The 144,179-nt window shown below is 37.3% G+C and overlaps 6 protein-coding genes across 7 annotated transcripts; 2 read left to right on the plus strand and 4 right to left on the minus strand.

The window, feature by feature from the left end:
- Nucleotides 1-12,043: 12,043 nt before the first annotated feature.
- On the plus strand, nucleotides 12,044-28,075 carry LOC105438460 (calcium-activated chloride channel regulator 1-like). Its single transcript, XM_030994344.1, has 11 exons — nucleotides 12,044-12,214; nucleotides 16,171-16,456; nucleotides 16,966-17,252; nucleotides 18,244-18,483; nucleotides 21,635-21,859; nucleotides 23,111-23,401; nucleotides 23,903-24,133; nucleotides 25,355-25,502; nucleotides 25,998-26,117; nucleotides 26,690-26,911; nucleotides 27,507-28,075. The coding sequence occupies exons 1-11, from the start codon at nucleotides 12,044-12,046 to the stop codon at nucleotides 28,073-28,075; spliced, it is 2,790 nt and encodes a 929-aa protein (XP_030850204.1).
- Nucleotides 28,076-40,463: 12,388 nt separating this feature from the next.
- LOC105439034 (calcium-activated chloride channel regulator 1-like) lies at nucleotides 40,464-55,725 on the plus strand. Its single transcript, XM_030994345.1, has 11 exons — nucleotides 40,464-40,746; nucleotides 41,682-41,867; nucleotides 42,163-42,182; nucleotides 42,659-42,895; nucleotides 43,766-43,990; nucleotides 45,221-45,514; nucleotides 49,279-49,509; nucleotides 51,071-51,212; nucleotides 53,147-53,266; nucleotides 53,800-54,021; nucleotides 55,160-55,725. Exons 1-11 carry the CDS (start codon nucleotides 40,464-40,466, stop codon nucleotides 55,723-55,725), a joined length of 2,526 nt encoding a protein of 841 aa, XP_030850205.1.
- A 4,125-nt stretch (nucleotides 55,726-59,850) lies between these two features.
- On the minus strand, nucleotides 59,851-69,227 carry LOC591818 (soluble scavenger receptor cysteine-rich domain-containing protein SSC5D). Its single transcript, XM_030994573.1, has 7 exons — nucleotides 67,972-69,227; nucleotides 65,094-65,315; nucleotides 63,935-64,015; nucleotides 62,870-63,157; nucleotides 62,039-62,212; nucleotides 61,026-61,122; nucleotides 59,851-60,245 (listed from the first exon to the last, which is right to left on the minus strand). The coding sequence occupies exons 1-7, from the start codon at nucleotides 68,045-68,047 to the stop codon at nucleotides 59,915-59,917; spliced, it is 1,269 nt and encodes a 422-aa protein (XP_030850433.1). The 5' UTR covers nucleotides 68,048-69,227; the 3' UTR covers nucleotides 59,851-59,914.
- Nucleotides 69,228-71,019: 1,792 nt separating this feature from the next.
- LOC579039 (protein Skeletor, isoforms B/C) lies at nucleotides 71,020-92,309 on the minus strand. The gene is given in 16 exon segments (XM_030994574.1): nucleotides 71,020-72,838; nucleotides 74,138-74,304; nucleotides 75,183-75,210; nucleotides 76,258-76,451; nucleotides 77,203-77,241; nucleotides 77,244-77,414; nucleotides 80,089-80,199; nucleotides 81,399-81,537; nucleotides 82,124-82,360; nucleotides 83,104-83,380; nucleotides 83,961-84,036; nucleotides 84,549-84,720; nucleotides 85,522-85,630; nucleotides 87,028-87,100; nucleotides 88,649-88,810; nucleotides 92,103-92,309. Coding segments are annotated over 16 exon segments (2,241 nt in total). The 5' UTR covers nucleotides 92,137-92,309; the 3' UTR covers nucleotides 71,020-72,586.
- A 10,000-nt stretch (nucleotides 92,310-102,309) lies between these two features.
- On the minus strand, nucleotides 102,310-103,311 carry LOC105439035 (5-hydroxytryptamine receptor 6-like). Its single transcript, XM_011667520.2, has one exon. It carries the CDS (start codon nucleotides 103,309-103,311, stop codon nucleotides 102,310-102,312), a length of 1,002 nt encoding a protein of 333 aa, XP_011665822.1.
- Nucleotides 103,312-119,677: 16,366 nt separating this feature from the next.
- On the minus strand, nucleotides 119,678-130,088 carry LOC105440163. 2 transcript variants are annotated; one of them, XM_030994575.1, is made up of 6 exons: nucleotides 129,825-130,088; nucleotides 127,757-128,098; nucleotides 124,543-124,787; nucleotides 124,219-124,353; nucleotides 122,350-122,507; nucleotides 119,678-121,822 (listed from the first exon to the last, which is right to left on the minus strand). In XM_030994575.1, the coding sequence occupies exons 1-6, from the start codon at nucleotides 129,847-129,849 to the stop codon at nucleotides 121,537-121,539; spliced, it is 1,191 nt and encodes a 396-aa protein (XP_030850435.1). In that variant the 5' UTR covers nucleotides 129,850-130,088; the 3' UTR covers nucleotides 119,678-121,536. The 2 variants fall into 2 exon arrangements, with proteins under 2 accessions (XP_030850435.1, XP_011668317.2); XM_011670015.2 differs by lacking the exon at nucleotides 129,825-130,088 and having other exon boundaries at nucleotides 127,757-128,298.
- Nucleotides 130,089-144,179: the final 14,091 nt, after the last annotated feature.

The raw sequence follows: 144,179 nt of genomic DNA on the forward strand, positions 1-144,179 counted from the left end.
ACCTTCCTCCGTACAACCACCCCATGGACAACCTCTCCTTGGGCAATTAACCGGGATAGCTTTTATCTAACAGCTACTATGTACTAAGTAGGAAGTAATATTACAAATTTCTACAATGTAGAAAGCTATTGGTAGTACTCGTCTAGTGTTGCCCAATTTTAAATTGCCAACTAACCACGAATACACAATTCTTCGTATAGGCCGATTGATATTGATGGTACTTCTTTTCCTCCTCCTCCTCCTCCTCCTCCTCGTCTCCACCCTCCTCTTCTTCTCCATCTTCTCGTCTTCCCTTATTTTATTGCCTTCCTCTTCTTCCTTTATTAGAAAAAGCCAAAGAACTCAAAGTACCCACATCTCATCAGACAAAACCACAGAGAACCATTATAAGGCAAGATGAGCCGCCAGATACTACGAGCAATCCGCTACTCCAAGGAAACCACGTCAACCCCAAGACCATTCCCGGTCACGTGCGACACGATGACAATGACCCGGAAGTGGTTGCAGACACCTGGCGCGACACTGCTATTGTTATTGACAAACTCATATTCATCTTGCTGCTGCTCATAACGGTCGCATATTGGGTCTATATGATAATATCATTTTCATGCCAGTTTTAAGTGAAACAATTAATTAGATGTACATAACAATTTATCTATCGTGAATAAATCACAGTGTCACAATCATTTCTTGAAAAGAGGTTTTTTTTTTAAATCCAATTTGATCGGCAACAGTGAATATTGACAGAAAATACGTTTATTGGGATATATAAACTTATCTATCTATCTATCTACCTTGGGATATTTCAAAGAAAACCTTAAACATTCATGGGCAATAGTGTATATTGAAAGAAGATACATCTATGAGAAGATATAAACTGTATATATCTTTATTTGGGGGAGGTTAAATATACTATGTTCCTTTTGCAGCCAACATTAAATTCTTTAGAGCTTTGCAGGAATTATGGATATGTCATGTATGTCCTATCTTTGACATTTAAACGTTTATAGCAGTGTCCTAATATTCAAATTATGCAAGGAAACCTGTTTACTTGCTAGACATCATTGTCAGACAATATTGAGTGACTGACTGGCTTTTTTTTTTTCCTGTTTTGGTAATGACTTACATAACATGAACTGTAAAGGCTACATGAGCATTTGTCTACATCAATAACCCACTTCGTGTAATGGCCAAAATTAAACTGATTGAATTTTTGCGCAGCGTAAAACGTACGACCATTCGGTACAATGGTCTAAAAATCAGACTATTACTTACAGGCTCTATAGTTCTTAAGTCGATTTGACCACTAATAGTCTTTGTTTTCCCACTTAAAGACATTTTCAAGCCCCCCTTTTTTAGGGAAGTTCTAAATTAGTATTTACTTTCAAATGCCGTTGGAATTTAACCTATTAATTTTTGACATGCAAATGGGACAATAGTAACTTAAAAGTTGGGTGAAATCCAAATATAAATTGATTCATGGAGATGTGCATGGCTGCATACAACTCATACTATGTTATTCAAACATCTAAAGGTATTTTATAGATTTTTAAATATTTAAGAAAAACATTTTCTCAGACCTGCTAAGCTCAACCCTTAAAAAATGCTCCAGATCTCATTTAACTTGTGACCTCATCAGTCAATCATTAGTGAGCTATCTTCTGTCAATTTACACCGTTTCCCATAAAGTAGGATTTGTTAATATAAATCAAACCTCCATTTAATAAATGGGTGTGACACTGTCATTTAATCGTGATAGATGAGGTTTATATCATCTCATAATTGTAGCTTCTGTCAATGTACACTGTGGGCCATAAAGTTGGACTATTTTCAAACCTCTTTTTAATAATAAATGTGATGCTGTGTTTATTCTTGTGATATCATATGTCAATCATTAGTGAGCTAACATGAGACAATGGTGGGTAGCTTCACCAGAGCTGATCACATGTTTACAATAGACCATACAAAACCAACATAGGAGTCGCTATGTCAGACATGCTGTAGCATCACCAGGAAAAGAAAGGTTACGCGAAGGTATTATATGTAAGACTGCAATTCGTTTGTGAGCATGTGCTGAGCTGGGGTGAAGTTACATACCACTGTCTCTTGTTAGCTCACTAATGATTGACGGATGATGTCACATGAATAAATCACAGCATCACATTTATTATTGAAAAGAGGTTTGAAAAATATTCCAACTCAATGGCCCACAGTTTACACTTACAAAAAATACATTTATGAGATGATATAAACTTTATCTATCGAGAATAAATGACAGTGTCACACACATTTATTGAATGCCGGAGGTTCGATTTATATTTACCAATCAAACGTTATGGGCAACAGCGTAAATTGACAGAAGATACATTTTATGAGAATATATGAACTTTATCTATCGAAAATAAATCACCGTGTCAGCATTTTTTCTTGAATAAAGGTTAAACAAATATATTCTAACTTTATTGGCAACTGTGTAAATTTTGTAGAATATTACATTTATGAGGAGATATGAACTTTATCTATCTATCTATTTTGGGAGGTTGAAATAAAGGAATGTTCCATCGTTTATGTGCAACAGTGTACATTTATGATTTAAAAAAAAATGCCTTTGTGAAAAAATATCAACTTTAGCTATCATAAATAAATCACAGCGTCATATTCATTTCTTAAAAAGAGGATGTAATACAAAATACTCACTGTATACATTGACAGCAGATACTTTTATGAGAAGATATAAACTTTATTTTTCAAGAAGAGATCATATACTCACAGCCATTTCTTGGAAAGAGGTTTACAAATTTATTCCAACTTAGGCAGCGGTGTACATGTCCACAAGATTCATTCGTGAGAAGATATAAACGGTATCTACCAATGATAAATCAGAGTGCCACAATCCTGTTTTGAAAAGATGTAAAGGAGATTATTCCAACTTTATGGGCAACAGTGTACATTCACCTACTAAACGCAGTGCATGATGGCTATGTAAATTAACTCAACTTGATTCAGTTGAAATAATTTATAACTGAAAACATGTATTGTATATTTTTTCTGATGTAAAGTTCTGATATATGTAATATAGTAATTGATCTCCAAATAATTTGTTTGTAGCCTATTGATAGAAGGCATTGGACCAGGTGTGTAATGCATCAAGTTTGTGTATGTTTCTACAGCAATATCTTTTGTGGTGTGTCCATTCGTGTGCAGGATGAATGTTGATTTGTTTTCCTTTTGAAGGCGGGGGGGGGGGGGGAGGGGTGGTAATTCCTTTGCTTATTATCATCCATCGTGGAAGTTCCCACAATTTAGGAATCACCCACTCTGATAATATCTAGTTGAGATACATAGTATCGTCACTGGAAAATTACTCAAATAGTTCTGTCTCTAGAGATTGTACGTGGAAATGAAATAATACAAGCTTCATGATGAGGGCGCTCACGGTGACACAACTCTCTCTCTCTCTATATACGCAATGCTCGTAATGGACAGACCATAGCAAGTTCATTTAGAGATAGTTGCGACAGTAGAAATCTCTTCTGATTTGGTCAGTCGTTTCATGGTTCTTCAAATAGTTCCCTTCCACAGAGATTGTACGTGTAGTAGACCAGCCATGAAAAGAAAAGAAAAGCGCTAGAAAATTAGTACATTGCATTTGAGGGTAATGCATGGAATCCATGCTGAAACTCAAGCAAAGGTACTAAGGAATAAGAAAAAGGGCAGTATTTGTTCAATATTTGAAAGAATGTAAAGAGTTATGATTCTCATTGTCTTAAACAAATACAGTATGTTTTATCTGAAAAAGACCTTTCCATTCATATTTATTGGCATTATAATTTTGAAGTAGTAAGGCTGTTTGATATTGATACCTATGTAAGGCGCAATGAAACATAAAGTGAGACTTACTCTAAATATGGGGAATATAACATTATAAAAACCCATATTTAAAACAAAATACACGCCATGAATTTGTCCATTGAATGACACTTTTGCCTTGATTAAACATGTAATATATATTTTAATGCCGCACACAGAAACTAAATGATGAGATAATGTGATGGATAAGTCATTTTATGTTATCTCAAAATAATTGATGTCTGTTTAAAGGATGTCCATTTTGAGTGGAAAACACATTGTAAATGTTCCTTACATGGCGTTTCTCCCATGTATTGGAAGTATTATTAGTCCATCAGCCAAAAATAGAACATTCTCCCAGCATCTGAGACACAATATTTAATGAACAGTTTCCTAAAGTTATTGTTGGATGAAATCACAAAGGCTATTACATCAGTAACGATTCAAGAACGTCGGAATTTCAGAAAATGTCATAAGTTAAATTTAGACAGTTAAAAACACATTGTAAGCATTTCACTATTTGGACTACGAAATGAAACTAATAAACAAAAATTGTTAACTCAAAGTTGTAGAAAATTGTAAATGATGAACTTTTGTTTGCTAGGAACCTCTGCTATTATAATATGTCTGTTTGCCATAAAATGGGAAATGTACGTGACCGCTAGGCCTTTATCATTGTAATAAATAAAGAAATATTAATATTTTAGAAAATTTAGTAATTATTTAAAACAACATGAAACCAAATAATGGTAATAATTTAACTCTTATCATGCCCAGGGGCGGATCTAGGGGCCACTTGGGGCATTGCCCCCCACCCCCGGCCAAAAAATAATAATTGGACAATAGCAACTTTAAAGGTGGATGGAATCCAAATATAAATTGATTCCTGGAGATGAGCACGGCTGCATACAACTCATACTATGTTATTCAAACATCTAAATGTATTTCATAGATTTTTAAATATCTAAACAAATATTTTCTCAGACCTGCTAAGCTCTACCCTTAAAAAATGCTCCAGATCTCATTTAACTTGTGACGTCATCAGTCAATCATCAGTGAGCTATCTTCTCATCAATGTTTCTTCTGTCAGTTTACACTGTTGCTCATAAAATAGGATTTGTTAATATAAATCAAACCTCCATTCAATAAATGAGTGTGACACTGTCATTTATTCGTGATAGATGAGGTTTATATCATCTCTTAAATGTATCTTCTGTCAATGTACACTGTGGGCCATAAAGTTGGACTATTTTTCAAACCGTCTCTTTTTAATAATAAATGTGATGCTGTGATTATTCTTGTGAAATCATATGTCAATCATTAGTGAGCTAACAAGAGACAGTGGTATGTAGCTTCACCAGAGCTGATCACCTGTTTACAATACACAATATTTTATCAATATAGAAGTTGCTATGTCAGAAGTGGTGTAGCATCACTAGGAAAAGAAAGGTAACGTGAAGGTATTGTAACATGAAAGAATGCCATTCTTTTGTGAGCATGTGCTGAGCTGGGGGGGGGGGAAGTTACATACCACTGTCTCTTGTTAGCTCACTAATTATTGACGGATGATGTCACAAGAATAAATCACAGCATCACATTCATTATTGAAAAGAGGTTTGAACAAAATCCAACTTTATGGCCCACAGTGTACACTTACAAAAGATACATTTAAGATATGATATAAACTTTATCTATCAAGAATATATGACAGTGTCACACCCATTTATTGAATGGAGATTTGATTTTTATGAACAAATCCAACTTTATAGGCAACAGTGTAAATTGACAGAAGATACATTTTATGAGAATATATGAACTTTATCTATCGAAAATAAATAGAAGTTAAATTTAAAAAATTACAACTTTATGGGCAATTGTGTCAATTTTACAGAATATTACATTAATGAGGAGATATAAACTTTATCTATCTATCTATTGTGGGAGGTTGAAATAAAGGAATATTCCATCTTTTATGTGCAACAGTGTACATTTATGATTTAACAAAAGATACCTTTGTGGAAAAATATCAACTTTAGCTATCAAGAATAAATCACAGCGTCATATTCATTTTTTAAAAAGAGGATGAAATATAAAATACTCACAGTGTACATTGACAGCAGATACTTTTATGAGAAGAAATACATTTTATTTTTAAAGAAGAGATCATATAGTCACAGCCATTTTTTTTGGAAAGAGGTTTAAAAATTTATTCCAACTTAGGCAGCGGTGTACATGTCCACAAGATTCATTCGTGAGAAGATATAAACGGTATCTACCAATGATAAATCAGAGTGCCACAATCCTGTTTTGAAAATATGTAAAGGAGATTATTCCAACTTTATGGGCAACAGTGTACATTCACCTACTAAACGCAGTGCATGATGGCTATGTAAATTAACTAACTTGATTCGGTTGAAATAATTTAAAACTGAAAACATGTATTGTATATTTTTTCTGATGTAAAGTTCTGATATATGTAATATAGTTATTGATCTCCAAATAACTTGTTTGTAGCCTCTTGAAGGCATTGGACAGGCGCGTACACAGGGGGGTGGGGGTTAACCCCCCCTTTTGTTTTTTTAATGTGTATTTTTAAGAAAACCCCCCCCCCCCTTTGGTTTTTTTTTTTAATTAAAAAAAAAAAATATACCAATGGCCTGACCTAAAAAAGTTGAGCTTACTCCCCCCCCCCTCCCAACGGAGCAAAATGGGGGGGGGGGGGGTGATAATTCCTTTGATTATTATCATCCATCGTGGAAGTTCCCACATTAGGAATCACCCACCCTGATAATATCTAGTTGAGATACATAATATTGTCACTGGAAAATTACTCCTGATTGGTCAATTTTATGGCGTCTCAAATAGTTTTGTCTATAGAGATTGTACATGGAAATGAAATAATACAAGCTTCACGATGAGAGCGCTCACGGTGACACAACTATCTCTCTCTCTCTCTCTCTCTCACTCTCAATACACAATGCTCGTAATGGACATACCATAGCAAGTTCATATAGAGATAGTTGCGACAGTAGAAATCTCTTCTGATTTGGTCAGTCGTTTCATGGTTCTTCAAATAGTTCCCTCCCACAGAAATTGTACGTGTAGTAGACCAGCCAAACATTAACCAAAAATGAACACGCGAGAAAAGGATTCCATGTCATTTTAGGGTAATGCATGGAATCCATGCTTTAACTCTTGCAAAGGTATTAAGGATTAAGAAAGGACCGGATGCCACGCGCATTTTTTTTTTTATATCAGTGTTTGCTCAAAATCTGGAAGAATTACAAAACTCATGATTTTTACTTTCTTAACCAAATATGTTTTATCTGATAAAGACCTTCCGATTGATTTTATTTTCATTATAATTTTGAAGTAGTAAAGCTGTTTGATATCATACACCTGTATACGTATGGTGCAATGAAATATAAAGTGTGATTTACTCTAAATAGCGGGATTATATAAATATAAACACTTATATTTATTTGTTTAAATACACACCTTAACTCGGTCCATTGAAATACTTTTTATTGATTAAAAATGTAATTTATGTTCTTAATGATGCACACAGGAATGAAATGATCAGATATGAGTCATTTTATGTTATCACAAATCCATTTGTGTATTTTTACAGGATATGCATTTTGAGTGGAAAACACAATGTCCGTGTACCGTGTATGGCAATCTTCAATGAAGTGTTTCCTGTTAAAAGTTATTGGTTGATGAAATCACAAGGGCTAAATAATACTACAGTATCAGTTCAAGAACATCAGAATTTAAGAAAATGTTATAAATTTGTAATTTAGAAAGTTAAAAACACATTGTAAGCATATCAATATTTCGATTAAGAAATTTAACGAATGAACAAAATTTGTTCACTAAAAGTTGTAAATAATTGTAAATGATGATTTTTCTGTTTGCTAGGACCCTCATACATCATAATCTGTCTGTTTGTCATAAAGTGAGCAATGGAAGTGACCTCTAGGCTGTTACCCTAGTAACGATTCAAGAAATATTGGTAATTTAGAAAATCCTATCATTTTTTTTCAACAACATGAAACAAAATAATGATAATCATTTAATGACTTTAGCTGCCGTTTGGTAAAAAAGTAACAATTTAGTCATTTGAATTCACAGTTATGTAAAACAAAAATGGAAGACGCCAAACGGAATGTTACAGAAGTTTATTCTATGAACACAAAAAGAAGAAGAGGAACTCTACAAATCAAAATATTAAAGAACGACCTGGTAACAGCCTAGCAGAATATAAAATGATAAATATCTGTTATCTAGTACCCTCAGCTATCACACTATGCTCGTCTTGCCATAAAGTTGGTGGTGAATGTGCCCACTTAGTACTTTATGATCCAAGTCATGTTGTGTTTTTATTTATGGTTTGTTCCATTTTAGTGATCATCAACAATGCCCTGCATGTGTCATTGTTTTATACTTTGGAATATTTATATTTGGAAATTAAAATAAATGAAATGAAATGAATGAATGAAATGCTAGACTAGCATCCTTACTATGTGCGAATAAAAACATACTGCAATTCTTTCGACTGGATTTTAATATAACAAATATATTGTCCAGTGACGGCTCTGTGTTAGAAGGGGGCACAAGGGCCCCCCCCCCCACATTTCAAATATATGTAGGCCTATGTATTATTATTATTTATTTATTTATTTATTTTTTTTGTGGGGGGGGGGTTGTTTTGTTGTTTTTCTTTTGTCAGATAATTTTAAAGCCAACTTGCCGGCATACGACAAATTGTATGACCCTTTTTCTTTTTTGGTTGTAAAATAATTGTTAGACTTGTCCACTGTTGATTACGATGTGAAACGACTTATACTTCTTTTTCTCTAGTATCAATTGCTATACGGATTCGTACTATAAAAATACGAAAAAACGTGATCGATCATTACTCTTGTTAATGGTAAGTTCGTAGCAGTAGAATACAAAATCAGCTGCGGATACTGTCAAAACTTCAAGCAGAGGTCCAACAGAGGAAGAGAGACAAACGAAATACATGATCGGTATATCATGTATATTACGATTCTGTGCATTGGACTAATCTGAGATAATCACGTACTTTGAAACTATTATTTAAGGCACATGAAATTTCGGTTTTCGTCATAAAAAATATCGAATACAAAAACAAATTATATATTCATTTCCACATTTTAAACATGATTATTTGTTGTTGTTATCCTTCCCAGGTATACTAAACGTGTAAACGTAAACTGAAGACGAAAATATACATACTTATCAAAGCACTCTCCGGCACCAGAATATGTATGGGCCAAATGTTATGGTAGGCAAAGTCATAATGTAGTTTATTGTCATCAAAATATCCAGACAACATTAAAGAGAACATTATAGAGAACATGAACGTGACAATGTAAATGTTCTTATTTTTTTTTTCAAATCGCGTAGATGAATCATGTATTACCAACAAATAGCCAGTACCAGAGCACAGAAAATCTATTTTGTATCTACAAAATATCATGGAACCAAAAAATAGGGAAATGATATAGGTACCATTATACCTTCTTGTTGTTTTATTTCGGATTTCAATTTTTTTTTTTTTTTTTTTAAAGAACACCGTTTGTTTCTTCTTTTTCTCGATCACCTAACAAACTGACTATTAAAAATCATTGATAACAAATTTCCTTCTTAAAATAACGAATTACGATCATCTTATGAAAACAGGTATCGCACAAATTCAGTATAAGCGGCATTGAATGATGATATTTTCATCAGATGGGATTCAGAGTAGATCTCCAGGATTCTTCTAAGTCATTAGGCAAACATTAAATATGACGTCAAAGATTCTATTTGAAACTTATTTTTAATTCTAATTCATAACGGAACTTATATCGGAGCTTACCGTTCAATTTGAAAGAAATTTGCAAGATGAACATAATACATGTAGAAAATTGGAACGGTATGACGAATTGGTAGGAAACTTGAAATATACAGAATATTCCGTCTTCTTTGAGGCGATCGACATTTGGGTGAGAGGTCATATTATACAAATATTTTTTCTGCTTATTTTGTTATATGTATCATCATAACACCGTGTTTATCATGTGATATTTACCCATCCAAGATTTTACTGCAGGGCAAGTAAATATCGAATCTTGTTTCTTGTCATGAAGAATCCATAAAGATAACGGGGAAAATTGTTCATGTAAATGTTCTCTTCTTTCCAATTAACTTCATATTGAGGTAATTATATCAAGTTCTACTGTTTATTGTTCTTTTATGTTATCCAAAAGACGATTCCTCTATTATGAAAAATCAACACATAATTGTTTCTGATCACTAATTATACTGGAAACTACATTTTAATTATCGTAGTTCACCGTGAAAAGAGTAGTTTAAACAAATCTGGCACTTTGAGTGGATTCAACTATGGTTTGGAGTGGAATCTCAAAAACGAAGTGATCCCCAATTATGAGTCCTGAAAAAAGGGGGTTGCCACTCTATGCCAGGGTTGTATTAAAGGTATAAACCAGTTTTGGAAACGCCCCCCCCCCCCCCTCTCAACAAATTAAATTGAAGCTCTTTTTACCAATCATGTTTAAAAGAATATGTTTTGACTAATACGTGATGATACAAATTTTGCCGGGAAACCTCCTACTAATTAATATATTTGCTTAATTTTCATATCGATCCGGCCTGGATAGATATCGCGATGCCATCTCAACATTTAACATTTGAGCATATATTTCTGTTTTTTGCGAATTGAGGTTGAAGTATTGCTATTTTGGCCTCTGAAGGCATTATTTAAACAATATCGAATGGATATTTTACACCAAAAAACTCTTGAACCGCAATTTTAACACTATTGGTTTTCATCTTTAACTCTTTATGCGTTGAATTGATTCTAAAGGGATAATAATGACAATTGTTCTTTTTACTTTTACTTTAAATTCTGCTTTCCTCATTGCAGTATTGATAATGGTAATTATTTTATAGATTTTACTTGAGAACATTAGCTATTTTTTAGTTTCTCTAGTACAAAGGGTTTCGGAAAAAACAAATTATTACGGTTGTTCAGTTCAAAGGTACTATGTCCCTTTTGCAGCCAACCTCAAATTCTGTAGAACTTTGCAGGAATTATGAATATGGCATGTATGTCCTATCTGTAAAATTTAAATGTTAGCAGTGTCCTAATATTCAAATTATGCAAGAAAACCTGTTTACTTGCTAGACTTCACTGTCAAACAATATTGAGTGACTGACTGGCTTTTTTCCATCTTTCGTAATAACATACATAAAATGAGCTGTAAAGGGTACAGGAGCATTTATCTACATCAATAACCCACTTCTTGTGATGGCCAAAATTAAACTGATTGAATCTTTGTGCAGCATAAAACGTATGACTATTCTGAAAATCAAGACTATTACTTATTGGCTCTATAGCTCCTAAGTCAATTTGACAACCAATAATCGTTATTTTCCCACTTGAAGACATTTTCAAGCCCCACCTTTATTAGGGAAGTTCTAAATTAGTATTATCTTTCAAATGCCGTTGGATTTTAACCTTTTCACTTTTTTGGCCTGCAAATGGGACATAGTACCTTTAATTGTATAAATGTGCAATTTTGCACACTTTACGGACAAAAGGTTAAAGAGAACCACTGGTGAACGACAGTGACTAATATTCAGCAGCAGTCGTTGCTAAGATTTTTTCCCCTAAAGTTTACCATTGGACAAAATTAATGCATGATACGTTGGTAATACATCCAAGTAAAAATGTAGGCGATACCAGATAAAGTTCGAAATGATGACCCGAGACTTTGGTTCATCGAGTTCCTTCGATTCCTTTTCATAGTCATTGTCACTACCAAAAAAAAAGTGGGGAAATCCCTTCAGAGGCGTACCAAATTTGATGTCATGGTATGAGATACAGAAATAGGTGATCAATAAAAAAGACATAATAATAAATAAAACAAATTTGAACGAACCTTAAGTCTACAACAAGCTTTTGTATGCAAAACAAAACAAATTTGACTCGCTCTTGATGAATAAACTGCGGTTCTGCATGAATATCAAAGCACAATTACAATTTGCTAGCACACGAGATACACAACCACAAAATAAGCGGTTAAAGGACGTACATTACGATTCGTCAATACTCCTGAGATTTACGGGCGGGACAGTCTGAAGTGTCTCTGCTGAAAGGAAGATGGAATATAAAAAGAGCATTTCCTTGCTTTTACTGCTGAAGATATTTCTTGTAGGAGTGGTTACGGGTGAGAAGAATATCATTACCCTGAACAATGGCTCCTATTCGAATCTACTCATCGCAATCGACAGGAATGTGCCTGAGAATCTGACCATCATCGACAATCTCAAGGTAAGAATATTTAGGTAAAGCGTTTTTTTACATCTCATGAAATGTTTTTTTTTTTTTTTTATATATCCCCTTATTAAATCCAAAATCAGAGATTAAACAATGACCAATGTTACTACGAATTATTACTGTCAATGCATTAGTACCATTATTATTACCATCATAACTACTACTACTACTACTACTACTACTACTACTACTACTACTGCTACTACTAATACTACAATAACTACCACTACTACTGCTGCTGCTGCTTCTATGTCTTCTTCACCTTCTTCGACTACTTTTACTATTATTATTATTACTACTACTACTACTACTACTAATACTACTACTACTACTACGACTACTACTACTACATGTTTGCAGCCGTCGATTTAGGGTTTGGTGAAAGGCGGAGGGCACCTTTCGAATTTTTTGACCAGCAAATGGAAACAACGCGATGTTGAAATGGATTGCTGCGTTACTTAAAGTATGCACGATTTGGGTTTTCTTAAATGTCATGGGTTTGTCTCCCATTCCTCCCCCTCCTCCCTCTATTCGCTAACCTACAAATTATTTTAAAGCAATTATACATGATCATGTATAACGAGATAATGTACCGAAAGCTAACACTTAATGTGAGATAATGAGGTTCAAGTAATAAGATTCAAAGTAAAGATAAAATGAACAAATTGCGGAATTCACGAGGAAGAAAACACCCTCGTCCCCCTCAAGAGAAGATTAACTTTTATATTTTCAAAACTTTGTATTATAATTCCTTGATTGTTCCGCAAATGTGTACTTGTAGGTGATGTGCAGCGACCGAGAAAGATAAATTGTGTATTTTGTAGTTTGAACGATTTCATGAATTCGTCTGGAAGGGGTGAGCGTCTTTGTTAAATTGTCTACAAGTGACTGAAAGGCAATCCTCATCCTGCAGTTAATCTTTGACCTTATGGATATTTTGCATTTCTAGAATCACTCTCAACTCTCAGCCTATGAATGTTTTATTATTTGCTCGGATTCATTTAACCTCCGGTTGAGTATCCAATGGTCATATGGAAACGTTGTTTCATCCGCTCAATCTGACTTGCCTGCATAGAACAATAAGCACTTTTGCATGAAAAAGTGATGTTTTCGAAATGTGAGTTTTTTCCAGCATCGGGGTGCTTTTCAAAAAGTACAATATGCAAAAATAATATGCAATTTCTTTGTACTTTTGTGGGAATAAACAAGAGCAATATAAAGGTCAACAATGGAAGCCGCTAGGTCAAAGGGAATCGGTGGCTCATCAGTCTGTCGCTGGCGCGCCACCCGGAGAAGCTCCCCGATTTTCGCCCAGTTTTCATATTGCTCCGGTTGTCTCATCACGTAGCTAGTTCGACGGCACTACCAAGCTAGAATGTTCCACTATGTTGCAGGATATATGTCATTGAGTGAACCGGGTGTGCAGAAATGGTATCTTGGAGAGGGGAGGTGAGAGTGTTCGTGTGCGTGGTAATTGTACGTGTGTCAACAATCAAAGACTAATAATGACAGTCAGATGGTTCATAAATCTACAATGACGAGTAAGCTGTCTACATCACAGTCCACATATAAATGTGACTTGAACGTATAGCAGACAGCAAACGGCGGATCAGACGACACTTGATAGTGATTTTCTATGTGAGATTGCTTTGCTAAATTGCACCCCTCTGTAAATAATCGAATGGTCCATGGCGTTCATGAATATTCATGTTTTTGCTTACCTCAGCAAACTGCTTGCCTATACTAAATGGAAAAATTAAGGTGGGGGGTTGGCTGAAATAATGGACATAATTGGACTTAATGAACCAGTCAGAACTGATCTATGATAATTCATGCTTGTTATCCTTCGTGTGCTTGACCTATAACCTTACAATCGTGTGGCCAATTGCGTCCAAAGTTCGACTTGTTGCACATGTGTTATATAGGCAATGGCGAGCTGGCGACCTATTTTGATCAAATTACGGTGGGTGAACTTTCAAAACTCAATGAGACACGAGGGTTCCAATGAAAGAGCTGGTGTCAACGTACGTCGGGGTGGATGTGCTTTTCCTTTAAACAAAAAATAATTTTTAACGATTTTTTTTTGTTTGGGGGGGGGGGGGGGAGGGTAAAAGTCCATAGGCTAAAATGTAATACTGCTGGACTCTGACGATAGGGGGCGTTGTCCAATGAGACTATTCGGAGCCATATGGACCTAAAATTGACCGGCGACCGGCGGGAAAGCGAAAGGGCAGCGCCCAGGCATCGCTGATGCTCTAAATACTGCTCAACTTCTCCAGAAATCTTTGGGCGATGCCTAAATTTTTAGCGGCGACCGAGCAGGCTGCAAAGTTGTGACCATAGCTTTAATGAATATACTAATCGTTAGCTTTCTTTTGATATTAAACTTGTTTTTATTTTAAATTTTTTTTTGTCGGAATAAAGGAAACTTAAACCGCTTGACCGAAGACCTTCAGCGTCTGAAGTCCGGGATGCACGCACAAATAAACAGGTTCTAATGACGTCATCATCGCTAAATCGGCGTCTTTCATCGTAAAATGCTACACGTTTACAATGTTTATACATCTTTTTTCATTAATAGTAAAATATAACATTATTTTGTTTGATACCACTGAAGTTTTGGGTTTTATTAAATGAATAATTTTATAATAAGATTAATTTTACTGTTTTAATTTACTGGATCGTATCATTAAAGTTGCAGAGTAGAGAGATGCATTTTCCCACCACGCCAATTTTTATTTACAGACCGATATTCTGCTAAATGAGTTCATGATGTTTTTCAAAAATCAACTGCTTTCTGCTTCACTTAACGTCCATATGCGGAGTCGTTTATCAACTAAATGGATTAAAATTCATGGATGCTTCTTTCCGAGGTATTTGTGGTGTTGAGGCATTCCAGTCACCTGCTATTATTTGTTGTACTCCATTAGCCAGAACGCAAGTTGCATTTTGGTTTTGTAGTTTCATTCAATAAGTAGGTCAATCAAATACTATAGTCTGCACAACAATAACAATTCGTGTCCCTGTTGTACATGTACTGCGCCTCTCCCCTCACTGTGTCATAGTTAATTTACCCATTTAAATAGTTGAACCACCTGCCCGATGACGCCAGTAGCCCTTTACCCCGAGCACTCAACACTGTGTGTAAGTCAGTTTGTGGCCAACTTCTTTTATGAGACAAATCTAACCAAACGTTTCAATGAATATATTTTGGAATATCAAAACTTGGCACTCAGACTCAGACATGTTAGACATCTAAACTCAAACATATAAATGATCATCAATGTCTTACAAACAGTAAAGTTACGAGTGTATTTTTAATTTAAATGACGAAGATGCATGTTGTATAAGAATATAAAAATATCATCATGTGCTATGAGACTCTAAAGAATGATGTGTGATATGAAAATCATATTTAGTGCTACGATGCCTGACAAAAAGGGCACTGCTTTGTAATAATATGAAATAAACAGTTTAATTTGGAGAGTGGAGAGATGAAAGGAAAGGAAAACAACATGAAATTATATAAGCAGACAGATTGCCCGAAAATGCTCGTAAAATATTATATCAGTATTTGAATGCACCTATTACAACATATTAGAATAAAGACAAATCATGATTTGGTTTGATGTACAGTATTATACCTGTTAACAGAACTGACCTTTGGTGTTTATTTGTTAGTAAATATACCTGTTAAAGTGGCTATGATCTCGTTTTATATCTTAACCATAATAATATTATTTTAACAATATACAACCTCATTTCATTATCTCTCTTTGTCACCCTCCGCCTTCTCCTCAATCCCATCCCTCTCTCTCTCTATATATATATCTCTCTCTCGCTATCTGTATTCATTTCCCTCCCTTCCCCCCTCTCTCTCTCTCTCTCTCTCTCTGTCTTTTCTCCACCCCTATCTCTCAACCTCCTCTCTCTTTCTTTCTCTATCTCAGACGATGTTTACATCAGCATCTCAGCGTCTCTACAATGCCACCAAGCAGCAGCTTTACTGGAGCCACATCAAGATTCTGGTCCCAAACACCTGGTCCATCCAGACCCAATACCAGTTTGCTAGGACCGAAACCTCACAGTCTGCAAACATCTTCGTGCATGACTTTACAGATGACCAACCGTATGTCGATAACTTCGAAGGATGTGGGAAAGAAGGAACTCGGATACACATGACACCGGCCTATATTCTAGAAGTACAAGACCGAGAAGACAAGTTTGGCAACACAGGTAGGCGTATTGCATGAAGTGCATTTTGTATTTAGATTAAATGACATGTACTTGTAGGTCTACAACTGGCAGAAGACAGCTTTGCCAAACTTGTGAAAAATCGACAGAAGCATATAGACAGTTAACAGACAGCATGATAGACAAATATCGGACAAAAATTAATGTTTGACATCAAAACTTTGTAAAAAGAAATGTTTTAAAAACCGAATCGACAAAGAATGACCAGATTAGATTAAATTAGCGACGGTTGCATAGAGTACGCCTACAACCAGGATTGCTCCATCCATTTTTATGGCTACAATTGAAAATCATTGCTAATCATTATACTCCCCTATATTACCATTATCATCATCTTATCAGGTAGGTAGTATGATTTACATACGCTGCGTGCGACCTAAATGTTATAAGTCGGTAGATTCTGGTTGTTTGCGTTCCCTGACCTATCTCTTGACATTTCGCAGTAGGCATGAATGTTGAAACGTGTTTTTTGTTCATCTTCATGTCTATAGACAACGTCTTAGTCCGAACCTGGGGTTATTACCGCTGGGGATTGTTCAAAGAACACTACGACGGCGACGAAGGTACTGATCCTACCTACGACTCACCCGATGGTAGCACAGAAGGAACCCGCTGCTCTCTCAAGATCAAAGGAACTCTCTTAAAGCATGATGGAACTACTTGCCGGAGTAGTCCTAACCAGTCCGATAATCCCGATTGCCGCTTCGTTCCTGATACTGAAGGACAGACGGCTACAGCTTCACTTCTGTTTGGAACCAGAGATGCTCACATTCATTCGGTAAGTTCTGTCCTTTAGTCCATGATAATTTATAATTATGTCCTTAAATTCAAATGAACGTAACACTGTCTAAACGTGGGATTCACATGAGGTGAGGTCCATTTTGTCATTTGCCTCCCTATATATATATTTTCCAAGAAGGAGGAAAACCAGGCAGAGTTACTATATCACGAGTAGTGTCTTGTCTTGGTATTGGGTCGTATCCAAGCTCTTGGAATCGTCAGTGTAGTAATAATTAAGATGATGCTGGTGACATATAGGTAAAATACATTTGGCTTGCCCCTTGACGTGTTAGTCGAATGGAGTTTCAATGAGTAAATATGAAATAGAACTTGTATTATACACATCAAAGACATCGAACAAAACATTTAAAATTGATCCAGAAACTTTCATTTGTTTAAAGGTAAATTAAAATATAAAACTTCTACCAACTTAAAATTTAGTCTATTTTTCTGATTTGTTCTGCTTTCCTTAAAATTAGTTTTCTATCAAGGTTGGATTTACCTTTACGATGATGCTGGTAACGTATAGGTAAAATACTTTTGACTTGCCCATAGCGTGATAGTGGAATGGAGTTTTGAAGAGTAAATATGAAATAGATCGTGTTTTCAACACCTCAAAGACATTGAACAACATATTTCAGACTGATACAGACAAATTTCATTTGTTTAATGGTAAATCCAACATCTTAGTTTAATTAATCTTCTACCAACCTTGAATGTTGTAAGCATACTTTCATACACTCCTGTGGACCTTTACAAGCCAGGTAAATTCTTCATATGTCCTTTGTTGGCTGCTGCGTCGAGACCACTTGAGCAAAGATAGGTGACAGTAATTAGTGAGTAGCCATAATTATCTGCCTTATCTATATTTAATCCAGATGGATTATTTTACCTTTCTTGACCAGAAATGTGTTTCAAATTCAATGACATGGGCATTATCCTATTCAACATTTTCGATTCTCTAATAACCATCGTTACCCGTATAACAGATAGAGAAGTTCTGTGATGACGACAAATTAGACCCGGATAGCCTACACAACCCCCTAGCTAAAAATCTCATGAACAAGTTATGCGGTGGAGACAGTGCATGGAGGGTAATGAAGGAACGGACAACAGACTTCCTGGCGGATGTACTACCGGTCTCTTACACCACTCCTGTAATCGAGGTTCTCCAGCTCTCGTCGGTCAGAAGTGTAGTACTTGTCCTCGACACCAGTGGTAGTATGGCAGTAAGTCTGTGTTCTGTCTTCCTCTCCATTTCTCTCTCTCTCTCTTCCTCACTCCACCTCCCCTCCCCCCCCCCCCCCATCTCTCCAATGTTGTGGTCTAGTGAATATGTCATCGTTCTGCTGGTCACATGGTTCGCCGTTCGAATGTCTTGTGGGAGGATTTTAATCTAAATGTGCAACTCTCCAACCAGCGCATTAGGGTATATGGGCTGAAGCCAAGGTAATACAAAGCACTTTGTAGGTGCTTAAAGCTACCACTTGTGTAGAAAATTGTTCTTTTTATCATTATTATTTTTGTTGAAATATAAATGTTACCCAAGTGGAGGGGATCTTTTATTTCTGACAAGCACACATGCGCAAACTTAAAAGGGAATAAGAACACAATAGGGATAAAATGGACACATTATTATTTTCGGTCACATTGGGTATTGTACGTGCTAGGGCTCGTTCCCCCCCCCCCCCCCTCACCCCTCCCCCCCCCCGTGTCTAGGATAGAGTTCTACATTTAACAAAGCTGAAATGTCAAAACTCGCTAACACAAATACTATGCGCTATTAAATTTGCAAGATTAAAAAATGTGCAGGGTTGATTTTGATATTGATATCTAACTTAATTTGAATACAGTTTTTATCAATAATTAATGTCTAAATATATCACACATAGTCAATTTCTTTATCAAAGCCTGATATTCAAACCACATTATGTTGTATCAAAAGCATTTCAAATGTTTTTATTACATATTTTAACATGTACTAAAAATAGGCTCAGGGTTCACTCCGTGGGACCCTGCCCTTAACATATTATAATGGACAAATGATGACATACAAATAGATGATTATTTACACTTTTATATCGTAAAATATAAACACCCTGTTGAACTTACATAAAACTATTAGTATTCAAGTTTGAAATTTAAATCGTTATTGCGTCAATTATTAAAGTGGACGATTAAAATCAAAATGGCCTACTAACGCTCATACAATGAGTGGGGTGATCACACTGCCTGTGCACACAGTCTGCCCCGCGAACACACACACACAACATCAGTCAGTTGGTAGAAATAGCAATTTTTGTAAATTTATTTAAAAAAAAACTAAACAATATTTTTTAAAAAAATATTTCACATATATTTCAAGCATACCTTGAATAACAATTCTGTGTAGTTTCATTGTTATAGGCATGTGGAAAACATGTTAAATGATTTAATTAGAATATTGTCTTTTTAGCCATTGTGTGACATGGCCCGCTGACTCGCGCTGCTATTCTGCGTGGTGAAAATGCACCTCAATGTATAAAACTCCCCTACAAAAAAATGCAATATCCTCATGTGTTTCACTCATTGAATCAATTTGTTGTTTACACCCAAGGTAGCCACAACTAAACTGGGGTCACCAAACTTTTTTTCACTCTAAAATTCAGTCCCTGTAAAATGTTATGGCCTGTTGAAGGGTTTCTCGGAAAATCGTCATAAATCCTCAAATCTGACATTTTTTTAAAAGGAAAATATACTGTGATGTGGCTGAAGGTCTGCAAATTTTAATCATTTGATCATTTTTTCTTAATAATTTGTGAAACACATGAGGAAATAGCTGTGACGGTGATCCAAGTAATTTCCATCGCCATATTTTATTGGCATTGCAAAAATATTTGGAATTTAATGTTAATTTTTGGTGTAAATATGATCTATAAATTTATGATTTAAAAAATGCCAACAAAATGAACAGTTTGACTTTCCTTTATATATATATTTAGCTAAAATGACCTAATTTGCATATTTGATGAATATTCATGATCAAAGCTGATTTTTCCTTGCAACAATAATATATTTTTGACAAACCGAAGGCATACGATCGCCAGATCATTGGGATAACTTCTCGGTATTTAGATCTAGGCCTATAGGTCTATAGCAGCTGCATTTTTCTGTCTCAGAAATTGTTTAATGGTAGGATACTGGAAGCACTGGCGTACTGATGGGGGGGGGGGGGGTGGTTATTTGACCCGCGAAATAAAATTGAAATGTGATTTATTTCTAGATTTTCTGGGTTGGTTTCGTCAGACGAGGCATTCTTCATTGAGGGGGGGGGGGGGCACTGTGCCCCCACTTTTTCAGGTTCCCCTAAATTGCCCCCTTTATTTTTAATGGTAGGAATTCATGGAAGGGTACTGGAAGCACTGGCGTCCTGACGGGGGAGGGGGCAGTTGACCCGTGAAATAAAATTGAAATGTGGTTTATTTCTAGATCTTCTAGGTTAGTTTCGCACAGTCCAAAATAGATTCTTGTTGCCGGTCTTGTTGCAAGCGCAAGGAAAATCATCTTATTCTTTAGAACAGCTCTTAAAATACTCACAATTTCCATGTTTCCTGTCATAACTGTGTTTATAAAAGAATAATGAATACATAAAATGACAATTTCATCTAAGATCAGGAAGATGAGGGATTTTAGCTCTAGAAATCATGAGGGGAAAAAAGTGTGGCGAGTTGTCCGAAAAGGCACCCCACCCTGGACAACTCGCCTGTGGCGAGTTGTCCAGGGTAATGTGGCGACATGTCCAGGGTATTGTGGTGGGTTGTCTTGGGGCGGGTTGTCTTTGTGGCGAGTTGTCTGGACCCCCTGTCTGATATACATAGGTTTCACTGATGTATCATGTTCGGTTTTGATTTGATTACATAAGCGCATATTAATTAGGCGGACTTAGTTATGTTCACAACTTTTCACTGCAGATTCGCAAAAATGGCAAAAATTACTTATTTTGTTGGCTTCTGTTTTCAAAACGGTAATAGATATATGAATTTAGTTTTTTGTATTTTTTACCACAAAGATAATATTCTAGTGTCTGATAATTTAATTTATTATTTGTGTCTGAGAAAGTGATGAATTAAGTTGTCAACTTTGTCGAATTTTGCCATTTTTGCCCATTTGATCATTTCTGGCAGGTTTTCGGTAATTTTGCGATTTCAAAAAGATGGTATAAATTCACAACGCATTGACCGATTTCAATTCTGTTTTTTGTTTTTTGAAGCTTTCATAAAGCTGGATCATTAGCAATCATCAAATAACATGTGTTTGTTGTACCTATTTTTGGTGCGCTATACCTACAATGAGTCTTTTTTTGTTTGTTACCATAATGACATCACATGCTTTTGTTTTCAGGGGAACCGATTTGACCGAATGATCCAGACATCTGTGCATTACATCATGACTGTAATTCCCGCAAACAGCAAGCTAGGAATCGTAGTCTTCGACACGACATCGAAAGCCAGTGAACTTCTTACGGATATTACCGATACTGCTTCGCGTCAAATACTCGTCGATGCTTTACGGTCATCACCGGGGGGTGGCACGTGCATCGGATGCGGGATATTGTCAGGCATTCAGGTACCATTAGCTAGGTCTCTAGCTAAGTTATACCCGCTGCACACGAGGCGTAATTTGCCTGACGCAGGACTGCGACAGCGATTGACGCGGTATTTGGTGTACCATGTCAGAGCAACATCGAACGAAAAGTTAATGGAAAATTAACAGTGCGTACACTGTGTGCAACGGGCATAACTTGGCTTATGCCGAAAGGGTGGGTATGGTAGCGTCGCGTCGCGTTGACTTGAACGCGACCATTCGTCCAAAGCCCCCCCCCCCCCCCCGGTTTGGCCGAAAGGGTGCGTTGTTTAGTCTTCCACATCAGAGCCATTCGTTTATAATAGAATTTAAGGAATAGAAATTTAAGTCGTTTAAATTCAAATAATCAAAATAGAAACAGATTAAAAATTAAATCAAACTTGTTTTACGTAGTCTTGCAGATCAGGCGTTTATGAGAATTAAATCAATAAATAACAAGAAACACAATCAAATAATTTACTATGATATCTAAAATGTCTAATAAAGGTGTTTACCTAGTCTTGCATATCTGTCGTTTATTTATTAAAAAAACGAAAAATAATATCCATTTATTTCTATGTATGGAATTCAGAAAGCCCCCCCCCCCCTCCCGCCCGCTCATCCCGAAAGAGTGCATTAAGGTGGTAGGCCTACTCCGTTATTTTTTAAAGTATTTGTTATTCATTTGTAAAGACTGTTTAGCATGACTAGTTTACATCAAAAAAGAATTCTATACATAGAAAGAAATGGATGTTCTTTTTATTTGGCCTTTTTAAAATGTTTATTGTATTCATTAATTGATGTAATTCTTATAAACGCTTGATCTGCAAGACTACGTAAAAACTAGTTTTTTTTTATTTTAAATCTGTTTCTATCTTGATTATTTGAATTTAAACGACTGATGTGGAAGACTAGTCAACGCACCCTTTCGGCCAAACCGGGGGGGGGGGGGGGGGCTTTTGACGAATTGTCGCGTTCAAGTCAACGCGACGCGACGCTACCCACCCTTTTGGCATAGGCCGCATAACTTCACAAATTTATTTAAACCTATAACAGCCATTAGTAAATCATTTACCTAGTCAAAATATACAATAATTTATCAAGCAGTTCTTCAAGAGCAAGCAGAATAGTGGAATTATTTTTTTCCGCATTAGTTTGCTTTAAACTTCATTATAACAATTGGTCTATTCCATGAATAGTCTTTAGAATTTAAATTGAATAACTTGTGACGTAATGTTTAATTTGTATTTCTAGGTATTGGGTTCCTATTCGCGAGGTGGATACATGTTACTCCTCAGTGATGGCGGAGAGAATGTAGCTCCATACATCAGAGACACGTTTGATGACATTGAGAACTCAGGAGTCATAATTGACACCATCACTATAAGCAACTCAGCTGATCAGCAAATGGAAAATCTTTCCAAAAACACTTATGGCATATCAAGCTTCTGTACAGATACCGGGATTGGGACTTGTCTGATGCAGGCGTTCCAGAGTACCATAACGGAGAGACCAGACGTTGGCATGGAAACTGTTCCTATACAGGTATGTCGTAACTTTAGTTCAAATTATCACCCTATGTATGCGAGTCAGTACGTTGTAGGCAAAAAGGGTAGTGGTTTCTCAGATTCATAATAAACCAGCAGGGTCAAAGGACATCAGGGATAAAGCAGGGATAAAGGACAAAGGACAAATGAGCGTGATTAGAATTCCACATAGACACGTAATAGGTCCTTTTCTTGTCTTTAGTCTCCTTCGTCACAGAATTCGTCAAATGTCAGATAGTTTGCAGATGACTCAATTGTATTTTATACGTTTCCTCCTAGCAAATTTCGTTTAGATTAATTTCCAAATAACTGCAAATCTTGAATGAATTTGCGTTGTGTAAAAAAACAGTAACAAAGAAAGGGAATTCTTCATACGTGATATTCATTGATGATTTCCTTTAAAAAGCACATCGTTCAATGATAGCTCATGACACACATTTTCTAGCTCATTATTTGAACGAAAAAAAAAAATTAAATCTTGTTTTGGAATTTCTTTCAGATCTACAGTTCAGGGGTCATTATCGAACCCGATCCAGGTTTCTACATTATTCCGGTGGTCATCGACACCGCACTTGGCAACGAAACTGTGTTCACGGTTATCTGGACGGAGAGTCAATCGATATCAGTCGTAGTAACTGGGCCAGGCGGTACTCGAGTTGACCATAACGATCCTCGCTATCACATTGATATGAACAACATGATTGTGACGATCAACTTACCTCTTGCGCAGGTTAAGTTTCTGAAACAGTCCCTTTACCTTTCTTCCTATATACATTATAAATATTTAAGATATCTCTTCAACGATTGTGGAAACCCATAAATAAAGTTAGGTTGTTTATAATGTTTCCAAAGATGTGTGGGAAACTTGTATTCCAAAGTTTCAAGCCATTAAAAGTAAAAGATTTTGTCCACTATTTTTGCTTGTCATCATCTTCTCCGTCTACTTGATACGTACTAAACCTCGCGTAAACCTGTCGTATGAACAACAATGACTCTTTCCCCAATATAATATCAGCCTTTCTTTTCTTTAACCTTGCTGCTCGTAACATGCCAGTATGGAGGAAATGTGTGGTCAGGTCATTTTAATTCTAAAACTATGAATTTGTATTTGAATGTTTTTTGCCTAAATTGGCAAACAAATATTCTAATATTGCCACATTCGACAGAGAACACACCCACACACATGTTAGGGTCTGCGATATTCGCTAAACCAGAAGTGAATATTATGAATATTATAATTAGTATTTTTATTATTACTAACTGTGATTGTTAATATTTTCATTATTGTTAAAATCACTATTATTTTTTTCATCACAATCATGATCATTATTATCAGTTTTAATATTATTGTTGTTTCGGTTGTTGTTGTCGTTTTTCTTCCTATTAATATCATTTTTTGTCATTCTTATAATTTGTATTATTTTCAAAAAGGCTGGTTTATGGAATGTAACCATTAACGACTTAGAAGCAGGCGTCGTAGAGTATGCTAGTGTTTCAGTAACATCTAAACAAACTACGCAAGAATATTCGCCAGTGACAGTGACTGTGTTATTAGGATCTCGTGTAAGTATACTGTTGATTTATTTCTGATATCAATCTATTTTGACGGTTAGACGGTTTTTTGCTATTCTATATTCAAAGCAGTCGTATGTTTTGTTTGTATTGGGGATTGGCTAAGCCATGCCGCCCTAACAACATGAAAATCCCATATGATAATGAACAATTGTTTACTGAGGAATCTATTTGATTAGCAGGTATAGGAATCAATCGATCTGGTGTTTTAAAATATATTTATTTGGCAATGACATGTCTCTTTCCACTATACTGATGGTTTTTCTATTCATAGCATGAGCCGTGACTGAAGATGAAACATATTGCCTAGCTTATTTATCATATTTCCTGTTAACCATGTTTGCTCGTTCGTTTTCATCTATATCTGTCCTTTTTTAAGGAGGTGAATTGTTCCCAGAATCCATCATTAGCTATCTATGCTCAGGTTCAACAGGCAGATAATCTGCCTGTTTTTAACGCTGACGTCACAGCTATCGTTTCGGATTCATCTAAAACGAACCGAGAGACATTGCTCGACAACGGGATAGGTGAGCCAATAGCGAGCTTTAGATTTGACGCGACGAACGAGGGATGCGTCAAGTAACGTCATGCACTGGGGGCACCTGCACATGTGTCAGCTCGGCCGCCGCGGTAGCACATATGCTCTGTCTGCCTATTGTGACTGTGTATAAATATTTACAAAGAGTACCTGTAATATTTCATTCTATATTTCGAGATTTAATCTTGAGTCTTATTCTATTTTTTTAAGTTGGATTGTGTAACTTTTACTAGAATTCATTCGGTTTTAGCATTGAAGTGCCTTACTATCTACATCATTCCGATTGTTGTACACCTGTCTGCTACCGAACCACGGAAAATGTAACGGTTCAAATATTTATTAGAAAAAGTGGCAATTCGATTTCGATTTTATTTCTTCCAATGCAAAACTTTTCGATAGCGAGTCGAAGCCTTTCCCAGTAATGGTCTTTAGTAATAAAGCAGAAATCTTATTCTTCATACTATCTTCTCTATGCATTCCTTAGCGTCAGACTTAATGAAAGATGACGGAACATACTCAGGGTTCTTCCTAAACTTCACTTCCGATGGCAGATATAACGTCAAGGTCAATGTCGTCGGCTATGATGTCACAGAATATCGGAGAGGTTTGTAAAAGGATCAAGTTTAACATTTCCTCCGGTTCATATTATTTAGGCATATGTATTAAAACTTTCAACAACAACAACATTGACGAAAACTTCATACTCAATTGGTAATAGACGTAAAAATCCATTCCTTCCCTAGACATATGTGAAATCACTTTTAATTTTACAGTAAATATAGAAATCATAGCATATTGTATGTATAGTATGGGACCATGGAAGGTCTAACCCTAGTGGAAACACTGAAGTGATGAAGGCTTTTTACCCAAATGTAGGAAGTCCCTTGTTCGACCCGTGCTCGGTGCCTACATCCATGGACAAAGTGTTTTGTCCCTTTCTACCCAGGTGTTAAATGGAAACCTTGCAATGTAGCTATAATAGGAATGCAGTGATTTCAGGAAAAGCACCATTTATGCTAATGAGGCTACCATGAGTACATAAGGATCAAACTATCATTACCATTATTTCATTCAATACAAAATGTTGGAATATATTGACTGATCCCATTGGGAGAATTTATCTGAAGAAATGTCATGACGATTTTTATACAGTTTCCGTCAACTGTTTGCATCCAGGAAAAAGGTCAGCAGAACTTGAAATTGAGACCGCATCGGAGCTATCCTTCATGCGTACAGCATCGGGAGGAGTCTTCAAAGTACAAGGCTACACTCCCAACGCCGCTGATATTCTACCACCTTCCCGTATCCAGGACCTGGTATACACCTCTTTCTCCTATGACAACAGCACGGTGACCCTCAGCTGGACTGCTGTAGGAGACGACTTGGACCAGGGAACGGGTAAGCAATCAATCAATCAAGTGTTCGAAGTCTTGAAAGGGGCTTCGGCAGAGATGGCGCTAGGGAAGGGGGGGGGACACGGTACCCCCACACACTTTTGAAGTACCCAAATAGTTTCACTTCAGATTTATACCCCTATTTCTTTCTAATATGCGCCCCTTCTCATTAGTGCCCCTTTTCACATATGATAATTTCTCCCCACTCAAATCCGATAAGCGCCCCTTTTGATATGACAATTGCCTTTTTTTTTCCTTTGTTATGAATGCCACCTTCCCCTTTTTTATTAGTGCCCCTTTTTTACCATATGATAAGTGCTCCTTTTGTAGAATATTCATGCTCGTTTTCGTCGCTATCAAATTTCCCTTTCCTAGAAAATGTTCAAACAATCACACATAACTATAATTTATGGTATTTAAGAAATATCTTGGACCACGAAGATTATAAATAATAATGGACAGTCTTTAATAAGTACAATGTAGGGGTGTATACCAATGTCTAAAATTTCATTTCATTTCATATCTGTATATGCAATAGAGTTAGGCCTGTCGATAATATAGCCATACATCTCTATACTGTTTTAATTTCCACTACATAGCCTACAGTTACGAACTCCGCTATTCCACCAACTACTACGAGGTCCGAAACAACTTCAGCAGTAGTCATGAGGTCACACAGGATCAACTAGTCTATGGGAACCTATCCTATATCAATCCAGCAGGGATTATGGAGAATGTCACTATTTCTCTCCCTGAGAGGGGGCAAGATATCGTCTACTATTTCGCAATTCGGGCTTGGGATGTTACAGGGAACAGAGGGGACTTGTCCAACATCGCTTCCCTTTCAATCCGCTTCATACCGGTGTCTGAACCAACCACCGAACCTCTACCGGTGTCAATACCCACCACCACCCCCACCGAACCAATACCGGTGTATGGACCCACCATCGAACCTACTGGGCTAGACAACCTGGCCCTAATCATCGGCGTGTGTTGTGCAGTGGGTGTGGTAATCATCGTTGGCGCTGTCATGTTGTACATTTACTACCAGAAGACACACATTGCACGGACGAAACCTAAGTCAGCTTCCACGCAGGAAGGGCTTCCAGAATTGGCGGCGATGCAACATAAATCAACCTATGATGATTTTATTTTCGCTACAAATTGATTCACTCTCTGAATTTACACTGTAATGGAAATCATATCCGAGGGAGTCATGTAGGGATCACTTCGTTTCTGGGGTAAAAATGGAAACGCAAAAGAAAGTGAAATTCAGTTCTTTAAATGTAATTTCAGTTATTTGTCCAATTACGTTTGACGTGGATACTTGTATGACTAAACGGCTCTAGCATAACAGTTTGCAAGAACAGAAAATAAGATAAAGCATTAATATGTTTTGATGATAAAAATATACGAAATTTTTTTTTTGTGTGTGTTTGGTTATTGCTTGTCTCACTAAACACATTTACTACGTCATGTAATTTAGCTGTCTTTATAAATTAGGGACCCAATTTGTGACATTTTTGGTGTCCCCCTTACATAAGGAATCCAGACGTATTCGGAGCTCTGAGTAAATACTAAAATAGTGGAGTGAGATTGTATTGTAAAGTAATTTCCAAGCACAATATTGCATCCTCATACCTAGAATCACTTTACAATCTCACTCCACTATTTAGTCTTTACTCAGAGCCACCAATATGTGTAGGTTCCTTATGTAAGTGGGACACCAAACATATCACAAAGTGGGTCCCTAATTTATGGAATTACCCATATACATGAAAGTCAAAGTCAATACAATTAGGCCATGAACATTTAACCTGTTGACTACTGAATTGTTTTATTCGCATAGGCTTAACACAGCGACCACCCGGTTCCAGGAGTCAATGGGTTAAAAGGCAGCTCCGAAACTGCATTGATGACAAGAGAAACTTAAGCATTAGTTCGAGTGGATTCAGGGGTGGTCCATTGTATTACTCCTAAAAAAGAGTGGAATTCCACTTTTTCGTATTAAAAGGAGCATCGAAGTGAAATCCAACTTAAATAGCAAACTACTCTAGAAGAAAGCATGATACTCAGATAAGTAGACATTTTTAGTGATCATTTCGGCTTGAGTAGAAACCCTTCCTGAAAAGTAAATCGAGTGGAATTCACTCACAAAAGAAAGGGTTATTTAACTACTTTGGAAAGAATAAATTTGGGGCGAATTCGACTCCGAAGAAAAGGATCCTTAATATGACTTCTGACAAGAGTGATTACTATTTCTCTTCATGTGATCTGATCCTACCTAGTAGGACTAAATGCATATGAGATGTAGCTTTTTATGTCTACCAAGCTGATTTATCCCTACTCAGAGTGAATGGTGTGATCAATTAAGATGTCGAATATTGGTCAGGCAATCCCGTTGCCAAACTTATCGATGATATACTTTGTCGTAAACAGGATAAAATTGTACAACGTTTTTTTTAATTATCGACTTCGCAAATAATCGACCAAATTTGCTTGATATCACAAAAATCGAAAAATCTGAACACCGAAATTGACACAGACGACTTCACAGACATGTGGATGCAGAATTTGTTCCAAAATAGTTTTTTGTGATATAAAAATATGTTGGAGCAAACCTTGTATGGATCTCTGCTTCTACCACTTCTTCCTTTGTACATGGCAATACTAATAAAGAATATATTATCTAGCACATTAATTCCAACATTACCTGAAATCAACCATAATATCTTAAGGTTCTCGAATTCAGTATAGGAAAGTATCCAATAACAAAATGTTTTTAATTACTTGTTTGTTATTTGTTTGATGTTTGTTGCTTGTTTTTGTTTGGAAAGTTAGAGTGCTATGTCATTATCGGGAATAGCTTGAATATATTATTATTCAGATATCATAGTCAGAAAAAAAATTAACAATTCACTCATAAGCCTGAACTATCACCAATTCATTCAGATAATTCTGTTCTGTTTGATGCTTTGACTAAAGGATTCTTTCCAATATTCAAGCAATAAGTATCATATATTAGTTATACTGTTCCTATTCAAATAGAAGAATAAAGGCTTATCTCGGATGTTGTTTTTTCCCAATACTGTGTGTGTGTATATATATACTAACTGATGGATTTCGAAACGGAAATATGCCTTCAATAATTTTGAATTGTTTTCGACGTTTAAGTATCATAATGTTATAATACATGTATATGAGTTTCTTTGTTCACATTTACTCGGAAAAGAACCAAAACATTGTACTCGGTTTTGTTGCTGTTGTTTTTGTATTAGTGTTTTTATAACTAATCGATCGAATCAGAGACTTATCAATGATTGTTAATAAGTACGGCCTAAAATTTTGTTTACGGTCCTTTTTATTCTATCTGTATTGGATATTACAAAGTTAATGAGCTGTATTGACAAATAAAGAGAATTGGCATGAGACCTGTGATTTTGAGCGATTGCTAAATTTTAACACGAGGGCTTGATCGATGGTTATATCATGAATGAATATAGTGAGTGTGCGCGTGAGTGCGCGTGTGTGTATACGTGTATTCGTGTCTGTTTAAATACGCACATTCTCTCCAATTTGTTCATTCTACACATGCGAGGACAGACCGAGGTTCCATGGTGCCTTAAAAAAGTGATGCTTTGTCCAGCCGTCCTCCCCCTCTACAACAACCAAGGGACTAAGGAGGTTTTGAGAACACAGCAGGCAAATTATAAGAATCAAATTCGATGCCAAAAGAGTCGGATCAGGACAACGACCTCGATCTAAATTCACCTAGAACAGCTACCCCTTTAACATGCTTCGGTCAGTAGTCTCCAGACAAATATATGTATCACCATAGAAAAATGCACCCTTGATAAAGAATTCCCTTGATAATTTTCTCTGCATAATTAAAGACAACTACCCCCGGGACACCTTTCTTCGAACAACTACCCAATGGACAACCACTCCTATGACAATAACTCTGAACATGTTTCATCTAATACCTACCCTGTATTAAGTAGGAAGTAATATTAGAAAGGGTAAAGGGAAGAAATATATTGGTAGTTCTTGTCCAGTGTTGCCATATTTAAAATGTCCAACGGACCACGAATACATTATTATTTATGTAGGCCGATTAATAATGATGGTATTTTTTCCCTCCTCCTCTTCCTCCTCCTCTTTTCCACCTTATAATAATAATAATAATAATAATAATAATCATAATAATAATAATAATACAAACATTTTTTAAGCGCTTGTGACATAAAAGTTTCAAAGCGCTGTACACAAATCAAGATTACTTTAAAAAAACAATAAATATAAGTTACGTTACCTAATTTCCAAGAAAACAAAATATTACTAACATTACTTAATAAATTAATATTACTTAAATTACCAAAAAGATAAAATATTACTAACATAACTTAACAAATTAACATTACTTAAACTACCAAGATGATCAGACATTATTAACAAAAGAAATTAACAAAAAATGTAAATTCCTTGGAAAATTAACATATGATATCATTATATCAATAATAGCAACAATTTAAAAAGACATAATATAGGTATTGTAATACTAATGTAAACTTTAATATTTTATAGTTATTTGGTGTTTTTTGGAATAGATAAGTTTTTAGATTCTTTTTGAAAATGTAAACGGTGGTTGAGTCCTGGATATTGATGGGGAGAGTGTTCCAAAGAGTGGGGGCACAAACTGAGAAGACCCTTTCACCATAGCGGTTGTGGTGCGAGGACCAAGTGCGAGCTGGGGTCTGGATGATGATCTAAGGTTCATGCCGGTAGTCTGTTTGGGTGAGATCAGTTCAATCAGGTATGAGGGTGCGCGATGATGGATGATGTTGAACGTGAGGAGAAGGATCTTGAATAGGAAACGTTGAGGTTTTAAGAGCCAATGTAGGGTGCGGATGACTGGAGTGATGTGGTCGTGCTTTCTAGTGCTAGTGATGAGACGTGCAGCGGTGTTCTGTGTGTGCTGATGAAGTGGGACCAGATGACAAGCAGGTAAGTTGATCAATAAACTATTACAATAGTCCAAATGGGAAGTTACCAGATCATTTACGAGTCGTTCAGTAGAGCTGCATACGATCAAGGTATTTCCGTATGTTCCCATTCCTATCAACACCAAAGCTAGCTGCCCGACATACCTTTCGGATGTGCTTCCTCAAGTCTAACGAGTCATCCTCCTCCTCCTCTTCTCCTATCAATCATTTTCTTCATCTCCTTCCTTTTATTAGAAAATGCCAAAAAACTCATCGTACCGAGTTCTCATCAGACAAAACCACAGAGCAACAATCCGGCGGCTCATCGCGGGTTACGACATGGAGAGATGAGCCCGCCAGCTACTATGGTCAATCCACGGCTACTCCACGGAAACCACGTCAACCCCAAGACCAGTCCCGTTCGCGTCTCATTTTTTTCGTACCACGGCGAGCCCAGATTCCAGTATGAACTCATTTTCATACAGAACAAGCTAGGAAAGCTTGCAAAGAGGTAGCATACAATTGAAATTTGATTATTTATTGCTTTGCCTCACTATTTATAGAGACAAAAAGACTAAATAAACTGTGATTTGAACCCTCACGTCAACTGCAAAGCTCTTTTAGTATACGCTGTCTTTACCGATTGAGCTAACGATGAGTTGATGGAAGATGGATTTGTATAAGTACTATCACCCCATTAACCACCCTACCGGATTCCATGTGCGCATGCGCTGGTTTCCTTCGCGAGTGCGCATGCGCAGGTTCCCCTCGCGAGCTCAATCTGGGCTCGCCGTAGTACGAAAAAAATAAGACGCGTCCCGTTCATATTCTAGCCCCATCTACATTACTTATCTTTTTATGTTTTAATGTTGATGTTTGTTAACTGATGTAGATTTCATTGTTCTTTTATGCTTATGTATCTGTTTTTTCATTTGCTCTATGTGTCAAATGTGTACAATTAAATCTGTTACCTTGTATATTTTCTGGTTTTTAATGTGGAAAATAAATGAAATGAAATGAAATGATATGCAGCACGATTACATTGACCCGGAAATGATTGCAGAACCCCGGCGCGAAACTGCTATTGTCATCGACAAGTTCATATTCATCTTATTAACAATAACAGCAGTTGCATATTTGGTCTTTATGATTGTATTATTTCATACCAGCTCTAAGTTAAAAAAACCTTTAGATTTATATATAAGATACATTCATGAGAAGATATAAACTTTATCTATCAAGATTGAATCACAGTGTCACAGTCATTTGTTGAAAAGAGGTTTAATAGAGACATTCCAACTTAATGGGCAAAAGCGTACATTGAAAGTTGACACATCTGTAATAAAGAAGATGTAGACTTTTATTTATCTTCCTAATGAGCTTTACAACAAATATTCCAATTTTATGGCCAACAGTGTACATTGACATAAGATACATTTATGAGGAGATATAAACTTTATCTATCTATATTTTTGGAGATATTAACAAAGGATTGTTCCAACTTTATGTGCAACAGTGAACAATGAAAGAAGACACATTTATGAGGAGACATTAACTTTATTTCTTTATCTACTTAGGGAAGTCTTTAAAAAAAAGTGTGACTACTGTATAGCCAACGATATATATTTACAACAGATACATTTATGAGAAGATATAAACTTTATGCTTCCATATTGTTTGTGGAGGTTCAAAGAGAAATGTTACAAATTTATGGGCAACAGTGAGATTTTACAGAAGATAAATTTATGACAAGAACTATTAATAAACTTTATTTATCTATCTACTTAGGAAGGTTTACAAAAGGATATTCCTACTTCATGGCCAACGATGTAAATTGACAGAAAACACATTTATGAGGAGATATAAACTTTATCTCTCTATCTACTTAGGGAAGTTATACAAAATGTGTGACTACTTTATGTCAACGGTATATATTGACAAAATATAAATTATGAGAAGATATAAACTTTATTTATCCATATTGTTTATGGAGGTTCAAAGAGAAATGTTCCAACTTTATGGGCAACAGTTAGATGTTACAGAAGATAAATTTGTGACAAGAAATATTAATGAAATTTATTTATCTATCTACTTAGGAAGGTTTACAAAAGGATATTCCTACTTCATGGCCAACGATGTAAATTGACAGAAAACACATTTATGAGGAGATATAAACTTCATCTCTCTCTATCTACTTAGGGAAGTTTAAAAAAAATGTATGGTCTACCTTATTGTCAACGGTATGTATTGACAAAAGATACATTTATGAGAAGATATAAACTTTATCTATCAAGAATATAACATATAGTGTCACAATCATTTCTTCAAAAGAGGTATGAAAAACTTAGTTCAAATGTATTGGCAACAGTGAACATTGGAAAAAGGCACTTATTTTTAGAAGATATAAGCTTGATCTATCAAAAATGTAATCTTTTGCTAATAATTTGAATGACTGTAAAAAGTTATGATCTTTGATTTCTTGATCGTAGAAACCTATTACTTGATACATTTTTGTTATATGGGTTTGAAGTAATAAACCTTTAAAAATAAACATTTTAAAAAGATGAATGTTACACGCATATGTGTATCTCAATGAAACATAAAGTGGGATTTAATGTAAATATGAGTATTATTTAAAAAAATTATAATCGATATTTCAAAAATGTTTACACAAGGCAAATCTGACCATTGAAACACTTTATCTTGGTTAGACACAGACTATATGTTATTATGCAGCACACATACAGGAAATGATCACAAAATGTGAGAGATAACTCATTCAATGTTATCCAAATTAATCGATGTCTTTTTGCAGGATGCGCATTTTGAGTAGAAAACATACTGTACATGTACTGTCTATGGCAATTCTCAGGATAAGTCCATGGGCTTCCTTTTAGACATAATCTTAAATGAAGATCAATTTTTTTTCTATTACATAAAACCCTTTTCTATCATAATGGAATAAGACCACTATTACCCTGGTAACGGATTAAGAGCATGGAGTTTTAAAACATGTCATATATGTGTAATCTAGAAAGTAAAAACACATTGTAAGCAATGCCACTATTAGTTTTTTTTTTTTTACAAATGCAAGTTAATACGGGAGTCAGTCAAGTTTAAACGTGGCTGTTGCTGTAGAAACCGTGTGAAAAACTGATAGTTGCATAAAGAAAACTAAAAATAATTATAAAAAATAATGATGATTTCCTATTTGCCATGAAGCTTATATATTGTAATCTGTCTGTGTGCCATTAAGTGGGTGATGGGCGTGACCACTAGGCCATTATTCTGGTTAAAAATCAAGTAATATAGAACATTTTAGAAAAAATTATATTACTTTTTTTCAACGACATGAAACGAAATAATAGTAAGCATCGTATAATTACAGTAGACCTTTCATATAATCAAAATTTGGGTCATTTGATTTCACAGACAACTACGAAATAGCAATTTCCAAGGAAACGGAAATATTACAGATCTGAGGTTGATATCTGCGAAACCCCCCCCCCCCCCAAAAAAAAAAAAAAAAAAAGTAAAACAAACAATATGAAATTTAAAACAACAGCCTGGTAACGGCCTAACAGTATATGAGCGATATCGAATGATAAATATCTGGTATATAATAACCTCAGCTTCATAATCTGCTCATATTATGATAAAGTTGGTGGTGGATGTGACCGCCATGGCTTTCACAATAATTAATAAGTGTTACACATCAAGAAAAAATTGGCTGAAGCGGTAATGTCAATGTGATGTCGTGCCGGGCTACTTTGACGTCTGTTGTAACATATACAATGACTAAAATTTAAATTCTTCAACATTTCATGGCTTCGATGGGTTTATTCTATTTTTAGAGGACCTAAAATGATATGCTATCTGTAATATATTTTGAGTAGTGCCCCAAGGGAGAAAGAACTTACAAGAAAAACAGAAATTGATGATATTTTTGTACACGGCAAACAAGTTATCCACGTCCTACCTCACAATTCACTGCCCAAACTACCAATTTGAGATTCGCATAGACTTAGTGATCTCATATTTCAAACACTCACAACTTCTTATTATTGGTCCGATTCATTTTAAACTTTTGCCATTCTGTTTCTCTTATTTTCTGCTTTCATTCAAAACAACTTGTTACAAGGGTTGGATTGCTCTTTGTGTCTTTAAGCTGTCTTTTGATGTATGCAAACAAAAACGAACTTTACTCGCTCTTGAAGATTAAACTGTGATTCTGCATGAATATCACGGATTAAAATGTATACTTTCCTTCAAAGCAAATCACATTAGCTGCACAATAAAACTGACGATATCAAGACATAACTTACAATTCGTCAATACTTCTGGGACTTACAGTTAACTATGAAGTGTATCTCCTGAAAGGAAGATGAAATATAAGAAAATGATTTACCTGACTTTACTGCTGAAGATATTGGTAGTAGGAGTGGTTACGGGCCAGAAAAATATCATCAACTTGAACAATGGCGCCTATTCGAATCTACTCATCGCAATCGACAAGAACGTGCCTGAGGATCTGACCATCATCGAAAATCTCAAAGTAAGAAAGCTTTTAATAGTCTGAGTTTATTTTCGTCTCATTAATTGTTTTTCTATACATCATCGTATACGAATCGAAAATTGTATCATTATCACTATCATCATCACTATAACTATTACTACAATAAAAACTGCTACTGCTACGACTACAACAACAACAACTACTACTACTACTAATATTACTGATGCTGCCGTTACTTTTACTTCTTATTCTTGCACTACTACTACTAATACTTCTTCTTCCACTCCTATACAGTTCATACTATTCTACTTCTACTAGTATTACCACTACTACCGTGTGAGTCAAAATAAGTTTACACCTAGAAAATTGCTAATTATTTTTAAAATTATCTATGAACAGTAAATCATTTTACATCTTATGAAAGAATGTTTTATTCCAAATCATTTGGTATCATTTTTGTGTGGTTTGTGTTCACGCTTGGATAAACAGGAGGCATTGTTTGCGAGAGTGCAAATATCAAATTGCGCCAAAGTGATGCCTACAGCATGTATTATGTTGGGATTAGCGGAGTGAGAGAACGAATTGAAAATATCAAATGAAATGCATTGCATATGATTTTTGCAGAAGCAAAGTCACACACACACTCACACACGCGCACAATTGTTCGTTGATATTTGATATTCTATATTTGATATGTGTGGCATGATTAATTTTGTTAGGGATGTTATTTGGATCTGCAAAAACCGAATTAATACCCAAATCCCAATTGTTTTATTCAAACATCACATAAGCAACTTTGGCGCAAGTCGATTTATGCATTCTCGCAAACAATGCCGCCTGTTTATCCAAGCGTGAACACATACCGCACAAAATGATAGATAGATAGATAGATAATGGTTTTTATTGAGAATAAAAGAACAACATTATTGTTGCATGATGTTTTGTTCGAAAGGAAAGGAAAGGAAAGGAAAGATACCACATGATTTGGGATGAAACACTCTTTCATAAGATGTATAATAATTGAACGTTTATAGATGATTTTTTAAATAATTAGCAATTTTCTAGGTGTAAACTTTTTTTTTGACTCACACTGTACAGCTGGTATTACTACTATTTCCACTATTAATACTACTGCAACTATGTTTGGTTTGGTGAAAGATTGGGGCACATTTCCGTTTGTTGTTGTTGTTTGTTTTTTTACAAGCAAGGGGAAGAAAAAAATCGAGAGCATTTAGGGCTCACAACGTTAAAATGGATGCAATTCTGCGTTTCTAAGACACATCACGGTTTTTGGATTTTAAAAGAGTCGTGTATCAGTCATGCCCCCCCTCCCCATTCCCTCTATCCGCCACAGATTAAGCTACAGATTATGTTCGAAGCAATTATACATGTACACGTGTAACGAGATAATGTACCAAAAGCTAACACATAACATGAGATAATAAGGTTCAAATAATAATATTTAAAGAATTCACGGGGTGGACATGCAAACAATCGTCGCAAACGCAAACGAAGATTCCTTTGTAAAGATACAACTCAGCCCCCCTCATGAAAGATTTACCTTTATATTTTCTAAACTTTGTATCTTATCGACGCTCCTTGATTTGACTGCATCTTTAGGGATGTGCAGCGACCGAGAAAAATAATCGTGTATTTTCTGTTTAACTCGACGGGAGGGGATGATCGCCTTTGGGAATTTGCCACTGAAGGCTAGGCACCTACAGTCAAACCTTGACTTCATAGACATTTGTCAAATCCCTCTCAACTTTCAGCCTATTGACGTTGTATTATTTGCTCAGATTAGCCATACCCCTAATAGAGTATTCAATGTTGTACGCGTATTAGCAATGGTGACCAAACAAGAATGTTATATTGTAATATTGACATTTGCACTCTAGCACACGCTAGAGTGGTTACGGGTTGTTTATAAATTATATTACGATTTTCCCTAAATTTAAACATATAAATAATGTCCTTTTTTATATTTGATTTGATTTTTATTAACCAACGGTGAGCAAAACCAACACTACATTTCATACAATGTGCATACATTTACATTTCATAAAATGTGTTTGCATTTACAAAAAGAGAAACTATAGGTTGGTATAAGCTAGGGCCAGATAAAAATAGCACAGATGTTTAAGCATATGGATGGTTAAACATCTAGACTTAAACATCGAAATGATCATAGAATTCACATAAACAGTAAAGTTAAGTGTTCATTTTTACTTGCGTATAAAGATGCATGTTATATTGCAATACAAACAAGTACCTATGTTATGAGACCCTAAAAAAATGTATGTTATGAAAATTATATCTAGTGTCGTGAGTCCTGATATAACGGCACTGAAGTTGTACAAATATACAAATATACACTGTCTTGAGTGGTTCTGGTTAAAACTATGCGCAAGAGGTGAATGGAAGCAAATGGTACTTTTGGAGTCACCGAGGCCCATAGTTTTAACCAGTATCTCGAGTAGAGGCATGGTATATTTGTTTTATATCCTGCATCGAACAAAAATTATAAAAATATTATAACAAAAAAAAAAAATTGGGAAAAAAAATTTTTATTCAAAAGATTAAAATATTAATTTTATATATTCATTAAATTAAGATAAACAAAATAAGAAAATCAATTTTTTTTTTTTTTAAATTTCATTTTTTTTTCAACTCCCAAATAGTAAACCCAAATACACTGTCGCTCATAAAGTTGGAATATTTTAGTTTTACCCCAATTTATGGAATTATTTTAAAAATAATTTTAAAATAATAGATCTAGATAATAGTGTGCATTCTCAGATTTTATTGAATAATAATTTGCCAATGTGTGTTTTGCGTGACTGCTAAAGCATGTGTATGCCACTATGCTTATCAACTAGAGGACCTATGCCCTTAAGTCATAAATGACAGTAATGAGGATTAATGCCCCACAAAAGGGCACTAATATAGCATATCGACACGGTTTTGATCCTGGGGCCTCACAGTTACGAGGCCATTGCTTTGTCACTGAACCTTTATGAGCGACAGTGTAGTACTCTCATATAGTACTTTCTAAAAATAGTTCAAATATTTCTGTTTATGTGACGAGCTCTCAACCAATCAAAAGCCAACAATTTTGTGATGCAGGATATAATATGAACTATACATTTTAATTTGGTATCAATATGCAGTTCAGGGGGTTCCTTTTCCTTCCCCTCCCCTTCCCACCCCACCCCCCCCCCCCCTCCCGATGGAATTGCCAAAATCACAAAAAGAGGTGAGTGAGAGTGGAGAACGTGAGATAATATAAGGACACAGCTTGCTTGAAAGTCATCGTCAACGATTCTATTATTATTATTATTATGTAAATGAACATCTTACAACAGATTATGATAAAGATATATCACGATTTGATTTAATGTTGAGTAATAAACCTGTAAACCAAAACTTACTCTTAGTGTTTCTTCTTCTCGTAAATAACCCTGCTACAGTGGCTATGATGTTGTTATACAGTGCGTCCCAGAAAAAACGAAACCGAGAATTATCGATGTTTTATCATAACTTAGCCACATTTATAATTAGTCAATGACACATATTTAGAAAGCTTAGATCCTCCTCTTTTATTTAATGTAACTCATATGACTCATATGTCACGTATGAGTGAGTAAAATTACTTTGGAGAGAGGAAACCAAAAAGTCGTTTGGCGGATGGTATCTGAATTTTAAAGAGAACATCACATTTCTAGAAAGCTGAGTTTCTGCCCTTTCATATAACACCTCAATCAGGAAAAATGAGCAATGAATAACAAAGTTCTGTTTGTTTAAAGTAGTGCTATCTTATCCATATTATTTTAAAAAGGTAAAAAATCATTCCTTGCCTCTCACCTTCTCCCCCTCCACCTTCTCCTGAAAATCATTCATCCCTTCTTCTCTCAATCTCGCCCCATTTCTTTTTCTCTCTTTCGTTCTCCATATCTCCCCTCTTCTCTCTACAACCCCCCTTATATATATACATCTCTTTCTCTCACTTGATCTCTCTCTCTCTCTCTCTCTCGCCCTCAATCTCTTTCTCTCAGACGATGTTTACATCAGCATCTCAGCGTCTCTACCTTGCCACCAAGCAGCAGGTATACTGGAGCCACATCAAGATTCTGGTCCCAAACACCTGGTCCACCCAGAGCCAATACCAGTCTGCTAGCACCGAAACCTCACAGTCTGCAAACATTCTCGTGCATAGCTTTACAGATGACGAACCGTATGTCGATAACTTTGAAGGATGTGGGAAAGAGGGAAGTCGGATGCACATGACATCAACCTATGTTCTAAATGCGCAGTACCGAGAAGCCAAGTTTGGCAACACAGGTAGACGTATTTCATGAAGTGCATTTTGTATTTAAATTTGAATGGCATGTACTTGTAGGCCTACAATAGACACCATTGCCAAATTTGCAAAGAATTGACAGACGCATATTGACATTTGACTAACAGCATGACAGACAAATGGTGCTAGGACATCTACCCCCTAAACAATCATCCCCGGGCAATTACCTACGGACAATTACCGCAAGGAAAATTACCCCCCGAAAAATTACCTATTTGACAATTGGTATCCCCCCCCCCCCCCCCAGGACAAACACCCCCTAGGGCAATTACAACCTGACATTTGTACCCTTATGACAAGTGTTTCAACATCCAATAACGCCGAGGACAATTATCCCCGTATTAGTACCAAAAGGACGATTCCCTCAAAGGAAAACCACCCCCTGAAGGACAATTGCCCCCGTAATATTACCCCCTAGTACAATCAACCGAATACTCACATAGTGGTTTTCCTTGGGGGTTAATTGTCCTATTCTAATTTTTTTCCGGGGGTAATGGTCCCGGTAGTATACCCGGAGGTGATTGTCCAGCGGGTAATTGTCCTGATACGTCGACAATAGTAATATTTGATGTAGTGACAGCAAAGTTGGAGAAATAATTACATGTTTAACAAGATGTTTTAAAAACCAAACTGAAAAAGAATGACCAAATTAAATTAAATTAAATAAAGTAATTGAATTTCATTACTAAAGATTGTCAACCCCAGTCTACCGACATTTATCACCGTCATCTTGTCATGTAGATGTAAATATGAATTGTATACGTTGCGTGTTGTTTGCTTGACCAGTCCTTCACCCCCCCCCCCCCCAGCCCCTACACACCTATACTAAATAGCTGGCCACGGTATTTCCCTGACTTAACTTGAATTTTCACAGTAGGCATGAATATCGAAACCTTTTTTATCTTCATGTCGTTAGACAACGTCTTAGTCCGAACCTGGGGGTATTACCGTTGGGGATTGTTCAAAGAACACTACGACGGCAAAGGAGGCGGTTTTCCTACCTATGACTCAAACGGTACTACACAAGGAACCCGCTGCTCCCTCGGGATCGAGGGAGAATTGAAAATGCCTAATCTTGACGATTGCAGGCCTGATCCTGGCGGTATATATAATTCCGATTGCCTTTTCATTCCTGGAAAAGATGGACATACGGCTACAGCTTCGCTACTGTTTGGAACCAGAGATGTTGACATATATTCGGTAAATTATTATGTTTTATGTCCTAAAATTCAGAATTGGCTCTGCATTCTCATAACGTTTAGATTCATATCAGATCAGGTCCAAGGTTTTTGGTAATTTGCTGCCCCATATATAGCTTTTCAGGTATAAGGAAAACCAAACAGTAGCTAGTATATCACGAGTGTTCTGTTTCCTTGGTATTTGGTTGTATATCCAAGCTCTTGGAATCGTTAGTGTGGTAATTATTAAGCTGATGCTGGTAACGTAGATATACAATGCATTGGGATTGCACATGACGTCATAGTCGAATAGATTTTTAAAGAGCAAATATGAAAAAAAAAATCGTGTTTTAAACACCTCAGAGACATCGTCGAGCAAACCATTTCAAACTGATACAGAAAACTGTAATTGGTTATAGCGTAAATCCACAATCGTAGTATATTTAAGCTCCTACCAAACTTAAATTTAGTAGGCAAACTTTCATCCACTTCTGAGGTGTGTCACAAGCCAGGTAAGTTCTTCCACACATTTTCTTGCTGCCTGCTGAGTTGATATCACTTGAGCAAAGATAGGAAACAATGACAAGCATGCAGAGTATTTACTTTATCTCTCTCCATTTATTCCTCAATCTTAGTATAGCTATGATCCTACCAAACGCATGGGCATTATCCCAATCAACATTTCCAACTCGCTAATGCCTATCCCGTATTTCAGATAAAGGAGTTTTGTGACGACGATGAATCAGACCTAGATAGCCTACACAACAAATTAGCTAAAAATCTCATGAACATTAGATGCGGTGAACGCAGTGCATGGTCGGTAATGAGGGATCATACAGACTTCCAGGCGGATGTCCAACCGGTCTCTTACACCGCTCCTGTATTTGAGGTCCTCCAGCTCTCGTCAGTCAGAAGTGTAGTACTTGTTCTCGACATCAGTGGTAGTATGGAAGTAAGTATGTGCTCCCTCTTCCTGCCACCCTCTCTCTCTCTTTCTCTCCCTCCAATGTTGTGAATATGTCACCGGTCTGTAGATCACATGGTTTGACTTTAGAATCCAAGCCGCGGCATTAATGTCCTTTAATAGGGAAAGTGTTTATCTACACTTTCCACTCTCCACCGAGGATGATAATATGGGTAGCAGGTCTAATCTATATTATTTAATGTTTTCAGCGAATTAGGGTAGATAGGCTAAAGCCAGGTTAATAACGTTCACAGACCCGTTGATTCCACCCCACCTCCTATGAAGAGGATTGACTTTCGAGTTGATATCAAAGCTGAAATGTCAAGAATCGTTAATACAGAGGCTCTGCGCTCTCAAATTTTTAAGACTGATACATGTGCAAGATTGATTTTAATCAACATTTTTTTTTAAAATGTATACATTTGTTCAAATACAGTTTAAATCTTGTTTAATTTTCTTTCAAACACATATACATATAAGTTTAATTCAGTGTCAATACCGTTATCGTAGAGTTATTCGATCCTCAATGTGATACATGAAAAGTATATGACATGTCTTCATTACATGTTTAATATAGTATGTACTAAAATAGGTTCAGGGTCCACTTCGTGGGACCCTATCCTAAACACATGAAAGCGAACAAATAGGAAACGATGATTCGACTATTCCCACCTTTATATCGTAACACATATTAACACCCTGTTGAACTCGCATACAACAATAAGTATTCAAGATTAAAATTTAAATCGTTAATGAGTCAATAACAGTGGACGAATAAAATCAATGGCGACTACTTACGCGCATACAAAGATTTAATTTACCGTATTTTACCATGACATTACATGCTTCTGTTTTTAGGGGAACCGATTTGACCGAATGATCCAGTCATCTGTAGTTTACATCATGAGTGTAATTCCCACTGGCAGCAAGCTTGGAATCGTAGTTTTTGACTCGACATCGCAAATCAGTGGAAATCTTACGGATATTACCGAAACCGCTTCGCGTCAAAGACTCGTCAATGCCTTACCGCCGTCTCCGGTGGGTGGCACATGTATCGGATGCGGGATATTATCAGGCATTGAGGTACGATCGGCAAGTTCTAACTTAATTCAAACCCGTGGCAAACGAGGCGTCATTTGCCTGACACAGGACTGTGACAGCGATTGACGCGGTATGTGGTGCGCCATGTCAGAGTAATGCCTGGATTACATTTCGCCTGCGATTAGTCTACGGGGCCCATATCCTGCCCGTATCACCTTTTTCGTGCTGCCTCCGTGGGAAGACAAGAGGCGGCCGTGACATTTTTGTACGGATTCACGGGCTCCGCGGCGACTACCATTTTGTTTCGCGGGGAGTTAAACAAATTTGAAAAATGGTAAGCCCGTAGCCCGTATACAAGTCGTAGGTGGCATTGCACAATCACCGCACGGGCATTGCGTGGAGGCCTCACGCTGATCGTGCACGATTTTTCAGTGAACATGGGGGCAACAGACGCCAAAAAGACCAAACACCTCGCCTTCTCCGCGCAACCTCTGCACGGAAGATGCACGAGACCCGTTCGATTTCCGTGCGGAGGTCGCAGAGACTGCACGGGTGTTGCACTGACATTGCACGATTTCCGTACAATCTCCGAGCAGCCTCTGTACGGATGTGCCCCGGTCTGCCCCCGATAAATGGCACGATGCTCCTAGATAATGTAAACACAAACATCGTAGCCCGTAGCCTCATACGATTACCCCCCCCCCCCCCAAATCGCACGAAAAATCGTAGACCAATTTATCGTGCGGCGCCCGGGCCAAATGTAATCCAGGCATAACATCGAACGAAAAGTGAATGGAAAGTGAACAGTGCGTTTATCGCGTTGCGCTACAAGTCCAGTGGTTATTTGCCTTTACGCGCTTTATTAGCGCAAGTAATAACGCAACAAAAATGACAGCTCTTGCGCAACGGGCATAACCTGACCAATATGTCTTAACCCTGTATTATATATTTTTTTTACCAAAATAGGCCCTAGTTAAAATACACAACTATTTATTCAACAAGTCTTCAAGAGCAAGCAAAAAAGTGGAGATTCACACATTCATTGAAGTGATTTAAAGCCCGTCTGTACTAGTTTGGCCAGGGGGGATGAGACCATCCTGCAAGGTCACTGACAGGTGGTTTTCTCATCAAATCAGCTCTCAATTAACATAATATAAAGAGGATCATGGAGGACCAACAGGACCGATTAGGCATTGTTCGCTATATAGAGGGCGCAAGTAACAATAAGGATCTTTCAAACATGACTTCTGGTATCCCAATTTGCCTTTCTAGGTACTGGGGTCATACGCACAAGGTGGATACATCATACTCCTCAGTGATGGAGAAGAGACTGATGCTCCGTTCATCATGGACACATATGACGAAATTAAGAACTCAGGAGTCATAATCGACACCATCACTATAAGCGACTCAGCTGATCAGCAAATGGAAGATCTTTCCACAAACACTTCTGGCATAGCAAACTTCTGTTCGGATGATGCCAGGACTGGAATTCGTCTAATTCAGGCATTTCAGAGTACCATAACGGAGAGACCTGACGTTGGCATGGAAACGGTTCCTGTACAGGTTTGTCGTCTATTAAGCCCCCATCACACCAAATTAGTTCTCACTACGTTCCAGAAAATGTTGCCAAACGTGCTCAAACTGTGTGCGAACGGAGTTGAACGTAATAGCAACTGTTTACGATCTATTTAAGGACTTCGTGGACGGGCTCGGACTGGACTAATGTCTCTAATACGATCCTAGCTCGTATATTAACAGTCCACAATACGTCCAACTCGTCTGCACCCGTCCACAGTCATTTCATATCAAGTTCGGAACGTCGGGTAAATTTGACATTTCCAAGCAGTCCAAACCATTTTTACTATTTCGGAACTAGTTCTAACTAGTTTATAACCCAACCTCCCCGTTCATAGACACTTCAATTAATCCTCATCTGGTTCTTAGTCCGTTCGAACACGCTCATATCGTGCTGTGCAATCCCGTCCTGGTTCGAGGGCTATAAAAACCCATCGCGTTCTTCCTAATTGATGGTCTACCGGATCACGTTGTAACATGTTTCTAGTAGGATCGAAGTACAGCAATTCCGTTCGTACTACGGCAGTTCTGTTCGTAGTACGTCCATCTCGTTTGAAGTACGTTGTCACTCCGTCTAATTGCAGGACGGAGGAAATGTTGAACAGGCTCAAAAATCTAGAGCACTCCTTCTCGTCCAAGCCAGTCCGAGCCCGTCCATGAAGTTCTTAAAAAGATCGTGAATAGTTGTTAATACGTTCACTCCGTTTGCACACAGTCTGAGCCCGTTTAGCAACATTTTCCAAAACGTAGTGAGAACTAGTTTGGTATGATGGGGGGCTTGACTTGAATTTCTGGATTGGCAATGCTTGAAGCGTTGAAGTTGAACGGGAATGAGGAATGGCGAGAACGCGCTGAATGTGTATAGCTCCCGAGCCAGGACGGGATTGCACACGCTCTAGGAGCGCGTTCGAACGCACTAAGAACGAGATGAGGACGAGTTGAACTGTCTCTGAACAGGGTGGTCGGGTTGAAAAACTAGTTAGAACAAGTGGCGAACTACTAAGAATAGGTTTTGACGTATTGGGAACGAGAAAGAACTAGTTAATAATGGATTTAAACTGAATACGGACTGGCCTTGGACTGCCTGGAAATAGCAAATTTACTCGATCTGAACATGATATGAACTGACTGTGGACGGCGTACAGTCGAGATGGACGTATTGAGGACTGTTTATGAACGAACTAGGATCGTATTATAGACATTTTTTTTTACATATTCTGCCCCGACCACAAACCGTTTTACGATTTTCTAGGATGGTTCAAGAACGTAGTAAGAACAAGTTTGGTGTGATCAGGGGCGTAAATCCCAGGGGGGGGGGGGGGATGGGGGGGGGGGGGGCTGCATCCCCCCCTGGCTTGAAGTAGGGGGGATGGCCTGTAAAATCATCCCCCCCCCTGATATTACAAAACAAAGAGAGAACAAAGGAAGAAGAAGAAAAAAAAATGTGATTGTTTCAATTTCAGCATAATGCATGAGAAATTAGTTTTTTTTTTTAAATTATTTATGTATAACTGTATAGCCTACACGTATACAGTATGTCACGATCATTAAGAGTAGTTTCACGACGTGCGCGAACAAGCACTTCATAAACTTCAGAATAATTGTTCGTTATTTTGCAAGGTATTATTATAGCCCAGACGTAAAGTGCGCCAGCGCGCGAGCGCTTAAAAAGTGCAATCATGTACAGTAGATGCCCGGTTCCCCCCACTTAGTATGGGTGTCGATCCCGGGGGGGGGGGATGGGGGGCGGGGGATATATCCCCCCAATATTTCAGGTGGGGGGGATGGCCTGTACAATCATCCCCCCAATAATTCACCATCAAAAAAAAAATGAATAGAAAAATTAACGATGAGAGCCCGATGAGAGTAGTTATTGGTTATTACTCGCAAGATGACCATCAATATACACATTTTGCTATCTCATTTTCATAATACATACGTAAATGAGACAACCGCTCATACGGCTTCATCAGGAATTGATCAATTTATTCAATTTATTCAATCAATAGCATCATAGAAATGCAGTGCGCCAAATGCAAAGCCGCAGCGTTAAAAAAGCAACGAGCTAAATGTTAAGCGCGAAGCGGAAAAGTGCAAAAAAGAAGTAGAGAGTGTGAGAGAGAGAGATAATGAGAGACAAAGAGGATACAGGCGCTTAGCCAGGTGGGGAGGCGGTGGGGGCGATCGCCCATCCCCCCCCCCCCACCTCCCCCCTCCCCCCCCCCAAAAAAAAAAAACGACGGCCAAAAAAACAAGAGAGAGACAGAAAAAACAAAGGAAAAGAACGTAGGAAGAAACAAGATTAAGAGTCGAGAACGGTACAACAAATCGTCATCTTTCTCTAATAATGTGATAAAACGTCAAAGCTTCCGCGCTTTGCGCGGGAAGGGGGCGGGCGGAATTCAGACAAGGATTAAGAGTCGAGAACGGTACAACGAATCGTCTTCTTTCTCTAATGATTTAATGAAACGTAAAGCGCTTCGCGCGGGAGGGGGGTGGGGGTCTGAATTCAGACGAGGATTAAGAGTCGAGAACGGTACAACGAATCGTCTTCTTTCTCTACTGATTTTATGAAACATAAAAGCTTCCGCGCTTCGCGCGGGAGGGGAGGGGGAACTGAATTCAGACGAGGATTAAGAGTCGAGAACGGAACAACGAATCGTCTTCTTTCTCTAATGATTTAATGAAACGTAAAAGCTTCCGCGCTTTGCGCGGGAGGGAGGGGTGGGGGGGGGGGGGTCTGAATTCAGACGAGGATTAAGAGTCGAGAACGGTACAATGAATCGTCTTCTTTCTCTAATGATTTTATGAAACGTAAAAGCTTCCGCGCTTCGCGCGGGAGGGGGGGGGGGGGGAACTGAATTCAGACGAGGATTATTTTCGAGAACGGTACAACGAATCGTCTTCTTTCTCTAATAGTGTTTGTTGTTTGTTCGTTTGTGTGTGTGTGTGCGTGCGTGTGTGTGTGTGTGTGTTGTGTGTTTGTGCGTGCGCGATCGCGCGCGTTTGCTAGTCTGCAGGCACAGACCCTAATTTGACACTTTATCAACAAATCATTGTGCCTTGAGAGAAGTCTAGCCCAGCTACCTACTGGTTGTGTCAGGAGCAGCTACAGTACATGGCCTATGGTAGTCTTATATTGCAGACTCACTTTTACGACTGACCAGGGTTTGTGCTTGCAGACTACGCGTTTGCGTAAATTAGTGTGGGCGTGTGCTCGTGCTAGTATGTGATGGCGATCGCCGATCATTCCCCCCACTCCTCGGTACGGATTTACGCCCCTGGGTGTGATGGTGGCTTAATTCGAATATTCACCGTGTGTACGTTGTAGAAAAAAAGGGTAATGGGTTCTCAGCTTCATAACAAATCATCGGGGTCTTTTGAATGAGGGCTAAAAGACAAATGAGCGTGATTAGAATTCAACATTCTCGTTTTTTCTCCTTTTACAGACCTATACAGACTTCGTCAAAGGTCAGATAGTTTGCAGACCACTCAATTATATATTTTATTCGTTTCCTTCTAGCATATTTATTTTAGATTAACTCTAAATAACTACGAATCTGTAATCAATTTGCGTTTTGTCAAAGAGACATGAATTAAAAAAAAAAAAGGAATTCTGTATGCGTATGAGTCATTGAGGTTTTTTTTTTAACAAAACAAATTGTTGTTCAAGTAAAGTCAATGACACACGGTTTTCGAGTTCAAAATGTTAAGATATCATATTCTTAAATCTCGTTTTGGAATTTTTTCAGGTGTACAGTTCCGATTTCATTATCGAGCCCGATCCTGGCTTCTACAATATTTCGCTGGTCATTGACGCCGCACTTGGCTACGAAACGGTGATCGTCGTGATCTGGACGGAGAGTCATTCGATATCAGTCGTAGTAACTGAGCCAGACGGTATTAGAGTTGACCATAACGATCCTCGCTATCAAATTGATACAACATACAAGATTGTGACGATCAACTTACCTCTGGCGCAGGTGAAGCTTCTGTAACTTATTGTCTTGTTAGAGGAAACAGTACCTACCTTTCTACCAAAAAACATTGGGCCCATTCACACATATTGATTTTAATCGTGATGCAAAGATTGATTTTTTTTTTTTTTTTTTTTTTTTTTGGGGGGGGGGGGGCGACTGTTCACACATCTCAATTCAGTGCGAATCGGATCGCAATGCTAAGATTTTTTCGGTGACCATTCGCACACATGGAGAATTCTCGCTCGACGATGTATGCGGGCTTGGAATCCTGGGATTAAATACATCGATTTTTGTTATTCTCATTACCATTTACGCACACAGCGCCCGCCATACTATCGCGTTTTTTTTTTAATCTTTAAGACTTATTGTGAATTGGATCGCGATGCAAATCGCGAAGATAAGTGAATTTATTCTGTCCACACACGCAATACAACAACCGCATTTTTTTTAAAAAAATTTAATTTTTTTTTTTATCGCGATGCAAATATCAATTTTTAAATCTCTTTTTTTTTTCTGTGGATGTGAATGTTCCTAGATTAATGGTACCACGTCAACGTAATGTCAGTCTTTCTTTTCGTTAACCTTGCTGCTCACAACGTGCCAGTATTGAGGGAATGTGTGATCAAGTCATTTCAGTTCTAAAACTATGAATTTTGTATTTAATGTTTTCTTTTGACTAACTTGGCAAAAAGTTATTCTAAATTTGCAACATTCGACCTCAAACTCACACTTTAATACATAGAAACAATTTAGGATCTGCCATATGCCCTAAACAAGAAATGAATAGTATTAATATTATTAGTAGTATTTGTTTTATTATTAGTAGTATTAGAAGCAGCAGCAGCAGTAGTAGTAGTAGTAGTATTGTTATTATCAATATTATTATTACTATCACAATCATTATCACTATTTTTTATTATCACTATTATTGTTGTTTTGATTATTGTTTTTCTTCTTCTTCTTCCTATTACATTTATTACTGTTATTATTATCATTATTATTATCATTATTATTATTTTCATCATATAGAAAGGTTCATGGAATGTAACTATTAACGACTTAGAAGTAGGCGTTGTGGAGCATGTTGGTGTTTCAGTAACATCTAAACCAACTACGCAGGAATATTCGCCAGTGACAGTGACTGTGTCATTAGGATCTCGTGTAAGTATACTGTTGATTTATTTCTTATATCGATCTTTTCTTATGGATCCATGATAAACTTGTTTATTATTCTATAGTCAAAACAGTCACATGCATTGTTATCATAGGGGGTTCGGCTGACCCATACCTTGTAACTTATAATATTAATAATCCAATAGGATAATTAACACATTTTTACTAAGGGATCTATTTGACTAACAGGTAGGAAAACAAAATCGATCTGGTGTTTTCTAATATATTATTTGGCATAGACATGTTTCTTTTGAATCTACCGATGGTTTGCTTTCTATTAATAGCATGAGCGGTGACGGAAGAAGTAACATATTGCCTAGCTTATTTACCACATTTCCTGTTAACCATGTTTACTCTTTCGTTTACCTCTGTATCTGTATTTATTAAGGAGGTGGATTTTACCGAGACTCCAGCACTAGCTATATATGCTCAGGTTCAACAGGATTATCTGCCTGTTCCCCCTGCTGACGTCACAGCTATCATTTCGGATTCATCTAACACGACCTCGATGACATTGCTCGACAACGGGTCAGGTGAGCCAATAGCGAGCTTTCGATTCGACGCGACTATAAACGCGTTGTGCAACAAGTGACGTCACTTTTATGAATGTGCACATGTGTCAGCTTTGCCGATGCAGTGCCGAAACTGCTTTATCAAGGGTTAGGAAAGCCATTATTCTTGTTCAGACGATGGCAATTTTGGTCGACGTAAAAGTCGTGTTAAGAGCTAGTCGGCGGAAATATGGTGAGGTCGGCGTAAAGGTTGGAGTAGTGATCGTCTAAACAATGGTCGTGTTAACCACGCCTACCTTTACGCCGATTTACTCCTTGATGTATGCAGGAGTAACGCGCTAACGCGACTAGAGGGTAGCGTAATTTGACCGTGTGGATGCTCTCACTTGGCACTCGGAGTATCTGTGACCTTTCCGAGGGTTGTTTGTTTACAATCGAAAAAAGAAAAATAGATTCCGCACGGTTTAGATGCGGAAGGTGGGTTGAGGTTGACTTATGCGGGCGCAACCACTTTCAGGGACTTTGTTAGATCCTGGATTCGCCCTGATTTCTGGAAGTTACGCTGAGTAAGACTGGGTCGATGGAAGGTGGCAAGTTAGTCCAAGTAAGAGAGTGTGTACAATTAATGGTGTAAGTCAAATATTAATGAGATATTTACTGCTGCAAGGATTAACTTACGCCGACTAGGAAGCCCCTGTTTTGACATGGGTAATAGCGCGTAACGTCCTGCACTAAATTGTGACATCTGCTAAGGCAGGCGTAGTCTAGTTCTGGACCCTATAATGATTTTTGTTATTCGCCGACTATAAACGTTAAGACGAGTGATGGCGCGATCCTTAGTGATTGCGAGACCCCCACTCACCGCGCTAGGGGACTTGCTATCACTAAGGATCGCGCCATCACTCGGCTTAACGCTTATAGTCGGCGAATAACAAAAATCAATATAGGGTCCAGAACTAGACTAAGGCAGGCGAGGATCCAGGATTACTTGGGGGGGGGGGGATTTGAAATCAATTTGAAATTTAGTGTGCCGAAATTTGAAAATCGTGCCGGCCAACATTTCGCTCAGTGGGGGGGGGGGGGGGGGGGGGGGGGGGGGGGGGGGGGGGTATGCAAATAATACACAGCAGTGAGGGCAATGAGGGCAATAGTAAGAATTACCCACACAAGCTACCTTTAGAACAGTCTAACACGCCCAAAGTGGTATAGCCGATTGTGTTTGGACTGTTTTGAAGGTACCGAGTGTAGGTAATTATACTAATGCCCCTAAAAATTGATGTGTATTATTTGTTTTATAAGATTGTTTAATTTGTTTTTATAAAATAACATGATTCGGATAATGATCGGTCATTAGAATTGGATAATGACCGATCATTATCCAAATTACGCGTTTAACAAAATAAATGCCTCGTCACGTGTACGCTTTCAACCAATTATTTATTTAGTATCCACGTCACCATCTTATAATGAGTACTATGGTTTTAATTTGGCCCTCGAAACTTTTTTTTCTAGGGAGCGTGCCCCCCACCCCCCCCCCCCCCCCCCCCCCCCCCCCCCCCCACTGGATCCGCCACTGTGCTCAGGTGTCAGCTCGACCACTGCAGTAGCGAATATAATCTATCTGCCTATTGTGCATTTCTATTAGATATTACAATTAGTGCCTGATATCTATTTGCATTCTTAATATTCTCAGTAACTTGTTGAATTAAGGCCATATGAATAAAAACAAGTGTTTACACAAAACACTCCTGTAACTCGATAGTGCGAGAAGTCATTCGGTTTAAGAATACAAATAAGGGAAACTGCATTGAAAATTGTAAATTAGATTTTCATTTCATTTCTTCCAATGTAAAGCTATTGGACAGCGAGAGCAAAGCCTTTCCCAAGCAGTTATGGTATTTAGTAATTAAGCAGAACTCTTAATCTTCGTCTCTTATTCTCTCTGCATTCATCAGGGTCCGACTTATTCAAAGGCGACGGGACATATTCAGGGTTCTTCCTAAGCTTCACTTCTAATGGCAGATATAACGTCAAGGTCAATGTCGTCGGCTATGATGGCTCAGGGAACCAGAGAGGTTTGTAAAAAAGATCTAGTTTAACTGTTTCTATATGGTTCACATTAGTCAGGCCTATATACTAAAACAAAAATTACATCTTGTATAAGTGCAAGGCAGAGAAATCCATTCCTTCCATGGACATATTTGAGGTCATTTGCAATTGTACAGTAAATAAAGAAATGATAGCTAATATGTGTACAGCATAGTATATGTCCCGAGTTGAAGCACTAAACTGCTGAAGGATCTAGACTCCCTGGTTCGATCCGTGTTCGGTGCCTACATCCTTAGCCAAGTTTTTTTTATCCCTCTCTACCCACTCAGGTGTAAAATATATACCTTAACATTTTGCCTTAATATTCGTTAAAGGGCCCACAGGAAAGTTAGTATTGATACTGGTGAGGCTTAAAGAGAACACAAGACCGAATTATCATTACAATTATTTCATCCAATAAAAAAAATGTTGGAATATTTTGACTTGTCCAATTGGGAGAAGTTATTAGGAGAAATGTCATGACAATTTTACACAGTTTACCTCGACTGTTTGCATCTAGGAAAAAGGTCAGCTGAACGTGAAGTTGAGACCGCAGCAGAGCCATCTTTCATGCGTACAGCATCGGGAGGAGTCTTCAAAGTCCAAGGCTACACTCCGAACGCCACTGATATTCTGCCACCTTCCCGTATCCAGGACCTGGTATATACATCTTTCTCATATGACAACAGCACGGTGACCCTCAGGTGGACTGCTGTAGGAGACGACTTGGACCAAGGAACGGGTAAACAATATTTAATGTCTATGGAGTCTTTAGAGGGAATTTTGATGAGACAGCGCTTTGGAGAGGGGCTGGGGTAAAGGGCACAGTGCCCCCCCCCCCCCCCACACTGTTCAAGTACCCCAAAAAATCCCGTTTTTCACTTCAGATAAATATCCTCTTTTTCTTTTTAATAAGTGCCTTTACACCTCTACACCTGTGATAAGTGCCCCTACTCAAATCTGATAGGTGCTTTCCCTTGTAATTAATGCCAAATTCCACTTCGTTTTAGTGCCCCTATTTACCTCTCTCAAGTGCTTGTTTTGTAGAATATGCGTGCTCGTTTTCGCTGCTATCGATTTTTTCTTTTTAGAAAGGTAATTTTAATATTTTAAAACAATGTGCCATGTTTACACAACAAAAAGTCAACCATCAGCTGTCGTATGCCCCATCAAACTACCATGACATTTTTTTTTTACTCAACTGCTAAAGCCTCTAATCCTTTAAACCCCATAGCATTTTGAAATTTACAGAATACCAAGCTCATCAATTGTCCTTTGTTCAATGTTCAAGCAATGCAGTTTCTTTCAACTCAAAGCAACCGCATTTACATTACCAAATGTCATTCATATAAAAAAGAGACAATGATAATTATCAAACGTGCTATGACATACTGATATGATCACTCCTCAACTCCCCCGAAACAGTTGGTTTACCATAGCCTCCTTAGCATGTGAATCATGTAAAAGGTCTAATCCATTCTAATGATTACAATGTAGGGGTATATACCAATGTATATCCTTCTTAGGTGTCCCCTTTTCAACAAAGTGTCATTTTTGTTGGTACACCCCTACTTTGAAAAGACGCTGCACCACCCCTGAACTTTGGTACTGACGGCGAATATTAGGGAAAGAACGGTTGAGGAAAAACGGGGAACATGTCATGTAGACCTGTGGTCATATAAGAATACGATCAAAATGAAGGTGACGAGATAAAGAAAACATTTATAAATCAATGATTTGTGGAAAAATTATCGACCTATGATGCACTCCTCTCAGTGAATGCACTCAAATTAATATATTTTTTGGGTATATGCAATAGAGTTAGGCATGTCGATAACATAGTCATAAATCTTGCTACTGTTTCAATTCTTACCACAAAGCTTACAATAACGAACTCCGCTATTCCACCAACTTCGATGAGGTCCGAAACTACTTCAGCAATAGTCATGAGGTCACACAGGATCAACTGGTCTACGGGAACTTATCCGTTATCAGTCCTGCTGGCGTTATTGAGACTGTCACTATTTCCCTTCCTGCGAGGGGTAAAGAAATCGTCTACTATTTCGCAATTCGGGCTTGGGACGAGGCAGGGAATGGAGGGGACTTGTCCAACATCGCTTCCCTGTCGATCCGCTACATACCGGTGTATGTGCCCACAACTGCCGAACCAATACCAACGTCTGTACCCACAACCATCGATCCAATACCGGTGTCTGTAGCCACCATCGAACCAACTGGGCCAGACAACCTGGCCCTGATCATCGGCGTGTGTTTTGCAGTTGTTGTGGTAATCATCGTTGGAGCTGTCATACTGTGCGTATACTACCGGAAAACACACTGCGGACGAATGAAACCTAATGCAGCACCAACACAAGAAAATCTTCAAGACGTGGAGGGGATGCAACATAATCCAACCTATGATAATCCTACTTTCTCTACAAACTGATTTACTCTCTAAATGTACTATGTAGTGGAAATCGCGTCTTAGGGAGTCATATCGGGATCACTACTACGTTTTAGGTGAAATTCGCACTCAAAAGAAATTTGAGTTAATTTCATTTCGTTTTATTTCATTTCATTTATAATTATTTATGTTCAATTTACATTTGACGTGAATATTTGTTACGCTCATATACACGTCTTTATAAATAGTAGTAATAGTTTACAAGAGCAGAAACTAAAATAAAGTATGTGTTGTGTTGATGACAAGAATACATGTAAATATTAATTTGTTTTTCGTTTGGTTACTGCTTGTTCCGTTTCACCAAACACGTTAAACGATTTGCAATTTAGCTGTCTTTAAATATACATAACAATCACTACCATTAGGTCATGCTCATAATTGTAAAAGGCAGCTCTTAAACTGAAATAATGAAAAGTTGTAGTGCATTTAAAAAAGCGATCTCACGTATGACTCTTTAAATGAGCTGAATTCCACTCCTGGGAAATAAAAGGATCATTAAGGATACATTCTGTACATATCCAGGAGGACAACGGATTGTGCAAAAAGGATTATACATCTAATAAAGGCTCGTTCATATATGACTTGGTAAAATTGCGACAAAGTTTTCTTGTAAATGATATAATACGATTCACATGTCTGAATCCTTGAACACAGAGGTAATAGAAAACGTACGCGCACGTCCTTTGTTGAGTGCATTTGATATTCGTTTTACACGTGGTGAAATACCGCGGCGGCCTTATTTGCGGCATTTTACCGCGCCACATCTGAACAAGCTTTATGAAATCGTAATGACATTGTCGAATACTGGACATGCAGTTTGACTGTGAAAGAACTGTCGAGGAGTCATATTGTGGATCACCTTGGTTTGGGAGGAATTCCGCTCTCAAGAATAATAATAGTTTAGTTCACTCACACAAAAAAGAGATATCCAACCATTACTTTGGAATGGATAATTTTGGGCGGATTCAACCCCAAAGAAAGTGATCCCTAATATGACTTCTGAAAAGAGTGATTTCCACTCTCTTCATGTGATGTGTAGCCGATTCATTCTTGTCTCAGAAGGGATTGGTGTGACCAGTTAGAATGTAGAATATCGGTCAGGGAACAAAGACACTATCGAACAATTATCAACGAAGGTTATGTCGTAGCCAGGTTAAACTTGTACTACACTCGAGATTGCAAATAATCTTGATATCACAAACAGTGAAAATGACTTGACACCAACATTGACACAGAGGGCTTCACAGACATGGGGCTTCAGAATTTGCTCCAAAATATATATTGCCACATTGAAATATGAGAACATTTGAGAGCAAACTTGTTTGTATAATAGATCATTTTCAAGACCGTTTCCTTTAACATGGCAATACAGATACAGAATACATTATCTAGCACATTATGTCACCCTTTGCTGAACTCAATCATCATATTTTAAGGTTTTATAATTCTGTTCAGAAAAGAATCCAATTGAAAAAAGGGTTTTTATTTGTTTTCTCTGAGTTTGCTGTTTAACTGTTTGCTGTTATTTGCTTGTTTTTGTTATGAAAGGAAAAGTGCATGTCATCATCGAAAATCGCTTGCATATATCATTATTTAGATATCATAGCTTTAAAAAAAAACACATTAGCACTGTACTGGTTTTGTTTTTTTGTTGATATGAATAATTTATTACTGATTCATTTCTGTGTGATGCTTTAATTATAGGATTCTTTCCAAGATTTAACTACTACGTATCATGTATCAGTTTATTCAGTGATAGTCTCGGTTGTTAATTTTTTTCCCGACGATATGAATAGATATAACTCTTCACTTACAAATTATGAAATGTGAGAAATTTTTGTATTAGATATAATTATTTAAAGAAGTATCACGCGTTATATATGAGCTTCTTTGTCCACATAAACTCGGAAAAACCCAAGAACACTGTACTCGGTTTTGTTGCCATTGTTTTTAAGTTAGTTGTAATATTACTGGTAAAAGTCACGGACCTTTCCATGAACGTCAGAAAGAACACTGGAAATTGAATTGTATGTCCTTTTGTTCTCTTTTTATAATAATAATAATAACATTCCGTTTTGTATATAGCGTTCGATACATTGATCCAACGATGTGCCTATTAGCGCGTTACAGATATATTATTACCCCTGTCATCGGATTCAGTAACTGTTATTGTAAAATAAAGAGAAATTGAATGAGACCAGTGATTTTAACAAATTGGTATATGTTAATACGAGGGCTTGATCTAAGGTGTAACTAATAGAGAAATTTGGAAGATTAGTATGTGTTGTGTATGGATATAGTGAGTGTGTGTGTGTGGGGGGGGGGTGCACGTGTGGGTATAAATACGCAAATTCTCTCTACTTTGTCCGTTCTAACATTCACCTATTTCATTTTCTTCTTGTTTCAGGATAGTTTCTCTCATTCTTTCAATTCCACTATCGCTCTCTTTTCGTTTTAAACATGATGGCTAAAATTGGCATCACACTCGAGAATAACTTATGTTTTTAATTTATTTTCATTTATACTTCGAAAATTACGATTGCCTAACTTCAGTTTAGGTTAAATATCAAACCACTGTGAAAGACTGCTACCATCAATGCTGCTATATTGTATAAAGAACAGCATATTGTCCTTCTCCACACTCTATATATAACGTGAACGAATATGCAAATGCAATAGATTATTTCCTATATTCACTGTATCGTTGGACATAATTATAAGGAATAGGCGTTTCATAGATATGTGGGATGTGGTTGCAAGTTTATGGCCCATGCAAATGATGGGAATAATTACCAAACGAATTCAAAACCTCACCGCTTCACTGAATTCAGTGTGGCAAGAACCAGAAGCTCACTAACTCAAAGGAATAAAACAAGAGTGGCTTTCTAACTCTTCGAAATAAACCGTATTTGAAAAGGCAAGCCTAACTGACCTACTCTCTTCATTACCCAAGAGATACATCGAAAAAAGAGGAAATCCATTAATGATATTAATATTAGTGATACTGAGTTCTTGTTAGCGCATTTCACATATTTACCCATTTCTTATATGCCCATACTAAGCATAAGAGCATTGGATTATTAACCCAGCTCTATCCCAGCTGCATTGATAAGGAAATGAATCATTTAAAGGGCCCATGACATCGAAATACAAGTGTATTCCTATTGGTGTGCAGTCCTGCATACATCTCATATTTTGATATGTAAACTTCTGAATTTGTTTCATAGATTTTGAAATATTTCTTGAAATATTTGTTTTTCAAACTTGCTATTAAAAGCTCCACCCCAAAAAACCTCCAGATCTCATTCCCTTCGTGACATCATCTGTCAGTTATCAATGAGCTAACTTGAGAAAATGGTATGTATCTTTGCCGAAGTCTACCACCTGTTACAATACGTAATACAATATCAACATACAAGTTGCTATGTCAGACATGTTGTAGCGTCATCAGGAAGACAGAGGCAATGATGATGTATTGTACATATGTATGGAAGCATGCAATTTTATTATGAACGTGTGCTAAGCTGGGGAAAAAATTACAAACCATTGTCTATTCTAGAATATTGGTTAAGTCTGACATGTCTGACATAGCAACTTATATGTTGCTATTGTTTGTGGTATTGTAACATGTGGTCAACTTTTGCAAAGTTACATGCCACTTTCTCAAGTTGGCTCATTGATGACTGACAGATGATGTCACAATGGGAATGGGAGGTTTTGGGGGTGGAACTTACCAAGTTTGAAAAACAAATATTTCAAAAAATATTTTAAAACCCATGAAACAAATTCAGAAGTTTATATATCAAAATATGAGATGTATGCAGGACTGCACACAAACAGGAATACACTTGTATTTCGATGACATGGGCCCTTTAAGGACTTATTTCATATACTGTAGGCATACATGTAGCCACTTACTTCACCTGGGTCGAGTGCCGCAAATGTACATTAATGTCCTGTCCTGCTTTAGGGATTCGAAACAAGTATGTTGCGATCCACCAGACCAAAACCCTTTATGTGTTGTGATCTAATATACCAAATGTCATACAAAACATACAAAAAAGTCACAGTCTCCTAAAACAGCAAATACAATTTTGAAAACAGAAATAACTCGAGCACCATCTATTTCTCAAATATTTTTTTTTTTTAAATAACGTTTTTGTCAGCATCGCTACATGCCAAGTGTTTCATATTCATTCCCTCCTCCTAAAAACAATTCATCCGAAACCGGATCGCCAGGTTTGTAGGAAACTGAACAGACGTTGTCCGGTTCCAAGTATACAGCGGGTTCCTGGTACACTGGCTCGCCTAAACTGTCCGCGTACGGTCCGTCTGGCATGGCGATCCTCTGGGCTTCTTTGCGTTGCACGCTCAAGCTCTGGTAACCGTTGCCCCCGTCGTTCTTGCGTTCGCTTAGCGTCATGTAGGGAGGGGCGTTTATGGTTTGATCGTTGCCTAGAGGTGTTTCAAGCTTGCCAGAAATGTTGTACGTTATTCTCGACCTGGAATTATATAAATTAACTGCCTTATTTACATTTATGAGAATATTTGTTGGAAAAAATTCAGTTTATATCCATTCATACAAAGGCTAATAAAAATACTCAGCAAAGAAAAAGAAAAAGAAAAAAGTGCACGAAATTTACAATTTATATTTATATAACTTATCTTGTATTTATCTAATGAACATAAATTAATATTCTTTAAAGCCTATCTGCTTTAGTTTGGCCAAGAGGTTTATAGCTCCCTTCATGGTCACTGGCAGGTGATTATCTCATCAAATCAGCTGTCAATTAACATAAGAAAAAGGGGATCATGGGGACCAACGGGTACCGATTACGCAGTGTTGGCTGTATGGAGGGCGCAATTAGCTACAAGTAGTGCAGTCCTGCTTTAAGATGATACGCAATTGGAATCATATCGTTCATGTATGAGTGAGCATAGCCATTAAAGTATGAATGAAAATTGCCGAATTGGGGCACCTCGTATATAAATATTGATGATTATTTCTATCTAACTTGTAGAGTCAGTTTTAAAACAACGAAAAACAAACTATCAAGGGGGAGGAGAGTCATCTTTACCGTGCTTGTTAGAACCATGCAGTTCTTTGATGACTGTTGACATCAAGAGCTCAATTTCGAACTCACAATCATGAAAGGTAAAAATATATAATCAGTTATTTCGCAAAAACTAGAACGCAAGAGAGTCTATATCCGGGCAAGAAACGTCAGCCCCTGGCAAAATTGTACCAGTATTAAAGCCTACTAGAGTAAAATAATACGTACCGCAATCTGCAGTTCCAGATGAGACAGCCCAATACTATAACAATGCAAAAGAATAACAGCGCCCCCAAGATGTATACAATTATCATCATCATTCCATCTGCAAATTGAAAGGTAAAGTAAAAGTTTCGTTTGAGACGTTGAGCAAAACGTCCATTGATAAATAAGACGGAAACACAATTAAAGAAAAAAGTAATTGAGTAGTCAGTACTCTGTAATCAAGGTAACCGCATAGAAAATATTTCCGAATTTTTCGATTATACTCCAATTACATGGATAAGCATAATGACAATAATGAGAGTAATGATGAAATAACATTAAGTTGTAATGTAAATAATACAACTATTTCGAATAATTATAATAATAATAATAATAACAATACAATAACGATAATTGATAAACTGGATTAAAGCAGCGCTTAAGACAAAATTTTGTCTCCAAGCGCTTGATAGATGTTATTACCCCGGTCATCAGATTCATTTGCACACTATATGCACCATCTTCACTCCTTGGGGAGTCTTCCTACATGTACCATAAGGTCACCGTGAGGCAGTTACTAACACAAGGGATTTCGTCATTCTACAAGGTCCCTATTTCTCTCCTAGATATAGAGTCGCAAATGTAGTTTAAAGACTTGTCAAATGACATTAGTGCCGTTTCTGAGATTTAATCCACGACCTCTGCATTTCAAGCCAAACCACTCGACTAAGACATTCCGTACAATTTACTTAAAAGACAATCGTTATGTATGCCCATGGTAGCCTCATCCTTCATCAATAGTATTAGTTAAGTTTTTATCGACAGCCTTAACAAGATCAGATGTTCAAGCATTCAAAGAATCTTTTCCTCCCGGCTACCCATTTAAATCGTCTTGGTTGATAGTAGCAAACGTATATTAATGACTTGCCCACGGATATTGGTGCCAAAGCAGGGATTCTAGTCCGGTTATGTATCCCCTGTACCACGACACCTTCACATGAATAACCCTGATAGAAGTTACATCTCTATTCACAAACCTGACAGACTGCCTTTGAATCCTTCGGAAATCTTGGTAGGTGCCACTTCAGTTGATGATGTTGAGCTTGGAGACATCATGGTTGTATTCCTACCAGGACTGGTTCCCTCTAGAGGATTGGGTGTTCTTGCCGACGATGTTCGGGTAGTTGGCATGGTAACAGTCGTTGGAGTGGCTGTATGGATGGATGATAATCAACATCATCAGCATCATCATTTTGATCGCGCACATATTTATTTTATTTTATTCACGCTGAAGACAGCTACAAAACCTGGTTCTAGCCGACTTTCCAGAAGCCCCGAACAGTATTACAGTCATGCAATGAATTATATTTTACCAGAACACCCATTACTTCACTTCGGCCCCGTCTTAAATAGAGTTGCGATTGATCCAAGTAAATCGCAAGTCCTTTAATCAATCGCAAACATACTCAAAACTATATTTTGTACATTATCGCCATTAGCATTATCATCACAATAATCTCCATCGCCATCGTCATTGTCGTTGTCATCTGAGCTAGAGTCGCTGTTCGACCGGTGTGTTGGCTCAGTCAGTAGAGCGTCCGCCTCTCAACCGGGAGGTCGTGGGTTCAAACCCCGGCCGCGTCATACCAAAAGACGTTAAAAGACGGGAGTTGCTGCTACCTTGTTTGGCGTTCAACATTAAAGGGATAGAGCAACGTCGATCTGGCGCTGCTCAGTGGCTGCCGGGCTCACGATCAATTGGGCAAAAAGAATTTCCATTTTCGGTTTAATAAAATTTGGAGTGGACTTATTATTATTATTATTATTATTAAATAAAAACAATCCCTATCCTTCATGGTATAAATTACCTGTTATATGTACGGCCATTTTTGCAATTCCTCCGCAGGTTTCTAAGTTGTTCCCCGCACATGTGTGTCGGCATTCTGCGTCGCTAAAGTGACCGTACTGTATATAATCTGAATCAGCATCCCCACAGTAGCATTCAGAACCCAGCTCCAGGCCCGCGTATTCAAAATCGCGGAGTCTACAGAAGGAAATACAGTCGCTGGTCGTCATCGCCGTCGAATCGACGTACGATGTCCCCGTGAGTAATCGTGACAGCGGGTTATCTGCATAACAGCCAAGATAAGATGGTCCTGCAGGATAAATTACAATTCGTTGGTAATCACTGATCTGATGAAATGATGATAAACAAAGGTGAAATACTTGAACTGTTGATGAAAACATCACTAAGCTTTTGATTTATAAATATTGCCTAAAATAATTTCCAAAAGTCTAAACTGGAGTGAATGTTATGTTAGATTTGTTTTTAATTTAGAACTTCGTGCCTAAAACCGTGTAAAACTTTACTTACGTGACAATAATGTAAGCAACACCGTAGTCAGTCCAACCCCCTGCCCACACAACATTTTCCGTGACTAGGCGTGATTAGCTATACCGTTTCGCGATAGTTATACAGTTTCGCGATAGTTTTACGATGAAATTGTGTGTGTGTGTGGACGCTCACTAACGATACGTCGTATAGCGAAACGTCGTATAACGAAATGCAGGTTTAGGCATCGTTTCGAACTAGAACTCAATAAAGAATCACGCCTAATCACGCCTAATCACGGAAGGTGTTGTCTAACTGGGCGGGGCTTATCGTGACCTCGAGCGAAAGGAGACCAGACCTCTCATTTCCGCTTCCATTTCATGACCGCAGTATACGACATTTCGCTGTAGAGTTTCAGGATTGCTTTCTTCTGTGTGTGGACATCCTGGAATTTATACGATGATTATCTATACGACGTTTCTTGTGTGTGGACACTCTGAAATTTATACGATGATTCTTTATACGACGTTTCGTTATAGAGTTTCGGGATAAATTGTTTTGTGTGTGGACACGCTGTACGACAAGTAAGTTCTTTGCTCACCTTGACACACTGCTCCTGCTGCGTTTGAACTGCCAAAGCAACTCTGTGACGACATCTGACAATCGTCCAAATTGTTTTCATCTTTTTAAAGAAAAGAAAGAAAATCAATGATCAAGAAGAGACTCCTTACCACAATGTTTGTTTCCGTATAGAGCAAATTAAAAAAATGAGAAGGAGTTGCATGTGTGCGGACCGTGTAGGTGTTGTAAGTGTGTGTGTGGGGGATGATCTGGCTTTTGTGGACGGGTGTGTGGGTGGAAGTGTGGGTATTGGTGTGGATGGATGTGGGTTTTGGTGTGTGTGAAGATTAAGAGTGTGGTTTAGTAGCATGACACGACACAGACTGAATTAAAGATGGAAAGGAGAGAAGGAAGCGAGAGGGGAGTTATATACAGAGGCTGATCCCGTTCTTGGAAATGGGGAGGTATTACCAAGAACAGGGAGAACTATAGTGAAAATCTGTCATTTTGAAGTTTAAGGGTAACTTTATTGAGAAGAAAAGGTCACCTAATTTTATTTTTGGTCATGGTAAATATTTCGTTTTATCTATCCAAACAAGTATCGCCATCCCCAGATTAATAGTTCTCATTTCATACAAATATTTATAAACATTATGAATCAATAAATGTGATCACGCAAATTTTTCATTAACAATTTACACATTATTGTTATAGAAAGTTATAGAAAATGATAGAAAACAGGACTTCTCGCAATAAATCAATAATATGACATGGTGTTGAAAATTAAGATTTGTTTTAAAAGTTTTTAATCAGTGGCTAAACAGCAATGACTATTCTAATTTTTTACTAAAAACTAATGTCCTCTATCAAGAAAAAATAATTCACGTTTCCAAATGCCCTGGTTTATTATTGGCAATATATGAAATATGTATTGTGTTATAGTGCTTTCAGGTAAAAAGATTGGAAAGGCTGCTTATTCTTGTCTGTGTGATGAAGCTACGCCCTTTGGTTTTGTGTTTAAAGCAAGGGCTAGTTGTGACCCCCACCACATCAGTGTCAGGTTCTGTCTATAGAAAGATGGCATGATTAGCTAGCGTAACATTTTTAAACAGTATGACCACGGCCATCGTGGTATTGACTATTGAGCCTTCTGTGAGCCACGACAAAGGAAGAGAGTTGTCCACATATATGGTCCTTACTTCCTTTACAATTGATATTCTTCTTGTAGATGGGGGCTGTCCCCGAGCCAAACTGGGACCTCGTGAGTTCCATTTGAGCCCCGGTAAAACCGAGCTGTCGACACGTCACTATGACGTCATTCATGTTCCACGAGCTCCCGCAAATTGTGTTCCATCCAATGCCCTCAACGTTGACCTCGATTCGGCCGCTAGTCGGGGAATCCCCATCTTGTAGCCTAACATCTGTGATCATGTAAGAAACACAAGGTCAAAGAATAGATAAACGATTAAACTTGTTGGTTAAACAAATGAGACTTGTTAGTAATCATTTTCAATTGATGTTAAAAATAAACTGAACTGACGGCCAGGTCCATCAAATTAAGTATTACGAATAACATACCTGGTAACCAGAAAGTCAATATGATGGCAAATAACCTGCAGAAATTTCCTGTACAAGAAATGTTAACATCACATTATCTAAATTTCCTGCTAATTTTCTTATTTTACCCTTTACAAATTTGATTGGTATCCCTGTATAACATAATTTTACTTGCAAATATCCAACAAAAACAAGTAATCAATACTGAAACGAATTAAAACACAGAACTATAATTATTGCACTTTTTTTGCTGATTTCTTATGGCTTGGCGACAAACAATATTCTTCAGTTCGCTCCTCTCTGACGAGTGTTGTGGTGAATCCTGTCCCTTGGATTTAGGGTAGAAACAATAAACTGATTATTACTGGCGCGCTTGGTCTCTTTCACACCAAAAGAAAGAGCAATAATGATTGTAATGACCATATCTGCACACTATTGATAGCAGTGTTTATATTGCTAAGATGTGCACATCTATACTACACAGTGTCACTGTGATATGTCTACATGTTCACTGTAGCCATAGTGTGTTGCACCGCATGGCTGTGTGTGAACACAGTCTGTGTAATTTATTTGACGTCATGGCATGAACATGTTTCTATATATATAATCAAAAGTGAAATCCCATTCTGATTTAATAGCAGCTATATTTTGTCACACTGCGTCGTCCTGTAAACACAGTGTGTGGAATGAATACCACGAAAAAACGTGTTTCGTATGCCGTTTAAAATCCCCTCGTTTCCTTGTCCCAAGATTTTCTAGAAGTTAATATTGATCTGGCCAGAATCTGTAGCTAGCAATCAAACTTGGGTCATAATGTTCGTGACGTCTACACGAAATGACGTCGCAAAAATCACCCCTCGATTTTACTCAACGGATGCCCATTTTCTAAGCCCTCCACTTCAAAGGTTACGAATGCTATTACTCCACTCGTAGGCAATACAATCCCAATAAGTTTGTATTGTTGTATTCAATGAATAACAAGCTCTCCGTATATATATAATTTGTCTATTTCATTTTTGGCCTTGCATGGGGTCTTTAAGCTTCCGTAATATACTGACACTTACTGGCACTCCGGAAACTACTGGTCAAGCTCAATCGGGTTTTAAACCTGGACTAAGGTTAGTCCTCATGAATACCGGCATGTGATCTTTCCGGTGAGATTGGATGGGATTCAGAGTATTCTGGATTACCCACACTAATAACTATTGTAACATCTCATTATGTATACGACAACACGTACATCATTATGGGAGACACCATGAACAATAATCTCGTTTCCGTATTTGCGATTATTTGGCGGAAACCGGAACCGATTAGAGGTTGCTATTCTCCCATGTACAAAAGGTATATATGAATTGATTCAGACTTCAGTTAATACACGATGCTATGTAATTGATGGTTGTTTACCCGTAATCCTAAACTGGAAATAAAGGGAAAGATCAGATTTTAACCGAGCAATTGATGTTTCTAGTCCATTTTATGCTTACCCATACATGTACATTAGGCCCACAAATATGTAAGTCACCTTTATATATTTATAATTATTATAATTCTCCCTTTTAACCCGTGATTGTCACCTCGAAAATATCGACGACATAATTTTTTTTTTCTTTCAAATATTTCAAGAAAGAAATAATTCCATCTTTGATAAGAAAGAATTGGCCGTATTAATTCGTGATATTGATGTCGTATATATTTCCGATCGTTTACTTTTGACTACATTGCACCATTGCATTGCATATGCATACATTGTAAAGCGTGTAATGTCAGTTTTTTTTATTATAATCATTTTTGAATAACCGTCACAACTTTCATATCATTATTATTTTGTATGCTTTAATATATTGTCACCATCAGGTAACTATACATTTGACAATACCTCCTCTAATGCACTACAGGAACGTTTTTTGTCAGTAATTTTTGTTTGAGAGGGTTTACTTGTAGCAGATTATGCACCATTCAGAATACAGTGTATGTTGACAGATATTCAATTAAATGGTGTTTTTACTTGTATACGTCCCCAAAGAAGTAGTGACAGAGAAATGATAATGCAAAGAATAAATATGATCTGAATGTGGACAAACAAGCAAAAAAATGTAATATCTATGGTGGTATAGCTAGTCCAAACTTAAACTGGTCGTATTACGATGTATCAATAGGTAAGTAATCAAAGTAAGGGACTTAATAACTTTATAACGGGACAGCAAACTATCAATCAAATTGATTGGAAATTTCACAACAATTGTTAACGTTTTATCGTTAAAAGTTTTAAAAGTAAATCATAAAAAACACATAGACATACGATTTATGCCTATTACATTTACAAGACATGGATAAGTGCTTTGTCTACACATCATTTTCGCACTTCATGGCACTCCTTGCAGCTACTAGCCCAAGTGCTGCCCAACCTACCATCCCAGTATAGCTTCCGGAGTGAGCTGCTACATAGATTACTCCATCAAGTGTTAAGTTTCAACATGAAGGTGATGTTAATGTTTTAGAAATTTGAGTAGTTCTTACCAAGAATTGTTGCACTTGAGCAAATCCACGATATGGCAAACATCATCGCCTTTATACCTGATAGATCCATGTTCATTAATGTACTCTTTCAACTGCAAGGATTACTTCAGCCTGTTCAACTTATATATTCCTTATAGAGCTGCTTGGTAACGAGAGCATCTTATGAAAGCGAATCGAGACCACCTCTATTTTCTCTTACCGATAAGATAGAAGTGAAACAATGAGAGTTAAGACGAAAGTAAAACCGCTCGCTTTTTTAATGTTATGCATGCAAAATAACGAAGTCATCCCACACATGCATGGAAATGCATAAAATGTTCACAATAGACGCACGTTCAAGGTCTGGTAGAATTCTGTTACTTTCTCTGACGTATAGAAACTACACCATTGTGACGTATGTTTGACGAGTGTCTGAGTATAACGATCAACTAGTACCAAAAAAAAAAACAATGACCCACCGGATACTAGTTCATGTGAGAATCGAACTCATCGAAGGGAATATAGGTAGAACGACTATTGAGTTCTATCTGTGATCACATTTCACTGAAAACTTACACCTTAGACTCAAAAGCTTTTCTCCAAAATTGTCCTCTTGTCGACTATAAAATAGACCTTTGCGGTCCTGGCAGTTCGTATCGTAAGCCACTGGTCACCGAAATAAGATTGTATTCCTCATATCCCTGGTGACTTCGCGATCCGCCTCAACGACGCAGGCAATCTGGACGCTTGGTAAGGGAGTATGTGCTGGTCCATGAGGTCCTGATATATTTCAGAAGGATTATAATGTACCGTCTATCATCCGTGTTCATCACATTCCGTGTATAACTTGAAAGAGGAAATATATTCCTAATCTACCAATACGGTGTTCATAAAAAAAAAACCTGCGGTAGCGCTATTAAAGCGAATACATACAATACCACCACAATACATGGAACTCCTTCAGCGGCCCTGGCCTACTGCTTCCGAACAATAACATATCCAGATACACCGAGCAGGGTTTGCCTCCTGTTGAGTGCAAAAGGTAAAGCTTGGGTATTTGTTCACTTTCCACCTATTGTGATGATTCGCCCACATGTACAAACAGAACGGCGACAGAGTATACCGAGCAAATCATGAAAGAAGCTAGTGGAGCTCGTTTGAACTCTTGCGTCTGTCAATTAAAATGCCGGGTTCATAATACATCGCCGCACGGTTGAATGACGTTGAACCCAATGAATGCATGGATATGGCCTTTAAATGCTCAATCCATGACCCAATCTTGTCCTCTCGTTCATATACACCCCAATTTCTCTCACTTCCTTTGTTTAAATCTGATAGTTTTGCAAACATTATCTGCATGTTCTCGAACTTAACTCTAAGTAGGACTTAATCATTATGGAGAGCCGTTTGTAGCTTTAAATTAAAATATATTTAAAAGCAAACCTTCAAGTATTTTACATTTGTTATAAATTCCACATTAAGAACATGAAATCTCCTACATGATAGAAAATATAAATGCATGGAATCAACATTTTATGCCTTGTAAAATAACTTTTACAAAATACTTTCCAAGATGCTCACGGCTTTCCATAATTGTTAAGTCGAACTTACAGATACGTACAACTTAAGATCTTTGTAAAACACCTCCAAGCATTCCCAAGTACCCATGTTACATCTGGATCGAGGGGTACAGAAATATGGACAAAATATCTTGTCCAAAGATGTTAAAGCACCGAGGGAGGTTCGAAGCCAGAACATCTCGAAAGAGGGTCAACGAGCCTTCACCAATGTTACGTGTCATAGCAGGATGAGCACATATCAACCCCTGTATTGTGCTATTGTAGTGGTTTTTATTTAATACCTGACTGCTAAGTAAGCATAAATGCTTGCTAGTAGGCAACCAGAGGACCGACGGCTTAAGGTCCTCTCCGAGAGACCTGGTAATGAGGATTAATGCCTTATTAACGAGCACAAGCGAATCGAATCGTCTTGGTTTCAAACCCGGGTCACCGGATTACGAGACCACTGTTCTACCGCCTGTGATAAAATGGCGCCCTTGAGTTGGCCTTGCTTGAATTCAGAGGAATACTAGCTCTTAACATGAGACACCATTTAATCAGGTTCCCACGCCTGATTGGTCGAGTACTAGCTAATGATGAAAATGATGAAAATATTTCTAAAAATAATGTGATCTCAAAGTGGCTGGAATCCATTTACTTTATCATGTAATGTTCAATCTTTCAACTCGAACTTTTGTAAATGCTACTTCGATCGTCAGCAAAGCTGATTCCCATATCCCAAACAATTAATCGGTATACAGAGTCAAGATTATGAAAAATTAAGTAGCTTTTATTCGTTAAAAAAATAATATGTATGGTATATTAATTTGGTTGTGGATCTGGAAAATAAGAGAGGCCTTGATTTTTTATTTTGAATTGTGATTTCGTTCATTAAGACTATGAATTATCATTCATGATATTTGGTCCAGAATACAATAGTAATATACCTCATGTATACTAATAGCTATTCTTTGTAATATCGTTGGAAAGAATACCCCCCCCCCCCCACACACACACACGCACACACACACACACACACACTTCCTTTATTATTAATTTCGATAAAACTTGTTTCATTCTTCAAGTTCTTTGCTCTCTCTCTCTCCCTCGCTCATTCCATCTCTCTCACCTTGGACCTACTGTTTTCTCTCTCTCTGCTTCTCCCTCTCTTTTCTCTCTCTCTCTCTCTCTCTCTCTCTCTCTCTCTCTCTAGATATATGTCAGTCTCCCCTCGGTCTCTTCCCTTCATTTTCTCCTACCCCAGAGTATGTGCTTTAAAGAGGCAAAAAGAAAGAGTGATAGATAGAGAGGGAGAGAGAGAGAGAGAGAGAGAGAAAGAGAGAGCGAGAGGGCAATGTATATATACAAATAGAGAGAGAGAGAGAGAGAGAGAGAGAGAGAGAGAGAGAGAGATGGAGTTGGAGGAGAAAAGAAGGAAAGACGGAAAGTACCCAAAATATGGTCCCAAAAACAAGTTTATAAATCATTAATACATACAAAACAAAGCATATTCAGACATCTAAAATACTTAGAATTTTATATTTCCACAATGTTATAGTATAAAGCACTGCAACTGTTATCCTCTGCGTAATGGCAATTCCATGTAGGCTACTTGTCTTCACTTTATTATTGCATTTTGAAGGAATCGTTTAACAATATAAAATATGAGATGCATGGTGCTACGTTCTATCAGGGTCTCTGATATGGTGTATTATTGAAGCCCTACAAAATTGCGCTTCGAAATGATCATGTAGTATAATAAAAACCGTTAGGAAAACGAATTTTGAAATTACGATTTCCAATCATAAATATCTTGATAATCAGACACGCGATTGGCTTGTAAAAGTGGGGTCCCTGACTGAACTCAAAGTTTATAATCACCATTGCAGGGTTTGTTTTAGAATCCGAGACAAAGATACCCAATCCCTTTGATGAACGATTGCACATAATTATTATATCAAAGTCATTCAAGTAACACACTATTTCCCATAAGATGTTAAGGCATCTGCTTTGTGGGTAAATGGTTGATAATCGATTCATACATTCATCAATATCCAACAGTAATCACAAAAGAGAATATCTCTACAGGATAGCCTTACTTTCGAAGGGGGGAATGGAAATCCACTCCATAGCACTGCTATCATTCGAATGTTGTGGTACAGTGTGTATAATGAATAGCCTGATGTAAACAAATATGGTTATTTCAGAGGTCAACATCATTATAATGACAATTATAGATACAGTTAAATGGGTTTATATATTTACGGGGAAGGTGAACAAAAATCACCTAGTTACATGTAGTTGCGTCCTATGACATATGCTACATGTACACATACATTTGGTCAGCCAAGTAAATAATTTCTCTAAAATAAAATGGAATAACATGGAAAATGTACATTTATGAAAGCGCAAGTATATTGTACAGTACCAGATTATAAAATCATATGCAATGTCGTGTACACAAAACTAACCTTTTAATATTCTTATTGATGTCATATTAGTTGCAGATCAATACAAAATTTCTATATTCCTTTTAAGTCACTTTTTGCACTTCTTTTATACATATTTGCGTTGAAACATTAAGATACATGATACATGAATAAGAAAAATATAAAATATTCGAAATGACATGAATCATCATCACTAAAAGTTTTGCAAGGAGCAAACCATATGTACAAGCAAGGGAATTATATTCCACCGAAGGAAATTATTAGATAATTATGGCATATTTTACGCCACAATTTCTGGGCGTGGTTCCAATACATTTTCGTTTAAATGGTCTACATACATAACTTCAACTCCTCTTTTGACAAATCTCATAATGATATACAATTTTGGCAAAAATCTTCCATCCAAAACATTTTTGTTGTAATATCAATTCGAGTGTACTATTACTTAACAATTCAGAAAATATGCTCAGCTAGATACACCTCTCTCTCTCTCTCTCTCTCTCTCTCTTTCTCTCTCTCTCTCTCTTCTCTCGAAAACCGCTACTGTGTTTAGAAGAACCGTTAGATCTTACTTAGGGTCATCAAACTGCTAAATCATGCTCATTGGCGAAGCCACATGCCAATTCCTTATAAAAACAGTGCGAGAGCAGCGAAAATTGACGCTGCAGCAACACTGATCGGCGACGTTGCGATCGATGGCCCACCTCCACCTGTGCTGCCATCATCCATGGTCGTTGTGCTGCCAACAATCGTTGCCGTTGTGCTGCCATCATCCGCGGTCGTTGTGCTGCCATCATTAGTGGTCGCTTTTTGTGACGTCATGTTCTCGTCACCATCCACCAGATGGATTTTCCAGCCGAGGAAGCGATGGGTGTAGCACTGCAAATTCAAAAGTTTATGATAACTATTCATGAGTGAGGATACATGACGTGCAAATGAACACAATTAAAGGGATCGTTTAACAATGTTAAATCTGAGATACACGGCCCTACGCGTTATCAGTGTCTGTGATATGGTGTAATATTGAAGCCCTAAAAAAATTGCGCTTCAAAATGATCAAGAAGTGCCTCAAAAAAGTAAAAATCTTTGAGTGACCGGTTTTACCATACTCTTTTTCCCCAATAGACTGTAGTGTTATGAAAACCGTCAGGCGAACGGTTTTCAAAATTTGTAATTCCAATCATAAATATCTTGATAATCAGACAAGCGATCGGCTTGTAAAAGTCATGGGGTTCCTGACTGACCTAAAGGTTTATAATTATCATTGCATCATGAGCTAAATCCAGAATTTTGTTTCAGAATCTGAGACAAAGTTACCGGATCCCTTTAATGCATGATTGAGGATAGAAATGTAGTTTTGCAGTATAGACCTTCCCAATCATGACATATGCGAGTCATCCATTTCTACAACGTTTCAAAAAGAAAATATTATTAGCCATGTGCGTGCTAACATGATGCAGTTGCCCGCCTATAAAACCCGATGCAGTAAAATTGAATTACATAATATGCCCAAAGTTAAAATACTTCATTTCTGTAAACCTGACATGTGCTTAATAGCATTGTTTAACAATGTTAAATCTGAGATGCATGGCCCTACGTGTTATTAGTGTCTGTGATGTGGTGTAACATTGAAGCCCCCCCCCCCCCCCCAAAAAAAAAAAAAAAAAAAAAAAAAAAAAAAAATGCGCTTCAAAATAATCATGAAGTGCCTTAAATGAGTAAACAAATCTTTGAGTGACCAGTATTACCATACACATTTTCCCTAATATACTGTAGTGTTATGAAAACTGAATACGGAAGATTTGATTTCGATTTACAATCATAAATATCTTGATAATAAGATTGGCGATCGGCTTGTAGGGATTGCATGAGCTATATCTAGGATTTTGTTTCAGATTCTGGGACAATGTCACCGAGTCACTTTAAGCGCTAGCTAGCAATGCTTAACAAGTGCCATCTCAATACCCGTTCTTCCACCGTTTCTTTCAGTTTCGTTTTCATTATATCATATTTCTTTATTATCATCCATTCTCCCAACAACAATCCTCCGGTCAGAGCCGGAAGGTCGTTAAGTATATATTTCAAAAGCGTATAGTGTTTTTTTTATGGATTTGTATTGAAATAAAACTTATAAGAGTTAACGATGTTTTGGCTATCAGCCAGATTCATCATTCTTACGTGATAGTACAAGAGATCAGGGGCGTCCATTGGTACGGTCCACACGAGTTCGCCAGGCTCACCGGGCTGGCAAACAACAGTCAATTTGTTTTTGTAGTCTTCGAATGACGTGTAGAGATCAGGGCTTCCAGTATCACTAGTGCTAGTCCATTGGCAAAGTGGGCCCTCTACATATTTGTTCATAAAGAGTCAGCGATGAATTTTATAATACGAATGCGAAGAAGAATTGGAGAAGCAATAGGGAAAATAATGAGACGTAAAATGATAATTATGGGGATGACGACGATAACGATGACGATGATGATGACGATTATGGTGTGGAAGAAAGGAGAACTCTTATTAAGAATAAATAAGTAATGGAGAAGAAAATGGGAAAGTTTAGATGAAAAGAAAGAAAATGGAAAAGTTTAATTGAAAATAAAGAAAATGGGACAGTTTAAATGAAAAGAAAGAAAATGGGAAAGTTTAAATGAAAAGAAAAAAGTAACGGAACATTAATGTGAAGAAGAAGGAGGCGATGAAGGAGGGATGAGGAGAATAAAAAATAGCACGTCTTTTCAAATACTATGCACCATTCTTACTAACCAGAAGCTGTTAAGGAAATGCTTGAATAATAAGTCATTGCCTTTGGTTAGAAGACAAAATCACAGATGATTAATCTAGGTTTAGTGCCATTTATACGAAAAAAGGGAGAATAAAAGACAAACATTCTCAGACTATTCTGATGGCAACTACATTATTCATACCCTAGCTAAGTTTTGTAATTGTTTAAGCATGTGAAAAATTGAGTTTTACCAACTTAGTATGTTCCTTGAGAGTGTAATATATAAAAGCTTATATCTCAAAGCATTTTAAAAAGGCTCTAATTCAACCAGTCCAATTTTCATTCTTGAGTTGCGAAAAAAAAACACCAAATTTACAAGGGATATGAATAGTTTAGTTGTTGAATGTATATTCACGAATATTCATCAGGCCGCTTTGAAAGACAAAGGAAAGACGTCAGATTTGTTTGAAAATTGCTTTTAAAAGATCAAGAAAATCTTACCTTCCGGCCCCGCGTAGATCGTGATAGCCTGTTAAAGATTAAAGTAGAGAAGTAACAAAATAATAACAAGATTGATATATTTTTTTAATCAGTTAATATATATCTAATATGTATTGATTTTTCTTCATTCGCAATAATTCATGCCAAGGGGATCTTTCATCAAGCCTTAAAATTGGTCTTGGAATTGGCAATAAATTAAAATAAAATAAAATAAGACGGAGGAGAGAGTTTCACCAAAACCCGTGTCGGGATAGTTGCAACCATGGTGGGGACGCAAATTATACAACATGGATACGGTGAGTGACGCCGATGGCGCCCGGCCCCCCCCCCCCCCCCACTCAGTGTTATTTAGGGTACGCATATGCGTGTTCCAACCGACCCCCCCCCCCTTTTCAGCAAAAGTCCGGTGTGTAAAGTCAATACGGCTCGACCTTTTTCTTTTGTATACGAGCCTTTTTCAGCATCCCCCCCCCCCCCTTTTCAGCAAAAGTCCGGTGTGTAAAGTCAATACGGCTCGACCTTTTTCTTTTGTTACGAAAAGGACATTTTGGCAACACGCATGCGGTCATTTTGAAACCTGAGTGGGGGGGCCGGGCGATGGCGTAGCATAAGTTCACCTATAGACGGGGCACTAGAACAATTGAGGGGGGATCGCACCCGTCTTAATGTGAAAAAGAAATGCAATTTTACCAGGCTAACCGCTAGGGGTACTGTGTAGGACGCGGTCCAGTGGTGTTTCATCAAGCCTAATTTTAGATTTGATCTGCAAATAGATCCGACCGATTTTAATGGCCCCGAATTGATTACGATTTTGATATAAATAGTAAGACCTGAAACCGATTTAGGTTGATGAAACGCCAAAGGTACCATCTTTCTCGTCCCTTTCCTCTCTCTCTCCCTCTTCTCTCTCTCTCTCTCTCTCTCTCTCTCGTTATATCTTCCTTTCTCTATCTATAGTTTTCTTGAATGTTCTTAGAAGTATTTTAACAACATTTATATAATAATGACGTCATTTTCGACCCTCCTAGCTCATTAGTTCTTTGATTTTGATATGACCCCACTAGGGTTTCATTACCTGCTGTTCATCTTGCGGTAGTTGGGCGTAGCCTCCAGAAGGGTCATCGGTGATGTAGAATGGATGATAGTTAGCGCTCATCGATGGGACATCTCCTCCGCTCACTAAGAACGTGTAGGTTTTACCGCGTCTCAGAGTGAGCTCGGGAATAAGCTCACCGTTGATAAACCAAGCAATGCCCCAGCCAACGGATCCTATACCAAGACAAATATCTAGTTATCATGATGATGTAAAGGTTTTTTTTTTTATCTGGTTTTATCAGATTCTTGTCTACATTTTCTTGTACGGGGTTTTATATGTTGGATGGGCCTAACCGTATCAATTGTCTACACAAATAGCAAATTAAGGAAATAAATAAATATACAAATAAATCACATAAATAAGTAAATACATAAAATTATATACAAATTGATAGATAGGCAAATAAATACAAAAATAATGAATGAATAAATAAATGAATAAATGAATAAGCAAAAACATAAATGAATAACATAATAAATATAATACTGATATAACGATAAAATATAATAGAAACTAAATGAAAATGATAACAATTAGTTTTGATGGGATCGATTTTCTTTGTGGTGGTAATAATAGTGGATTTGAAGTAGTGGGTCGTGGTAATGGCGGTGTGAAGATTGATGACGATGATGACGATGATGATGATGATGATGATGATGATGATGATGTTTTAGGTGGTGGTGGCGATGAAAATGATATGACAAAGTGATAGCAATTATGAATATGACATTGTTAATAGGTGTATTGTACTCAAGAAAAAACGAAATACCAGTCTTAAAATGAATTTCGGGGTAGTTCTACAGTGTCAAGTTAGAGTTCAGTATTAGTGGAGAGTCTGGTCATGAGGTCTAAGGGGGGATAATCTGGCATTCCTTTCCTATTATACCACCACTGCATACACTATATCTACTTATTCTGAATTACCGGTGATGTAGTTGTACCCTTGCTGACCTCCTGTCAATCCCATCTCTACCGTGAACGTTGAATTTTCTGTCTCCACGATGCCCTCAATGGTCCAGCCCCCCTCCTCCTCCGAAGGTGTGGTGTCTGAGGGTTGCTAGGTGCGGTCGTAGTGTCACTCCCAGGAGCACACGTCGAGCTTACCCGATTAAAGTCAATCTGGAGATTCGAGGTACCTGGAAACAAGAGCAGAGCAGACGATACAAAAGGAGAGTTTTGATGAATATTCCGAGAATTATCATTAACAGTCAGACCGCAGCGTGCGCGATAATGAGGCTATACGCTGATTTTTATTCAGCGTCTCTTTGGTTATCTCGTACATTCACGTGTGCTGAAATTCACGAGATTTTCCGTGAGATTTGTAAGGGTGTACAAACAGCTGCTTTTGTGGTCGATAACTTATGTCAACATGGCAGCATGCAACGGTAATTACTCTCGAGATTCTCAGCTTCAGTTTGATATGAAACTTGCCATATTTCATAATTTTGAAACAATCCTTTTTCACCACTTTTATTGTAGTTATTTTTGTAACATTTCAACAGCTATTTTGTACCCGAAATTTCGCTTTTGGTTCCTGACTTTGGTACATAATTAATTTGTTTACTTTGAGATTCGTTGGAAAGATGAAAAGTCACTGATCAAAATAATGTCAAAACCTAATTGACGCAAAATCTTGTTCTTGTTATAATCATAGTAATTAAGACCCTAAAAATCCGGAAATTACCAATTTGTTCTTTCTATATGATGGCGCGAAATTGTATGATTTCATACTTGTGCACGCTCGCCGTTTGAGCAGTGGCAATGCATAACTTAATATTAAACTCCAGGGAGCTCCGCCGCGCCACCGACTGGCCGAAAAAAATAAGACAAATGATTAAAAAAGAAATAATGTATAAAAAAATTATGTTAAAGGCAGGTGACGTAATTGATCCAGGGTCCTCAGATTGTTGTCATGACTGCTTGCGCGCACGTGCATTACAGGCGCACGCCACAAGGAATGCTTAATCAAAATTGGTATTCAGAATGTTAATAAACCAAAGCGGAACATATGTGACGTAGTTGACGTATTTGGCCAATCAGAACGCTCTATTATCACATCGGTAAAGTTGACTACTTTTTTTAATTATTCATGAACATTCGCATGATTTTTCTTGGTTCCTGACTTTGGTACAGCGTAAAATATAATAATTTTGATATCATTGTAAAGAAAAATATTTATGCTTTATGCTGATTATAACATCTTCTTGACGCAAGAATGATTTCTATGTGAAAATCAACCCTACTCTTTAGATAGATTTATCATTTTCAAGGCGAAATATCTGTTTCCAAAATATATTTAACATGATTTTCATATAAGTATATAAAGAGTGCAACTTCTTATCTTTAAAATAAGCCGAATTTCATGAGAAATGAACAATTATAAAGGCAAAAACTGCTGATCGGGAAAACCGTCTGCACTACTCATTACGTATGCAAGACGCGTAAATTCTTGCATACGTGCTGAATAAAATAGAGGGTTTTCGCACCGGCTGCGGTCTGACTGAACATGATATCATTTCAATGCTCATCTTTGCTCTGTCGTGCTAGTAGTGTCGCTTACACTTGAAAAAAAACTATTAGACAGTGTCACCCAACCGCTGCTACATCATCATCGAGTAGCGTCCGTTTGCCCATGCTGTGTGGTTAGTCGTTTCATTTCCCTCAAATGCATGGTCCTTCACCAAACCTTCAGCATCCACCTTGGCGATGCTCTTTCCTATTCCTCTATAGTGCCTCGATCCTTCCAGGTTTTGCAAGGTCGGCCAGCTACTGTCTGGAGCTATTGGCTTCTTTCTCTCCTGCTATGACCTAGCCTATAATCTAGGCGGAGTGCCGAGCTTTTTTCTTTGCTGCTAGACTAACCCTAAGCAGAACGTCTGATACGGCGAGACTACGAACCGTGAGTCGCGAAGCGGCTCACCGCCTATAATCACTGGTCTAGCTTTAGTCGTTGTTTTTTTATTATCGACCTTGAATCCGTGCCAGTTTTCGTACGAAAAACTGCCACGGATTCAAGGTCGATAATAAAAAAAACAACGACTAAAGCTAGACCAGTGATTATAGGCGGTGCGCGGCTCACGGTTCGTAGTCTCGCCGTATCAGACGTTCTGCTTAAGGTTAGTCTAGCAGCAAAGGAAAAATCTCGGCACTCCGCCTAGATTATAGGCTAGCTATGACCACGCAGAAGCTGAACTTGGGTCAGATAAGAGCGAATGAATATCATCGGAAATTCCTTTGCTGTCAGCCTATCCCACTCTTGCCACCATAAAACGTTTGATATTACAGACAAACTGCACTTTCAATAGGTTATTTAATTAAATTATCTTGAAATTTACCCAAAACTTAATCTGCTGTTCGCTTGAATACATTTGTAGGCATTGACCTGAATCCTATGCAAGATCAAACCAAAAAGGGGAAGATGAATTTCATATGACATTACCTCCGAGCATGATAATCTACTTTGTAATTAGGCAATCGAGATTGAATCTTTGCATTTGGAATCAAAATATCTCTTCTACTTCTTCTTTTTCTTTTTCTTTTTTTTCCTTTCCTCTTCTTTGCTTCTTCAGTTCCTTTTGTAATTTACTACTTTCATGAAATTAATCCTACGACACATTTAAGCCTTGGAAGATCTCTCTCTCTCTCTCTCTCTCTCTGTACAGTCTAAACTTACGTACCCTCTTAATCTCTCCTCCCCGCCTGATCTCACTTAAAATCATAATATTCATCATCAGTAGCAATAGTTTAAACAAGGGCCATTCACTGACACCTACTCTCTTAGCTTAATATCTCCCCTTCTTTTGGATTTACCTGGAGAGCGCTGTGAGTGATAGGCGACGCGGCCGTCAGCGTTGATTAATCCTCGAGCCCATATTACGTAGGTAGGTTCTGTTGTCGAGATTGCTTTGTCGTAAGTCGCATCTGAAATAAGATTAATAATTATGTACATTATCAGTTACAAAGCGAGTTTATCTCATTTAAAGAGTCAACGTTATACAGACTTAGGACTGACCCGTTCTTAACGTGCAAAAACCCATTTTTCCGATGAGACATGAAGGATTAGTATATTGGTAGTGATCATACGATAACAATATTATTGTTACAGAAACTGTCTGAAAGAAGTGGGAAAGGTTGATTATATCGTACATAAGAATTTTGTATATTGTGAAGTTTTGGAATGACCAAAATAAAGGGGGACAAAATCAGTATTGAAAACTCCTGAGGATCCCATGCACTGCACAAAAAACGGGTACACGGGACTACCTACAAATGTTTGGCCGTAACCTTTCAGCAATTGTTGGTCATGTTTCGAATATGAGGGCACTATAGAATAGCCGTCGTGTTCGGGGTAAATTTATGCGATATTCTTTCAATGAAAAGGCTCACAAATTATTTTTCATCTTTACCAAAACTCAACCCTCTTTTCAAAGAATCTATCCCAGGCGTAGTGTGGGCCAACCGAACACAAAAACGAAATTTCAAACGTCCCATTGGTCGTCACCCATTCCCTAACAAGATACAAGACCACTATTGCTAAGACTTCAGAAAACGGCGGTATGCATATGGGTTCCGAGGTAGTCAACCTCTCTAGATCTTCCCAAATAAATTTGGGATTAATTTAATATGTTTATTTAGTGTAAGCTTCCCGTATATGCGTGATGTTAGGAGGTGCAGGGTGTTTGACCCCTATTTTGCTAAACATTATCCCAAAAATTGAAAAACCTCCGGGGTGGGGGGGGGGGGGGGGCTTGTCAAATATTAACATATCTGAGCCCTCAGCGAAATAATTATGTTCTGTCCCATATTTGCCCATGATCACCCACTCCAATTTTCTCACAACATCATCTTTGCGACGGACTAATAATGTAAACAACCAGAGAGCGTCACGCTTTATGAAACGAAAAGCATTTTCATTGTGTATAAACTTGACATGTTCCATATCATATAGGCGATCAGGGTCCTGTTTCATAAAACTTTGTATCTATAATAAATGCTAAATTTCTATGACAAATTTGCACTCAGCCAATCAGATGCCATGATTTCAGTAGCTTATAACAGTAGCTTTTAACTTGTTACTGGTATCAAGTTTTATGAAAAAGGGTCCTGATCCAAAGACATACCACTAGCTGCCAATGGTCTCCGATAAACGATATGGGTCATTCCATTATCAATCGATGATTCTACTAGCGTGACGTCATTGCTTGCCGAATTCGATGAGATGACGTCGGGGCACGCTCCAGCGCCATTTTGAGGAGAGCACTAGGAAAGAGAGACATGATCGATAGAGATAGTAGTTGTAAAGTCAAGGTGTTAAATCCGCACTGTCCTACTTGTAGCTACTTGCTACCTCTACATAGAAAACAATGCCTAATCGGTGACCATTGGTTCCCCATGATCCTCTTTTTCTTATGTTAATTGAGAGCTGAGTTGATGAGATAACCACTTGTCCATTGACCTTGCCGGGTTGTCTTATCCCTCCTTTAAACTAGTACAGATGGGGTTTAAAACATCTCAAGTGTTTGGGTCTGCAAAGCAGTAAGTGCATTACTACAGATACGCCTACATATTATATGGGTATGTTTTTTCACATTGTTATTTACGTGACTTACCATTAAAGTGATTATAAAATAAATATTTAAAGTCAGATAGAATTCAAGAATTTTAGAATATGATTTGTCGTAGGATGTTGTGCAAAAAAAATGAATGATTATTCAAGATTTTCTGGAGACTCAGAATCATAGGAGCTGACGTTACCAGTGACATGTACATCCCCTCGACCCACCCCCCCCCCCCCCCCCCCTGGATATGCATGGTAAGCACTGTACAAATGCAAAGGAATGCTTACTTGAGCCTGAGAGCCGAGGTAGTAATCAACGGCCTGTGCGACTCCGTTGCCGTCGACGAAGGTGACCACGACATCGCCACCCACCATCTGCGTGCTCGTGGGAGATCCACTCACGCCGAATGCAGTGTACGTCTCGACTTCGTTGGGTGTACTGTGACGGATAACGATGTCGGTCCCGTCAATAAACCAACAGACTTGAAGCTCACCCACGACCAGCGTTTCGCAATTGCAGAACCCCTGAAAAAAGGACATAGCCAGTATTTGTTGTAAAAAATCACACTTTATAAATGAGGTATATATTTTTTCTTTGCTGTAGGCATGTGGCGAAGCTTCTGGGGCTTGCATGGGAGAATAGCAAATTAATGGAGAAAATAAAGTAGAAGAAGAGAGGGAACAGCTGTGCCCCTGGTTAGATGAATCTGTGTTCATAATGGAATTCAAGTATTAACGATCATCATTCCTAACATCATTAATTAGAAAATAATGAAAGCGGCCTACCTTTAAAAAAAAGTTACATCAAAAACTTCCAACCGCCTATCTCAAGGGGTAAATGGACGACAGACAAAAGGAGGATAATTGAAAGAAAATGGAACACAGTGATAATGGAAGTATCTTATGCTTTTGAATGCTCCTTTTAGTTTGTTTCTCAATGATTAATATCATTTTCAAACCCCAAATCCCATAAAGGACATCAAACAAATAATTCCAACTGTAACTCCGACCAATCCTCGTTGGATAGGAAACTAGCAGATATTACATCTGGGTTATAAGGTGCCCCGACATAATTTATTCTCCGATATTTATTATTGCAAGGACAGTGGGCCAGTGTTAGGGTAAGAGTTAGGTTTAGATTAGGGTTAAGTATGATGTTTTGCCCAGAGTCGAAGTTGATAATTCGGGCGGTGTAGGATATTGAGCAATTATCCTTGAAACATGTGCCGCATGACCGATTTTGACGGTGCGCTGAATTTCCGTCTTACCATCGAGGGAGTCGTACCGGCTGTCGTCGTACCGGCCGTCGTCGTACCGGCTGTCGTTGTACTGACTGTCGTCGTCGTGATCGGTGCCGTTGTAGTAAGTGTCGCCAGCGGCAACGGTGGAATGTTGAGAACATTGAAATCAGGAATGTCAACATGGCCGAAGTCCTGTCTGAAGCGGACGCACCACAGTCCGATATGGCCAATGTCGGCTATAGTGATATTGTCGATGAGAGTCACGGTGACGGTTGCTCCAGAGTAACTTCTGATTACCTGCAAACTAAAGGAATATAATTATGATAAATTTACAACTAATATATTGTGTTTGGTTTCGATACCTGCATCATAATAAAAACAAAAGGCTTACAAATGATGATGATAATGACGACGATGATGATGATGATGATGATGATGATGATGGTAGTAACTTTTTGATAGTAGATTAATTTAGTCTTGGCAGAGGCGGTGTGCCTTTGTAATAAGTACATATCTCCCCTTCCAATAAGTGCATCTCTCTTGAGTGCTCCCTTTTTAGGCAGGAGAAGTGCCCCTTTCAAATATGATAAGTTCTCATTCTTGCTTTTTTTTTTATAAGTGTCCCTTTTCCTTTCGCCTATTTTGATATTCAAATTAATTTATAGGAACACACAACAATAGGTTCAATCAAAAATAACCAAGAACACAAGGCAACGAAGTAAAATAACGAAACAAAAGAAATCATCGACTAATTCCTCAAAAAGAAAACCGAATTCAGTAATAGGTTATCCTAATTAGCTGATGGTATAAAAACATAGATGATTTAAATCATTCAAAAAATCCTTCCCATGCCACTATGTCATAGAATGATGACAATATCTTACCTTCCTGTTTCATCTGGTATTCTGTAATCCTCATCATAGCTTGGTGTGTCACCTGGGCCAACCCAGAAGTAAGCGTCTGCAAAATTCAGGATTTATTTAATAATTTTCAAATAAAAGTTAACAGGGGTCTACTACAAGACTATAGGTCACCCCCCCCCCCCCGGCCCAGTAAGTATGCTTCTACAAAATACTGTTTGATGCATGCACTGGACTCTACAGGTTTCTTTCTGCGTTCAACCAATTGCACCTGTGGAATTTTCAACTCAGCCATAGATCCTGCTTCAGGCCTACACTTAAATAAAAGCCTATTCCTAAAAATTATCAATCACAACCCAATCACTAATCGTATACCTTGACGAAACAAGGCCCGGAGCAAATATTATGGCCTATAATATGGGCTCAGTAAACAATAACCATATATCAACCATTCGATCAACAGCTATGGAAACCAACACATATATCAATTAATATCGTTCTCTCCGTCAATTACTAACTGAATCGAATTATTGGTCAGCCGGTCAGTATTTTAGAAAAATACTCATATAGACTTTGTACTGAGGTGAAGCAAAAATTTATATGGTAGCTTACCCGGACCGAATCCATCGTAGTTGAGGTCTTCAAATCTTATTTTCTTGGGGTCGAGTACCACCACAGCGGCGGCCGATGTTCTGTGGACGAGTGGGGAGAATCCAAGAGCTCCAAGGTTGTAAGGGGAAGGTGGGACGAAAGCCGCTGGAAATATAACATGCCCAAAGTTGGCCTGCAAACGACCGGAAAATACTAGAAATTAAAACAAGGCTTGAGAAGTTGTGCTTACTTCTTTTATTGCTCCACTGCTAATGAAATGTAAGACAGTTTTCTCTGGGAAAATTATCAAATGAAAAAGGAACAAAATATTAGCTATACATGTTCAATTTCATGCATTATTGAGTCTTGCAGGAGGGCAGAGGGAGAAGTGGGAGTGGAGGGAAAGTGAGGGGAAGAGGGGAGGGGCGGGAAGATGGAGGAGAGAAGGAGGTGAAGGGGAGGGAGAAGAAGGGGAGGGGAGTGGAGGGGTAGAGAGGGAGGGGAGGCGAGAGGAGGGGAGAGGAGGGGGGAGAGAGTGGTGAGGTAGAACGGGAACAGAGGGGTGATAGGGGAGGGAGGGGAGGGAAAGGGGGAGGGAGGGGAGGGAAAGGGGGAGGGAGGGGAGGGAAAGGGGGAGGAAGGGGAGGGAAAGGGGAGGGAAAGGGGAGGGATGGGAGGGAAGGGGGAGGAAGGGGAGGGAAAGGGGAGGGAGGGGAGGGAAAGGGGGAGGGAGGGGAGGGAAAGGTTGAGGAAGGAGGGGGACAGGAGGGGGAAGGACGGAAGAGAAGGAGAGGGAGAGGAAGGAAGGGGAGGGGAGAGAGAGAGGGTACAGGGGTGCGGTAGAACGTGAATAGAGGGGAGGCGAGGGGAGGGATTTAATATACACAGTGTTGGGGGCACGTATAGGCCCTATACAGTACTAAGCATAACAAACTACATGTGCAGAGTTATAATTATACATATTCTGATACAAAGAAGATATATAGATAATTACCGCGAATCGTCGACACCAGACCGAGATCCAGGCGAGGTTTGAGACAGTTTTCGACGACGGAAGAGTCACAGTGATATCTACGTTGGAGTAGTAGCCCAGTTTTACCTCGCTTAAATGAAACAAGAACAAATATTTATGGATGTTTATGATCTAGTGTGAATACGTCACCGGACTGTGGATCACATGATTCGTGATTGGAGTCCCACCGCTGCACTCATGTCCTTTGGCTTGACATTAATCTACATTATGTTGCCACACACGACTCAGGTGAGTTAAAAGAGTACCTGGCAGAAATCAATTCCTTGAAACGCTAGAGGGCCATAATGGCAGGCATGCTTAAGCCGGTGTTATAATTCTGGAGTGCCAGGAGTGCATTGTCCGACAGACATGAGCGCTACACAAGAACTCACTTTTTTATAAATTGTATTTAGTCGTACCCTAAGAAATGTTAGGATTACAAAAGTTTAGTTGAAACAATATCGGGCAATCACTGTATATCATTATAAAAAAGAGACATGAATGCCAATCGAATTGAATTGATCTTGCTTAAAGATAAAAGGAAACATAACAAATGGCATGAAACAATTTAGATTTTACAAAGAAGCAAAAGCGTCGATTAAGATGCTCTATATTAACGATAGAATTCCCAATTCCCAAATGACAAATAATGTAATAATAATAAGGAAAAGAGATACTTTGGCAAAACAGAGAGCTTCTAACTTCCTACAGATGTCTTTAAAAAAGAAATTTCTAGGTTAAAGACCAATTGCCCAACGTGGGAAATATTATGTCCGATAACCTATGGACACTTCCAATTCACCAACTGTTTTGATATATTATCCACTTTGAAATTTAAAAAAATGAAACTTGGAAAATGACACCTACTGCTATGTCCGGCAAACCCAGACGGACTACTTCCACAATTGGAAATTTGATGTAACTATGACTTTTTGGGGTACTTTCTATATTGCCATAATTGTAGGTCAATCGATACCAGAGAGAGAAAGAGGGAGCGGGATAGACAGAGGGGAAGGAAGTCAGAAACAGTATGACGTTTAAAGATGGACATATATAAAGAGAGAGAGAGAGAGAGAATGAGAGAGAGAGAGAGAGAGAGAGGGAGAGAGAGAGAGAAAGAAAGAGAGAGACAGATGGAGAGCTAGAGAGAAAAAATACTCTAGTTATGATATTAAGTGAGATATTAAAAAAGATATAGAAAGAAGGGAAACAGTAAAAAAACAAAAAAACAAAAAAAAAAAAAACAGTAAAATACAGACAGAATTACAATGACTAAAAGACAAATACACATGTATGAACGATCACAAAGTCTTTCGAGAAATCAACACAAGGCCATTTCAAGATAAACCCCATATAAATCATATTCAAATTACTATAACGTCACCAAGGACGTTCGCACATTTCAGGATGGACAAGGCTATCTAAATTTCATATGGTTGATTTCTTGAAGGTCTTTTCGATCTTGTTTTTTTAAACATGATTCCTTACGTTCCATCCTCTTTGGGGATTATGAAGCCATTGCTGGATGGTGAGACCGTCTCTCCTCCCCATAGGAACGCATCTATTCATGAGCATAAGAAGAGATGGAGAACACAAAAATGAGGCATAGAATTAATATTAAAGTGTTGTTATCATCATTGTCATCAAGGAGAAGATATAACAAAGAAGTAGTAGTAGTAGTAGTAGTAGTAGTAGTAGTAGTAGTAGTAGTAGTAGTAATAATAATAATAGTATTAGTAGCAATAATAATAGTAGTAGCAGTAGTCAGTGGCGTACGCAGGATTTTTTCAAGGGGGGGGGTTAAAATCGGGCCCATAATTTCGCAACGACTCAGCCAGCCGCTAAATAAGCGGGGGGGGGGGGGTTAGCGGACTTTTTTTTTTTTTTTTGGTCTCGAAATTTGAAAAATTGACATTTTTTTTCCGTTGGGGGGGGGGGGGGGTAAGGTCACCTTTTTTTAGGTCAGCCATTGGCATAATTTTTTTTTTTTTTTTTTTTTTTAATCCAAAGGGGGGATTCCCTAAAAACATACACATAAAAAAAACTCAAGAAGGGTTTAACCCCAACCCCCCCCCCCCCCACCCTGCGTACGCGCCTGGCAGTAGTAGTAGTAGCAGCAGCAGCAGTATTAGTTGCAGGAGTACTATAGCAGTAATATTAGTAATAGATCAACATAATAGTTCCTAGCCGCCATGGTATTGTTTTCATTGCAACAACGCCATTTCTTCTCCAAACTATTAGTTAAAGCCATTGTCCTTATCAGGGGCGGCGATTTCTTTTCATGGCCAGGGGATGAAATGCGAGGAACGAGGAAGCACAATGAACGAGAGGGGCGAAGGTGACTGAAGTGACTACCCCCCCCCCCCCCCCCCCAAAAAAAAAAAAAAAAAAAAAAAATGTTTTTGATTGTTGTTGTTGTATTAACAAATGACATTCCTTAGCAAAACTATGGTATAAAATCAAACAATATACTTTTTCACACTTCACTTTTACTTTGCCGGTAATTAGTGTGCAGTCCGAAGGGTTGTAAATTATTTATTAGGTAAATTATAATAAGGAGGAAGCTTGGGCATGGATGGGATTTCTATTTCCCACTCTAGGCCTTTGTCATGTACATGTAAATTGATATGGGAGCTGAAATGGCAAATATACAGAATATGTGGTAATGAACTATCAAAACCAACCAATATTATACAAATATACAATGACAATCGAGGATCTACCTGAAAGTATTCGCATAGGAGGACATCAACAAGTACTATTTGATGTTCCTGAGTGCAAATAGTTTTAGCTTGTTCCGAGAATGAGTCATTTTATATTTGTTTTATATCCCTTCCATCTGTACCATTCCTTGTACATCCTGTAATAACATGAACCTTATACTCACATTCACATCTTACATTTAGATCGAAAGGAAATTTAAAAAATATGATTGTCATCAAAACCATCATTAATATCATCTTTATCATTTTCACCATCACCATCATCATAGCCATCATCAATATCAATGATCATCATCATCACCATCACCATCACCATCATCATAGCCATCACCATCATCACCACCACCACCTTCATCATCATCATCTTCATAGCTATCATTAATCACCTGGTGCAGTTCCGTCGTAGGAAAATCCGATGATTCTTAACGTCCGATCGTCCTCTGCATAAACCGTCCCCTGCACACTGTGTGCGGTGGACCCAAATGTCCCCACAAGTTTACCGTGATACGAGGTCAGGTCCGTTGGTTGAGCATCGGCGGGGAAAGCCACTGAGGATGAAGAAGAAAAAAAAGGCGAATACAATTTTAAAGAAAATCGACCACTTTCATTCACAATATATCAATGCATATTTATTTAATATACATAATAAATTGATCAATTGATATATATAAATATTCATTAAAATCATATATCTGACGTCAATTTTAAAAAGTCAACCATAACGAGGAGCAAACGCGGTGCCGATTGTCTCGCGAGAGAGACAATTCAAATGTACGAGAAGAAGTGCAAAAAGCTCTTGAGGCAAGTGAAGTCATTGACATGCTTGTAAGAACATTTAAAGCTCTTCTCATTGGGGTACTAATCACCATTATCACTCAGAAAATCGGTGGAAACTTAAGAGAGACTTTTGAGTTTGAGTTGACGACAAGAGATGAGAGGATTAAAAAAGATTGGAAAAGGAAATTGAGCAAATGAGAGAGCATCAAGATAAAGCAGAACCATATTCGAGGAGGAATTGCCTTGTTTATTACCAGTGGCGTAGACAGGTTCGTACACCTGGGGGGGATGACTGGGCTGCCAACGCTAGTGAGGGCCCGAAGCGCCCGAGCGATTGAGCGAAGCGACCGAGCGGGGGGAGGGTGTGGGAGGGGGTGTCCCCCCTCCCACGGTAGGGAGCTTTTGCAATTTTGAACTTGAAATCGTGCAATCTGATGCATACTTAATGAGGTAAAATAACACACACAAGCGTGCACGCACACACACACACACACACACATACTACGCCTTGAATGGACAGACATGCATACATCGACAAGATCTACACACCGTGGCATACGAATACAGAATGGACTGACACATAGTATTGCATATTGAACCACACTACGTATTTATTTATCTCTCTGCATTTTGCTGTTACACCTCTTCAGAAAAAAACCCAATGTCAACTGTGTACACGCAGGTATAGTCTTTGTTGTCTTGATAGGGGTATGTGGTTATGAATGAAAACAGTCTCTGTGGCCATTTGTGAATAGAACACATAAACAACAAACAAATAACGATTAAACTTTGAACAATATGTCTGTTCATTATAAAGCATAATGAATACGTACATATTATGCTTTTTTTTTTTTACCTCAAAGAAACAGGCATAGTATCCATAGATGGATATTGGCTGGCGGCTCATTAACATACAGATACAAAAAACATAAACAGTATTACTATGATCCATGGAGTAACAATACTGCTTTGTAAGTTTGTGAAGAAATCGGAACCATAACGGCATTGCATCGTTTCAAATTAGGGCATTATTTACTTCTATTTGATCTCAGTCTTATAATAGTAATAGTAATAGTAATAATAATAATAATAATAATAATAACAATAATAATAATAATAATAATAATAATAATAATACAAATAAAAAATAATACTAATACAAATAATAATGCTAATACTAATAGGTTCATTTTATCTCGCATTTCAAGACAGGGTAAATTCACACTGCGCTTTACATGAAACAAACTTCTTTAAACATTTCAAACTTATGTCTTCATGCATCAATCAACATACTTTAAATGAATACAAAACAAAGTGCATCTTAAATAAAACAAAAATAAATAAATAGTTAACAATACAGAAAAGATGTAGCTGCTGTAAGCTTAACAACAAACTAATGTATACCAGTCAGTCCTGATATCAGTATTAGTGTAACAATAGCCCGGCCCCCCCCCCCCCACTCAGTGTTATTTAGAGTACGCATATGCTCGTACCCTCTTTTTGAAAGCGCCCCCTATCTGAGGACTGCCATCATTTCCGAACCCCCCTTTCGCGGGCTTTTCGCGGGCTTTTCCTGCCTTGGAGACCCCCCTAAATCAGGAAAAATACTCAATGTACCCCCCTAAATTCGGAATAATTTCTCAGGAGTCCAAAGAGATGAGAGAAAAAAAGAAAAATACCCCCTTTTTAAAGAAATCTCCGGGTAAAAAGTCAAATACACCCCTTTTTTTACAATTCTCGGGCCGGACTTTGTTGCACGAAAAGTACCCCTTTACCGGACATTTTGGCAACACGCATGCGGTCATTCCGACCTCTGAGTGGGGGGGGGGGGGCCGGGAACAATAGTCATATAGTGGGAGCATGAAGTTGAACAATTCATGATTATACATAATTATATATGTTTGTTTGAATAATACTTGTTATAAAGATAGTAGTATGGTACTCTCTGTCACGAATTATTATGTATACTGTTGTATCACATTCATTTTCTATTCTGTTTTAGAATTGGCTTTCACAGTGTGAATGCGGCTAACAATAAACACAATTACAATAATGATGAGGATTATTATTATCATCATCATAATTATTATTATTATTAATATTATAATTGTTATCATTATTATTATTACTATTATTATCATCATTATGACTTATTAAGTAAGCAAATATCATTCCCCAAAACCTGGGGGGGGGGATGATTGTACATGCCATCCCCCCCACCTTGTGAGGTGGGGGGATGCATCCCCCTCATCCCCCCCGTTGTCTACGCCCCTGTTTATTACGATCCTAGTGAGATTGAAGATGAAAATACAAATGAAAATGTGAAAGGAGTCTGTGAGAAGAAACTTAGAATAAATCTACAAAATGGCGACATCGACAGGACGCATCGTCTCGGCGAAAAAATGCCGGAGAAAGTGTGTTTCTATTAGGAAAACTTTTTCCCTTACCGGCCATTAACCGGATAATGGCGGATAATGGCTTTAGATAGAAACACGCCGTATGCTATCATTGTTATTGTTATACTTATTTTTCTCATAACTATCAATATTATTATTATAAGTAGTAGTAGTATTATCATTATCATTTTGTATCATAATTTTCCTCAATCACCTCCTAATCATCACCAGTAGTACTAAAAGTATTAATAGTAGAAGTAGTAGTAGTAGCAGTAGTGTTAATAGCAGTGGTAGAAGTAGTAGTAGTAGTAGTAGTAGTAGTAGTAGCAGCAGACGTAGTAGTGGTAGTATTAGTAGTAGTAGTAGTAGTAGTAGTAGAAGTAGGATACATTGACACTGTATAGCGTGTTATAAGCATGTATGTTTTATATCACATTTTGTCTACAACACTTTATTTGTTTATGAATCATACTGCACGCAGTATCATATTTTATATTTGCTATTATTTCCAGAGTGACAAATCGTTCTTGTTGATAGAAAACCCGTTCAATCCCATTCCTTCATATTCGTTCTACATAATATCGGTTGTCTACACAGCATCACATAAAGCAAGCAACGCATCGCAAAAACTGGGATATCAATTATGATATTCACACGCCATACTTACAATGCAGCAGTAAGGCCAACAATAGAATCGTCATTTTGGAGACTGACATCGTTGAAGCTGGAAATGGCGGGTTCCTAAAATTCGACCGCTACCACTTTGCGTGACAGTTACTCCAGTTACTACACACATAAATTGAAAGCGTACCGTTTGAGGTTGGTTGCGAATAAACTGGTACTGACTCGGCATGAATTACATATACATTGATAGAATGACTCGGTGAAAAGCTGCAGTTTTAGTGAATAGCGATAGAATGTAAACGGGCGCGCCCGTATCAACCGGATACTGGTACACGCTGACCATAATAACTCTTTAGTATTTGTGCATTTGTGCATCGAGCCAAAGCGATATAGAGAGTAGGGAGAAAGAGAGAGAGAGCGAGAGAGAGAGAGAGAGAGAGAGATAGGTGTGAGGGAGAGAGAGAGGAAGATAATGGGTGAGACGTGGGGTAAAGAAAGAGATTCTGAGAGAAATAGAGAAAGGAAAGATAGAGAGAAGGGAAGAAGAATTCAGTGGTTAGAAAGAGAGACAGACAGACAGACGGTGAAATTAAAATTTGGAAACTGAAACTGAAGAAATAGACAGGAATGAGAGAAAGGGGAAGAGAGAAAGAGAGGGGAGAGAAAGAGAGAGAGAGAGAGAGAGAGAGGAAAGAGAGAGAGAGAGAGAGAGAGAGAGGAAAGACAGACATTCGGGGAGACAGAGACAGAGAAAGAGAAAAATAACTGTCTCAAATCTGAAATAAATACAGTGTAGAAAGATGCGATCGTATCATGACAAACAAAATATCAAATACACCAAGGCCGTCTCGTTTGTTGATTTAACTCGACCCTACACAAGGTCATCAACAAAAAATAAACAAAACTATTCAAAACAAACAAATTTCGTAATTATTCATTATTTTCGCCATAAAATGCCAGTCATCTGCGGCGGAAGATTAATATCACCGGAACATAAAACCGTCATACAAAACCATAGCTTGTAACCGTGCAGGCGCCATTTTGTCCATTTCTGATCCGTTTTAAGACCTTTCTTTCTTCCTACCTATCTCCACTATCCTAGATCCTTCAAACTTCTAACAAATTCCTCTAGAGAGTCTAAGAGATGTTGTTCATCTGCAACGTATAGCTTTACCTTCAAAATACTACCTCCGTACTCGAAATTCAAATCCGAAACCGACTCTAAAATTCTTGATAAATTGACCCCTCAAAAATCTAAAATCGCCATAACTTTTTTTATACCAATTTAGTTTCGTCTCAATTTATCACAGTATCTTTATCCCATAATTGCACAAAGCCATGCCAACCATAATTTCAATCAATACAGCCCCATTGTATGCATTGTTTGTTTTTTCTTTATACCATCTATCAATTAGTGTGCGACCGATTGTCTATGATCTAGTTTTATGTATTGGTTTTTGTTGTGTTGTTGTAGTGTACATGTATTTCTGTTTTAGTTTCTACAGAGAGGCACACTTCAGTTCTCTGAAAATCCACACGTTAGTCAGGCCTGAAAATCTGAATACAGAGAAAAATCCTGTACAGGGGGGGGGGGGGGTTCTTTACTTTAAATGAAATATATATATATATATATATATATATATATATATATATATATATATATATATATTGTTCTTTTTTCCGAACATATGCTGTGTTCAATCGAAAAGATTGTTTGTCCGAAGTTACATTACTAAGGAAAACGTCTCGATATTCCGAAGGTTCGGAGTCTCGGAAAAATATAAAAGGTTTCATAAATCTAAGAATTATGTAGAATTTCCCAACGATTTTGTTTTTCTTAATTATTTTATTACATATCCTACTTAATTATCGGACTTACGAGCGTCAACAAATTAAACTATTGGGGAATAAAAACGATCCAATACCCGTTCTCAAAGACCGGCGTGATTACGTGGAATGAAAAGTGGCCTGATAAACGAAATTAGCATACATTGTGAGATATCAGAGGGCACAGCCGGCCAGTGCACCCCCTTAAAACCCAAGTGGAAAACCGTTGATTAGTTTCTTTTTTTCTTTCTTTTTTTGCTTCTAAATTTTGTTTTAATAAAACGGCATTCCAATATTAGTGATTATCTGTCTTGCCTGAATGATGACTTTGCATTGGGAGAACTTTTCAGTAGGTCTATGACCGTGAACTATGAAAGGCAAAACTATAACAACAAAAAAGAGCTAAACTATGGATCTCTCAAAACAGTTCTACCCAACAAAAGAAATCAGGTCATGGCTATTAATGAAAATAAATAATACATGTCAACAATCTTAAGTTCTACCAAACTTGGTTGTCAGAAGAATGACCTTGCATTTTTCTTTTTTAGGAGGTTCATGGCCGTGAACTATGAAGGGCAAGACTAAAATAAACAGCTCAACAATGAATCTCTCAAGACAGTTCTACTAAACAAAAGAATTTAGGTCATTGCTATTATGGAAAGGAATAATACATGTCTGCAATCTTCAGTTCTACCAAACTTGCTTGTCAGAAGAATGACTTTGCATTTTGAGCTTTTTTAGGAGGTCTAAGACCGTGAACTATGTATGGAAAACCTCAGATTAACAGCGCAACAATGGATCTCTCAAAACAGTTCTACCAAACAAAAGAAACCAGATCATGGCTATAATGGAAAGGAATAAGACATGTCTGCAATCTTAAGTTCTACCAAACTTGGTTGTCAGAAGAATGACCTTGCATTTTTCTTTTTTAGGAGATCTATGGCCGTGAACTATGAAGGGCAAGACTAAAATAAACAGGTTAACAATGAATCTCTCAAGACAGTTCTACTAAACAAAAGAATTTAGGTCATTGCTATTATGGAAAGGAATAATACATGTCTGCAATCTTCAGTTCTACCAAACTTGCTTGTCAGAAGAATGACTTTGCATTTGGAGCTTTTTTTAGGAGGTCTATGGCCGTGAACTATAGGGTCTCTCGAAACAGTTCTACCAAACAAAAGAAATCAGGTCATGACTATTAATGAAAAGAAATAATACATATCTACATCCTTCAGATCTATTTGAAAATAAACCGTACACAAATGGAGGCTATCAAGAGACGAATAATGAAATTATTGATTTTGCCATTTGTCTTTATCCATCGTGATCTCCGTACTACGCGTGCGCAAATTACTATGCCACAATACCCTTTGTCTTTCATTCTAGAATGAATCATGATTATGACGAGTTACTGTTGGATCCAGGCAAAGGACATGCCTGCTCCCCAGGCCAAGCCCTGGTACACCTTCATTAGTACATAAACGAAAAAGAAAAATGTGCACAAATTTGTGATTGCATGCACCCATACTTACCCCGAAGAACATGAAGATTAAAAACGCACCTGTGAAGGTCAGAGCTCGTCTTTGTTATCTCTCTTTTGTTTTAAAATATGTCCTATTACCACTTCTATTATCCTGTTTTTTAGGGGGGCAGAGACTGTTGTGGATTACAGTCTACAATTTGTAGAGCTTTTCAGTAGTCCCCCCCCCCCCGCCAAAAAAAAAGAAAGAAAGAAAATCCGTCCACTAAATTCTGGACTTTATACGGAGAATGGTGATTGCAAGCAGAATCTGAAAAGTTGTAGAAACCACGGTATAAGAGGTCTATATTTGTAAAATTATCTGCATCCATCACAGCGAGTTAAAGGTAATACAAAGTTTTGGGAAATTTTGAAAACTGGGTGAATATATAGTGATTCTTTGGATGCCCCTGTGGATGAATTATAAACACTAGAAAATTTAGCCCCTAAAACACTTTTGCTTTCGAAAAAAATTAAATATACAAATTTACCGGTGTTCCCGGTAAATTTTTATAGCCGTTTTATAGCTGCGACCATGAAAATCTCAGAATATGTAGTTGTGATATTATAATTTCCGAATGGAAATAGCTTATCGGTCGATTTTAGTCAAGAAACATTTTTGTATAGCTTAATTGATATCTTGACCTTGAGAGGGGGCTATAAAACATAAAGAGTTCTTATTTTCAATTTCATAACTTTAGACTCGATTTCAACCGCGACGACGATCACTGAATATTGTCGGATCGTATATGCTTCCAATATTTTAATTTGAACCAAATTCATGACCCCATACCAAAAATTTGTATTACCTTTAAGGTAAAACTATGTGATTTATGAAAGGCTGCCCTCTGTTGATCCTGGTGTGTGTGAGTAGGCATATTGGGTTATACCCACAAAACAGTTCTGTGATGCTACCATGTGTGGGTGCGTTGGGTGTGTCTATGTCTGTAATTTAATTATTTTTAAAATCATCCGCGTATAAATCATATCTAGTTGATATAGTATGAAAAACGTACATCTAATATCTTCAAATATGATGTATTAATGTTCATAAGTATAGGTGATACTTGATTCCCTTGATTTCTCTTTATTTTTCAATTTTCTTCAACGTTGACCATTTGTTGGAGGGGAACAAATTGCATTTATCAGATTTCTACCAAATAGAATGGATCAGTATTTTGTGATACCGAAATAAAATGGTAAAAATCAATGTTCAAGTTTAACAAACAATGATTAGTGCACCTTGACAAATGTACCCGACATAATTTGAGTTGTTTACCGAATCCAATGCCATAATTTTCTATTGATGCTCATGATTGTCTACGTTGCACGTCATTCATGTACGTCATTTTCGATGTGTACGTTCACCAGTGGACAGCGACGTATGCAGTCATTTTTTTTAAGCAGTGCGCATGCAACCCTGCTTCAAAAATGACCACAGATGTAGCAGTCCACTAATGAACGAGCAAATCGAAAAGTCCCTAATGAGTCTTTCATTATCTGTAAACAGCTCGGGTAATGAGTCTCCCTATGCCCCCTCCTTTTCTCCCATTTCTCTATCTCTCTCTCTCTCTCTCTCCCTCTTTCTCTCTATATCGCGCTCTCTCTCTCTCTATCTCTCTCTCTCTCTCTTCCTACCAACATCCTTACCTACATACCCAGTGCATGGCGTTGATACAGGGGAGCACATAGGAACACGTGTCCCCAATCGAATGACGAAGAACTAAAGGAAAATATGGGAATAGATACAAATTAAGAAAAGAGAGAAAATGAAAAAGTGAAACTGGAAAAGGATTAGGAAATAAGACAAAATGATCCCTCCCACACCCTCCTCCTTACATCGACCTTGTAAATTAGAGAATCATTTCGATTGAGCCCAGCCCCCCCCCCCCCTCCTTCCTGATGTCTGTGTCCCTTCATTGCCGGACTCATGCTAAGCCAGTATACCTGCGTACCTCCACACCTACCGACCGACCTACCTATTTCTGTATCTCTATTCTAATCTTCACATATCTTTCGTGTCATCTCCCATGCATATTTCAAACAACCTGCCATTCCTCATCATGTTTTTGAACCCACTAAAAACGATATTGTCAAAATGTATCAATATTCCAAACAATAATTTTGCGTTTGTCATTGTATAAATTTAATTTGCCTATCTGGTAATTACACCGTTGTGTGTGTTTATTTCTCGAGATTGTTATTTAACAAAGATCAACTATAGAGTGGTGAGGTGTGCCGTCATCAAAATATATTTTAGGAATGTCTCAACTTTTTCTTCACTTTGAGAGACAGCATCACAAATAATAACCAAATGTCAAAAACCAATTTAATATATGTTACGTTGCCGAGATAAGACCATCTGAATAAAAAAAAAATCCTATAGGAACTCAGTGTTATATTGCTCTGGTTCATAGCGTTACGAGCTATAGCAACAAAACACTGAGTTCCTATGGGAAATCTATTTATTCAGATGGTCATATCTCAGCCAATACTTAACATATTAAATTGGTTTTCGACATTTGGACATTATTTTGTATGCTCTTTTGGAAAATGACGAAAAAATTGGGAAATTCCAAAAATAGATTGTTATGATGTCACAGCTTCCGTACTATACACAACAGATTAAATGAGATGATGTACATCATTTACATGTTCAAGCTAGAAATTGTGTGTGCACAATTTCCACTTTGTTTTCATTCATCAATTACGAAAGGAAATCATTAAGCCTTTAAGCCTTACTGTCTACATTTACGTACATCAGGAAAGGAAGAACATTAATATCAGTTTGTCATGTTTTTGCACAAAAAATTTTATTCTCAAAACGAAAAATCAAAAAATATCCAAACATTTAGCTCTTTATCTCATTTATTCAGCCAAACTTCCAAAATATTGTAGCAAATAAATATGACAACACAATGCATTTGGTTTTTGGAACGTTTTTTTTTTCTTCTAGCAGAATACTAATACGAGTTATCTTACAACACTCTAAATGACGAATTGTGGAATAACATGTGAGTTTTAACCAGAGGATTTTAACTTTTGATTTAACATATTTGAAAGTGGCAACATATTTGAAGCGTTGACTCCAATTTCATCTAATTACTTAGAATTAAAGAAATATTACCTAAGACGCACATAGATCTCAGAATACAAATATCAGAGAATATAGTAGAAATAAATTACTTGTGGTACCATTAAAAAAACCTAAAACGTACAAAAAACGGTGAGTGAAAAAGCTGCCACAAAAATAAAAAGTGTCGATTCTTTTAATACGCCCTTCTTTTGTCCTCGGTTGTTACGTCAATACACATGAAAACAAAGCATAGAAGGTAAGTCCATATCATTATTTAACACGCACACAAAAATATGTCGATTATCACGCCCTACATTTGTCCTCGACTGTTTTATAAATACACATTAAACAAAGAAAACAAAGCAAGAAGCCAGTATGATCTTTCAACAAACTTCTTTCTTTAGCACACAATAATTACAAGTGTTGATTATTAGTATTACGCCCTTCTTTTGTCCTCGACTGTTTCGTAAATGCACATAAAAATAAAGAAAAGTAAGATGAATCCGTTTGATCTCTTAACACATACATGTAAAAATTGTCGATTACTAGTATTACGTCCTTCTTTTGTCCTCGACTGTTTCATAAATACACATAAAACATAGAAAACAAAACAAGAAGCCCATATGATCTTTCAACAAACTTCTTTTTTTTTTTAGCACATATATTACAAGTGTTGAATATTACGCCCTTCTTTTGTCCTCGACTGTTTCTTAAATACACTTAAAACATAGAAAATAAAACAAGAAGCCCATATGATCTTTCAACAAACTCCTTTTTTTAGCCGATACGTATTACAAGTGTTGATGATTAGGCCTCCTTCGTCCTCGGCTGTTTTTATAAACACACTTAAAAACATAGAAAACAAAACAAGAAGCCCATATAATCTGTCATCAAACTTCTTTTTTTAGCACACACTTATTACAAGTCTGGATTATTACGCCCTTCTTGTGTCCTCGACTGTTTCGTAAATGCACATAAAAACAAAGAAAAGTAAGGTGAACCCGTATGATCTTTTAACACATACATGTAAAAATTGTCGATTATTACGCCCTTCTTTTGCCCTCAAGTGTTTTTTAAACATATTTAAAAACATAGAAAACACAACATGAAGCCCATATGATCTTTTAACAAACTTTTTTTGTTAGCACACGTATTACAAGTAATGATTATTAGGCCTATGTTGTCCTCGACTGTTTTGTAAATAGACTTAAAAACATAAAAAACAAAATAAGAGGCCCATTTAATCTGTCAACAAACTTCTTTTTAGCATACGTATTACAAGTGTTGATTATGAGGCCTCTTTTGTCCTCGATTGTCTTATAAACACACTTAAAAACATAGAAAACAAAACAAGAAGCTTATATGATCTTTCAACAAACTTCTTTTTTTAGCACACGTATTACAAGTATTGATTATTACGCCCTTCCTTTGTCCTCAACTGTTTCGTAAATGCACATGAAAACAAAGAAAAGTAAGATAATACATGTTAGGTGTTAACACATACATACAAATTGTCGATAACGCTTTTTTTTTCCCTCGACTGTTTTCATCCAAACTATTCCACACGATCTTCAAACATACCTCATTTTTAAGACATAAAAAAGCGTCGATTTTTACGAACTCCTTTGTTTAAAGGTAATACACAGTTTTGGTATGGGGGTCATGAATTTGGTTTAAATGAACATATTGGAAGCATATGCAATCCGACAATATTCACTGATCGTTATCGCAGTTGAAATCGAGTCCAAAGTTATGAAATTGTAAATAATACACTCGTTATGTTGTATAGCTCCCTCTCAAGGTCAATATGTTAATTAGGTTATACAACGATGTTTCTTGACTAAAATTGACCGATTAGCTATTTCCGTTTGGAAATTATATATCACGTCTACTTATTCTGAGATTTTCATGGTCGCAGCTACCATTGTACGGCAGTAGGCGCTAATTAAAATTTATCAAAATTTACCGGGAGCTCCGGTCAATTTTTATATTCAATATTTCTCGAAAGCAGAAGTGTTTCAGGGGCTTCAGGGGCTTCTAGTGCTTATAATGCATCTTCAGGGGCATCTAAATATATCAAAATTGTAAAGAATCACTATCCACCCAGTTTTCAAAATTTCCAAAACTTTGTATTACCTTTAAAGAGTGTTCCTTAAACACATATATACACCAAGCAAATCAAAAGGCCAGTATGATCTTTAAACACATATAAAAACAAAGTTTTGATTATTACACCCTTCCTCTGTCATCGTGTGTTTCTTAAACTTTGCATACAACTAGCATTGATGATAACTTTGCTTAATTGGCTGTTGAGTGATCCTCAAAAAATTATCCAGATCTCATTCATCTTGTGACATCATCTGTCAATCATTAGTGAGCTAACAAGAGACCGTTGTATGTAGCTTCACCAGAGCTGATCACCTGTTTACAATAGACCATACAGTACCTAATACGGGTTGCTATGTCAGACGTGCTTTAGCATCACCAGGAAAAGAAAGGTTATGTGGAGGTATTGTGCAATTCTTTTGTGAGCATGTGCTGAGCAGGTGAAAGTAAAATACCCCTGTCTCTTGTTAGCTCACTAATGATTGACGGATGATGTCACAAGATGAATGAGATCCAGAGCATTTTAGGGTGGAGTTTTATAACAGCAGGTCTAAGGAAATTATTTTAAAGATATTTTAAAATCTATGAAATTTATTTAAATTTTTAAATAATGAAATATGAGTTGTATGCAGCCCTGCACATCAACAGAAATCAACTTATATTCGAATGTCACCCGACTCTAAGTCTTATTTGCTTGAAGCATTGTGTAATTATCTATATCTATAACACAGTAATTGTCGTTCGACATTGCGTGAATAGATCAGCTTGTAAGGCTTCACACACATCGATGGTTTCACGCATAATCGTGTCAGTTTTTTAATGACATCTCTAAATCTTCAATCGAAATTTACATTTTTAGTCAACTAAATCAACAAGGCAATTAGAAATATCAATACTTTTTTGATTCACTTGTGATGATATTTAACTTCACATTGGTCTTTCAGTGAGTGTATTCACGTATGACACTAATTTATGGGCTGAGTATTGGATTACAGATACCGTGTACAACTTTATATTCCTTGATGAACTTTCAAATCATTTCCTAAAAATCATGATAAATTTATATTACAATAGTGAATATTCCTTTCATTTGACTTTTTCTCTTCTCTCTTCTCTCTCTCTCTCTCTCTCTCCCCCCCCCCCCCTCTCGCTCTCTCTCTCTCTCTCTTTCTCCGAGTGCCTGTGAATTGTTCTACCTTTCTTTTTTCTGTATTGCTTTGTACATGTACCATGTAAACCATTCCTTTATAGTGAAACGTATGGAAATTCCATTCATTAAAACAAAATTTAAAAAAATAGGAACAAATCCAAGCTTAAAACAATACAAAGGATGAGCATCGGGTTAACAATGACATTATCATTTATTAATATGTCCGTATATGAGTGTCAGCAAATTTCCAAAATTAGCATTTATCTGCAATTACAACTACAACATATCGTTGTGATGAACGGATCTTAAATACTCAAGTGACACTTGACATAAACATAAACATCAAACGTTTCACTATAGGTAGCCTACACCCCATTGACATATATAAAAATTGCGTACTTTACGTGTAAATAACATTTGATATCAGATTACCCCAAAATCGTCCATGGAAAATGTGTTACCTTCCAAAACAAAAAGTTATCAGATTTACATTGAAGAATTAAAGTAATTGAAGTAGGAAGGTCATTATATTATGTGACAGAGCTTAAATGCCATGGAGAGACTTGACAATATCAAACCTCTGCCAGTCCTACAGACGATGTTGAAACTTGGTCTATCACACGATCTTTCGCTTTCCTCACGGCTTTCATCAAAATCCTCCTGAATTCTCGGTTTAGAAGAGAATAAATAAACACATTGAACCACGTGCTGCACAACGTCAACCGCGCGGTAACGGTCAGAGTGAATTTCGACACCGGTCGACCGCTAACCGCGGTAATTACCTCGCAGATTGAATATGGCACCCATGAGATGATGAAGAGTCCGGCGGTGACGCAAGAGACCGCGGTTGACCGAATTAACGCCGCGCCTTCCATGGCTCGATGCGGTTGACCGATGACCTGGTTTTGAATACCAATCTGCCTGACGTGTTTTCGCACGGTGCATGTCATTTTGACATAAACGAAGACAATGATGGCGGCCGAGCACAAGATGAAAAGCATTGCGGCGATAGTATAAGGAGCAAAGTAAGGTTCTGAATAGTCCACCATGCACACTCCGTATTCCCTGAATCGAATAATGTTCCACGAATCGCCAGCCGTTTGGTAGAGAACAATCTGAAAAAGACAGAAGAAAACGCTTGCCGCTACGACAGTGATGATGGTCAATGACCGCGTTGCCCGCAACGGGTAAGAAAAGGGCTCGTATATGATGAAGAAACGATCAGCGGTTGTCAGAACGACAATGACTTCGATCATGCCGAACGAATAAACCAGAAGAAACCCGACCAGTTTACATGACCATTCGCTGTAGACCCATTGCCCGACGAAGGCGGGGTGGATGCTCGGCGCGTAGAGGCTTGCAACAACCAACTCAAAAGAGGAACGGCTGATGAACAGGACTCTGCTAGACGTCGATATCTCGTGGAGTTGGGGAATCACGACGATGTTGATGCAATTTCCAATGAAGCTCAGAATCACGGAAGCAACCATTAACCATTTCAGATCAACTTCAATGAAGGCGGTACCGTTAACTGCATTCGATTCTGACGTTGCTAGGAAGGGCAAAGTCGTCATGCCGAAGGAACGTCGCTAAAGTAACAAGAATACTGTTTTGCAGTCCCACTGCATAACTTACGGTCGTAAAAGTACAGATCCTAATTGCATGTTGCCTTTTTTTGTTAAACACTAGGCGAGATAAGTACATGTACCACTTGCGAATGGTCTAGTAGACATTGTGCGAACACGAAATATATAGTTTTTTTTAATTTAAAACCAGATAAAGGTACTATTCTCCTTACCGTGGGCAATTTTATGACTGTTCGGTTTTTGTTGTGTCAATAGACTAGTCGTCAATGATTTAAGGGCCATCTCCTCAACGTGCACAGTCACACCTCAAGAGATAAGATAGACAAACACCGCCTCGCAAAGATCAGTCTAGACTACTAAAAGAATCACGAAATGAGGTGTTTTCGACGAAATCAGCGGTTATTAAATCTTTCTCCGAGAACATACATACAATCGTTGCTGTCAATGAATCGCAGATATTTTAGAATTAAACCTTGACAACAAAAACTATTTTTACTGATAAATAAAATGAAGAGGAAAAAACGAACAAACAGAGGACAATTCTGCATGACGACCGGTTATTGTTAGATAGGAAACATGACTGACGACGAATGCGCAGGACACACGGAGCGCTCGACGAAAAAATATCGCTAGCTTGTTTCGTGCATAATTAAAGCGTGTTATAATTCACACAGTGCCTGTAATAAATTGGGGTCACAAGCTTACCTAATAGTGCGTTTCGTACTAGGGAGTGATGGTCGTGGGATCGGAGATGAAGAAAAATTGGGGGCGGACCTTTTTCCCTATTTCCTTCAAAGCAGATAGAAATCCACTATTCATTATGACGGTACATGTAGCTGTTTTGAAGACGCACTGTAGAGTATAATTTGAGAATCGTGGAAACGTTCAGTGAAACCTTACAAAATACGCGCACGAGAAATGATCCCCCCCCCCCCCTGTTACACACATGTAATAACGCCCACAAATGTAATAACACTTTACCCACAAATGTAATAACAACCACAAATGTAATAATTTCACCCACAAATGTAATAATTTTGAATCGCCCACAAATGTAATAATGACTTTACCCACAAATGTAATAATGACTTTACCCACAAATGTAATACATTTGAAGTGATATTTTGTCGAATTTGTTCAAAACTAAAACCCATGGGTATAACGCGCAGTCTTTACTCCAGACCCGGTTATTTCAAAAAATTAAAAAACTTCAAACTAAGACCCCATAATCCTTTTCCTGTGGAGCGTAGTCTTTCCTCCAGACACGGTTATTCAAAAGTAAAAAAAAAAAAAATTAAACTAAGACCCCACCATCTTCCAAACTAAGACCCGGTAATAAAGCATGGGTTTAGAGCGTAGTTTTTCTTCCAGACCCGGTTATTTCAAAACTTTTTAAAAATCTTCAAAACTAAGACCCCATCATCTTATTCCTGTGGAAGAACATGAGTATTGAGTTTCTAATCAGTGACCTTGTTAATTTGGATTCAGCGATCTCAGCGACCCCCCCCCCCCCCGTCGAGAGCCATAAGGATGTTAAGCAAGCATTACACCTAGCCCTAATAGCATAAGTATTTTAAAAAACGGTTCTGAATCATCGTACAAGCCTCGATATATTAGGTATAGTCTTCTCTCGACTGCAGGGGGCTTTTGTCCTAAAATACTTCGACGGACAGGTGCGTTTCGGGTACAAGCCAGGTGCCGGAGCACAAATAAAAAGGCACAATCTATGCCAGATTATATTCGAGAATGGGCCCCGTTCATTCGTTGAATTGAAGCAGGGGCGTCGCGCCCGAAGAGAATTATTTCGTTGAAGCATGCCGGAATGTTAAAGTTTTTAGAGCAGTTCGGTGGTTATTCATTTTGAAGTTTTTATTTATCATTGTTTCATTTCACTGAGCATCAATCGCTGATTTTTGCTTGTGTAATTGTTTTTTTTTTTTCTTATTTTGTATTGCATGCTTATTGGTTAGCAATCTGTCGGAAGCAAATTTTCTTCCCCACTTGTGGGTCCCTTTTAAAGGTAAAGACCAGTTATGGTCATGCGATTGCATTGTGAAAGAAACGTTGTGGAATCGATCAGAAAAGTTTGATCATCTAGCATCTAGCATCTAGCATCTGCAAGGTTCTGGAATCATCAAAATGATAAGAAATTTGGCCCATTCTTCGTAAAGTTACAAGCACTATACACAGAAAGATGTATATGGGACTACCCTATATCTCTCACAGACCATGACAGAAACAAATTTACCAAATATATGAATTAGTAGGTGGTTTCCCGGCCAATTTTTTATCATCATGTATTAGTCAAAACATATTCTTTCACATGATTGGTAATGAGAGCTTCCATTTCATTTTTTGAAATTGGGGCGTTTCCAATACTGGTCTTTACCTTTAATTACGCTAATGCCATACACCATTTTCATGTGAAAGACCTTTTCCCTGTATTTAGAGCTAAATATATGTGACGAGTTTGTTCGTTGAATGTAACCGCGGATAAAATCAGATTTATCTGCATTGTAAAAATATATGTGTCTCATTACTGATGGCAGTGCCGGTTTTTCATTAAAGGGCCTAATTATGAGCCGATCGGTGCTTATCTTACATTACATCTCACGGGGGCAAAATTGTATATTCTCCATGAATAAAACATAATAACATACAGGGTTTTACTTTCGAACACGCACGGATAAACAGAGAGCAGAGCTTAAACAACATTAACCATTTACACGGGGAAAAGTAAATGGGAACATATTTTTGAAATTCATAATTGTGGTGCAAAATACGATATGAATAAATAAAATATAATATAATTATAGAGAAAAAGGGATAGTTGAGTTCTTGTTTAAGACCTCAAATGCCTCCAAAGTGCATGATTATTGATCTCATTCTTATTTATGACATTTCTAGTGCCCCTTTTGGACCTAAAATTGCTTTGAATTTAATTTTAGACCCCAAAATATGTGAAATTTTAATTGAATCCGATCATGCCATTTCAGCCCAACTTTCAAGAAAATACGGTGACCGTTAATTTCGAATAATAATAACAATACATGGGCAAGTTGGTCGTGCGTATTATAACCAACACGAAAATGATATATGGCCTTATCTCGTTTTGTTATCGGCTGGTTCAAAATTATCGATTTTTTGTGGGGCCCACAAATATTAGAAATGGGTATATTCATGGATATTTCAGCCATATCTGAGCCGATTTTGATCAAACCAAGATAATTTTGTTATTCAAATTGTATGCTCTTTCAAATTTGACACTGAGTTTTTCATTAATTCACAACAAATTATGTTGTGTAGCGCCCACTTTACCAAACCACAACTATCAGTTATTTTATAATATCAAGTTGATCAAACGAGAGATAAGCGTCATTTTTCATATTTGCCGGTGGCAAGCTCCTGTCTTTCTCGCTCTTCCTTTCTTTTTCTTTCTCTCTCTTCTCTCTCTTTTTCTTTTTTTTTAATGTTTCTCTTTGCCTATCTCTCTCCCTTTCCCAACGCTCTTGTTAAACATATTGCAAAGGATTGTAAATCAATTAAGCATGGCGATTGGTACGCCCACGATCGGATTTCAAGCTTCTATGGTACCAATCGAAGTATCATTGTTTTACATTATGATATTTTCTCTCGTGTGAATATTTTGATATCATCATCGGGGCAGTTTCCGCATGCTAGTATTGTTCCTTAGAGTAATAATGGCAACCCAATTCAATATAGAGAAAAGACCCTTCTCCGTACTCTCTCCCTCTCACTCACGCGCACACACACCTACGCACACAAACACACACACACACGAGCGCCCACCCTTACACTCACACTTATCCACACGCACTTATCCACCCACACCCCCCAGGCGCATATAGTCTCTATCTTTCTTTCATGTTTCATTAAAATAAGCAAATTATACACACTTATTTACCTACACTCACACACATGAGCATATCAAAATTCTTCCACCTCTCTCTTTCGTTAATGTTCTTGAACCCTATAAAGGCCGGGCTATTTGAGGTCTTAGTACGGCCGGGGGGGGGGGGGGGGCATTATGGCCCCCCCCCCCATAAGATCTCGGCCGTGAAGCGGCTGATCTCCGCGAAAATTTGCACGGATGTCAAGTAAAGTGTATAGAATACTATGATAATTTCAATTTTTTGAAAAACTCGCTCATTATTACATTTATGGTAATTTATGCAAATAAGGTCATGACAATCACATTTTTACCCATAAATCATATATTATTCATATAAGTAATATATCCAAATTCCAGTTCTTTATAGAAACCGTTGCATGCACACGTAATATTCTTTAGACACACGTGTGCGCCCGCACGCTAAGACGCACGCTTACCCGCTCGAAACACATCGTATAATCATTCTCCCCCTCCCCCCCCCCCCCCCCCCCCTCTCTCTCTCTCTCTCTCTCTTTCCTTTTTTCTTTAAAATTAGTCAAATTATCCACACAGTACACATACACACACACACACGCACGCACACACACAAATCCACTTACAATCACAACCAGGCGCACTAACTCACCCCCCCCCACCCCCCCCCCCCCTCTCTCTCTCTCTCTCTCTCTCTCAAACATATTTTCATGAGAAAATATATCCGGATCAAAGATTAGTTTGGGAGAAAAAAAAGGATGAATTGCATGTTCTCTGCTTCTCTCTCCTGTCTCTTCAATTTCGCTTCACTGGCTTCACAAAATGACTTCTTTAAAAATGTATGTTGTTGATCAGCAATGGCGGCATCAAGTCCTGGCGCACACACCTCAAATAGCTGTCTGCATCGTATTGGGTGCGTTGAGACGTGTTCCCGGGGATTCCCCATTATTGCGCAATACCAACTGTGGACCAGATTCTGTCAGTTTTTATGTATTTGTTATTCTTCAACCATGGATGTCCTCCTCTTGTACGTGTCTCTATCTATAACCAAAAGTCCCCTTAAAGCTACCCATATTGAGTGTCATCTACAAGGCGTATAGCCAGAGGTTAGCACAATTTGGCGGGGAAAACATATCATACGGCTGATTTGTCCTTCCCAAGTGGAAAGTGACTGGTTGTTAAGTTTGCTAACGCCGATTTATACATCACTCATTTAACCACCAGAGCATAGTGATCTCTTAGATAATTATGATGGGGTAAGGGTTGGTGATTTGGCTTACGTTCTCCATACAAACCTGGACAAGATCAATTATACATGATTATGAGCGAAAAATATGAAACTCAAATTGATCAGATCATTTTTAATAGCTCTATAAATTTGTTTAAATTGGATTTGTAATCCCACTAGAGATTGTTTACATTAGCCAATGAACATATGGAAATGAACGGACAAGTTCCTCTTTTTATTTTTATTTTATGGCTGCATAGACGCAAACAATTGGGCTAATCTAGTATAGATTCGGAATAACCACGAGTGAAAATTCAAAACTCACGCGCACATCTTGGAAAAGAGACATATTATTTAACATATCAAAGAAAACCGAATCGAATTTATATTAATTCAATTAACATACAAGTTAAGTTTCTTTACTGATTCATTTGAATAAGGAAAATAATATTCCAACCTAACACGCACATTAATCCACCCAAACACACCCAGGTGCGTATAATCATTCTCTCCCTTTCTCTCTCTTTCATGTGTTATAATAATTAATCAAATCATACCCGCATAAATATACGCACATTTATCCACTTACAATCACAACTAGGCGCAAACACTCAACCCTACCCCCCCCCCCCCCTCTCTCTCTCTCTCTCTCTCTCTAATACATATCTTCATTAGAAAAAATCTCCGGATCAAAAACTAGTTTAGTCATAAATTATAGAAAAATAAAGATGTATTACATGTTCTCTGCTTCTCTTCCCTCACTATTTGATTTTGCACCACTGGCTCCACAAAATGACTTCTTCAAAAATTGCTGGTGTTGAACACTAACGTCGGCTTCAAAACCTGGCAGACATTAAAACATACATTGCTCCAACTGGAGTCGTTCTATATATATTGTACATGTTCTATTATTGTATTGTATGTATGTATTTTATTCTATATAGCTCCCTATGTTTTGCATTTGTGGAGAAATAAATTGAACTTTGAACTTTGAACAAGTACAGCCAATTGTCAATAGCTGTCTGTAGCGTAGCCTATTTGTTCACGGGGATTCCCCACTATTGCGCAATACCAACTGTAGTCCAGAGTCTGTCTGTTTTTACATATTCTTCAATCGTCTTGCCCTACTCCCTTACACGCATCCCATAGTGACCACGTGACCCCCGACAATACATCCGTCGAAAGGGTGAGAATTATGAAAGTAAAGGACTGTCTCCGTTTTAGCGTTGATACTGTGTTATTTTCTCAGCTGACTAGGCGCGTGAATGACACGGTAACAGTCAGTGGCGGATCCAGGGGGCACAGGGGGCACGTGCCCCTCCCCCCCCCCCCTCCCGGCCCCCCAAAAAAGTGTTGAAATCAGCCCCAAATTTGCCAAAAATGTACTGAAAAACAGGGACGTGCCCCCTGACCCCCCCCCCCAAAAAAAAAAATGTCCTCTTACCCCCCCCCCCCCCCCACCAGTACGACAGTGACATAGACCTACATCAGCTTTTCAATAAAACAAAATAATTTGTGACATAATAATATTTCTCCAAAAGTGAAAAATGTTTTAGGAAATATCAGGAAATAAAATGAGTAAAACAATTAAAATACATTACAATGACTTGAATTTTCAAAAGGGTGTCCGGAAATCGTTCTCCTTGTCTCCGATCTCATCACGAATTCGTCACAGAGTTAATCTATGTTTACACTGTCCAGGATTGTCTGATGTGCATTGCAGATTGCTACCTTTGCGCTTAACATTTAGCTCGTTGCTTTTTGACGCTACGTCTTTGCATTTGGCGCACTGCATTTCTATGATGCTGTTGATTGAACAAATTGAATAAATTCATCAATTCCTGAGCGAGAATTCCATTTATTCTTGTCTCATATACAGTTGTCTCATTTTCTTCGTATATATGTATGTATTATGAAAATGAGATATCAAAATGTGTATATCGATAGTCATCTTGCGAGTAATAACCATTAGCTTCTCTCATCGGGCTCTCATCATTAATTTTTCACTTCATTTTTTTTTTTTGTGGTGAATTATTGGGGGGTTGATTGTACATGCCACCCCCCCCACCTGAAATATATTTGGGGGGATATATCCCCTCTATCCCCCCCCCCCCCCCGGGATCGACACCCATGGTCAGAATTAAGAACGTCTTGCAACATCTGTCTCATATTGTAGTCTAGATAATGCCTGAAACGCCTACTTCTTATTTGTTTCCTCTGGCTTTCGCACTGATTCTGTTAATACAAGTAGTACTACGTGGAATGCTCGGAATTATTCTCCAACATTTCTTACATTATCTCTTCTCTCTTTATCTCTCTATCTGTCTCCTCTCTCTCTCTCTCTCTCTCTCTATTTCTCTCTCTCTCTCTCTCTCTCTTTCTCTCTCTCTCTCTCTCTTTCTCTCTCCCGATATGTTTTTTCTTGAACAACAAAGTTGAAATAGTTATAGGACCACTTAAGATTTCAAATTAAAAAATTACAACACTCAAACAATCAACAACAAAAGACACTTGAAGTGAAAGAAATGTTCAAGGTTCATGAAATAAAAAGAGAACTCTGTTTTAAAAGAAAAGGTTCATTCTACACTCAATCTGTCATACTGTCATCTGTCATACTGAGAAACTGTACACTATTCTTGCTTTATACCTCTCTCCTATACACTTTGGTGAGGAATGTTTTACAGTAATGGCCAATTAATCTTTAAGAATAATATTAGGGTGATCACACTGCCTGTGCACACAGTCTGCCCCATGTACATTCACGCACACAACAGCAATCAGTTGGTAGAAATAGCAATTTTCGTAAATTTATTTTTAAAAAACTGAACAATATTTTTGAATTTTTATTTCACATATCATTCACGCATACCTTTAACTACAATTGTGTGTAGTTTCATTGTTATAGGCATGTAGGAAATATGTTAAATTATTAATTAGAATATTGTCTTTTCAGCCATGTATGACATTGCCCGCTGATCGCCCATTGACTGTTATTCTGCGTGGTGAAAATGCACGTCAATGTATAAAACTCCCCTACAAAAATGCAATATTCTCATGTGTTTCACTCATTGAATAAATTTGTTATTTACACTCAAGGTAGCCACAACTGTACTGGGGTCACCAAAACTTCTGAATTAAGTCCCTGTGGAATGTTATGGCCTGTTGAATTAAATGGTTTCTTGGAAAATCGTCATAAATCCTCAAATCTGACATTTTTTTAAAAGAAACTATACTGTGATGTAGCTGAAAGTCTGCAGATTCTTATCATTTGTTCGGTTTTTTTCTGAATAATTTGTGAAACATATGAGAAAATAGCTGTAACGGTGATCCAATTAATTTCCATCGCCATATTTTATTGGCATTGCAAAAATATTTGGAATTTAATGTTAATATTTGGTGTAAATGTGATCTATAAATATATGATTTAAAAAAGTGCCAACAAAATGAACAGTTTGACTTTCCTATATATATATATATATATATATATATATATATAATTAGCTGAAATGACCTAATTTACATATTTGATGAATATTCATAATTTTTTTTTTTCTAATTTTTTTTTATTTCGATACCTGTCTGATATACAAAGGTTTCATTGATGTATCATGTTCGGTTTTGATTTGATTTCATATGCGCATATTAATTAGACGGACTAAGTTATTTTCACAACTTTTTCATATCTGCAGATTCGCAAAAATGGCGAAAATTACTTATATTTTTGGCTTCTGTTTTTAAAACGGTAATAGATATATGATTTTTTTTTTGGTATTTTTTACCACAAAGATGATATTTAATGTCTGATAATTTAATTTATTATTTGTGTCCAAGAAAGTGATGAATTAAGTTGTCAACTTTGCCATTTTTGCCGATTTGACCATTTCTGGCAGGTTTTTCGGTAATTTTGCGATATAAAAAATATGGTATAAAATCACAACGCATTGGCCGATTTCAATTCTGTTTTTTGTTTTTTGAATCTTTCATAAGGCTTGATCATTTGCAATCATCAAATAACATGTGTTTGATGTACTTATTTTTGGTGTGCTATACCTAATAATATTTGTTTTTGCTTATATCTCAAATTGCTTAAGGCTGACAGAGCTCCAGTTTTTTGCTTGTTCACAGTGGATACCTAGACAACCAGAATCCATTGAAAAAAAAACTTATTTCATCAAAACACGGTTAGGCCCCAAATCTAGGTTTGGCTGCCGGACTATATTTCTTAGAGTGAGGTTTCCTTTGAATAAGATAAAATTACAGAAATGGCCCTTTATTATGCACTTTAAGCGATTCTCTTTTTTTAGGAGATCCAAATCATACAGTTTTAATGTACACTTTATAATTTTCCCCAGCTATAATTTGAATTAAAGATACTATGTCCCTTTTGTAGCCAACCTCAAATTATGTAGAACGTTGCAGGAATTATGAATATGTCATGTATGTCCTACCTTTGAAATTTAAATGTTAGCAGTGTCCTTATATTCAAATTATACAAGGAAACCCGTTTACTTGCTAGACTTCACTGTCTGATAATATTGAGTGACTGACTGGCTTTTTTCTTCTTTGGTAATAACATACATCAAATGAGCTGTAAATGGTACATGAGCATTTGTCTACATCAATAACCCACTTCTTGTGATGGCCAAAATTAAACTGATTGAATCTTTGCGCAGCATAAAACGTACGACCATTCGGTACAATGGTCTCAAAACTGTTGTATTGAAATTTCAGCCCTCGAAAAATTTAGTGACAATACTTCAGTGGATAAGAATCGAAAGGGGCTAACCCTTGTTACTGTAATACCCCTCCATGCAGAGGAATGGAAATTCGCTTTTGGGTAGTCACATTAGGGATCTTTTTGTTTGGAGTGGAAATCTGCATTTGAATAAAATAGAGCAATCCAAGTTCAAAAGAATTAAATAAAAAGAGAGAGTGGTGAAAAAGAAAAGCATATACCAATATTATCACAAGAGTTATTCAAGTACTTCCTTCAAGTGGAGTCAATTCTAAATGAAGTGATCCCTTATAATTATTCTAAAAATTTATCATTTTCCACTCCTCTGCATTAAAGCAGGACTTTTCTCTTTAAAACAAAAGCTGTTTGGCCTTTATTCAAATTTTCATAATTAGACAAAATGATAAAGAGAAACATAATTGTTCTTAAAGTATAAACATAGTACATTGTCTGATACATTATAAACACTGGAATATTTTTTTAAATATTTTCCATAAGTATCCAAACTAATATACAGGTGTAGAATATATTCATCAAGTATACAAATCGCGATACAATTCTGCAATTTTTGAGGGGAAAAGGGAGTTTTTAATATAAAAAAAGGAAAATGTGAAGGTAAAACTTCATATTAATAATTTCGGATACAACATTCTAAAAAGGAACAATTTTGACAGCATAAACATATCTTTTATGCAAATTAATGAGTACGATATCCATTAAAAATTCTGAATAAAGATTTTCTTAAATAAACAAGTAAAGGTGAAGGTGCTGCTTCATAACCCATAATAAACCGTTATATATACATAGAATGACATGGCAAATTTGTTGTAAACTCCTAGATTTTATAATAATTATATGAAGGATCTTGTATCAGTGGAGGTCTGTAACTATACTGTTATTAAAATAAAATATTAAAATAAACAAGCAAACAATGATAATAGATAAGTGTCATGATCGATGAGAAGGTGAGGGAGTGAGTGATATTTTAAAAAAAAAATCAAAAGAAATATTTAAAACATTTAAATATATATATATAATCAGCTCCCCTGCCTTAAGGGGTAACATTTTCCCATTCTTTATAATGTATTGGCAATTAGTCCTTTTTTTTTCTTCATAATTTACATTTTTTGAGTTTTCTACAGCCTTACATTTGTCTATGCTAGTTGGAAACTTTTCATTTTTACGATTTCTGTAAATCATATATTTGATCAAAATCAATAAATGGTTTAACAATATATTTTCTTTCATATTTTCTCTGAAACCAAGTAACACATCAGTCCATTGCATATCAAGAACTGAAACATTTTTTAATTGTTTACACCTCAATCCATATTCTGGACACTTCAGAACATTCATAGAAGATATGACGATAGGTTTCTACATCTTTTCTACGAAAGAAACATACATTTGACTGTATTAATCAAAAATGATTCAGTTTATCATTACAAAATATGTTGTTATGTAAATGTTTGTACTGAAATTCCCTTAACTTCCCATCTAGCGTGGAAAATCTGGGGACAGAGAAACATGTTGTAGTTGCCGACTTATCTAGATTTCAACTTATTACCTCTGGATGTTTAAAAGCAAATGAATCTTGTATTGTAGCAATAAAAATGTTAAAGAGCATTTTGGAAGACACAGGCTCAAAAGAATCAATAGTTTCATTCGAAGTATCATCTCTCCCTCTGGAAATTCTCTTCCAGGCAATTGGCAATTTGGTGTATAGATCATTTAGAAAAAAAAATCGTCTACATTAAGACCTGTTCTTATTAAATAGTCCCCTGATCTTATTTCACCTTCTGCGTCAATCAAACATTCAACTTGAATAATGTTTACATCAAATAATTTTGCATTAAAAGGAATTATCCTACCTTCAATTCAAGTATTGTTAAAGATAATTAAATTTTCATTAAGTGTTTCTTGACATATATTCCTTCTCTTTTAAATAATTCCAGATATTCAAAAAGTCCTGGAAGAGACTGGGTGCCTTGATATTGATTGTTTGGGGATTATTATTGCAATACAATATTACAATTGTACATTAAAGGGCCAAATGACATCGACATACAAGTGTATTCCTGTCGGTGTGCAGTCCTGCATACATCTCATATTTTGATATGTAAGCTTCTGAATTTGTTTCATAGATTTTTTTTTTTCTTCAAACTTGTTAAGCTCCACCCAAAAGCCTCCAGATCTCATTCCCCTTGTGACATCATCTATCAGTCATTAATGAGCTAACTTGAGAAAGTGGCCTGTAACTTTGCCAAAGTTGACCATCTGTTACAATACCACAAACAGTAGCAACATATAAGTTGCTATGTCAGAAAAAGTTTGGCAAAGTTAAATGTGATGTTCATGATGTTGGCCGAACGACTCTCACGTCAAGTTTCTAAAACTCATCGTCTTTATGTAGCATTACGTTCAATATAATGAAATTGGGGTTTTTCCTCATTAACAGTGGAACATCGCCATTGTTTATACTCATCTTTGTGTCTTTTAACATGATATTAACATATATTCAAGAGAAGGAAGAATGCGTAGCAGTTTGTACATAAAAATATCGAATACTTAACGGGCAAGAGAACAACAAGTTTGAACAGAATTTGTTTTATTTTAAATCTAATAGAATGATACCAAAATTAATTACACGCAAAATTTGAAATAAAATGCGATTAAAAAAAAAACAAGTATAGTGAGCGGGGCGAGCACAAATCCTAGTAAAGAGTTACAACTTTAAGCTTCTTATCTGTCACAATACATTCCCGTACAGAGAAAGAAACTTAAGCACTGTCAGTATTCACCGTGCCTTTCCAACTACCCAGTACTACAGCACATCCCCTAACCACTGCGTCATACATTCATAGCTTTATACCCGAGTATTACACATTCCAATAGAGTGTTAAACGTCATGCTTTATGATATGGAGGTCAAAGGTACTCGTATTCTTTTCATCTACTCAATCTGATAATCTGTGCATATTCGCATTTGTCATTGTTTGATTTCAGGTAGGCACACAATGGAATATCATATCAACGGGTCTCCCACTTCCATACTGCATGCATTGTACGTATGGTACACCGTTTGCTAGCTTTTAATTGATGACTTGTTGCTCTAAAATGACGGAAGAAGTGAAATGTTTCTGATGTGGAATATAAAGCAAATAATCACCTTTTGGTTTCAGGCGATGGCAAACTATCACTTCCTCGGCGATCTGAATGTATACGCTATCTATACGCTATCGCTACGTATAGGATAGCTACATTCAGATCGCCTCGGAAGTGATAGTTTCTCCCATCACCTTCACCAACGGTAGTTATTTGCTTAATATATATAGGTATATATCACTGTTTGACATGATATATGGATAGCATGACACTGTAATGTACTATTTTGAATAACACAGATAAGAATCTACAAACAAGAAAATACTTTGTGTACTTTTACCTTCTATAATAGTATGTAAATGAAACAAAAGAATGTCTTCATGGAATATTTAAAAATGAAACGAAGCATGTTCTCGCATTCATTTATATCTGAACAAACTCAATTTTATATCTGCACACATTACATTTTGATGATTTCGCTGGTAGCAATGTATCAGTACCTTATGTTTATGTCTAATGCAGAATAGGGCAATGAAACTCTTGCACATTTCTATAGGCAATGGGGCCGACATTAAATTATTAATGATAATGATAAAATTGTTTTTGGATTTGGTTTGGAACTAATGTGCTTGGAGATCTGCTTACCAAAGCAAAAACCCTTCTTAATAGTTTATTGGTACAGACCACCAAATTCCCATAATGCACACTTCGAGAAATTTGAAACTTTGTTACAACTCTTAGAGTCATCCTCTAAGTATTTTATTATCTTTGGGGATCTCAATTGTGATTTATCAAAAAGATCTATGTCAAGTCAAACGAAAACTCTGAAGCGTTTAAGTGAGGAATATGATTTAAAACAATACATAAATAAGCCAACAAGAGTAATTGATGTGTTTTATTCTTCTAATCATGAGAAAGTTTCTTTTAGCGATGTCATCCCTCTGAGTTTGAGCGACCATTTTATGACAGTATGTAATCTTGGTAGAGCAAGAACCATGAAAACACATCATAAGTACATGTATAGTCGTAATACGAAAAGATTCGATTCAGCTCAATTTAAATTGGATCTCTGTAATGTTCATTGGGATGATGTACTTTCTGACCCTGATCCAATCAGTGCTTTTGAAAAATGGAGCTCTAAGTTCAATTTAGTTTTAAATAGACATGCTCCATTAAGAAGAAAAAGAATTCGTCATAAAGATTCACCATGGATGAATAATGAAATTTTAAGTAGAATGCGAGAAAGAGATCGAATGAAAAGAAAAGCTAAAGGATCAGGGTCATCGAATGATTGGGTGATGTGTAAAACACTAAGAAATACTGTCACATCAATGATTAGGGAATCTAAAAAGAGATATGTTTCGGAAAGCATTTCGAATAATGAAGGTAAATTAAATGCAATGTGGAAATCATTGAGACGTATCATACCTAAAAAAGTCAATGATAGCGGATTTCAAAAGATAATTATTGACAAAAAAGAAATTACAGGATCAAAATATATTGCATCATGTTTGAATGACCATTTTGTAGATTTACCATCTAAACGGAAGGGAACCAAAATATTTGGTGGTAATATGGATCAGTATATGACCCAAGTAAACTCAACATTTAAGTTTAAAGAGATTACAGATAATGAGGTTTTGAAATGTATTCATGATATTGCAAGGAATAAGGCCACTGGCCTCGATCAAATACCAGCCAATTTCGTAAAAGATTCTATTGAATACATTGTTAAACCGCTAACTCATATCATCAATGCGTCATTAAGAAAGGGGAAAATTCCTTGTATCTGGAAAAAGGCCCGGGTGACGCCTATTCACAAAGGTGGTGATAGAGCTAATCCCTGCAACTATAGGCCAATATCGGTCTTACCTGTATTATCTAAAGTGCTGGAAAAACTTGTGTTTAATCAAGTGTATGATTACCTTTCAAAGAATGAACTATTATGTCATAACCAACACGGCTTCCGCCCAAAACATTCGACTTTGACTGCACTCTTATCTCTCACAGAAGATGTTTGTAAACAATTAGACAATGGGTATGTAGTAGGTATTGTAACGCTTGACTTAGAAAAAGCATTCGATTTTGTATCATTTGAGATTTTGCTTAAAAAGCTAAGATATTATGGTTTTGATCAAAATTCAATATGCTGGTTTCAGGATTATTTCCATGATAGGGAACAATGCACTTTGGTAGACGGTAGCATGTCACAGAGCAGGAAAGTAACAAGTGGAGTGCCCCAAGGAAGTATCCTTGGGCCATTGATGTTTATTATCACTCTGAATGATTTATATAAATCAATCAACAAATGTTCCCTTTCTCTGTATGCGGATGACACTTGCATGTATTTTGCATCAAAAGACCCAAAGATATTAGAGAAAGTAATCAATGATGATTTGAAATCAGCTACGAAATGGTTTTCAAATAATGAATTGTTGCTTAACGTTGACAAATGTCAGGTCATGTTAACCGGCTCAAAGTCAAATTTGAGTCGTTTCTGTAATATTGATATTCGTCTGAATAACAAAAAATTAACCAGAGTAATGGAATGCAAATATCTTGGGATTTTGCTTGATTGCAATTTCTCATGGAACCCACAAATAGACCATGTAAAGAAAAAGGTTTTAAAGACATATTTTGCTCTAAAGCGAATGAGACAATTCACAGATGAAAAGATAGCATTAATACTGTACAAAACCTTATTGCAGCACGATTTGGATGAACGGTAGAGAAACTCGGTTAAAACAACTTCAAACTCTACAAAATAGGTGTTTGAGATCTGTACTTGGAGTGAATAGTAGATATCACACTGAAATTCTTTATAAAACCCTTGAAATTGACATGCTAAAAGAATACTGGGTCAAACAGGCTTTAGTTACTATATTTAAGTTGTTACATAATCTTGGTCCACCTGTTTTATCGTCATTGATCCAATTTAATACTAATGTAAGCTATAGGTTCCGTTACGCAAATTCACAAATCCCCCTTCCAAGACCTCACACTAATTTTATTCAACATAGTCCATTATATCATGCATCAAAACTCTTTAATACCCTACCCAACGATATCAGAATTATAAATGTTTTTAAATCTTACAACATTGAGATTAGTAAAATTCAAGATTATTTGCTCACTTCTTCCATCTCGTAGATAATTTTTTTTCTTTTTTCCCCCCCTCTCTTTATCACTATGATTCTATTTTATACTTAAATTTCTGTAAATATGTTCACTTATTATAACTTGCATATTTGTTTGTAAATTGTATTTTCATTGTTTTATTTTCTGTTATATGTAATCACGGCCCTGCTGAAAAACAGCTTTTGCTGAATGCGGGCACATTTGTATTATGTTTTTAACCGTGAATAAATAAATTATACCATACCATACCATACCATGTAGATCATTTCCTCACTACAGATTATTTTGCAGCACTTTGCAACCATATTTCACTTTTTACATATATATTTCAGTATCTAATGTTTACAGAAGAAGTTACTACTTTACTTTTTTCCATCTCAGCTACGATTTTTATCATATCCTGACGATAGACAATTGATGGAATATTTTGGATCTGTTTATTTAAACACACCGGTAATGATCTATAGAAAGGAGCACAAAATAGAGGGACTTATAATAATCAGTTACCTTTCCCTAACATACAGTAAATCCCAATTGTGCAATCCTTTGATAATTCTTGTTGTAATAGTACTTTTCCTTACTCCACCTATGGTGAGAGTATCAGGAGAATTAGCATTGCAATACATGTATAACACACATTTAGTCATCCTCTGCATAACGCCTGAATTACGCGTCTTTAATTTGCACTGTACTTTGCTAAAATTACTAATATAATTTTCCATGTCTCCTTTCATCACAATTCTGAGGTTTACACATTGTAATCTAAACTTTGTACTTCTTTCGAATCTATGTGATTAGATCTTGCCAATGACTATAAATGTTTCAGATTAGCGAGCATGTATATTTGATTTAATTATATTTCGTTACAAACCATGATAAAAGCACTGTATGAATGTATAGTACATAATTTTGATGGTATAAAAATATACCAATGAATACATAAAATTATGAATATATTAATTATTGAGGGGTTAATATTATTGTGTTCTACAATAAAATCCAAGGTATACCTCAAATTAGAGAAAAAATGGGTTAGCTAAAAAAGTTGCAGCATGATTCCTTATAAAAGTAGCAATCACAAATGGATTTGCAATTGCAAATCATACATGTACCTGTGTAGATACCATTATCTGTGTAGATACCATTATCTTGGTGAAAATGGAATTAAAACTTGAACTTGAACATAGGAAATTAAACATGATTTCCCTTTCATTTATATTACATGTTTACCATGAATGCGAACTTGGGCCTTTGTTTTCCTGAATGCACATTCAATTCTAGTGCGTAAAAGAATGGTCGCTTAGACTTTCGAAAATCAACATAATTTCATAATTTCATAATTCTTGTCCATCATCACCTACTGAAATGTGTGAACAGTACAATGACATATTACATAATCTGAACATGGTTTCTATGGGCTATAGAAGAATGTTGATATAGTTCTTTTTTTGATTTCTTCAGAATCTTTGTGATGATGTTTTAAGTACTAAAAAAGTGAACTATATCATCTTAGACCAGATGAACAGAACCATGCATGATTCTTTGAAGCCAATACAATTACTGATGATTTTACTTCAAAGTGCAGCAATGTTTAATACTCCATTCATATTTCAAAAGAAGAAAAAAATATACATACAAATACCTATGAAACATCATTTTGAAAATACTTTCCTACAGATAGTACATTACATAAAAAATTATTCCAAAAAAATATCATTACAATAGCAATAGGGAAAGACAGTTTAATTCATTAACATCATTTAACTTATCGTCTACTGGAACCGTATGGTCCCTGTGTTATGCGTATGGGAACGAGTGAATTTCAGTGAAAATTATTACGGGACTACGGGTTATTGCAAAGGCTTGAAAGGATGCGCTGAACATAATGTAAAGTCATCGTAAATATACACGTACGTACAAAATTGCATTTTTAACAGTAGCAAATAAAGAGTAGATATCTAAAAACCGATTTACTATACTACAAATGTTACTATGTTCATCACGTCCCCAACAAGGGGGAACTTTGATTAAGCTACGCAACCATTGTACTCTAATATATATACATGTATATCATTTGAACAATACAGTCCTCAGTATAGAGAAGCATATCATTCGCATCCAATTAAGTACCAAATAGCTCATTAGCGAGATGAATTTGACCAGCTTTCTCTAGAACATCCTTCAGAGCTCCGCACTCTGTGGCCTTGGTTTGCTTCTTTCTCCAGTCTTGGATCATTGATAGTGTAACCATGTATGATGAATTTGGATTATCGTTGACATAATGTTGGACATCTCCTGGTTGAAGGCGAAGAGCCTTCCTGAGATTATCTATATCAACACGCGTGGCAACATTTCGAGCAACAGTGGTCAGCTTTTTTTCAAAGTCGTCTAGTTTACCTGAACTGTTCCTTAAATAAATCATAAAAAAGGGATAATAGTATGTATCTAATTACATATACTGATAACAGGGGGAGGCGGTGTTGAAGAAAAATAAATCGTAGCCAATGGCTATGTATGTATATAAGCAAACAACCTTTCCCGGACCCTAATTTGCTTGGAGGGGTATATATTACAACAGACATGAAATACATCCCAGGGAGTAGAGAGGTTGCACATTGTGCGCGAATGAATCCGATAACCGTATCAATATCTGTAAAGCGTTTGGATTGTTTTATTTTTTATTAAGCACTATATAGATTATTATAATTGTTACATTCTTTTTTCCCGAGTCTTCTCAATTTGAAATCTTATGATTTTGATTTTGATATAATATCACATGAACTATCAGCAATAGTGAAATTCAATTATTATTTATTTGCGAGCGAAACTCAGACTGGTTTTAACTTATAGCATACTGACAACATTAAATTATCTGTATTGGGCTTTAATCCCTTTTTGTCATGTATTGAGGTTTTGTATTAAATGGCAAACTTACATTGCAAAGTTGAACATACAAAGCAGTTCTACCAGTGATTGTCCTGTCTGACCTACTTTCAGCGTCACTACTATTCTTTTATCTAGCTGGCTGCTCAGGTCCAAGTTAAAGGACTTTGTCCACCGGCGTCCTATCCGCAATTCATCATACGTGACTGTCTACAAAATAAAGATAGAATTACCCAACAATGTTTTTCTTCTGTTATATACATCAATGTCATTGTATAAAAAGCTACGTGTGATGCACTCATTTCCTCTCACTAAATAAATCAAATAAAATCAAACTATATCAAACCAAATCAAACATACGATCATAAGGTGACAATCTTTTTTTTTTTAATATTCATGTGTAGGACTAGCATGCTGAAAGAGATGGAGGTTTAACAAAATATGCCTGTATTCAAAACCAACCTTGGCTTGGAGGACAGTATATGTACCCTGACCCTTTAGCTAGCAAGAATCTCTATCAATTGTATTCAAATTAACAACAGTTGGGTAAAACAATTTGAATAATTTTGGGGTCAATAGTGATAGTATAATTTGTGTGTAAATGATTAAAAATTGAGAGAATAATTCAAGTGGTCTGCTGTTTATCACTGTAAGATTACCATATTCTTTATCATCTAATACTCCACTCACACAGAGACTTATATCGATCAGTACAACTAGAGACCAAAGAAATTAATACATTACCCGAAAATGGGGAAAAACAGTTGGTTTGGAGTCAGTTTGGTAGTGCAACTGAGGTTGTGCAACTTAGGGATTCAAAGATACATACCTAACTCACAGTGCCACAGAGAAGATTGCCTACGCTTTGATCTCATCTCTCCTTGATCTTGGAAAAGCCCTTTTATTAAATTTGCCTCAACATCAACTTTTACAATTACAAAATAGCACAACTGTGCTGCTTGTGTAGTGACCATCTCTAACACACACAGTCACACCACACCAATTTGCTCGTGCAAGGGCTTTGCTGTTAATAGCTCTCCATCGAGGGAATAAAGATTGCAAATCAGTTCAAGAGTTTAAAAACAATTTTTACAAAATCTGTCTGATTTAGCTTCTTTCTACTTCTTATTCCTTTCCGATGTGTTTTTTCCTACTCATCTTGTGAACAGACATAAGTGCTGCATTGTCTTATGGACTAGTGCCCCTTGAGCACTTCGGTGCCTTACTAATATGAATTAATTATTATCGTATTATTAGTATTATTCTATTCTATTCTATTATAATTCCATCTTTATTTTATTTTGAGGAGGCGCGATAGCTCAGTCGGTAGAGCAGTGGTCTCGTAATCCGGTGACCCGGGTACGAAAACCAAGTCGATGCGCTAGTGCCATTTGTTAAGGCATTAATCCTCATTACCAGGTCCCTCGGAGAGGACCTAAAGCCGTCGGCCGTATGGTTGCTTACTTACAAGCATTAATGCTTTTTTACCAGTCAGGTTAAAATCACAACCATTATTATTATCTTTTTTCAAGTATTGCTATAAATATTATTATTGTTCTTATTTTATTATCATTGTTTTTAGCAGATGTTTCTGCGTTAATTAATATACAAAATATAAAACATTAAAATAACAATAATATTATATAATATAATTGATTTACATAAAGAGACACAACTTAAATACATACACACAAAAAAATACACATACATATACATATATATATGTATATATAAAACTTCAAAGTATGAAAGTAAGTAAAATTATCAAAGTAAATGCAGAGGCAAACTATCATAAGCATAAATGCTTGAGTCGATAGCAGCCGGGAAGGGGAGGGGGAAGGTACATGGCGATGTTATAGGAGTATGTAGGAGAATAGAATGTCACGTATAGAGATAATTATTATCATAAAGGAAAACTTACATGTGCGGCATGATTTCCAATTGGATCATCCTTTATGAAACAAGTCATTTTGACGTCCACTTCTGCCACTTTGATTAGAACCTCTGCTTCAGGATGAATATGAGCGAAACCTATTTCTTCCTCCTGGGACGCTATCTGTCACGAAATGATTCAACAAAATACAAATAATAGCAAATAAAAAGTCAAGGTGACACTTCTTAGATTTTACTTGTAAGGCTTTCAAGTTGATTTGAATGGCATCAAGAAAATGTATGTGCTTTAACATTGTGACACTGACTAATTATGCTTTTTATAATATCAAATACATTTACACTGTATTCTTACCTCCTTGCTTCCTTTCACGCCATCATAGAGATACGCACGTAAGATGACAGGAGTTCTTTCCTCTGGTAGTTGCTGTTGTGCAAATGGCAGGCAACACATTCGCTTCCCTCCAAAAAAGACATTTAACTTGAATCTGATGAACGCCCAACAGAAGTGATTCATCTGCAATCTAAGTAAATCTCTCTCGATGTTGCAGTTGGGTATTCCGGACTGTGTTAATGGAATTGGTTCCTTTACTTCTGCGTCTAATATGAACAGATATGTAAGTAACTAACTATATTTATTTATATACATGTACAAAACATAAAACCATCACTTAAATTGAGCTAGGTCTTCTGTGCATATAGTTGATGAGAGAAACTACAGTAGGTATTTGCCTATTATACAATTTCCTTATATTCATAGGAGAGGTACACGAAAAGCTACGTAATTCATGAGAGTAATCAATGAGAAATATGATGAGGTGCATGAAAAACCCTCATACAAACTTCTAACGAAACATGCCGACAAATTAGGTAGCACATCCACTCTAGTCACAACGGACTTTTCAAAGGCTTTCGATAAAGTTGATCATACAGTAGTAATCTCATAACTTATTCACCTAGTGCCTTGTCCCTCACTTGTACCTTGGATTTATCACTTTCTGACTGGTCGCACCCAATGTGTTCGCTACCAAGGTGTCGTGTCTACCTGGGCTACAGTAAACGCGGGCGTCTCACAGGGGACACGCTTAATTATTAGGCCCGATCTTGTTCCTAGTCCTCATCAACGACGCATTGGCATCCTCGAAATTAGAGCATTGGAAATACGTTGATAACATGACAATAGCGGAAGCGAGGCCACGGGGTGCGGCTGCAGAAATCCACAATACCCTATCTGAACTGAACACATGGTGCACTAACAACGCCATGCAGCTTAATGCCAGTAAATGTCATGTAATGAGAGTAAACTTCAGAAAACTCAACTCCCTCCAATTAATGTAAGTCTTGGGGACCAGACCCTTGATGAGGTGCAATCAATCAAAGCCCTGGGGATACTACTACAAACAGATCTGAAATGGAACAGCCATGTCGATAACAGGGTGCGTAACGCAAATAGGTGCATGTATATACTAAGAATCCTGAAACCATTCCAATTACCATGTAAAGACTTACTTTGTGTATACACAGGCTATGTTAGGCCCCTCGTTGAATATACTGCTCCAGTGTGGCATCCAGGTTTAACAAACCAACAAAATGCCCAGATTGAAAGGATCCAGAAACGTGCTCTCAAAATTGAACTGGGATCAATGTACGTGATCTACGAAAATGCGCTACAAATGGCAATCTCCACACCCTAGACAGTAAAAGGCGAGAACTTTGCCAGAGATTTGCTAAATCACTAATAAATTCACCTCAGTTCAGGGACTGGTTGTCACGCCCACGCAAGAATAGATATTATTAATCTCTGAGAAGGGTTGCTCCTTATCCTGCAATCAGATGCAGGACTGAAAGATACAAAAGAAGCCCAATTCCATTCTTGGTCGACCTATTGAATGATTTTTAACTACAATCATCAGACATAGCTACACTTTTCGCTTTTCAATTCTTAATATATTAGAATTTTTACCAGTTTGTAACATGATATTATATTTTTAATGAATTGTATCCAGTTAATTGACAATTTCATTGCTGTTTCAAAAGTAACTGCTTAACTTCTTCCCCTCTTCCATTATCTCCTCTGTTTCTAGCAGTCTTTCTCTCCATCTCTCTCTCTTTCTCTGTCTCCCTCTCTCTCTATCTCCTATTCTCTCTCTCTTTCTTTTCTCTTTCTCATTTTCCCCCTTCTCTCCTATTGTATCCATAACTTTGTTTTTGTCTCTATTGTGACGATTTGAAAAAGCTGGGCCCGTTTACAAACCGATCAGCACATGATCCGTATTAAACCCATGAATATTAATTGTATATCTATATTTTGCTTTTGTAAATCTTAACTTATTCTCCGTCAAATTGAAGTAAATTTCCAATGGTTCACTTTATTTTACTGATCTTTTTAATCTGTTAAAATCACGCAGTTATTCACTTTTACAATCTACTGCTACTATTTTAAAAGCCTGTCTGCATGGTTACAAACAAACAGGACTCGTTAAAATCAATGCATATCGGAGAGGAATTATGATTGCATGTTCACATTTATATATATCTTTATATTTTTGTATTTTTACTATGAACTTGAACCAATTTTGAATTTACATCATGTAATGTCTGATTTCACATGTATTTATTGTATTGTCATGTTTTTATCAATTTGTAAAAAGTCACACAATTCAGCCTTCGGGCTGCGAGATGATTTTCAATAAATCAAACCATTTATATATACAACGCAGGGTACCCTCGTCATACTGTTTTATCTGAGCGACCTTACAATCAAATTATTACATGGGTTTAATCTAAGATCTATATCCATAACTCAGTACATGTATGTCAGTATAACTAAGCAAGCCAAAAACAAACCAGCAAATATAATTAGTTCGAAATGTAATTGCAACTTATTACTATCATTATAACGCTGTGATTTTACTTGGGGAAGATAACCCTTTATAAAGAAAAGTTACAAGATGTACAATTGTATGGTTAACCCATATAGCAGTTGAGTGTCATCTTTTAGAGATGTCTTATTTTTATCGTTTGATCCACATTAATTACAAATTATACATGAGCGGATAAAGCAAAAATAACAGAAATGTGTAAGTCTATTTCCAATGCAGTACAATGTTCCATTTCTAAATAAGAGCGATATAATTGTTACTTATCATTAATTGGCAACGTGGTGTAGAATGTAAAATTACTATTTCCGTGTCCAAATTGGCAATTTTTGGGTCAATTTGGCAATTTTTGTTCAAATCGGTTCATAGTATTATTTTTTTTTAAAATCAAACTGTGAAGGAGTGGAAATTGTTTTATTAAATGTTGCCGATTTGAGGAGGGAAGTCATGGTTAATTTAGAATATAAGAAATATATGAACTGCTATAGATTGAACAGCATGAGTATACAAATTTGTAATTTAGATTGACTGCGCAGTACAAACTCGTATGACCTGTTTCATTTTTTAACGATTTTTACCATAAAACCTAAACATTCCTTGGCTCGTAAACACGTACCTTTAGATGACTTTAGCACAACCTCAAAACTGGGTTCAGAAATGTTATGCGTATACAGGTAAACACGTACTTACCGGGTGAGTATTCTCCCTCTCCCGTGTACAAGACTGCCTCCACACTGGAGTATCGTGTAATCACAGCACAGTGAGGTATTGTGTAAGTCACAGGTAACTTAAGGACTAAGTCATGAGGGGCCAAGCACTGTACACCAAAGCAGACTGACATCTCTTCTTTGCTGATGCCAAGATTAGGAGTGTCTGTCAGGACACGAAGATAAATGTCCCGCGGCGCTTCGCTGTCAATAGCACCGGGAGGGATCTCAAGTTCAATCCCGAAGGTATCTAGTTGAAGTTTATCACCTTCAACTCCAACTCTCTTACAACATTCCATCTTGTTTGGTTTGAAATTTACTTCATCTAGTATAAAAATCATAAGATACATTTCCAGTAAAATCTGTCTGCAAACTATCAGCAACCAATAGAATGCATAATTGTACTTCAACATGCTAGCAAGTTTAACATAAGTTATAGAGCACCAAAGAGCAATGCACTCTGAAGTATCCTTTTCGTGAAAGGAATTATTCCTCATTTAGAAGAATATTCAGATGAATGTTAAAGTTTTTATCTTTTAAAAGGTATGTTTTTTTTTGTTTTTTTAACTGTTGCTGGGTTTAGACTCTACGTTGAGGAAAGGTATATGAATTTAGATATACAATCTATGGAATTCAGCAATCTATATGAATTTCTTTTTTAACTTGAAAGGATGAAGCACAATTACCTTTTATTGATCTCTCATCAATATGGTTGTAACACAATGAAATAATACGATAAAAGAAAACTCGCCTTGCCTTTTCTGCATTTTGCCGCACAATACACAACTTACTATTTGCTATATAGACCACTCACGGTAGACCTATTTTCACTAAGACATATCTCTGTTGAAAAGTGTTGTAAAGTTTTTACAGAGATTACGCCATCCAACATCCACAGTTGTATACATGTATACATGAGCTTGAATTACTCTCGCTCTCATGTCGTCGATAATTCATGACACATGCTCCGCCGACGATTGCTCCGTCGACAAATGCTCCGCAAATAGCAACAATTGATCCGCGACATTTGCTCCGCCGACAGTTGCTCCGCCGAAATTTGCTCCGTCCCTAAAGTACCCCGTTGAAGACAAATGCACCGCTGACGTAGCAGGAGTGCCCCGTAAAAGACAAATGCTCCCTTTTGCAGCGAAAAGAAAATAGGAAGAAAAGAAAAGAAAAGAAAAGAACAAGAAAACATGGACAAGAAAAGGTCAAGAAAAGAGAAAAGAAAAGGCTAAAGACAAGGGAAAAGGGACACAAAACAGAATATAGGAAGATTTAATTTCCATATTCTTGTATTGGCCTATAACTTTGTGTCGGGACGGTGTCGGTATAATTAATGACGGTAAATTCTGCCGTCGCGGCGTCGCAAAACGTCGGGGAAAATGAGAAATAAAATGGAGTATAGGTCTACATGCTCGTGAAATAATCATTGATTTAAAAAAGGGGTTGTAGGCAGGCAGAAAAAGGGAATAAATATTACCTTAAATTATATTGTGCCTAAGAAAAAAAATCACTATTTGTTGAAAGAAGGTCGCGTCAAGGCTGAGAAAATTGTTCGTCTTTGGCAAAGGTTTATCACTTTTTTTGTCCATCAGTGTCTTCTAATCGGGGAAATAAAACGCATCCCCCTTCTCAAAATGCGTGCTACGGCCCTGAATAACATTAACAAATCAAAAAAAAAAATTAAATAAAAAAATTAAAAATAAACAAATAACCCATGAAAAAAAATATTATCGGCGGAGCAAGTGTCGGCGGAGCAAATGTCACGGCGCAAATGTCGCGGAGCAATCGTCGCTTCTTGCGGAGCATTTGTCACCGGAGTAATCGTCGCCGGAGCATGTGTCGGGTTACCGTCGTCGAATCATGAATAAACCAAGCATTAACCGATACAAAGTATTCAAATACTTTATTCTTTGTTTCGCGTCTCTGCCATGCCTGGGACTGTAATAGACATTAAAAAAAAACTGATAGCACCAGCGAGACATTATTTGTGTTTCCTTATTCTCCAAATTAATATCTGCTCATGTTGTTCAAAACACAACATTAACCTGTTACATGGGGCAGGCTTTCCATGGCAATGCGATTCTCTTCTTCCTCCCCTTCTTCCTCCTCCTTTTTTTCTTCCTCCTCCTTTCCTTCTTCCTCAGTGTTCCGGGTGTCCTTCTGTTCTACATGAACTTGGACCCTTGCTGTCGATCCAACAAGCTCTTCTGCAAGATAAAGTCAGTCAAAACGGGACTCAGAATATACTAAACCTTCTAATCAAGACTACTAATATAATGATTACAAAAAAGTACACACATGTCATTTTTCAACTTAAAGAATTTATCACGATTACTTTTAACCAATCTGTCATGACGATTATTGTAATACCAATAAAAACATTAGATGAAAGAAAGAAATTGCAATCTACCCCTACTTTCCCTGTCTTTCTGCCTTTTGCCGAACATGACCGCTACAGAAAGAGCGCACTTCCCTTCATTGTGAGGTTACTCGATTCAAAACTGGAATAATGTAATAACAGATATTTTGTTCTAAAATGCTAAGCATGAACGTAAATCAAATTGTTTTCTTATAGATGTGTTTATTAAATGAAAAATGTAATTGTTAACTGAAGGTACATGTTTTTTACATGGATTATATTAATGTCAATATTGCACTACCAATCATATTCTCTTTTAGCCAAAAATAGGAAATGAAACTATAATTTCACTGTCCATTCATGTTAGGTGAATTATGTGTCCATTTTGTTCTCCATATACATGTACCTTGCACCCATATGACAATAGGCCTACTCTGCCTATGAATTTGCTTAAGTCATATCATAAAACCTTTATTTGTTCACCTCCATTACCCACTTCTGTTATCCCACCATCAATAATATTTGATCTAAGGTGTACCCATGTTTTGTTATGAATGTACTATTTTTAATGACTTTTTAATACTATTGTATTTGTGCAGTATCCTTGTGTTATTATTAAATTAATTGAACTCAATTCAGCCGATAGGCTGCCATGAACAATATTTTTTTTTATACCACAATAAGTAAATTAAAAAAAATTAAAACCTTCTTTTTGCTACACCACGGACGGTGTGCCTTTTTGGGGGGGGAAAAAAATTACCCCTATTTTGGGGGGGAAAAATGGAAAAAAATAATTTCAAGGGGAAAAAAAAATCATGAACAAAATTATTGAAAAAAAAAAGACCCTGGGTATTGGTGTTATATGTGTAATTGGTGACATACAGTCCTCAAGAGAGCGACATGCATTGATTAAATTTTTTCATTTCACCAGCTTGTAAAATCTTACCGGCCAGGAAAGTATAACCATTTGGATTATCGCAATCGATATTACGTGACGAGCTCTGGACGAATTACATGTCGGTATCTGTCTAAGCTTTTTAATATTACTTTATAGGGGGATTCCCACCCGAATATAGGTGATCCCAAATGTGACTTCTCCAAAGTTATTTCACTGTTAATCTACATGACCAGTATTCGACAATTTAATTACGATTTATTAAGGCTTGTTTTGATTTGGCGCAGCAAACCGCCGCACAAAAGCCGCCGGTCTTTGACATTTCGTGTAAAATTAATGGCAACTGCACGCATATAACAACTAATGATATCTGAACTAGCCTTTACTAGCTAAAGATGGGTGTAAGTAGAATTCTTTGCGAATATTTTGTTCATTCCTGTTATTCACAAATGCTTTAACGATGATTGCCACACCCACTGCACAACACAACCCGATGATAAGGGCCAGGATGTCTGGCCCAGTTGGTTTGATGGTGGCTACAGACACCGGTATTGGTTCAATGGTTGTGGGTACAGACGCCGGTATTGGTTCGGTAGTGGATGGTACTGATACTGGTATTGGTTCGGCGGTGGTGGGTACAGACGCTGGTATGTAGCGGATCGACAGGGAGGCGATGTTGGACAAGTCCCCTCCGTTCCCTGCCTCGTCCCAAGCCCGAATTGCGAAATAGTAGACGATTTCTTTCCCCCTCTCAGGGAGTGAAATAGTGACGGTCTCAATAACCCCAGCAGGACTGATTAAGGATAGGTTCCCGGAGACGAGTTGATCCTGTGTGACCTCATGACTAGTGTTGAAGTTGCTTCGGACCTCATAATAGTTGGTAGAATAGCGGAGTTCGTATTTTGAGGCTTTGTGGTGGAAAAAATACATGTCCATTATTATTGATGAACTTCAACACTTTTTCTTTACATTTTTTCAGCACCATACATTATAGGTATGTGTGATCGTCTGAAAATTCAGTTGCGAGCAAGCGGAGGGAACGAGTAAACGAGATTTGAGAGGTCTAATTGCCACCGATTAGATCTTATTATTTAGATAACAATTACCAATCCTGATGAGATAGCAAGTAATGTTGTTATGATTACCTCTTCTTTAATATGAAAGACATTAGGTAATAATAATGAAGTTATCTTGACTTTGAAAACTCCTTCATTTTTTTAACCTTGATCAAAGGGCAATTGATTAGCTGGATATTCATAATATGAAGTTCAAGGGGCACTGGGTTTAAACAAATTGAATTTGGAAGGTGCCTCTAATAGCAGTTGAGTAGAATACGTCATGTAGTTTAATAGGGCAACGTTTAGTGTAAAAAGGGGGGCACACTTTTCAGATTACGAAGACTTTTCTGGCATTCATTACAAAAGGAAAAGGGCACTCAGCCAAAGCAAAAGGAAATTTTCGGGGAGGGGCACTTATTAGAGGGGTTATTTGCCCCTTGCTCCCCCCCCCCCCCCCCCCCCCCTCGAGAGTGCCGCCTCTGCCGAATTCCATCTAAAGATCCTAAAAGACATGAAAGATTGCTTACCCCTTCCTTTGTCCAAGTCGTCTCCTACAGCAGTCCAGCTGAGGGTCACCGTGCTTTTGTCATAGGAGAAAGAGGTATATTCCAGGTCATGGATACGGGAAGGTCGTAGAATATCGTCATCGGGGTTGCGAGTGTAGTTTTGGACCTTAAAGACTCCTCCCCATGCTGTACGCATGAAAGATGGCTCCACTTCAGATTCTGCAAACCAGTTTCCTGGAGGCATACAGTTGAGAAAAAACTATATATTATATATATATATAAATTATCCCAATTCGATAAGTTAATATATTCCAATATTTTGTATTGGGTGATATATTGGTGATAATAATTTTGTTTTATGTACTCACAGCAGCCTCATTAGTATAAATGCTGCTTTTTCTATAATCCCTGGAAATAATATTCGCGCAACATTGCAATGTATCCATTTTACGCCCGGGTAATGATTAACAACAAAGGATGTAGGCACCGAGCAAGGATCTATCCATGGACTTCCTATATAGGGGAGTCAAGAGCCCTTATCAATTCAGTGCTTCCATTCGGGATAGGCCTTCCAAGATCCTCTGCTGTGCATACAGTATGCTATGATTTCTTTATTTACTATAAAGTTTTAAACGATTTCAAATGTGTCCACGAGAGGAATGGATTTCTTTGCCTCTTACCAATTCAAGATTAAATTTTCTTTTAATCCATAGACCTAAAGTATACAAACTTTGTGAAAGTGAAAGGAAATCTCACCCTAAATAATAAGTGTAGGTATTCTGAAAGATAAGATGTATGCCTGCCCTTTGATGTATAATATTTCTCACGGAAATCTACAAGTTATGTATAAAGATGTACATAGATGTGAATAGAGGAGGCTAGTTGGCTCAGTCGGTAAAGCGGCTGCCTGTTTATAGACCAAAGATCCTTGGTTTGAATCCCACCTAGGCGGATGACTGAAGCCTGCGTTGTGTGTTAACGTGTTCCTCCCCTTGTTCCATAAACGCAGGCTATATTAAAAGGCAACCTAACACTTAAGAATTAGTGTAGTTATTCTAGAAGAAAGAATGAATTCCTGCTTTTTTATGTACAATACGAACGTGTACAAGAGATATATAAACGAAGATTTCTTGACATGATGTAATGCCTTTTAACATAATATGGCGCAGCCATTTTCTTGGAAATGTGACGTACAAGGCGAAGTTGTACATGTATCATGCACCAAGCTTTAATTGGAAAGACTTTTTCAATAACAAAACCTTTACTTTTCAATGAAAGAAAATCATAGCCGAGAAGTTAAAAATTATATTTGGTAATAAATATATAATAGGGTAACAATTGTAACTTATATAATTAAAAATACTAAATTATAGCGGTTGAAAAATCTATTTCATTTATGCGGAATAATCTTCAACCAAGAACAGCACCAACTTATTTATGCAATTTGCGTTCTGGCGATTGGAATACAAAGGATAATAGCAGGTGAATGAAATGCTTCAACACCAAAAACACCTGGGAAGGAAGCATCCATACATTTTAATACATTTATTTTATTAATGACTTCGCATAGTCCGTTACGTTATCAAGAAAATGGCGATGTCCATGTCGTGCTGAGAAACTGTACATTATTCTTGCTGTATGCCTCTCTCGTACACATTGTTGGAGGAATCCTGTACATTAATGGATAGGAATGAAAGAAATCTCTGAGAATATTAAAGTAAAGTTTTTTCTTGGGGTCAGGTTTCCTTTAAACTAGATCATTTTACAAACCTGTCCGATCTTCTGCGAGATCATGGCCAATGACATTGACCTTGACGTTATATGTGCCATCAGACGTAAAGCTTATGAAGAACCCTGAATATGTTCCGTCATCTTTGAGTAAGTCAGACCCTGATGGATGCAGAGAGAAGAGAGTATGGCGATCAAGAGTTCTCCTTTATTAGTTTTTCATTGGGAAAACAAAATCAAAATCGAATTAAACATTTTCTTTCACATGTTTGAATTGTTGCAATTTCCCTGATTCGGAAAGCAGACTGGGGGGGGGGGGTTATGCACTAAATAACTGAGAACGATATCGTTCCTGAAATCAATTTTTGGGATTGATTTCAATCCCAGATTAAAATCTATTCTTCCTGACTGGTTAAATAAATCGTTTTTAGACTGGGATCAATCCCAGCGTGAATAATCATGCGCGCATATGAATATTCATGTACGCGATCAATCCAACCAATCAACTAAAATTTTGGTCACTGGGCATTATTACGCTATCAATCGGCCGACATATTTAGCTGCTAAATTTGGCAATGACGAATATCGTCATTGCCTTGTTTTCGTTCACATTCTGCTCCATTAATATTCTTCTTCTCCTTGTTCTCCGTGTTTTCCGTGTTGTTTTCGTCAGGAAATCACATTCGTTTTGCACGTAGTGCTTGTTATCCCTAGTTATGCCCTTTGCTTTCCGTTTCCTTTCAAATTTCATAGGCAAAGTCTTTAGCAACTCCTCAAGGTCACTACATTCTTTGATTCTCGAAATCACTCATGCATACCCGTCCAGGCGCCATTTTATCCGTTTCTGGTCCGTTTTAAGGCCTTTCTTTCTTCCTTCCTATCTCCTCTATGATCCTAGATCCTACAGAGTTCTAACATATTCCTCTCAACAGTTCTCAAAATGTTCTTTTATCTGCGACGTATAACAAAATTCCATCACCGCAGTTGCAAATTCCGAAACCGACTCCGTGAAAAATCTCTAATATATGTTAAACATAGAACCCTAAAAATATAAAATTGCCATAACTTTTTAATACCATTTCCGTTTCGTCTCGATTTTACCTGAATACTGAATACTACTGGAAAGAAATTCATTTATTTGGTGTTCATTACGCATGCCATATTTGGTACAGGACTTACTGAAAGATATTATAGGGTTGGAGCCCCCAATAACATATTCATATTTGTGTGATTTGGGGGCGGGGCCTCTTACTGGAGGCTTCTTCTTGCCTCATTGATAGATTTTGATAGACTCTATTTTGTATAAAAAGAGAATGGTCGGCCTTTCAAGAACCTGGAAAGGCTAAGAGTCAATGGTCAACTTCTAAAAGGGATGCTTGGCTAGATAAGCAAATGTCTCTGTGGCAACATCGTACACTTTTCAAGCATGCTAGACTGACTTCTTTCCTGTGCCGAATATGAGTGTAATAGTGGAAGTGTTTGTGACATTGGCTCTCCCAAACTCCCACAGATGGCATTGATGTGGAAGTATATGTACTTCTTCCCCATACCTTATGCCACCAAGATGTCAGTTAATGGTTGAGTCTTGAGGAGATCATAGAATTTGCCGACACGAATGACTACAACATCAATACACTGCCAGTTCCTATCTTTTCACAGGTAGACTCTGACTTTCTAACTGTCTGGAATGTAAGGGTCCCACACAAGATCTAATCTCTTGGTAGTCTGCAGTTGCTTCTCGAGGTAAGGAATGAAGACTTCGTTTCGAAGACTTTACATCAATATGGTAATGGTGGCCCTGGTTGGGCAGGCTGCTCAAGGCAATGCAGCAGGTCAGACTTTATACCTAGTAACTAGTAAATGAAGATCAGAACCGAAGTCCGAGAGGGAAGAGCGATGTAGAATTGGCCAAATAGTGCTACATTTTTGTGAAGCACTTCAATTAATCTTATTGTCTTTCTTCTGAACTATCCTGCAGTGGGAATGAGCCAGTGAATTTCTCTTGATTGGATCATGGATTAAGCGGGTGCGCTCATAAAGCACAGTCTTGAAAAACTCTTGGTACTGTTTCCTTCTAGTCTCCTCCAGAGTGTGGACTGTGGTAATAACGGCTCTGTCTGTGCATTTGCAACTGTCAAACGTTACCAGATCATTAAACTTATTCGAAAATTGCCTACCCGTTTGCCTCATGCTTGTAGAAAGGGCATTGATTGTTTCTGGAACGACTTCTGTGATGAGAGACCTTGCTCATGGTGATGGAAGTTTTTAGGATTCTCCATATCATCTTCCGCGAAGTATTCTTCCTCAAACTCTTTCAGCATTCTAGTTATTTCTGGTCCAGAGAGCATCCATCGTCTAAAAACAGCAGGGTGTTCCAGGAGTCCAATACACCATCTGCACCTTTCACAATCTTGTTCTCTTGCTCATGGGCCTGGTCAAAAGGGGTTGAAGAAAGCTTGTTTGATGTTTTGGAAAGAACACAGTGTGAGTGTTGATCAAACTCCTTCTTGACAGTGGCTGGTAAAGACTTCATATCTCGAATGTGGACAGGCGTTCACCTGAAATAGTGCACATGTTCCATGGCGGAGGACATTCACATACAGTGGGAAATTTTTCTCTCTGTGAGCTCTGATCAAGATGAGTATGAGGGCTTCATATTTCATGATCTGGTCCGAGGACGTGAAAGTAGGGCCCTTCTTCAGCATGTGATCTCTCCATTCTGTGGCTGATCGTTCATTCTTGGGGCCTGTACTTGGCATGAAAACCTCCTGCTGCAAATTGTTGAATTACAGGCGAGGGGTCATGAGGGGGTTATGCTTTTGATTGGTTGGACACTAAATTTCGCAAAGAGTGTGTTAGGAGGAGGGATTTTATAACTGTATAAACCAACCCTTCCGCAAGCATCATGAATAAATTTTTCTTTTCTTAAATCAATGTCAAATAGAAAAGGGAGTGATTCACACTCCAATGTTTAACATGTAATAATACAGTGGCATTGCCTTGTAGATCAGTTTGCCTGGCTACACCCCACTTACCTTAATTTACTGTATGATAACCGTGTTCTGTTTTTTTTTTTGGGGGGGATAGGATTATTTACTGGCAATTCACAATATTGTACCCCAGAGTATGCAAAGTATTCAGGTAAAACAATTCAACGTGAATGTGTGGGGGCTCCGGTACAACGCCCCTGCTCCCTTCACACTTATATGAATGTTTTTATTTTTCAGGTACTACTTTCTTAATATCGTTCAGTAGGTCCTAAGAGAGCCATGTACCAAAACAGGCGGTCGTATAACCACAAACCAATGTGATCTTACAATATATATAACATGGGGGCTCTGGCACGACGTCCTGCCCCCTTCACATATATGAATATTATGTCGCGGGATCCTACACTCAAATCGCTCAGAAGGTCATAAGGAAGCTCTGTACCAAAAATTGCATTATGACAACATGTCAACGTAATTTTACTTTATTTCTTATTTGAAGGCTCTGGGAGAACGCCCCTGCCCCCAAATTGCACCTTTATAAATATTTTGTAGGGGCTTCCAACCCTCACAATGTTCAGAAGTCCTAAGGAAGCCCTGTACCAAAAATTGCTTTCGTACAACTTCAAATTAATGTTATGTTACCTTATTTCTTATTTTGGGGCTCCGGGACGACGCCCCCGCCCACCACACCCTTTTCTGAAATTTTTGCCGGGGGCTCCTACCTTAATATCGTTCAGTAGGTCCTAAGGAAGTCCTGTACCAAAAATGGCGCTTGTATCCGGTCTGTAACGATAGTCGATAAATTTGACGCTAAGCCACCTGACTACAAGAGCAGATGCCTCGAGTGCATGACGGACACACACCGCGTTCGTCGCGTCAAATCGATAGCTTGCATTTGGCTCACCTGACCCATTGTCGAGCAATGTCATCGAGGTCGTACTTGTATCCGAAAACGAAATGATAGCTGTGACGTCAGCACCGAGAACAGGCAGATAATCTCGTTGAACCTGAGCATATATGGCTAGTGCTGGAGTCTCTGTAAAATTCACCTCCTTACAATTACAGATTACAGAGGAAAACGAACAAGAAAATATGGTTCATAGCAAACATGGTAAATAATTTTTAGTCAATAATTAGTCAATATGTTGCATCTTCAATAACCGCTTATGCTATGAATAGAAAGCAAATCATCAGTGTATTGGAAAGAGACATGTGAATACTAGGTAAATATATTTAAAAACATAAGAGCAATTGTTTTGTCTACCTGTAAGTCAAATTGACCCCACATTATATTACTGTACATCATAATGTTTTATTACTGATATTATACGTTTGTGGGTGAAATCACATGAAATCAAAGGTTTATTTCGTCTTCATGAGCTATGGAACATCTTAGCCTCTAGTTTAAAAGGGCACGGGTTAGCCCCGCTCCCGATGATATGTATGATATATAGAACAACAGATAACAGTATAGTATTTATTAAACCATCAAAACATATAAATATAGGAAATAAAGCGACAGTATTCTTACACAAGATCCTAATAACACAGTAACTGTGACTGGCGAGTTTTCTTGCGTGGTTGGCTTAGATGTTACTGAAACACTAGCAGTGTCCATTAAGTCAAATTGCCTTTGGCCTATGATAGTTACATTCCACAAACCAGCCTTTTGGAGAGAAAAAAAATGATTATAATAATAATGGTAATGATAATAATAATACGAATAATAATAATAATAATAATAATAATAATAATAATAATGATAACAATATTGATAATAACAATAATAATAATAATAATTATGATGATAAGAATAGTAATAATCATATTAATAACACTAAAAACAAATTGGCCTAGGATCAATTGACAAGTAGCACCCTCCTAGCTGGCCCAATACCACCCACGGGCGTCCTAGACTGGTCACCCCGTATCAAGCACAATGAGAAGCGAAACACATGTTCATAATTGCAAGTGACTACAACATCATCTTCTCTCACGATGAAGACCGTTTGTGTGCCTTTCCGCGGTGCCCTTTGCTTTGCTGAACACGGCGGATCTAGAGGAAAACACCACGTACAAAAGTCCCAACAGTTTCAACATTTCTCTATTGAATTAGAACATCTCTTTAGATCGTTCATTGATATTGTAAAAAAAATATAAAAAAGTGATATTGAGGGAATGTTTTGTAAGATGTAAGCATCCATTCAAAAATTCACAGTTTTAGGATTGAAATTACATGACCCCACATTCCTTCAATACTGGCATGTTGTGAGCAGCAAGGTTAACGAAAAGAAAGGCTGATGGTGGACGTCGGAGGGCCTAGGCTCAGCATTAGGTTGAGTTGAGAAGCTTGTCACAACGTACCGTGTCCGAGCTGGTCCTTGGGCGTCCTATATAAACGGGAGGTTTAGTTCGTACCAAGTGGACGAGAAGATAACGACTAGCAAAAATAGTTGACAAAATTGACTAAATCCAAAATTTGTAATGGCTTGAAACTTTGGGATAACAGTTTCCTACACATTTTTGGAAATATATGTAGACAATCTAACTTCATTTATGGGTTTCCACAATCGTTGAAGAGATACCATTGATCTTTACAATGTATGTATCAAGAATGGTAAAGGTACTGTTTCCTCAAACAAAAAAATATGTTACGAAAGTTTCACCTGCGCCAGAGGTAAGTTGATCGACACAATCCTATTCATCGTATCATTGTAATAGCGAGAATCGACTTGAGTACGGTCTTGTCCAGTAACTACGACTGATATCGATTGATTCTTCGTCCAGATCACCGTGATCACCGTTTCTTTGCCCAGTGCGGCGTCGATGACCACCGGAATAGTTTTGAAGCCGTTGGGTTCGATAATGATCTCGGAACTGTAGATCTGAATGAAATTTACAAAACAAGATTGAATCATTTGAATTCTTTAAATGATGAGTTAGGGAAGTGTGTGTCATGATCTATCAACACTGTGCTTTTTATAGGAAACCATCAATGAATAATACGTATGAAGAATTCGTTAATTGTCAACGGAAACTATTTCAAGGTTCGCAGTTATTTGGAATAAATCTAAACGGAATTTGCATGCAGGAAACAAATGAAATGCATTTGTGTCGTCTGCAAGATATCTGACATTTGACGAATTCTGTATAAGTTATGCATGTAGAGAAAAGAGAAAGAATAAGACCTATTACGTTCCCCTGTAGAATTCTAATCACGCCCATTTGTTCGCTATCTGTCATTCAAAAGAGCACGCTGGTTTTATGAATCTGAGAAACTATTACCTTTTTTACCTTGAACGTACTGACTGGCATACATAGGGTGACTTTTCGAACTAAATAGACGACAAACCTGTATAGGAACCGTCTTCATGCCAACCTCATGTCTTTCCGATATACTATGGAACGCCTGAATTAGACAGGTCCCAATTCCAATATCCGAACAGATGCTTGATATGCCAGAAGTGCTTTTTGAAAGATCTTCCATTGCCTGGTAGTTTGAATTGCTAATAGTGATAGTGTCAATTATGACTCCTGATTTCGTAATGTTGTCATACGGGATTTTGTCGTGATACTCTCCACCATCACTGACGAGTAAGATGTATCCACCTTGTGAGTATGACCCCAGTACCTAAAAAGACAAATTGAGATACCAGATCCTCTATTTGCTTAGTTGCTTGTAGTAATAGTATCAATGACGAGTTCTGAATTATCAATTTCGTCGCACATATGTCTCTGATGAACCTCTATTTATCATTGTAAGATTTACTATGGAATAATCAATGATATTAAATAATTTAGCTGTATATTTTGTAAAATAGAATCTGATATTACCTCTATAACCACCATATATACTGTGGCTTACTCATATATTATTTCATTCATTATTTATGTTTATCATATGTGTATGTTTATCACTGTCCCGTAATATTTCATTTATATATTTGTATTGTAATTCTCTGTAATCAGTGGAAACCAAATTTCCTGAAAAGGACAATAAATTAAAAACCTTATACCTTATTCTCATCGCCGTCGACGAGAACCAAGAGGTACCTCGCAAATAGGAACTCATTACCTAGAAATATCAAAGTATGTTCTTAAGACTAGGCATGGCATAGACAATTTTTTTAAAGCTCAAAGCAAGTGAATGAGAAAAAGAATTAAAATACGGCCTTTCAATGACTTTATTGACTATTCGAATTTCCACCTGCTTGCTTTCTCTTAAAGAACCGTAGGATAAATTATTACATATATTTCTTGACTACAAATAGTAAGTAAATGATATAATTCGTGGCTTTTATGTATCTTTTTAATTGGTCAGGTTATGCACGCTGCACACGAGCCGTCATTTGCGTTGCGTTATTACTTGCGCTAACAAAGCGCGTGAAGGCAATGAGCCCCTTGCGATGTACTCATTGTTTATTTTCCATTCACTTTTCGTTCGATGTTACCCTGAAATGGCGCATCAGATACCGCGTCAATCACTGTCGCAGTCCTGCGTCAGGCAAATGACGCCTCGTGTGCAGCGGGTATAGCATTAGCTAGACCTTGGCGATCGTACCTCAATGCCTGACAATATCCCGAAATCGACACGCGATCTGTGCCCCGGTGCTGATGGTAAAGCATTGACGAGTCTTTTACGCGAAGCGGTATCGGTAATATCTGTAAGATTTGCTCTGATTTGCGATTCGGTTTCGTAGACTACGATTCCGAGCTTGCTGTCTGTGGGAATTACACTCATGATGTAATCAGCAGATGCCGCAACCATTCGGTTAAATTTGTTGCCCTAAAAACGGAACCATGTGGTAACAAAATGGTAAAATAATTTGTCTTTAGATACTCATTGTTTTAGCGTACATGTAAGCCCTATCAATTTAAATTGTCCACTTTCATTGACGCAATAACGATGTAAATTTTTTAAGCTACGATAAAGATATTGACACTGGAGAAAAGTTAAATAATATGTGTTTCACAGAAAATCATTCAGTCATAAAACTTATTAAAATGCAGTTAGACTTTTTTTTTTTAACAATGTTGACTAAAATCAAACCCTTGACATAACTCAATGGTAGACATGTGAGGTAGAATCAACAGGCACGTGTACTTACAAAACCAAATGTGACTGAAGAGAATAAGATATCCCCCTTATCCCAATTGTGTTCTCATTCCCATTATAAGTTTACCAATTTTCGCTTGTCAGAAATAAAAGACCCCCCCCCCCCCCATTAGAGACACATTTACATTAAATAATCAATTAATGAAAAGGAAAAAATTTCTGCACCAGTGGTAGCTCAAGGCCCCTAGGGAGAGAGAGAAAGAGAGAACACAGACTTACACGCATACTCTCACTGATGTCGAGGACAAGTACTACACTTCTGACTGGCGAGAGCTGGAGGATCTCAAATACAGGAGCGGTACTAAAGACCGGTGGGACATCCGCCTGGAAGTCTGTTGGCCGTTCCCTCATGACCTTCCATGCACTGTCTCCACCGCATAATCTGTTCATAAGGTTTGGCGCTAGGGGGTTGTGTTGGATATCTTTGTCTGATTCACCGTCAACACAGAACTCCTTTATCTGTAATACGAGTAACAGTTGGCATTAGAGAGTGGGAAATGTGGATCTGAATGATGCCCATGTCAATGACTTTAAAACACATTTCTTGCCAAGAAAGGTGAAAGAACCCATCTCGGTCAAATGGAAAAACTGTTATCTATCTTTGCTCAGGTGATCTCGGCGCAGCGGGATGCAAGGGACTGTGTGAAAGAACTTACTTGTTTTGTGAGAGTCCACAGGAGTGGATGAAAGTTTTGCCTACTGAATTTACAGTTGGTAGAAGCTAAAAATACGATTTTTGTATTTTCCCTTAAAACCAATGTAGGTTTTCTGTATTAATTTGAAATGTTTTCTTTGAAGTCTTTTAGGTATTTAAAATGAAATATACCCAATAAACAAAATCACGTGAAAATCACGTCAATATCAAGGTATCGACTTGAGGAGTGTTACGTTCTTCAAACACCGGACATTTACGTAAATGTGTTAATACGTTTATTGCACTAGGTCACTTAAAACACACGTACACTAAATCACGCAATTGTCACTGCAATATCACCATTATAATAACGTGATTATCCCTACCTTGGAGACCATGGTTTGGAAACCTAATACTCCCGTGTTTTTTGGTTATGAAATTACATCTTCATAAACGAAATTATCGCGTCACAGAAACACGTGAAGCGTTAGTGATAGTTTTAGTCAAAATATCTGCGTGAAATTCACGTGAATATTACGTCGAAGAGGAAATATATTACTGTAACCCGCGTTCAACCCAATAATTACGCAAATGTTACACAATAAATAAACCAAAATAATGACGTTCTCATCCCGTTTCTGAACATCGTCTTTTGGATCTTCCATCATTACGTCCAGGCGCGCCGGAAGCAGTTTGGGATTAGAGGGGGTGGGGGGGGGGGGAGGGGGTGGTTGCAAACATCCCAGAGGAGAAAGCTAGTTGCAACTGGTCCAGTTGATGAACCAGTTAATGCCAACTGGTAACCCCGGAAATTGAAATGGGCTAAATGATCCAGTTGATCCAGACCAGTTAGAATTCAACTGGTCTAGCTGAGCCATTAGAACCATTTGGTAAAACTTCCAAACAGTTGAACGGCAACAACACTTCAATACTGGTATCGTCTGTATTTCCAATGTAAAGGCATTGGTAATAAGTAGACTTACATAATTTAATTAATCGAAATTTTTTCATATACTTGTATTTTATTGAAATTATTTTAGTTCTAGTTAATGTTTTCCTTATTCATGTTTAATTAAATGTAATTTATACGAAGTAGCGAAATGTCCTAATAACT

This window comes from Strongylocentrotus purpuratus, unplaced genomic scaffold, assembly GCF_000002235.5.
Source record: "Strongylocentrotus purpuratus isolate Spur 01 unplaced genomic scaffold, Spur_5.0 spur5_scaffold_21, whole genome shotgun sequence".
Classification (NCBI taxonomy): Eukaryota; Metazoa; Echinodermata; class Echinoidea; order Camarodonta; family Strongylocentrotidae; genus Strongylocentrotus; species Strongylocentrotus purpuratus.

What these genes read in the sequence shown, in the direction of transcription:
- LOC105438460 (XM_030994344.1), top strand. Translation starts at nt 12,044, where the DNA reads ATGGAATATAAAAAGAGCATTTCCTTGCTTTTACTGCTGAAGATATTT. An exon ending in GGATATTGTCAGGCATTCAG is followed by an intron (nt 21,860 to 23,110) that starts GTACCATTAGCT and finishes TTGTATTTCTAG; the next exon opens with GTATTGGGTTCCTATTCGCG. An exon ending in CGACTTGGACCAGGGAACGG is followed by an intron (nt 26,912 to 27,506) that starts GTAAGCAATCAA and finishes TCCACTACATAG; the next exon opens with CCTACAGTTACGAACTCCGC.
- LOC105439034 (XM_030994345.1), top strand. Translation starts at nt 40,464, where the DNA reads ATGTTTACATCAGCATCTCAGCGTCTCTACCTTGCCACCAAGCAGCAG. An exon ending in TTGCAGGCCTGATCCTGGCG is followed by an intron (nt 41,868 to 42,162) that starts GTATATATAATT and finishes TGTATATCCAAG; the next exon opens with CTCTTGGAATCGTTAGTGTG. An exon ending in TGGCTCAGGGAACCAGAGAG is followed by an intron (nt 53,267 to 53,799) that starts GTTTGTAAAAAA and finishes GTTTGCATCTAG; the next exon opens with GAAAAAGGTCAGCTGAACGT.
- LOC591818 (XM_030994573.1), bottom strand. Translation starts at nt 68,047, where the DNA reads ATGAACATGGATCTATCAGGTATAAAGGCGATGATGTTTGCCATATCG. An exon ending in CTCAAGTGCAACAATTCTTG is followed by an intron (nt 65,316 to 67,971) that starts GTAAGAACTACT and finishes ACATGATCACAG; the next exon opens with ATGTTAGGCTACAAGATGGG. An exon ending in AGCAGGAGCAGTGTGTCAAG is followed by an intron (nt 63,158 to 63,934) that starts GTGAGCAAAGAA and finishes TTTATCCTGCAG; the next exon opens with GACCATCTTATCTTGGCTGT.
- LOC105439035 (XM_011667520.2), bottom strand. Translation starts at nt 103,311, where the DNA reads ATGACGACTTTGCCCTTCCTAGCAACGTCAGAATCGAATGCAGTTAAC.
- LOC105440163 (XM_011670015.2), bottom strand. Translation starts at nt 128,270, where the DNA reads ATGAGGAATAATTCCTTTCACGAAAAGGATACTTCAGAGTGCATTGCT. An exon ending in AGAGGGAGAATACTCACCCG is followed by an intron (nt 124,788 to 127,756) that starts GTAAGTACGTGT and finishes TGTTCATATTAG; the next exon opens with ACGCAGAAGTAAAGGAACCA. An exon ending in GCGTGAAAGGAAGCAAGGAG is followed by an intron (nt 124,354 to 124,542) that starts GTAAGAATACAG and finishes ATTTCGTGACAG; the next exon opens with ATAGCGTCCCAGGAGGAAGA.